Below are 129929 nucleotides of genomic sequence, written 5' to 3'. Positions count from 1 at the left end.
TTTCCACCAGTGGCTGTCACAAGGTCGCTTCCCTCCCCTCCTGTGCCTGAACCCACAAACCACAGCAGGTGCTCGATTCCTGGAGTAAAAATTCCCTCTTGGATTGCTCCGAGCCTGCAAAAGCTGGAAAGAAAACCCCAACACAGCAGATCTCCTGCAAGCCCAGGGCTGGAGCTTGGCTGCGATGCAAGACTTTATTGCACTCTCTACAGACCCAGGGCGGGCAGAAATCACAGCGTTGCATTGGAAAGCCTTAAATGGGTGCGGAACAGGGGACAGGGGACATTTGAAAGCAGGGCAGCCCTCACACAAACCCAAGGCACAGGGGAACAGGCAGCTCCTCCATCCTGGGGCAGCACAGGGATGGGGGGTGGGTGGGTGGGTGGGTGGGTGGATGGATGGATGGATGGATGGATGGATGGATGGATGGATGGATGGATGGATGGATGGATGGATGATAGGATGGATGGATGGATGGATGGATGGATGGATGGATGGATGGATGGATGGATGGATGGATGGATGATGGATGGATGGATGGATGGATGGATGGATGGATGGATGGGGGATGAATGGATGTTGGATGATGGATGGATGGATGGATGGATGGATGGATGGATGGATGATGGATGGATGGATGGATGGATGATAGGATGGATGGATGGATGGATGGATGGATGGATGATGGATGGATGGATGATGGATGGATGGATGGATGGATGGATGGATGGATGGATGATGGATGGATGGATGATGGATGGATGGATGGATGGATGGATGGATGGATGGATGGATGGAGGGATGGATGGATGGATGGAGGGATGGATTCATGGATGGATTGATGGAGAGATTGATGGAGGGATTGATGGATGGATTCATGGATGGGTTCATCAACGGATTCATAGATGGATTCATGGATAGATTCATGGAAGGATGGGTTCATGGATGGATTCATGAATGGATCCATGGATGGATTCATAGACAGATTCATGGATGGATTCATCGGTGGATCCATCGATGGACTGATGGATGGATCTGTGGATGGATCCGTTGGTGGATTGATGGATGGCTCCATGGATGGATTCATGGATAGCTCCATGGACAGATTCGTGGATGAATTCATGGACGGATCCACAGATGGATCACTGGATGGATCCATGGATGGGTCCGTGGACGGATTTATGGATGGATTGATGGATGGATCCACGGATGGATGGGCTCATTGATGGATGGATGGATGGATGGATGGATGGATGGATGGATGGATGGATGGATGGATGGATGGATGGATGGATCCACGGATGGATGGATGGATGGATGGATGGATGGATGGATGGATGGATGGATGGATCCATGGATCCATGGATCCATGGATGGATCCAGGGATGGATTCATGGATTCTCCTCCATCATGGCCACCATCCGCTGGTACATGCGCTGGGGGGCGTTCAGGCCCCAGTGGTGGTCGAAGTGCTTCCAGTTGGGGAAGTGCTCATGGTGCACGACGTTGCTGAGGTGGGGCCAGCAAGCGCTGGGTCTCCTCACGGGGGGTGACCCAGTCGTGCCCCCCGCTCCACAGGGCCACCGGCACCCTCATGGCCTCGAGCTGGTGAAAGGGGGGCCTCAGCTAGCAGGGGGGAAAGCACTCTGTTACCTGGGGGCTCTGGTGGGTGGGGTGTGCTCCCCCACTCCCAGCCCAGCCAGCCCCTTCAGCTGGTTGTACTTCTCCATGTTTCTCAGCCCGCAGTCGAACTGCTTGAACTCAGTGGTTTTTGCAGTCTGGAAGGCAGAGGCAAAGGGTTAATCCAGGTAAAATCCTGGATCAGCCCCTCCAGACAGAGACACCTTTTGGCACATCTTGGTGCAGCAGCTGAAAAATCCCTTTTGTCTCTTGGCTTTGATTCCACCTCTTTTACCAGTTTCCAGCAGCATTTGAAAACACTACGCTCACAGATTAAAAGAAAGGAAAGTTAAAACAGTTATAAAATCAGAATCTCTACCTGTCCCCAGTGCAGAAGGTTTTTTACTGATGTGTAGTCTGGAAAATGAGATATGTACACATCCAGTCGGCTCTACAGGAAAAAGAAAGTATTTTCTAATTGAGTTGGGAAGGATGAAAATCCATCCAGGCAAAAAACCTCAAGCATTCTGTCTGATAACTGCAATATAAATGTTACACTCTTTAGCAGCTTTATTCTGCTCAGAGCTATAGGCAGCTTCCAAAGGTAAGTCACTCAGTCAATGGAAATACACTTGAAATGGAAATACAACTGGTCCAGTCATTCTTTGGTTATTTTCTTCTGTAAACTTGTTGTGTGTCAGCCAAAAATGAGGCAGGAGTTTCCCCAAGAGACAAGACCATGAGTGATTCCCTGTCTTACCATTAGAATTAACACCCCCACACCATGGCAGGGAATCTCCAAATAACCACTGCCTCTCACACCTTATTTTGGGGGTTCATGCTCACTGTTGTGCCCCATTAACTATCTCCAGGTGTCTAGGAAAACCAGAGGGGGCTGTGACCTGGAGAGCCTGGTGCACCCACCGTGTTCAAGTTGTTCCTGTCGAACCCCCCGACCAGGAAGATGATGTTGGCACACGCTTCAGCTTCCAGTGGCCTGCTGCACTTCTCAACCAGCAGCAGCTTCTCCTTCCTCGGCACCAGAACCAGCTCTCTGGTTCCAAACATCTCCTGCAGGAGCACGAGGGAATGTCAGGAATGGTGCTAGGAGCTCCAATGCCCGCTGCAGGTGCAGGATCAGCACACAGTGGTAATGCAGGGAACAGAAATTGCCAGAAATCCCCAAATTTGGCAGCAACCACCCACAAAGACCTCCTGTACCTTGAGCAGCAGGTCTGGCAGGAAGGCCAGCTTTAACACAGGGCAGGAATTGCCAGAAATCCCTGGATTTTGGCAGCAACCACCCACAAAGACCTCCTGTACCTTGAGCAGCAGGTCTGGCAGGAAGGCTAGCTTTAACACAGGGCAGGAATTTTGCCAGAAATCCCCAAATTTGGCAGCAACCACCCACAAAGACCTCCTGTACCTTGAGCAGCAGGTCTGGCAGGAAGGCTAGCTTTAACACAGGGCAGGAATTTTGCCAGAAATCCCTGGATTTTGGCAGTAACCACCCACAAAGACCTCCTGTACCTTGAGCAGCAGGTCTGGCAGGAAGGCCAGCTTTAACACAGGACAGGAATTGCCAGAAATCCCTGGATTTTGGCAGTAACCACCCACAAAGACCTCCTGTACCTTGAGCAGCAGGTCTGGCAGGAAGGCTAGCTTTAACACAGGGCAGGAATTGCCAGAAATCCCTGGATTTTGGCAGTAACCACCCACAAAGACCTCCTGTACCTTGAGCAGCAGGTCTGGCAGGAAGGCCAGCTTTAACACAGGGCTCTGGACGTGGTGGAAGGTGTACACAGGAGCCAGGGCAAAGAAGAGTTTGATTTTCTTGGCCAGATGTGGCAAGCTGGAAAACGCTATGAAACCTGAAAAGCAGCATGAGAGCACAACACAAACCCCAGCTCACCCCAGACCCCGTGTTTGAGGGGTTTTTTTGAACAAAAAAACGCTCCTGGATGCCAGCACAGCCCAAGATGGATGGGCAGGACGTGGCAAACCCCTCCCGTGCAGAAGGCTGGGAAGGCAGGAGGGGACAGCAGCTCCCAGCAGTGTCCAGTTTGGGATGGACATTGATGTCACTCACCCAGGAAGCTGCCCTGAGCGTGGCCCACGTAGAACAGCTGCTCCTGTGGTTGTTTTTTAATTAATGGCCAACCACATCCCAGCTGTCTCAGACTCTCTGGTCAGTCACAAGACTTTATTATCTCTCCATCCCTTGCCAGCCTTCTGCTGAAATCCTCTCTATTATTTTAGCACCGTTTTAATATCACACATATCATAAAATAATAAATCAGCCTTCTGAAACATGGAGCCAAGATTCTCATCCCTTCCCTCATCCTGGGAGCCCTGTGAACCCCACCACGGTGGCCCTCTGACCTGAAGTCCCAGAACTCCTCGGAGGCAGTGGAGAGGCTGCGGTGCCGGCGGGACCAGCTGCTGCCGCGGCTGTTCCCGATCCAGATGTTGTGTCCCGTGTCCGCCAGGATGAAGGCCAGGCTGCTCTCAGGGAAATTGTCCACCCAGTCACCACCATCCAGGCACAACCCGTGCACTATCAGCACCTGGGTCCCGGGCCCTGAAGGAGGTAGGTGATAGAAGAAGGCATACAGGCACAACCCGTGCACTATCAGCACCGGGGTCCCGGGCCCTGAAGGAGGTAGGTGATAGAAGAAGGCATACAGGAATGTGTCCTTTGTTGATGGAGTGACAAATCTGTCCTTTTTCCCCTCAAAAAGGAAAGGAGCCCAGAAGTTTCTGTCCTCAATTAGGTGAAAAGACACCTCATAGGATCTGGGGGGCTTCACCTCAAACTCAAGGATAGCCAATGGGACAGGAGCCAGAAATTCCCACCTGAGCAATTTACTAGAAAAAGAAGAGAACAAAGAAACCAATCACTTTTGTGAGGTGTTTTACCAGGGGCAAGGACCTCTAGCACCTGGCTTGGTTTTTCTCTGTGAAGAATTTTGTTATTTTGCCTTTTATGAAAACTTTTTTGTTCCCAACACTGCAACAGAAGCCATCCTGTTGATTTTATCATCCCTTCTAAGGTAGCTGAGCTATCTTGGGTGTGAAATAGATCTCCAGGAGCTTGTGAGACCTGGCTCGAGGAGACTCCTATTTCCAAGGCACCTTTCCCCTATGAAAATAAAACACCACTGTAACACCTTGGCACTGTTTCATGCAAGCTGCACATTCAAAGCTCCCTTCTCTCCTCATTTCCCTGGTCATGCTGGTGCTTTGTTGAGTTTGGGGAGCTTTTGCCACCCCAGGCCCTGAGCCTGGACCTTGGAGCAGGGGTTTGCTGCAGGGCAAGAGCCACTTTGGGGGCTCTGCTGGGTGGCACTGCTCCATCTCAGCACAGCACAATGCTCAGCTCCTGAAGGCAGCCAGCAGGAAACTCCCCATCCCTCTCCCAGCTGCCCAAACCATGCCTGAAGGCACAGGTTGTCATCAAGAGGGCCAGGGTCACAGCTGGTGGCCCCCTGGGTGAGGCTGAGCCCACCTGAGAGCCCAGCTCCCCCCCTGCCATGGGGAATCCTGTTGAGGCTCAGGAAGTTGCCATCCTCTGTCATCACCTCGTACTCCTGGCTGGGATAGCCGTGGAAAAGGATCTTCTGGCTCTGCAGGGACAGGGGTGGGAGGGCAGAGGGTGACCCTGAGCCCTGTGCCTGCCTCAGCTTCACCCACTGCTGCCACCCACGTGGTGTCCCCGGTGTCACCTGCACCCCAAGGAATCACAGGGAGAGCAGGAGAGGCCAAGCTCAAGCTGGGGGCATGGAGTGAGTGCCAGCAAAGCAAATATGGGAGGTTTTTGATGCCCTGAGCCCCCCAGAGGGGCCAGGTGCAGATGCAGGGAAGGGGGGAGCCCAGCTGGTGCCTCAGGAAGGACTTGGGGCATGCCCATGGGGAAGTGAGGTGCTCCCCCAGCACTTACAATGTTCATGAACCTCTCAGGGTTGTGGGACACATCTGGGATGACATTTTCCAGCCCCAGGGCCAGGCACAGGGCCACCAGCAGCAGCCACATCTCACCTGCTCTCAGCACCTGGGGGATAACAGGGCTGGATGAGCAGGGCTGTGGGTGCTCCAGGGCCATGAGGAAGCCTGTGCAACCCCAGCAGCTTGGCAGCACAGCCAAAGCCTGATGCTGCCACAGGGAGCAGGTGTCTGCAGCCCCTTGTGAAGTTTGGAGACCACCCCAAGCCCCTCTTGGTGGCCATTCTCACCCAGTCCAGCTGCAAGTGCCGGGTGGGACAAGCAGCCTCCCACCAGCCCCTGCCTGGGAAAAGCATCAGGGAAATCCTTAAGCATTTCAGGGGAAGAATGCTCCCCCAAAGAGGAGGGGTCATGCCAGAGCTCCATCCTGCAGGAGCTTCCCTGCTCCATCCCTGCCTTGGATGCTTTACAGCTCCTTGCCAGGCTCTCCCGGAGTGCCCAGCCCAAGGCATTCCAGACTCAAGGGCACATCCAGCAAAGTCCAATCCCCTGATGATCCTCTGCAGGAGCTAAAGATGGCTCTCTGCCTCCCAGAGTGTGTTTTCCCAGTAGCCTTGTTGCATGGAAAACTTTCCTGGGCTGCTCAGGAAAAACAGCAGAGCGCCGTGTGGGCCACAGCAAAATCTCCCCCTCGCTCAAAAACAAAGTGTCAGCTCAAGCCCACCACCAGCACCTCAGTGCCTCCATCTCCATCTCCACGTGCAGGTGAGAAGGGATGTCCTGGGGCTGTCCAGAGAGGTGGCAAATCCCTGCCAGATTCTGTCCCCGTGGTCTGTGCAAACCCAGGGCACTGGGAGTATTTCTCTCTCTGCTCTGGGGTGCCCTGACCCCCAGGGCAGCACTGACTCTGACCCTCATTCATGGAGAAAGTTTCCTGGACTTCAAGATAGCCTGGAACCCACACAAGTGTGAAATAGATTATAGAGAGCAGTGTGGGTGTGTCCCTTGGTGAGAAATTGAGGTTTTGGCATTTTTAGTATGTTGTGGATGGAAGAAGGATGGAGGGCACAAGGTGTGGTCCTAGGCTTCTTCTTCATGCTGCTTCCTCCTTCTTCTCCATGGGTTTGGGTGGCATTTTGTAATTGGGCAGAAAAGTCCCCACTGCAGCTCTATGGGATCAATTATTGGGTTAAAATGGAAAATAATCCAGGTGTCAGCTCTTCATTGAATAGTTTAGTCATAAAAGCCCTTGTACCAAGAGATTGTTGGCCGTTTGGTGCCTTCTAATGAAAAGCTGCCAAAATCCCAGCAGTGAGGCTGTTTTACTGATAAGAAATAATAAACACCTGAGTCTGAACATGAATTACTGTCTCAAGTGCCTTCAATCCAGACCCAGAGACCCCAACAACTGGGACCCCCACAATGGTCCATCTCCCTTAGATCTGCCCTTCACCATGTGCAAGGAGACCTTCCACTGCTCCATGGCCAGCAACAGCCCTCACACATTTTTACTGATGTGTAGTCTGGAAAATGAGATTTGTATCCATCCAGTCGGCTCTGCAGGAAAAAGAAAGGATTTTCTAAGTGAGGTGGGAAGGATGAAAATCCATCCAGGCAAAAAAAACCTCAAGCATTACTAAGTTATTAGCTGTAAGTTATTAGTTATAAGTCCTTGGCTTATAAAGACACCCAGAGAGGCTGGGACTTGTCCACCAGCACCTGGCAGCCCTGTCCCTCCCCAGCCACACAGCCCAGGGGTTCAGACACTGCCCCCCAACCCCAGGGAGCTCAGCAGCAAAGAGCCAGTTGCCAAAGTGTCCCCATCACTGGGAACACACAGCTCCTGTGGTGTCCTCCCCAGCTGGGACAGCATTTTTGGCATTCCTTGGCAGAGGGATTCCAGATTCTTTGCCTCTGCTCCGGGTTTCCAGGCAGGCTGCTCATCCTGGATTTCCAGTTTGTTGGTGAAATGTCAGCTCTGCATGTCAGCCCAAGGGCTGGGTTGAAAAGAAAGGGGCAAATCTCACCCAGGAGAGGAGGAAGAAATACCACTTGCACGTGACACTGACTGAATTTTGTCAGTGTGGACATCCCAAGAGGGGAAATCCAAAGGGTGCACAGGAAATCTCCCATGGCAGGGGTGGCAATCAGCCCCCCATGGTGGCTCTGAGCCCATGGCTCCCTTGAAGCACATTTTCCAGCCCCACCACCTCTCCTCCTGCCAGGAGAGCAGTGCTGGTGGCAAGGGACCTCTGGGGTCTCCATCTCCACCCCAGCCTCCTGCTCACCCTGGTTTGGGGTGGTTTGAGCAAAATATTTCCTCTCTCAGTTGAAAACACCTCTGGTTTGGACAGACACACATTTGTTGTGGTTTTCACCAGCAGAACCATTGTTTGGGCATTTTTCCTGGGTTTAAATGCTGGCAAAAAGAGCAGGATGAGGCACCTTGCAAGAGCTCTATTTAATTAATTATGGAGCCTTTGGGTGCTGTTCCCCACAGCCAGCTGAGCTCCTGGAGGAAGGAGGAAGTCTGGTAACAGCTACAGAGAGGTGGCAAAAGGCTGGGTGAGGAGCTCCCTGCCCTTTCTGACCCTTCAGGCAGCACCAGGCACGGACCTGACGAGGCCAAGTTGGGCATTCCTTGGAGAAAAGAGAGCAAAAACCCTTTTCCTTTGAGAAAAGAGAGCAAAAACCCTGCTGAGAAGTGCCAGAGAACAAGGCAGGCTCAATCTTCAAGCTGACCTAGGAAGAAAATGAGGAGCCAGCAGAAATGAGGAGTCTTCTCCCCCAGCTTCCCTGCTACTGCAGCTTAGGAATTTAACATTATTCCAGGGATCCCCTGAGGTCACCTGCTCCTTCCCACCACCCTCAAGGGTGATGATGGGGGGATGCTCCCCAAAACCCCTCCCTAGCCCAGCTCAGCACCTTCAGGCTGTGGTTCCCTGCAGTGCTCACCCTGTCCCCAGTGTCCCCTGCTGCCACCAGAGCAGGGACAGGCTGCTGAGGTGCACAGAGCTTCTCCTTGTCCCCAGAATGCCCCAAAGCCAGATCCCACCAGGAGGTGGGCAGGGCTTAGGCCAGGTCTGCCTTCTGTCCCCACGTCCTCACAAGCAGCTTCTGGCCTCCAGGCTCACCTTCATCTCCCTCCTGGGCTTGCAGGAAGCCTGAGGAGCATTTCTTGGTCCTTCAGAGGTCCTTCCTCTCCCAAAATCCCAGTTCCCCTCTGGGAACAAGCCGAGAGCCCGCAGCTTCCAGCTCTCCCCAGGTCTTCCCCCTTATTTCTCCAGCCCCTGCCTGACCTCCTGAACCTCTCCTGTCCTCCTGGGCAGGCTGGGTCACTTCTGGGAGGGATGGCCCCACACCTGGTCCTCGGGCTGCACTCAGGACAGCAGAGATGTGGTGCACATGCCAGCCCTGGGAGGGAATAATCCCCTCTGGATGGCCCTGGGGAGGCTGCATCCCCGTGCAGAGCCCAGATTTGGGATCCCAGGGACTACTGGGACACCCCCACATCAGATGAGCACAGAGGTGGTGGGTGAAAGCCAAGGTGCAAGGAGAGGCTGGAGCCAGGACAGGTTTTCCCCCACTTAAAGGAGCCTGGGAAGATCCATGTCCAGGGCTGGGAGCAGCACTGGCACGGCCACCCCTCCCTGCTCTGCCACCCTCAGCCCAGCAGCCAAGGGACAATTGCCTCTCCTTGAAGGCCACCAGGTCTTTCCACCCCTGGTTTGCAAAATTGCTCCAGAGGGAGGGTGGGGAGGGGTTTGGGGACAGGAGCAGTAACAAGATCAGGAAGGGAGGGAGCTGAGCACGGAGCCTTGCTTGGCCCTCTGCTGACAGAGCAGGAAAGTGATGGCTCAGGTTTGAGCTTTTGTCTTTTTCACATTCTGTGCTGCTTTGGTGTGCAGGTCTGAGCTCCACATCAGGGGATGGTGAGCTCTCTGCACAGAGCAGGGAGACAAAACAATTCCTGCTCCAGCTGGGGACCAAGGACAAATGATCCAAATCTCAGCCCAAGAGCACAAACAACGTGGGCTGGAGAGAGAAAAACAAAGATGGGACTTCATAACCTAAAGCTGGGATGGGACAATGAACTGCAAGATGCAAATGGAGCAGAACTGATCAAAGTGAGAGACCCCATGACCAATTGTCCATTCTGTGCCCATTTTGGTTCACCTTGGGTGCTGCCCTGGCTGGGCTCTTGTGCTGCCCAAGGTGGATCCATGCAGGAGAGCCTTCTAATAAATCCCTGCTTTATTCTTTAGCTCTGTCTGGCCTCTGTTCTAGGGCAGCCTTCTCAAGGCATCAAAAGAAAACCAGAGATGGGGGTGGCCTGGGGTTTTGGGGTTGGGTGGGATTTTTTTCACCAGCAGACTTCACATTCTGTTACTGACAAAGCAGGGGAACCTCAGCCCAGGTTTCTCTGTAAATTAAACTCAGCAGCACTGATGGCACACACAGAAAGGGACATCCCACCCATTCTGTGGCAGAAGGAACACCAAAAACCTTTATAATCAGCTGAAAGTGATTCCCATCCTCTCCCAGGAGAGAGCTCCATCCCCACAGAGCCCCGGGTGGCCAAGGCCAAGCCACACAACCACCCCATGCTCAAGGAGAGGAGGATAACCATGGTTTGTAGGCTTTGGGGTTTCTCCACACACCAAACCACCACACTTTCCATGAGGGGGTGGGCAGGAGCTCCTTTCCCTCACCAGCACTTTCACAGCACCCTCTGCTGCCCAGGCTGTCCTGTTTCCTTTGGAGAGCATCATCCCATGGACAGGGAGCGCTCCAAGACTGCCAAGTCTCAACTTCTTTTTTCTGCCAGGGCCAGGATTAAATGTGTGAGATGGTGTTTCTTGCTGGGACTCAGATGTTTATTAGTCCTTATCTATGTCACAGTCTCACAAACCCTGAGTTCTACAGCATTTCACTCTAACAAACTAAAAATGGAGCCCCATCTCTCTCTGCAAGGCCTTTTAAGGATAAACTGTCCAATTAGGAAATGAAACCTAAATTATTTTGGTTTTAACCCAATAACCAACCACCCATGGCCCTCAGTGTGGACTTTTTTATCCAATTACACAAAACCACCCAAACCCATGGAGAAGAAGGTGAAGAAGAAGGTGAAGAAGAAGGTGAAGAAGAAGGTCCAGCCTCCACCCTAAAACCTCCATCTGATTTTTTCTGGTTTGCTCATTAATAGGCTGTGCAGTGATTCACCCTGGGGGGCTGCCCACTGATGTGGCCCTGAATTGATGCCAGGACCAGGAGTCCTTTCTGATGTCCTGTCCCCAAAAGGAAAGCAGATTCTGTCAGTGCTGGGAGGAAGAGGGAGTGCCTTTTTTCTCATCTGGCCATACCTGATCCTGTTCTTTCACCTTTCCTCCTCTCTCTGCAGGGTAAAAATCAGATTCTTCTCTGAGCCACTGCCTGTTTGAGGGTGAGGCAGCTGGGAGGGCTTCTGGCACTGCCTGCAGCTAGTCCTTGGTGAGGAGCAGCCCTTAGAGCTCCAGGGAGAGGTGGAGCTGTCGAGCCTTTCCAAAGCCTGTCTGCACTTGAGCAAGCGTGGCTGGGCCAGACCTGGCAGGTGCTGGCTGCAGGAGGGATGCAGGATCCCACGGGGGGCACACTCAGCACCAGGGCCCTGCAGCAAGGAGTGGAGAGGTGGCCACCAAGGCAGAGGTGCCAAAAATGACACCCAGAGCTCGTGGGACCTGTCACCATCCCTGCAGGGACCTCCTCTGGCAGCAGGCAGCTCCTGGCCAAAGGCATCACCAGCTGGCAAGAGGGGAAGCCTGGCAAGGTGTGAAATCTCCATCCATAGCTCCTTCCCTCCCTGGAGATGGATTTATTGTTCTTTTTTTTTTTTAATAGAGCATCCCCTGAAGTCACTGTTAGAACTCAGGACATCCCTCTGGCTGCCCTGGAGGACTCGAGCCCCTGCCAAGGGAGCTCAGAGACCTTGGCACAGAGCCCAAGACTTTGATTTAGCCCTTGGAAAAAACAATTATACAAAGAATTAAAAGCCATGAAAGTTTAAGTAGAATGATAGTGAATTTATCACAGGGTGGAAAAATAGATTTTTCGGGGTTTTTAGAATGGGGGTTCAGGGGGCAAGATGGAGGAATCTGGGTGTGTCCAGCCTTTCTCCTTCTTCTTCTTGGCCTCCATCTTCTGGGTGATGGTGGCACTTTTGGACTGGTTTGGAGTAGAAGCTCAGTGTCTAACACAGGTGATGGGTATTGGAAGTTATGGTAAATAATGTATACATAGTTTTTACTATAAAAAGATAACATTGCCCTGAGGGCAGGCAGAGTGCCTCTGAACAGACCTCAGCAGGCCAGAGAAAGAATTTTATGGATAAGAAACAACAAACAACCTTGAGACCGAGACCAGAAGAGCTCTGACTCCTTCTTCTACCACCGGGCTGGGAAAAGAGACACTCTAACCCACCTCGGGGTCCCTGTGAGCAGCAGAAGCCCCAAGAACTGCTGGGACTGGGAGGTCCTGCATTTCCAGGCTCATTGCGTGCCAGGAGGCAGCAGGAAGAGCCAAAGGGAGCTTTCCCAGAGGAGTTTGGTGGGATGAGCTGGGCTGGTCCCACTCAGCTGCCAGGGCACCAGCAGCATCCCCTGGCACCAAAGCCAGCCCCGGTGTAGGTGCAGAACCCACAGCGCCCACCCTGGGCTGCGCAGAGGTCACGGCCGTGCCAAATGACTCCATCAGCTGGAACCAACCCAGCTGTCACAGCTCTCAGCTCTTCCCGGCGCCACGGAAACACTGCCAAGGCAGCCCAGGTGAATTCCACCTCGGCAGGAGGAGGGACCGGAGGGAGTGGCGGCTCCCGGCGCTCCCGAATCGGGAGCGGAGGCAGCGCCAGCCCCGTGGGAGCGGCGTGCGCAGGCAGCAGGGACCTTCTGCTCGGGGCACAGCGGGGACAAGGGCTCCCACAGCTCTTCTGGCCGCCACCGGTAATCCCTCCTGCTCGGTGCCATCCCTGGGGACAGCGGGAAGGGACACCTGGAGAGCCCCGGGGATGGGACAGCCCCGGCTCCAAAGGAATGTCCTGCTCAGGGGAGGGGGTGGCAGTGTCTGGAGAGGGGTCAGGACCGTGCTGCTGGTTCCTACAAGAGGTGTCTTGTACCCTGCTGCGCCTCTGGGATGTCCTCCAGGTGTGCTGGGATGAGGGACATTTCACCATGGGAACGTTTTCCCAAGCTGGCTGTCGGGAGGAAAGGGCCATCCATCCCAGGCGAGGCTCTGCCCTGGAATTTGCATGCCCTGCTCCTGGCGCTGCGTCACCAAAACGCGCTGAGCCTCTCCTGGCTTTGCTAAAGGCTCGCCCTCAAAATAACAACTCCAGAGCCTCGTGGAGCCCAGCGACAGGCGACACAAGGAGGGCTCGTGTCCCCAGAGCGCACCCGGGGGTGCTCAGCGTGATGGTGGGGATCCCTTGGTCCCTCCCGGGTGGGAGATGGGGGCCCTGGGGCCGGGAGGTGCCCGAGGGCTGTGCCCAGGTGAGCGCTGCAGGTGCGCTCATCCTCCTCTGCGACCCGCTCCGGCCACAGCGGAGCGAGCGGGTGGCTTTTGTCACCTCCCGCAGCACGGGCAGCCCGCTCCTCCTGCCCGGGCAGGATCGGGGGACAGCCGGGAAGGGACGGAAAGCTGCTCCCAAATCTCCTCTGTTTCACCTGGGTGGCTGCAAGATCCCTGGCGCCGGCATTCGGTGGGAGTTTGGCAGGTCCCTGCTGAATTCTCCACATAGTTTAACTCCCCGAAGTAGCTGAGGGAGAATTTCTGCTGCAAATTTGTCGCCCCAAATAAATTTACCCATTCCTCTATGGCAAGGCTCTGCCCATGGTAGAGGGGTTGGAATGAGATGATCTTTAAGGTGACTTTCCACCCAGAGCATTAAAAATTAAAATAGCATAAGGAGATGTTTTGTGGTTGGAACAAGCCAAAGCAGACACCCAAATCCTTCCCAGGAAGAACAGGGGTGTTCTGAGATGGCATTTCACTCAGGTCTGCAAAAACAAACTGTGGGTATCCCAGGGTCTCTCTCAGCCATAAGGAGAACCCAAGCAAACCACATTGTTTGGTTTCTTCTTAAGAACACGGCCCTGCAACTTAAAATTGGGAGGTTTACTCCTCATTAGGTCAGCTATCAGTGTGACAAAACAACCTATTCTTCCAACTATCCAAGAAATTATTTTAAATGAATGATTTATAATCACCTCCTCGAAAACCAGCTTTCCCCAGGCACGTACAGATGTATCTCTGCATGTTCCTGAATATGAGGGCCTGATGGAGAAAGTGGGGTTAAAATGTGATGGAGTTTGGACTCTGGCTTTGCTCAAGATTAGCAAAATGAGCCATTTTCAGGATTGGAGGACTTCTGGTTTAGAATAATTTCGCCCATGGAGGGGCCAGGTTGATATCCTGGTGGAAGTGCAGTGCCCATCAAGAGAACTCCCCCCAGCTTCTGTGCCAGTGCCAGCAAAGTCTCTCAAAGTTTTGACAACAATTTGCAGAGCACCATGTCGTGGCTGCTCCTCACCATTTCTTGTTTCTGTGCCACTGCCAGCAAAGTCTCTTGATGTTTTGACAATGTTTTGCAGAGCACCATGTCGTGGCTGTTCCTCACCTTTTCTTGTTTCATGCTCATCGCTGCACATTCAGAAGGGAACCCCGAGGTGTCCATGGATGTTGTAAGTCCCTTCTTTTCCTGCTTGGTTGAGCAAGTTGCCCACATGATCCGTGCAAGACCCACGGGCTCTGTGTGTCTTCACCGAGGATTGACACTGGGATTTTATGGGATATTTGTCTCCCTGCTCTTATAGACACAGAGATTTATGGCAGGCGTTTATGGGGGAGAGGATTTGATCCAAGTCAGCAGGTTTGGTCAGGACAGCCCTCCCAGGCTCAGAGCTGGGCTGTCTGTGCTGCCTTGCTCTTGATTGCAGCACAAAAAGTGACAGTTCTCCTGCCAAAAATTCTGGCTGGAGTCTTGGCATCGCCACGGGGAGGTCCTGAGCCCACCCTCCCCCTGGAGTCACCACCAGCACTGATGGCTTTGCCACCCCTGAGGACAGAGACCCTCTGTCCCTCCCTGGGGACTGTCCCTTGCTCTCCTTCCCTTCCCACAGGGCGAAATTATCCGGTACCACGGGTACCCCTACGAGGAGCACGAGGTGGTGACAGAGGATGGGTATTACCTCACCCTGCAGAGGATCCCCCACGGCAGAGACAGCCCAGGGAGCTTCAGCCTGCCCCACAAGGCAGGGGCACAGCCACCCAACAAGTTCTGTCCCCGTAAGTGCCACGGGAAGCTCTGCCTGGCCCTGGCACCCGGAGAGCTTTGCTGGGCTGGAATAACCCACAGCCAAGGCAACCTCACCGTGGGCTGGGGGCTTGGTTTGGTTTGGTTTAGGGCAAATTTGGGAGAGAACTTTTAAAGGGGATTTTTTAGAATAGCAGTTTTAATTGTTGGGGTTGTTTTTTTAATTGGTCTGGGAGAAAAATATAACTTTGGAGAAAAGTGGGAAAACTTGTTTATTAAACAATAAAATTTTTTGCTGTTTTAAAAGAGATGACAAACTCAGAAAGCCTCTTTTCTGGGTTGCAGTTTAGCTTACTTAGTCTCTTATTAGTCCTTTTGGTGCTGGCAATGCTGTGGCTTTTGGTGGGTTACAGGTGTGAGCTGTTGGTGGGTTTTTTGGGTGCTCAGTTTAGAGGAGGTTTAAAGAAAAAGGAAAAAATTGCAGTCTAGGGAAATTTTTTGCCTCAGCTAGCTAAAGCTAACTAAAATAAAGGAGAGCTTTCTCTTGTTGTTTGTTTATTTGCAGACAACACAGTTTAGGAGAAGGAATGTGGAGGAGTGAGTGCAGTGTTTGAAAATAAACTGAACAGTTTGGATTTTTTTTTTTTTCTTTATTCTTTGGAATAAGTCTTCAAGGTGCAAAACTTATTATTCAGCATAAACAGAACAGATGATTGGGGATAAAAGCGTCATATAGCCAACCCAGGACAGTGCTCCAGGAGGAAGCTGTCCCTGTAGGAAAACCAGGCAAATAGCCTTGGGAGCAGAAGAAATGCAGGTGCCCACCACGCTGAGGATTTGCTCCAAAGAGGAAGGAGGATGAACGGGGCAGAGAAATCTTACCCCAGGTTTTCCCTCAGTTCAAAACCAGAGAGTGGAGCAGCAAAAAGCCATTAGTCAGCAAAGGAAAGCAAAGCAGGCAGCCAATCCAATGCCATCTCAGTGTTTTGCATCCTTCCTGTGTCCCATCCAGTGCCATCCCACCACTTGGGGATCTTCCTGTTCTGCACTGAAACCCCTGCTTCAAGGCCATGGTGGGGTGATGCCAGCTCTTCTCCTGGCAAATTAGAGTAAAAAAACCCCCAGATTTCCAGTCTCTGCCCTGGCCTTCTTCCAAAACACCTCCCCAGAGAGGACAGAGGACAGAGGACAGCGTCCCTGCCCTGGTGTCACCTCCCAGGGGGTGCTGCCAAAGCAACACCTGGGTGTGGATGATCGATTTTTGCTAATGGTCAGAGAAAATGATTCCTCCTCTCCTTCCTCCAGCTCCAAAGGCCGTGGTCCTCCTGCAGCATGGCCTGGTGTTGGAGGGAAGCAACTGGGTCACCAACTTGCCCAACACCAGCCTGGGCTTCATCCTGGCTGACGCTGGCTACGACGTCTGGATCGGGAACAGCCGGGGAAACAGCTGGTCACGGAAACACCAGGAGTTTGAATTCTACCAGCAGGAATACTCAGCTTACAGGTATGTTCCCATGAAACTGGAGGCTGGGCAGGTCCCTGGTACCCCCAGCAGCGTCTGCAGGCTGGAGGAGGGGTGCTCCTGGCAGTCACACCCTCTGCCAGGGGGCAGGAACTGGGTTGCCCGTTCCTGCCAAAGCGCTTGCCCGCACACCAGAAGCCGTGGCAAGGTCAGCAAGGGTGATTCTGTCGTGTGCCTGTCTCCCCTGCAGCTTCCATGAGATGGCCATGTATGACCTTCCAGCGTCCATCAACTACATCCTGCAGAAAACGGGGCAGGAGCAGTTGTACTACGTGGCTTATTCCCAAGGCACCACCACAGGTACTGAGGAGGAGAGCAGGGCTGGCACAGTCCCACCAGCTGTGCACCCCCAGCCTGAAACCTTGGTCAGGGAGTGCTCCTAAAACCTTGGTCAGGGAGGGAAATGCCCAGGCATTTCCAAAAACAGAAGGGAAAAAAGCAGGTAATTGCTTTAATTGCTTTAGCAGAAGCGCTTTGAGCACTGCTAGCCCCAAACTGGGTTCATCCCATTGCTGCCAGAGCCACCTCTGAGGGGCCTTCTGGTGGGCACACCCAGCTGGAAGTCAGCAGCTGCCTCAGAAACAAGAGGGCAGGGTCTGCTTGCTTCTGCCCCACGCAGGTTTCATTGCCTTCTCGTCCATTCCCGAGCTGGACCGCAAAATCAAGATGTTCTTCGCCTTGGCTCCCATCACCGTGAACTCCAACATGAAGTCCCCCTTGGTGAGGGTGTTCGACCTGCCCGAGGTGCTGATTAAGGTGTGTCCTCACCACGGGTGAGGTGTGAGGGGGAGGAGGGGCTGGCAGGGTCACCTGAGACAGGCAGGGCTGGTACATCACCTCCATCTCCCCGCTCCGGGTGCTTGTGCGTGTGCTGGGAGCCTGGAGGGCAGGCAAATCATCTTCCTGTCCAGCCTTCACCAGGGAACTGTTGACAGGAATTGGTTTTGGGTCCCTTCTCCTGGGAGAAACCTCTCCTAGGAAGGTCAGGGCTCTTCCAGGGCCGTGGCCTTTTCTGAGAAGCCAAAATGATGAAGCATAGCAAAGTTGTCAGCAACCTTCAGGGGTGAGCAAAGGGGTGGGGAGCACCTGGAGGCAAAAGAAGAGCGTGATACACCCCGCTGACACACCCCTCTGACTTCCACAGGTCATTTTAGGCCAGACAGTGGTCTTTGATAAGGATGAGGTCTTGAAGCAAGTGATTTCCACCATGTGCACCTACCCCATGCTGAAAACCGTGTGCTCTTTGGTGTTTTACCTGCCTGGTGGCTTCACCAACAGCTTGAACGTGGTATGTACCCTGCAGCTTCCCTCTCCAGACACCCACTTCCTCACTGTCCCAGCCTGAGCTGTCCATCTGCTGCCTCCACATGGCCTTCCACATCTTTGGCTGGTAGAAAAATGTGTGGGTGAGGCTCGTGTGGCTCCTGAACAGGTTTGGTTTATTTCTGACGTGGGTTTTTGGCGGGGGGCAGAGAACAAACCTCTCTGATGGTCTTGCAGAGCCGCATGGATGTCTACCTGGCCCGCTACCCTGACTCCACATCCCTAAAGAACATGTTGCACTGGCGCCAGGTAACACCTCGTGGGCTCCTCCCTCTGCTCAGGGAATAACCTGGGAATAAAACTGGGGATAATCCCCCCCCTGCTCCCTCTGCAGAGCTGTGTAAGGGCGGGAGAGGAAAGCTGCCCTGAAACACAGAGGAAGTTGTTTGTCCCAACAAAAGAATTGAGGTGGAGGTGGAACAAAGGCTGGTGATGAACCAGGACAGGAGATGCCAGAGTGAAGGCTGAGGGTCACTAAGACCACTAATGACATTGAAAATGTTCTACTCACGTCCTTCTGCTGCTGGCACTGAGCACAGCACACACAAATCTTGCCCAAAGCTGTCTGATTCATGTCTCCTTTGAGGCTCTTGGTTCTTCACTGTGCTCTCCCTGGGGCTGGGCCCTCCTCCCAAAATCCAAACGTGAGAATGGGTTCCCTGAGCCTTGGTGGCAGGAGGGAGCACTGCCAGACCCTGTCACCTCTTTTATCTTTCTCAGAGCCCCCTCCAAAGGGTGGAAAATGAACATAACTCTCCTTTTCCAGCTCTATCAGACCGGGGAATTCAAGCATTACGATTACGGCAGCGACAACGTGCTTCATTACAACCAGGTAAGAGAGAGCCACGCTCAGAGGGAAAAAAATAAATAAATATTCCAGTGAAAATATTGGCTGAGACTGCATTTGGAAAATGGACCAGCTTGGGAAGGCTGGTGCAAAATGCCCACGGCAGGGGAGCTGGGACAAGATGATGTTTGAGGTCCACCCCAACCCAAACCATGCTGGGATTCCATGAATTACATGGTATTCATGGAGTTTGCTTGGTATGGGGAAGCAGGTTTGTAACTTCCTAATAAAAACAAGGGACTCAGTCCCTCAGATGACTTTTTGACCCTCTGGTGAAAAGAACAGGAGACCAAGGCACAGTGAGGCTCCCTGGTGATAGCTCCTCTTCTGTCCCTTGGGATAAGGGAGAAATTCCAAGCAGCCACCAGGACACACTTTGAATTTTTGGCTTCCCCTTTGCCTCCCTCCTGTCTTCCAGACCACTCCTCCCTTCTATGAGCTGGAGAACATGAAAACCCCTCTGGCTGCCTGGTATGGGGGCAAGGATTGGATTTCAGCCCCCGAGGACGTGAACATCACCCTGCCCCGCATCTCCAACGTGGCCTACAAGAAGTACATCCCCGAATTTGTCCACTTTGACTTCCTCTGGGGCAAGCAGGTCTACGAGCAGGTCTACAGAGAAATGCTTGACCTGATGGAGAAGGGCACCTAGAGCTGGAGCAGTGATTGTTGGCTTCTCCATGACTTCTGGGGCTTCTTTCATCTACGGGGCAGGGGGGGAATAATTTTAAAAAAGAAGGAAAACCGGGGGGGAAAGCTCAATAAACTGCTACACTTGGTCTGGATTGATATTGCTCTGGCCAGTGAGGAAAACCAGGCAATCCTATGACTGGGGAAGCACTCTGGATGGAGGTGCAGTAGGCTGAAGTTGAGCTCAGCCCCCACACCCTGAGTCTCCCACGTGCCTCCCTTACCACCAGTTCAGTGGAACTCGGCTGCTGGTGAACTCTGGGCTCCTTGAGCTTGGATTCCCAGCTGCAAACAGCTGGCCAGAAGCTCCGTGCCCTCCTGGATGCTGGTGTCCCACAGGAGCAGCTCTGCTGGGATGAAGCCACGTGGTGGATGGGTCCTGCTTTATTCACCTTCTGGCAGCACTTCCACGCCAAGAACCCAACATCCTGGCACTCCCTGCCTTCCTTCAGAGCTGCAAGGAGCTATAAACGTCCTGCCTGGTGACAATGAAGAGTGGCCATGGGTCTGTATCCATGAGAACCCCCCCACCTTACTAACAAAGGGGACATCTTTCTCAGATTCGTGCTGATTTTGGATAATCTCACTTGTGCAAAAAGGAGTTTCAGTAAGCTCTAGCAGGAAACACCATTTTGCACCACTCCAAGCTATTCTAAGGCACAAACCCAGCTGCAAAGGCCACCTTTGGCTGCCTCCCAGGGAGACAGAAGAAGAGGGTGGTGGAAAGCAGCAACGAGCCTAAATCTGTTTTCAGCTTCCGGGTTGAATTGTTAATAACACCTTGATCAGAGGAGGAATTGTGAATTTGCCAGTTTGTGAAATTGCCTTTCTTCTTAAAATATGCCTGGGAGCAAGCAGGGCAAAGGATAAGGTTCTCTTTTCACAAATATGTAGTAGTAGTAATAATAATAATAATAATAATAATAATAATAATAATAATAATAATAATAATAAAAATAATAAATTGGATAGGGTCTACTGGGCTCTGTGTGGTTGTACTGTTAACTAGAGGTTAAAACTCTGGAGAAATTGTTCCCTGGCAGGGTGGGCAGGCCCTGGCACAGGGTGCCCAGTGCAGCTGGGGCTGCCCCTGGATCCCTGGCAGTGCCCAAGGCCAGGCTGGATGGGGCTGGGAGCAGCCTGGGACAGTGGAAGGTGTGGAATGAGGCAGGGTTTGAGGTCCCTCCCAACCCAAACCATCCATGATTCCACGATTCCATGATATGGAGCCCAGCACAGCTGCTCTCCAGAGCCCAGCTGTGGGGTTTTAGCAGCAGAGTTTCATCCAGCAGTCTGGGGATGGTGGCACAGGGCTGGTGGTGGCAGTGCTCGAGCTACCCCCTGTAAAGGGTTTCACTTTCTACCTTACAGCTGGAACTGACCACAGCAGAAAACAGGGCAGGGTGAGGCAATGCCAGGGTGCAGGAATGGGGCTATAGGTCAGATAGGATCTGCCTGGATTGCCAGTGATTAGCTGCCTCACTTAGGACATTTGTCATGACATCCTTTTCTCTGTGATCAGCTGCTGGTGCCCTGGAGCAGCACCTCACAGGCTGCACTGTGCTCATGCCCTGGATATCAATGCAAATGCAGGACTGACTTCTCCACCTTGGGAAATAAACACACAAAGAGGCTGCCAAGGTGCTCCCCCTGCAAGCTTCTCAGAAGCTGGCAGGAAATCAGCATCACAGAATCCTTGAGAGACCCCCCGAGATCACCAAAGCCAACCGTGCTCACCACTAAACCCGCCATTTACTCAAATTCAGTTTAAAAGCACTAACTTTTCACTTCTGAAAACTCATTAAAAGTGCAGGGGTTTAGTCTCTTTCTGTTCAGGTTATGGAGTTTCTGCTCTCCTGCAGTTCCCTGGTTCAATGTTTGCAATGCATTATCTTCATCCTGCCCTGACAGAGCACTTTGGTGAAGTTCTGGCTCAGTTCTGGCTCAGTCAGGTTCTGGTACTTCCCCTCTGCTGTCAGAGGATCAATAAGGAATGAAGAGCTGTGTTCTGGAAGCAAATGGATCTCTGCTTGCAGAATAAACATTGTGAAATTCCAGCTCCTGGGATGGCCACGGCGGGATTGGAGGCCTGGCGTGTCTCAGGTCTGTCAGGCAAGTCAAACACCACCAGACAGGTCTGTGGGGATTGCACAGGGTATCACAGAATCATGGAATCATGGAATGGTTTGGGTGGGAAGGGGCCTCAAAGCCCATCTCATCCCACCCCAAGGACACCTTCCACCATCCCAGGCTGCTCCCAGCCCTGTCCAGCCTGGCCTTGGGCACTGCCAGGGATCCAGGGACAGCCCCAGCTGCTCTGGGCACCCTGTGCCAGGGCCTGCCCACCCTGCCAGGGAACAATTCCTAATTCCCAATATCCCATCCATCCCTGCCCTCTGGCAGTGGGAACCCATTCCCCCTTGTAAAGAGTCTCTCTCCATGTTCCTGTAGCTCCTTCAGGCCACAATTTGGTCACCCCAGAGCTTCTCCTCTCCATGTGAACAATCCCAGCTCTCCCAGCCTTTCCTCCCAGCAGAGCTGCTCCATCCCTCTGCTCATCCTGGAGCCTCCCCTGGACCTGCTCCAACAGATCAATGTCCCACATATCTCAGTCCCTGGGGATCCATTCATCCCCAAAGCCTCCCCCACCCCTTTTCTCCTCCCTGGGTGGCCAAACCAGCCTCAGGCACACGTGGGGAGGATGTTGGTCACTCAGCCTCTTATTCCATCTCCTCCCAGGTGTGCTGGTGCAGAGGGTGTCACATGAGGCCGTGAGGGCTCAAAGCTGTGTCACATCCCTCTCAGGGCACAGCAGTGTCACCCTGCTGCCTGACCCATCATTTCCCCCATCACAGAGGGCAGCAGCACACACAGGAGCTGTGGAGTGGAGCACAGGGCCAGCCCCAGGCTGGAGAGGTGCTAAGCACCCCCAGGCTCCTTCCCACAGGCACAGGCTTGAAGAGAAGTGATGCTTTTGCAAGCAATCCAAGGATTGCTCTGGTGTCTGCTTCAAGCAACATGCTGGCCTCTGGGGTTATTTGGAAACTGATTTGTCCCAGAGTGAATCTAGGACAAGGTTTCATGGAGTTATGACAGATGGTGTGCTGCCTTTTCACATCTTTTTGATCCTTTACAGCCTGGCAATGATTTCCAGAGGCATTGCTGAGTAGATTCAGGCTTTTCATTTGGTGGAAAACACTGTGCTTTCTTATTTCAGGAACTCACAGCAATTTCCAGTGTAATTTTCAAATTTTCTTTCGAGTTTGTTAGGTGAACCTCTGAGAGAGAGAGGCTCTAGTGTTGAGACTTGCATTTTCATGTGATGGGACTCCAAGCAGGTGGGAACACAAGTTACAGGTAGCTGAAATCAAGATCAGATGCTGGAAAATAACCTCAAGAGCACCACGGCACCAAATTTGAAAACTGTGGGTGTTTCTTTACTGAGAAATTTTGTCTGTTCAGCCACAAACCAAACTCAGCTGCAAAATACACTTTAAAGCCAGTGAAGAGAGATCAGGGAAGAAGTACAAAAAGTTCAGGGCTGTTCTGGGCTCTTCTGAGCACAGGAACAGGGGAGGAATTACTGAAGAAACACCAGTGACCACATCTCCATTATTTCCCAACCCACATTTATGCTTTTGTTTATTCCATTTCATTAGAGACAATGGAATGATTGCATGAACAGCCCTAACAAGGTGTGGTGAAAAGATCAGCTGCTTCCTCAAGCTCCACTGTGCCACTCCAGCACGGGCAAAACCCCGACCAAACGTGCAAACCAGAGCCATGCCAGCCTAGCCAAAGGGACTTTAAACCAGGAAAAGTGCAAGCAGATAAGGGCTCATCAAGTTCTTTCAGCTGAGCCACCTTCCCCAAGGTTACTGCAAGGCACTTGTGTTTATCTGGCAGGAATTGCACAAGAGCTGGCATTCTCCTCTTGCCAACATCTGGGTGCTGCTCCCTTTCCCAGCTCAGGATGCCAGGGCCAGGTGGTTTGTGGCTGCTTTATCCTTACAATTTCTTTCCAACACCTATCACCTCTGTTAGACAGTGAGCTTCTACCTTAAACCAATCTAAAAGTGCCACCATCACAGCAGAAGATGGAGGCCAAGAAAAAGAAGGAGAAAGGCAGGACATGCCCAGCTCCCTCCATCTTGCCCCCTGAACCTCCATTCTAGAAACCCCAAAATCTACTTTTTCACCTCATGATAAAATCACCATCATTCTACTTAATTTGTCGTGGCTTGCAGATCTTCATCTAAGGTTGGGAACTTGCTCCACGGGTCATGATCACAACCACAGGCATTTCTGGGCCCTGTGCCAGGCTCCCTGAGACCCTTGGCAGGGGTTTTGGCTGCTCAGGACAGCCAGAGGGATGTGCTGGGTGCTGGCACAGCAGGAGCAGCAGCAGGACACCAGCTGGAGGGAAGGGGGGCATGGACAGCCCAGGCAAGGATTAACCCCAGCCCCAGAGCTGAGGAAGGTGCTGCCTGCCCCAGTGTGCCTCAGAGGAGGTGACTCAGCAGCAGCAGACCTGCACCTGAGGGACAGCAGTGGGGACACAGCTGATCCCACGGGCTGGTTCCCTTCCTGTTGTGCCAGCAGCAGCAGGTGGGGTTGCAGTCCTGTGGTGCCTCAAATAGAACACGAAAGGCATCCTGCCTGATGGCTGGGAAGGGTGAAGCTAACAAGCAACACACCACAAGATGGAACTTTTGGTTCTTAAGGGCCTCAGAGGCCAAGAAAAATGTGGGGTCTGAGGATCAGGCAGAGCCCAGGACTTGTTGGCTGGAAACCTTGGCCTTTCGTGTCCCACCTTGACCAGCCCACCTGGACACACATCCCTCTGAGAATGTGAGATCCCAGAGGGATTTGGGTTGGAGGAACCTTAGAGATCACCTCATCCCACCCCTGCCATGGCAGGGACACCTCCCACTGTCCCAGGCTGCTCCCAGCCCTGTCCAACCTGGCCTTGGGCAATTCCAGGGATCCAGGGGCAGCCACAGCTGCTCTGGGCACCCTGTGCCAGGGCCTGCCCACCCTGCCAGGGAACAATTCCTGCCCAATATCCCATCCATCTCTGCCCTCTGGCACTGGGAACCCATTCCCTGTATCCCATCCCTCCATTCACTTATCCCAACTCCCTGCAAAACACCTTTTATCAAACAACATTCCAACACCATGCAGGTGTTTTTCCAGCTCAGATTTTCCTTTCCTTCTCTCCCTGTGCTTCTCTTTTCCAGGAGCAGCCCCAGCTTCTCTGGGAAATCCATTCCAGGGCCTGCCCATCCTCCCAGGGAACAATTCCTTTCCAATATCCCATCTAAACCCAACCTCCTTCAAGTCCTCAAATGTTTGAGGACTTCCATTCCTCCCTTTGACTAAGCTCCACAAGAGTTCCTCAGCAATAAATAAAATAAAAATCCAGCTGCTTTTGGTTTTTTTGGCACCTTCTGTCCTTCCAGCACAGGTGGAACAACCCCAGGTGCTGAATCACAGGCTCACCTCAGCACTGACACACTGCTCCAATGGCCCCATTCCACAGCCTGAGGATGCCAGAGAAGTCTCTGCTGCCTTTCCAACCTCTCTTACCATTAATTTATCACTGCTGTTACTACTAGTTAGTACCTCCACTAGAGAATGAGCAGTGGGGTGAGAAGGCAGGGGGGTTCTGCCCCTCTGCCCCACTCAGGTGAGACCCCACCTGTGCACAGTCCTGGTGCTCCCAGACTAAGGAGGGCATGGAAATGTTGGAGCAGGTCCATGGAGCTGCTGAGGGGCTCTGGAGCACCTTCCCTCTGGAGCCAGGCTGGGAGAGCTGGGAATGCTCAGCCTGGAGAGGGGAAGGGTGTGTGGAGAGCTCACAGCTCCTTCCAGAGCCTGAAGTGACACAGGGGAGCTGGAAAGGGACCCTGCAACAGGAACTGCAGTGACAGGACACAGGGAATGGGTTCCCACTGCCAGAGGGCAGGGATGGACGGGATATTGGAAGGAATTGTTCCCTGGCAGGGTGGGCAGGCCCTGGCACAGGGTGCCCAGAGCAGCTGGGGCTGCCCCTGGATCCCTGGAAGTGCCCAAGGCCAGGCTGGACAGGGCTTGGAGCAGCCTGGGATGGTGGAAGGTGTCCCTGCCATGGCAGGGGTGGGATGAGCTGAGCTTTAAGGTCCTTCCAACCTAGATGGGTTCCATCCACGATTCTCCGACTCTTTGCAGTGGGATTTCCATGCTCACAGGAGCAGGCACCTTCCAGCCTGGGGCTGGCCCTGTGCTCTGCTCCACGGCTCCTGTGTGTGCTGCTGCCCTCTGTGATGGGGGGAAATGATGGGTCAGGCAGCAGGGTGACACTGCTGTGCCCTGAGAGGGATGTGACACAGCTTTGAGCCCTCATGGCCTCATGTGACACCCTCTGCACCAGCACACCTGGGAGGAGATGGAATAAGAGGCTGAGTGACCAGCCTGCATGTTAGACAGTCTGTCTCTACTCTAAACCAATCCAAAAGTGCCAGCATCACCCAGAAGTCGGAGGCTAGGAGGGACAAAGAAGATGGACAGGGCACGCCCAAATTCCTCCATCTTGGGACCCCAAACCTCCATTCTAAAAACCTTAAAATTCTACCTTTCCACCCCGTGACAAGCTATTATTCTACTTAAACTCTCCTGACTTGTAATTCTTCATATAAAGGTGATGATTTGCTCCATGGGTCAAAACCAAAGTCCCAGCTGCCCTGGGCTCTGTGCCAAGGTCTCTGAGACCCCTGGCAGGGGCTGGAGCTATCCAGGGCAGCCAGAGGGATGTCCTGGTTTCCCAGAGCCACCAAGGCAGGGACAGGCATGGCTGGGGGCTCACAGGCTGCAGGTGGGGACAAACACCTGGGCACAGGCAGTTCCTGTGGCTTGGGCTGAGCCCGGGTGTTGCACCAGCTCCGCCTCGTACCTCTGGCTGCTGGTGAGATCTCCAGCCTGGTGCTTTTCCAGAGAGCCTGCAGAGGTTTTGGGAATTGCCCTTTGCCAACACGACACTTTTGGACCTTACTGTCACTTCTCACGAGGGGTGGGATACCCAAGGGTCTCCCATCCAGGATGCCCAAGGGTCTCCCACCCTGAGCTGTCCTTGGGTGTCCTTGGGGAGCTTGGCCTGCTGCTGAGGCTTTGGAAAGGTGGCAGTGATGCCTTAAGAGTGATGCCTCAGGTTTAGCTTTTCTATGTTTCAGATTCTGTGCTGCTTTAGTGTGTGGGTCTGAGCTTCACATTAGGGGATGGGGAGCTCTCTGCACAGAGCAGGGAGACAAAACAATTCCTGCTCCAGCTGGGGACCAAGGACAAATGATCCAGGTCTCAAGCCCAAGAGCACAAACAACGTGGGATGGAGAGAGAAAAACAAGCAGGGTGGGACTTCATAACCTGAAGCTGTAACTGGACAATTAACCCCAATATGCAAATGGAGCAGAACTGATCACAGTGACAGACCCCATGACCAGGTGTGCATTTTGTGCCCATTTTGGTTCACCTTGGGTGCAGCCCTGGCTGGGCTCTTGTGCTGCCCAAGGTGGATCCATGGAGGAGATCCTTTCAATAAATCCCTGCTTTATTCTTTAGCTCTGTTCTAGGCCAGCCTTCAGACCAAGCCTTCCTGTTGCCCCAGGAACTTTTCTAAATAACCCTGGGACACAGGAAATCACCCTGGGAGTTAGGAAATGACCCTTTACAAAGAAAAGCTGCTGGCTTTTTGTTTGTTTGTTTGTTTGTTTGTTTGTTTCCCCTGGCTTGTTGACTTTTTTCTTTTCCACCCTGGCTATCCAGAGCTTAAGGTGCAACTCCATAGCTGGAATTCCTCAGCACACCAACCCAGCTGCCTCGGCAGAACCGCAACCCTCTGCAAGCACGAAAGCCACGGGAAGCCTCCCATGAAGGGAGGTGCCACAGGAGTGATCAGCGCCCACCTGTTAATTGGAGGACACGTGAGCAGCAAGTGCCAGCGTGGCTGGGCTCTGACACAGCCTGGTCCTTTTAACTCTGGTGATGACAGAGCCACTGGCACTGCCACCAGCAGCCTGGCCAGACGTGCCTGGTAACGAATCTCCCTCGGTGTCCTTCAGGTTTGTGTCCTTTTGGAGCTGCCTGGTGACTTAATTCCCTCCTTGTCCTTCAGATTTGTGTCCTTTTGGAGCTGCCCCCAGGGGGGGAAAAGCATCGGTTGAGCTTTTTTTTTTTTAATTTTATTTTTGGTCTTAACTCGCAGCTTGGTGACACCACAGGTAGGTTTGCTGGGAGGATTTCAGAGGGCAGGAAAGTCTCGTGGTGTGGGAGCAGAAGGAGGGAGGCAGAGACTAATTCACAGTTCATGCTGCTGGGCTGAAGTTAGGCTCTAACTTTTGAGAGCCTGGCAAAACATCAGGAATCATATGTAATGTTAACTGTGTGCATTAAAAACAGGCCTCTGCTCAACTCATCTAAGGTGATCAGAAAAGTTTCTGGTTTTTTTCAGGCTACACTTATTTAACCAGTAGCCTTCCTATGAGGCTCTACCAGTTTCAGCTCATGGGATCTGAAAAATAGGATCTGTTTACAGTGGGGTTTGGGTAGGAAAGCTAAGCAACAGAGAAACACAAAAAGTATAGACAGAGTCATAGCCCAGCCACACTAAACATGTTCCTTCCATAGCATAAACTCCCCCTTTAGGTTAATTTCCTCTGTGAGACAACTGGCCCAGTCTGGGATTATCCCAGTATTGGTTTAGTTCTTGTTTTGCATCACTGGTTCTCTTCTTCTTGCCATTACAAACATAAAAAAGGCTCCAGCCTAGTACCAGATCCTGTCCGTACAGTATAAAAAAATTCTCATGTGGACTGCAAAGAAAACTGAAATTGGGAAAGAAGATGTCATTTTCTTTCCCAGCCCAGAAAATGACATGGGATCTTCAGATATGTTTGGAACCTAACACATCCCAACCAAGCAGAAACAAACATTCATATCAACAACAACAATCAACAATAACAACAACAGCAGCGTCGGCGCTACCGGTTTTGCTGTTGTCACTCTTGCTGTTGCTCCTGTCGCTATTATCACCATCATTATCACTATTTTTTGTTGTTGTCACTATTATTATTCACACAGGCACGAGATGTGGCTGCTCATTGCAGTCCTGCTCCTCGTTCAAGCGCCCACGAGCTCCGAAGGTGCCACCAAGCAGAAGAAGGCTCTGAACCCCGAGGCTCTCATGAACGTTGTAAGCCAGGAGAACTCTGAATTTCCTCTCTGGAGGCTTGGGCACGTTCAGCTGGAGGGGAGAGAGGCTTGGAGAGGGCTGGTGTTGTTGAGCTGCTGTGCTGTGACGCTGCCTCCACACCATCATTAACCAGCTCCTCCTCCCAGCAGAATTAAGGGCAATTACCAGCAGGGCAGTTAGAGATGGGGATAATCCCAGATTGGATTTGACCAGATATCTCCCCAGAGGGTAGAAATTTGTGCGTGGCTCCTCTCCTCCAGCAGCAGCAAGTCGCTCAGGGCCGTGTCCAGGTGAGCCCTGAGAGGCTCTGAAGCTGGGTTATAAGACAAAATTGCTGCATTTCATCTTTCCTGCCAGCCTCATGACAAAGCAACCCGTGGGCAGGACCACAGCTGGATTTTCCCAGTCTGTGGAGTTTTCAGCACAAATAAAGCTCAGGCAGAGCCTCGGGAGCCCTGCAACGGCTCCCGTGGGGTTTATCCCCCTGCCCTTCCAGTCAGCCCAGCTCGGCTGGTTTATCCCTCTGCCCCACCACCTTATCAGCCCGGCTCATCACCCGGAGCCTGATGTGACATGTGCTGCCGCCGGTGTCGGGCGGCAGGAAACCCGTGCCAGCCGTCAGTAAAGCGGGCTCAGGCGTCAGTAAGTCCTTTTGGTTTCAATGGCTTCAGTAAATCTTTTTGGTTTCAATGGTTTCAAGCCCTGCCGCCGCCAGCTCCCCTCCCCGCCCACGGCTGAGCATCTCCCCTTCCCTTGGGCAGGTCACTGGGGCGGGGTTTGGACAGAGCATCCTCTGCCGCAAAAAGTCCTCAGCTGATCCAGGGACAGCCTGGGCAAAGCCGTGTCCCCAGCTTCGGTTTTACCAAGTGATGTGCTCTTCATGCCTTCACTGTGGAAATTTTCCCACCTGGGTTTTTCTTCCCCCAGAGCCAAATCATCTGCCACAGAGGGTACCCCAGTGAGGAGTATGAAGTGCTGACTCGTGATGGCTACTACATCCACCTAAACAGGATCCCTCATGGAAGAGAAAAGCCTAAGAACAGAGGTACAGCTCGATTTCTCTCAGAGCCAGCCAAAAATAAAAGCCCTGAATGTCAGCAGGGGAATGGATGAACCTGGGCAGGCTGAGGGATAGTCACTGTTAAAGCAAAAATACTGAATCCGTGGGATTTCTCCAATTTACACTCGAAGCTGTAGCACCAGAAGACATGGCCAAAATGCATATTTTGCATGTCCTCTGGCAGTGCAAGGAAGAGGCTTTACTGGCCTTAATTTGGGGTGAGTGAATAGAGAGAATGTGGTTCAATGAGATGTGCTGTTTCTTTTGCACCCAGGGGCCAGGCCAGTGGTGTTTCTCCAGCACGGGATATTTGGAGAAGGCAGCCACTGGGTGGAAAATCTGGCCAACAACAGCCTTGGCTTCATACTAGCAGACTCTGGCTATGATGTGTGGCTGGCAAACAGCCGGGGGACGAGCTGGTCCCGGAGACACCAGCACCTTTCAGCTGACCAGGTGGAATTCTGGGATTTCAGGTGGGCTGGAGCACCTTACAAAAGCCTGGCAGAGCCTCTCTGCCTGTCACCAAGCTGTAGGAGGAGGTGGGTGCCTCTGAGCAGGCAAGTCAGAGCACCTAATCCCTGGCACAGCCTCCCCTGGGGAGGATGGAGGGACCTGAGCAGACCTGCCTGCTGACACGGTGCCAGCACCTCCCTGCAGCTGCCGAGAGCACGGGGCACTGCCACCTGCGTGGGGACACACAGAGACATCTGCTCTGCTTCAGGGACCTCCACTGAGGTGGCCACAAGTGTCATTGCCACCTCCCCTGCTCCTAGACCTTGCTGCCTCTTGTCCCCTCTTTTTAAGCTGCTACTGCCTCTCCAGAGCAGAACCCCCAAGCTCATAAACAGGCTTTTAGAAAAACCTCACGCAGCAGGTCTGCCTTTCACCACCTCCCACCAACAGGCACACGGGCTGGAACCAGTGCTCCACTCCCCTGGGGGAAAGAGCATCCCAGGGAGCAGAGCTGGTGCTGTAATCCTGGTGGGAGCCAGCTCTGGCTGGGAATGGCACTGGAATGCTGGCCAGGCTCTGCACAGTCTGTTTACTGCTCACCACAGCCGTGGGAGGACTAAGCTCTTTCAGGGCAGGGTGATGCCATGGCAGGAGGGATCCATGCCAGGGATTTTCCCCTGGAAAATCAGCCCCAGATGTAGAGCTGGGCAGTGCAAGGCAGCTCAGGGGGGAAGTTGCTGCCTCACAACCAACATCCCCCTCCTGTGCTGCAGCTTCCATGAGATGGCAATGTTCGACCTGCCGGCCACCATCGACTTTGTGCTGCAGAAAACGGGGCAGAAGCAGCTGCACTACGTTGGATACTCCCAGGGCTGCTCAGTTGGTGAGTTCCAAAGGGTCACCCACCAACTTGACTAGAAAAAGTCCATTTTGGTGTTTTTGTCAGCAGAAAGCAGAGGGCTCCCTTCCTCGTGGGCTTAACAACCATTGAAGTGCCCCATCAGCCAGGGGAATAAAGGTGTTGCCTCCCTTTGGGCATCTCTTGCACCAGCATTTAGCAGGAAGGTGGCAACAGATCTCAGCTTTCCAAGTGGAGATAATCAATTCAACAGAGCTGGGTCCAAGTGCACCCTCGGATTAAGCACCTGAGGAAAGATGGAGCAAGCCTGAGGTTGTTTTTTCTGTTTTCTCAGCGTTTATTGCGTTTTCATCCCTGCCCGAACTGGCTCGGAAAGTCAAAATGTTTTTTGCCCTGGCTCCAGCAGTGTCACTGAAGCATGCCAGAAGTCCATTCATGAAGATGCAGCTCCTTGTGGACAACAAGCTCCAGATGATTCCGGTAAGGGATCACTGCACACCCTTCTGCCCCAAAACTGACTGGTTCTAGAGAAGGGATCGTGCCCAGACACAGCCCCTGGGGCTCTCTGATGCAGCAGAAAACAGTTAATTAATGCTGATTTATTAGCACAGACACAATTCAGGCACACACATAGTCCTGGATGGCCTGGTTAAGTGCATTTCTTCTTTCCATCTGTAGGATACGCGTGGTCTTTATGTGGGGACATATGGGAATAAATCACATGGCACTCCATTCTCTTCATGGTGGGAAAAGCCCCTTCTTTGGTCAAATAACTCCTTTTCATACAGTTTTACAGACCTCATGTGTGACTCCAATTGGTCAGGAGCTTTCTTGTCAATTACTTTTATTGATAATTAACAAGCTGTTACCCTCACTCAAACCCTCAGTGTGTACATGAAGGAAAAGTTGTTGGTGAGAGATAATTTTAATTTTTCTGTCTAATGGTGCAAAAACAGTTTATACAGGTGCTGGTTGTCTTTTACCCGGGAATAGGTTGTTGTGCTAAGGAACTGCTCACACCAGGACTGATTTCACATGGGAACTTGCACAGTGCTAGCTTCCCTCAGAAGAAATGACAGGCCAGCCAGAGCAGGCTTGATTTTATAAGGCTTTTCTTTATAATTTTTCTACCTAACTGCAACAGGGGCATTGTAGAGGCCCTAGACCAAATACCTGGAGAAGAACAGCTTAGCTGTGTTGATTCCATGAAGAACAGACCCTGTGCTTGGGGGAGGTGGGGGGAAAGAGGAGAGTTGTGAATATTGATTTCCCTGGAGTGTGCTCACTCAGCAACAACTCCTGCCACGAGCTGCCCTAATCTCTGTAGGGCAGGGGGGCAGCAGGCTTGACTCCTGGGTATTCCTGCCTGATATTCCTGCCTGACTCCTGGTGTTTACTGCCTGGCTGGTGGGGCAGCCCAGGGGCTGGGCTGCAGGGAGGGAAGGCAGGGACTGCCCTTTGTGTGGCCCTTTGCTCCCGCAGCTGCTGCTGGGCAGAACGGACGCGTCCCTGCGCATCAGGAAGCTGTGGCGCTTTCTCCCCGAGCTCTGCAGGCACACGCTGCTGCACAGGCCCTGTGCCAACCTCCTCTTCCTGCTGGGGGGCTACAACGAGAAGAACCTCAACATGGTGGGTGTGCCATTCCAGTGGGGCTGCTGTTGTGTCACCCACCCTGCCCAGCCTGCTACAGTCACTCGCCCCCAGTGCTCGCAGCAAGCGGACCCTGTGTGGGCAATATGTGTCCCTCTGCCACGTGCTTTTCCTCCTGGGACAGGGAAGGCCACCCCAGGCTCTGCTGTGTACATGTCAGTGGCCAGGTGGCCCTTGCCAGCACCTCTGAATTAGGGCTGCCTGTCACTGTGACCAGCCTGGGGTGCAGCCCCTGCTGTAACCCACCCGCTGAAGGTGACCTCAGGCAGTCACTGTGGCCTTGGGCACAGCCCCTGAGCCCAGGTAAAGTGTTTCACAGAGCTCATCCCTCATGCCCATCACTCTCCTCCCCATGCTGCCTCACAGCAATTGGTTTTTAATGAAAATTATATTCCTGAGCCTGGTCCAGCTCTTCAGGCAGCGTGACTCAGCAGTGGCTGCTCTGGGAAACCCCTGGCAGCTGCCACTCCACTCCCATCCGCTGGAAAGCACCCTCAGCTGAGATTTGTTTCCTTGCAGACACGGCTGGATGTGTACACATCCCACTATCCAGATGGCACCTCTGTCAAAAACATCGTCCACTGGGCCCAGGTAGGACCCCTGACACACAGATGCTTCACCCCTGTCCCTTCACTGAGCCTGCTGTGACCAGGGCAGACATGAGAGCTCAGGGTCCCAGACATTGGGAAAGTAAAGGCAAGAAATTAGAAGAGGTGCTGGGTGCAGGATGAGCTCACATGGAGCACCTTGGTTTGCCAGCCCATGGCTAGGGACAGGCATGGAGCCAGAGGTCAAAAAGCCACCCTGTTAAAAAAGGTGGAATGCCATCTCCTCCTGCAATATCCCACGGTGAGGACACCAACACCTCTCATTTTCCTGCCTGTCCCCAGCCAGCTGGCATGGTTGGAGATGGGCACATGGAGGGCAGGGACTTCCACAAACACTTTCTGAGCACCCTCTCATGATGGGTGCCTTGAGGGAGCCAGGAGATGCGAGAGCCATGCAAGACCAGATCCATCCTCAACAGTAGATCCATCCTCCCACAACAGGTCCATCTTCCCACAGCAGATCCATCCTCTCACTCACAGCAGATCCATCATCTCCTAGCAGATCCATCCTCTCACAGGAGATCCATCCTCTCACAGCAGATCCACCCTCTCTTCCCAGGTGATAAAATCCGGAGAATTCAAAGCCTTTGACTACGGCAGCGAGAACCCCGCTAGGTACCACCAGGTAGGAGCTGCCGTGGCAGTGCTGGCAGCTGGAGGTGCTGGGGGTCTCTCCAGGGTGGTGCAGGGACAGAATGGCTTCCCTGAGCACCTGAGAGCCCCCCGTGTCCCCCCAGGACACCCCGCCCTTGTACCGCGTGGAGGACATGCCGGTGCCCACGGCGGTGTGGTCGGGAGGGCAGGACTGGGCAGCTGACTGGAGGGACGTGCTCCAGCTGCTGCCCCGCATCAGCCACCTCGTCACCTACACCCACATCCCCGACTGGAACCACTGGGACTTTGTCTGGGGCCTGGACGCCCCTGGGCGCCTCTACAGCAGCATCCTGAGGCTGATGGAGGGGTCCCGGTAGAGCAGCGGCTCCCGGGGGAGGTGCCGGTGGCCTGGGCCCTGTCCCTCAGCTGAGACAGCCCGAGGAGAGGGTGGGACACTGCCTGCTGTCCCCTCCTTCCTGCTGGCCTGACACGCTTGTGGTGATGGTGCTTTCTACACGTCCCTTGGTTGTTGGGTCTCTCCTCCTTGCTTGGGAGCTCCTCAAGCCCTGGTGGCACCGTGCTGGGAGGGCAGCGCCGGGATCAGCCGAGGCACCGGAGCAGACAGGAGCCACCAGCCCTGCTGGAAGGGCTCCAACATGATGGTGCTGAGCCAGGGGCACATGGGGACCATGCCATGACCCGCCGGTGGGTTGTGGGTTAGAGCAGCCAGGCTGTGAGGAGGTGGGAGGGAGCTGGGCCTGTTGGGTCTGGCTGTGGGGGGACAGGCTGAGAGCAGCCCCCCAGCCATGGCACACAACGGAATGCAGGGGATGCATGAGGCCAAACCCTTCTTGGCAGCAGCAACAGGTGATGCAGTGAGGGGTTCTGGACCCAGATTGCAGCCCAGGGGTTTCAGGTTGGATTTGGAAAATCCTTTTTCCCCAAGATAAGCCCCCAGGAAGTGGAAGGTCTCCATCTGGGCCAAGCCAGGCAGCTGCCTGCATTTTTTGGGCAGGGACTCAGTGGCCAAAGGTCCCATGGAATGGCTGCTTGGCCCAGCACCAAGACACTGGGAATGATCATCCCTCATCCCTGGGATCTGGTGACCCAAATGCCCTGGGCTAGGTTGCAGCTTCCCATGGGAAGCTGCTGCCAGGCTGATGTCCCCAGCCCATCCCACCCTGCTGCTTGCTGCAAACCCGGAGGTGGGGAAAATCCCTTCCTAAATAAATACTCAAAGGGGATTTCAGGAGCCTGTGCTTTGACACTCCCAGCTCTTCCTTGCATGTGAATATTTTCTGGGGAGCTGGCAGGGCCAGCAGGGACACAGGGCCAGCTGGTAGAGCTGGGTGGCATCGTGGGTTCTCCCAGGGTCCCAGCTGGGAGTATCCCAGTACATCTAGTACCCTACCCCAGCCCTGGGTAGGGGGCCGGAACTCTTGCTGGCCAAAAAAACCCCACCAGACAGCCTTGGGAGTGGAGTTTTATTGTATCCATGAAGGTTTGGGAATCACGGGTGGGCGGGAGCGCTGGGACTGGCCCTTGGGGCAGCTCTGATGGGATGTGTGCGGCGGGACCGCGGGGCGATGGGCACCCGCTGCTCCTCCTCCAAACTTGGAGACTGGCAGCCACTGTATAAGGTGGTTGAGCGGGAGCAGAATGGGGAGAGGAGGAGGGTGGGAAGGTGGTCCCAGGGCTGCCCCTACTCCAGGGGGGTCACCTCTCCCACCCCGGCCTCCCCCTGCCCTCCATGGGCGCGGGCAGCCGGTTCATCACCTCACCAGGACCCCATCCATGCCTCCCTCCACCCGCTCCCCCATCCTTCCCTCCATCCCTTCCTTCCTCCTTCCCTCCCTGCCGGGGCTCGGGCCGCTCCAGGGGCGGTGCCGTTGGCGGCGGGCGGTGCCGGCGGCGGCGGAGGGCGGTACCGGCCGGCGCGGGCGGCCATGGAGGGCAGCGGGCCCCGGGTGGTGGCGGTGGGCGCGGGGCTGGCGGGGCTGGGGGCGGCCCAGCGGCTCCGCGGACACGGCTCCCTCCGCCTGCTGGAGGCGGCGGCCCGCGCCGGCGGCCGCGTCTGCACCCGCCCCTTCGGTACGGGCGGGGAGGCCGGGGCAGGCTCCGGGAACCGGGGGTGGGCGGCACCGGGGGGCGGGCCCAGGCTGGGGCGGGGGGCGGCGGTACCGGGATGCGGGAGCTGCTGCACCTGCCCCCCGCCCGTGGGGCCGGTCCGGAGTGGGCCGGACACGTGGCGGGGGTGGCCGGTCCCGTGAGCACGCGGGGACCGAACGGAAGCCGGTCACGGGGGGCAGCGGGGGCCGTTTCGGGGAAACGGGGCGGCGGGGGTCCCGCTGCGCCCCGAGGGCTCCTCCCCGGGCACGGCTCGGCGTGACCCGCTCTCCCTCCCGGCAGCGTCGGGGCTGGCGGAGATGGGGGCACACTGGATCCACGGCCCCTCGCCGGGAAATCCCGTGTTCTGCCTGGCCTCCCGCTACGGCCTGCTGGGCCCGGAGGCCGCCCGGGAGGAGAACCAGCAGGTGGAGGCGGGGGGCCACCCCCCGCTGCCGTCCGTCACCTACGGCAGCTCGGGGAAGGTGCTGAATCCCAAGGCAGTGCGCGAAGCCCGCGACCTCTTCTACGCCCTCCTGGCCTCCACCCGCGCTTTCCAGGGCTCCAAGGAGCCGCCGTGGCCCAGCGTGGGCCAGTACGTGCGGGCAGAGATCGCCCGGACGGTGCCCACCATGGCGGGGGGCCAGGAGGATGCACGACGGCTGCAGCTGGCCGTGCTCGCCGCCTGCCTCAAGCTGGAGTGCTGCATCAGCGGGACCCACAGCATGGACCTGGTGGGGTTGGAGCCCTTCGGGGAGTACGTGTCGCTGCCCGGCCTGGACTGCACCTTCCCAGGGTAAGCGCGGGGCTCCGGAGCGGGACGCGGAGGAGCGATCCGGGGGCCGCCCCGTCCCCAGCGGTGACTCCTCCCACAGTGGCTACAGCAGCTTGGCCGAGCGCCTGCTCTCGGATCTGCCCGAGGGCACCGTCCTGTTCAACAAGGCGGTGAGGACCATCCACTGGCAAGGGTCCTTCCGTGAGGAAGGCAGCAATGGCAGCAGGGTTTTCCCAGTCCGGGTGGAGTGCGAGGATGGAGATGTCTTCCTTGCTGATCACGTCATCATCACTGTCCCGCTGGGTGAGGACACCAACACCTTCCTTTGCCCTGCCCTTGCCCTCTGACCAGCTGGCACGGTTGGAGATGGGCAGGTGGAGGGCAGGGATTGCCTAAACCCCTTCCCAGCCTCCCCTCTCCTGCTGGGAAGAGGTTGGAAAGGGGTTTGGGGAGGTCAGAGCATCTCAGACACCATTTAGGAGCCCAGCTGAGAGGCGCCCCGTTGCCTGCCCGAACTTGTGGCTGCAGGTTTCCTCAAGGAACGCCACCAGGAATTCTTCCAGCCCCCCCTTCCCGAGCGGAAAGCACAGGCCGTTTGCAACCTGGGCTTTGGCACCAACAACAAGATCTTCCTGGAGTTCGAGCAGCCTTTCTGGGAGCCTGAGCAGCAGCTCCTGGAAGTGGTGTGGGAGGACGAGTCGCCCCTGGAGGAGCCTGACGCTGACCTGGAGGCCAACTGGTTCAAGAAGCTCATCGGATTCGTGGTGCTGCAGCCGCCAGAGCAGTAGGTGGCCGGGGATTTGGGGCATCCGGGCCGCCGGTGGGCACGGGGAGATGCAGCAGCTTTCAGCCCCGCCTTCCCACCCCAGGCACGGGCACGTCCTGTGCGGCTTCATCGCGGGGAAGGAGTCGGAGCACATGGAGACGCTGAGCGACGCCGAGGTGCTCAGCGCCATGACCCACGTCCTGCGCACGATGACAGGTGCCCGCCCCGCCGCGCCCTGCCCGCCCGCCCGCTGCCCCGGGGGGAATCTCCCGATCCTAGCCCTGAGCCCCATCCGCAGGGAATCCGAACCTGCCCGCGCCCAGGAGCGTGCTCCGCTCCCGCTGGCACAGCGCTCCCTACACGCGCGGCTCCTACAGCTACGTGGCCGTCGGCAGCTCGGGGGACGACATCGATGTGCTCGCACAGCCGCTGCCCGAGGACCCCCGGGACCCCCGGGTGAGGGCTCAGCCCCAGGGGGTGCGGCAGGGACAGACAGACGGCAGTGGGGACAGGCTGCTGCAGGAGCACGGGGAGGTGGCACTGCCGACCCTCTGCGGGGGTCACCAGTGTTCGGGTCACTCGCTGGGCTCCACGGGGGAGGGGGCATTCCCACAAAAGTCGTGGGCAGGCGGCTCCTCCCAACCTCCTTCCCAGCCTCCTAAGGAAGGGAAAGTGCCCGTTCTGGGTTTGTGAAGCGGCCGTGCCCCCGCGGGGTGCCGGAGCGCGGGGAGTGAGGCTGTTCTAGCCCAGCCCCGCGGCCTCCGTGCTCACCCCCCGCCTCTCCGCAGCCCCTGCAGCTCCTCTTCGCCGGCGAGGCCACGCACCGCACCTTCTACTCCACCACCCACGGGGCGCTGCTGTCGGGGTGGCGAGAGGCCGAGCGGCTCAACCAGCTCTTCGAGGCGCCCGTCCCCGCGCCTCAGTCCTGAGGCGGCAAAATAAACCGTGGTGCTTTGCCCTTCGGTCTCCTTTATTGAGAAACCTCCACGCCGGCGGCTTCTTCCTCTCCGTGGCGGGGTGGGTGCGGCGGGGCTGGCTCCAGGGAGCGGGGACTGCGCTGTTGGTTTAATACCAGTTGGTGCTGGAGATGGTGTAGCGGGGATCGTCCAGCGGGTCCTGCGTCGGGCCTGGCCGCGGGGGAGCCTCCGGGGCGGGTGGGCGAGGGGGTTGAGGCTCAGACACGCCGGCACGGGGAGTACCGTGGCCCGCAGGGGGCACGCCGGGGCCCGCGGGGGGTACGCCATGCCCCCCACTGGCCCCGACACTCCCCGTGCCGCCGGGAGGTGCGGCCGAACCCCCCTGAGACCCCGGCGGCGACGGCGGCTCCGCCATTGCTGTCACTGAGGCGGCTTCCGGTCGCGCCGGAAGTGACGCGCAGGAGCCATGCGGGTGTGGGCAGCGCTGAGGGCGGCGGGGACGGTGCCGGGAGGGTTCCGGGAGCGCTTCGAGTTCGGCGGCCGCGATGTGGCCTCGTGGTTCCCGCGGCACATGGCGAAAGGTGAGGGGCGGCAGCGCGGCAGACCGAGTTGCCCACCGCGCCCACCGAGCGCTCACCCCGCGCTGTGCTGTGTGCTGCAGGCCTGCGGCAGATGCGCCTGGCGCTGCGCCGCGCCGACTGCCTCGTGGAGGTACACGACGCTCGAATATCCTGCACAGCTGCCAGAGAACCCTGTCCCTTATCCCTCCAGACCACCCTTGCCACTCTCCGCCTCCTCTCCCTCCCCCTCCCGCTACGCTCTTGTAGTCACTGTCCTTAGCGCAGCCACATTCCGCTGTCGGGCCGTAACCCCGCGCTGCAGGAGGCTCTAGGCATCCGCCCTCACGTCCTGGTGCTGAACAAGACGGATCTGGCTGATCCCCGCCGGCAGCCGGTGAGCGCCGGGGCAGGGCCGGGCGGGCGACAGCGGCGGTGTCACAGGCGGGTGACAGCGGTGCCTCCTCCCGTCCCCTGCAGGAGGTTTTGGAGCAGCTGAGGCAGCAGGGATGCTCGCACGTAGTCTTCACGGACTGCCAGCGTGATGTCAATGTCAAGAAGGTAGTGGGGCAGCAGCCCAGCCCTGCTCCCTGGTGAGCTCCCAGCCCCAGGGAGAGCCCTCGGTGCTCCAGCTGGCTGCTCCCTTTCCCCCTTGCCTTTCCTTGGGACTGTCCCAAGTCCTCTGCTCAGCCCTCATTGCGCACATCCCGCTGGCGCAGTGTCACCAAGCCAGTGGCTGCTGCCAGCCAGGGCACAGAGTGACAGCCCTGTCCCTCTGCAGGTTGTCCCAATGGTTGCCAGGCTGGTGGCCGATGGCCCACGCTACCACAGGGCCGAGGTGAGGCACATGCACAGGGGGAACAGAATATCCTGGGTTGGAAGGGACCCACAAAGACCATCCAGTCCAGCTCCTGGCCCCACACAGACACCCCAACAATCCCACCCTGGGCATCCCTGGAGCAGTGTCCAAACCCTCCTGGAGCTCTGGCAGCCTCGGGGCTATGCCCATTCCCTGGGGAGCCTGGACCCAGCACCTTCTGGGGGAAGAACCTTTCCTGATCTCCAGCCTGGCACAGCTCCAGCCATTCCCTGCTCCTGTCCCTGTCCCAGAGAGCAGAGCTCGGGGCTCCCATGGAGAGGAGCTGCAGCTCCCAGGGAGGTCTGACCTCAGTGCGCTCTGCTCCAGCTGAACAAACCAAATGACCTCAGCCAGCCCCCATGTGGCCCTCCAGGCCCTTCCCCATCCTTGTCTCCCTCCTTAGGACACTCCCTGACAGCTTTACATCTCTTTTATATTGTGGTGCCCCCAAACTGCCCCCAGGGCAGGAGGTGAGGCTGCCCCAGTGCAGAGCAGAGGAAGGGTCACCCCTCTCCAGGCAAGGAACAAGGCTGCTCCCACATGTGCCACAAGTGCCTGGCAGGGCAAACACTGGGATATTTCCCTGTTGCTGCAGGGGGTGGCTGGTAACCAGCTGCTCCTTGCCCGTGTCTCCCTGGCTCGCAGAGCTCCGAGCACAACATCCTGGTGATCGGCGTGCCCAACGTGGGCAAGTCCTCGCTCATCAACTCCCTGCGGAGGCTGCACCTCAAGAAGGGTATTTCTGCACGGTGCCAGGGCTCGGGGGCAGCTGGGCACAGTGCCACCCATGTCCCTGACTGTGCCTGTGCCCCCAGGCAAAGCCACTGCGGTGGGGGGCGAGCCAGGGGTTACCAAGGCAGTGCTGTCCAGGATCCAGGTACCGTCCCTGCCTCCGGGAGACCTCCAGGCTCACCGAGCTGCTCTTGGAGGGTTGCTCAGGTCCCCTTTGCAGCAAGAGCTTGACTCAGGCTCAGTGCTTCGCTCATTAGCCGTGTGGTGCTAATTACCAGCCCTGCCTGCCCCGTGCCAGGTGTGTGAGAAGCCCCTGATGTACCTGGTGGACACCCCTGGCGTGCTGCCCCCACGGCTGGGGGATGTGGAGACGGGCATGAAGCTGGCGCTGTGTGGTGAGCCAGAGGCTGTGGCCGAGGCTGGGGTCACACTGCTGCTCACACCCCCTGCGTGTGAGGGGGTGGGAGGAGGGTTGGCCAGGGCTCAGCAGGGCTGAGGGAAGCTGGGCCTTGACCCTCTTTTCCAGGAGCCATCCATGACCACCTGGTGGGGGAGGACGTCATGGCCGACTACCTCCTGTACACCCTGAACAAGCAGCAGCAGTTCAAGTGAGCCAGGGAAGGGTGCCAAGAGGGTGATGGAGATGCCATGCCCAGGGAGTTTTGGGGGCTGTGAGCCATGTCCTCTGACAGGTACGTGCAGCGCTACGGGCTGGGCCAGCCCTGTGACCACATCGAGCCCCTGCTCAAGCATGTGGCCCTCAGCCAGGGCCGCACGCAGAAGGTGAAGGTGCTCACAGGCACAGGTGGGTGATCCCAGCTGCAGGGCTGGGAGTTTTGGGGATCCCAGGGCAGCTCCTGGCTGCACTGACACTCCTGTATCCACTGCCATCTCCAGGGAATGTCAACATGATGATGCTCAACTACCCAGCTGCTGCCTACGAGTTCCTGCGGGACTTCCGAGCAGGACGCCTGGGCAGGGTGACACTGGACTGAGACCTGTCACTGGACAGGCACTGCAGGCAGCCGTGGACTGGGAACACCCTGGTGCCCCTTGGAGCTGGGTACTCCTCAGCAGGGAGCTGTGGGGTGTGATTGAAGTGGCTCTGCCAGGGCTGTCCCCGGTTTTGGGCAAGAGGCCGCTGGGGCAGGATGCCCTGTGGTGTCGCTGTTGTGATGCTCCTGTGGAGAGCTGTGCCCGCTCCGGAGAGCCTGGGGCAGGGCTGGTGCCTCCAGCTGGCACCTGGAAGCTGCCAGGGATCTGTTTCCTTGCTGGGTTTGGCCTGCTCTGGAGCTTCCGTCCCGAAATAAAGCCTGTGTGGGCAGGGGCCATCCCAGGGTCCCGCCCCTCGCCCCGCATCCAGCCACACCTGCTTTCGCCCAATTTTATTGCCGCCTCCTCGGCCTCCGGACACGGCGAGGCCACGGACAGGGGCGCGGTGCAGAGGGGTGCCCGAGCCGCCGGGGTTTGGCTCGGTGTGGAGAGGTGGTGGTGGAGGGTCTTCCGCGGGGGTCCTGCCCCGCCGGCGGTGGGTGGCAGTATTCCCGGGAGCCGCTGCTCGCCCGGGGCGTGGGGCTCAGCCCCGTGGGGGGCGGCCGGTCCTGGCGGCGTCGTGGGTGCACCGGGCACAGTCAGATCCCCCGAAATCCATCAGCGGCGGAGGAGGGCGGCCAGCGGGCAGAGCCAGGGCAGCGCCCGGCTCGGCGGGCTCCCGGCCGGCGCGGCGGAGGTCCAGGCGCTGGCGGCCGCCGTCCAGTTGCCGTCGCGGTACTCGACGCCGTCTCCCGCTTGCAGCTCTCCGGACAGCCGGGCCCGGCGCAGGGCCGCCCCCGCCGCCACGCCGGCCGCCGCTCCCGCCGCCGCCGCCCCCGCCACGCGCAGGGCCGCCCCGGCAGAGCCGTACCGGGGCACGGCCGCCCTCGGCCGGCTGCGGGCCGCCCCCCGCGCCGCGCCGCGGGCCGCTCCGCGGGCGCCGCCGCGCCCACCCTTGCCGGCCACCGTGTCGCAGAAGGTGGCGGCCAGCAGCACCAGCGCCCAGCACGCCGCCGCGCTCCGCCGCATCCCGCACCTGCCGCAGGGAGGGAGGGAGGGAGAGCCCCGCCGCTCAGCCGCGCCCGGCCGCGGCCGGGGACCGCGCACCGCCGCGTCCCGCTTGCGCGTGTGCTGCGGCCGCGCACGCGTGTGTCACGGCACACGCAGCTACCCGCGTGTTGCATAAACGCGCTCCCCCCACCGCTGCGGATGATGCTCCCGCACACGCACGCTCCCGCACGCCCCTGTGGATGATGCTCCCGCACACGCTCGCACACGCGCGCCCCTGTGGATGATGCTCCCGCACACACGCGCTCCGCAGAACCCTGTGGGTGACGCTCCACACAGCCGTGGGGATGACACGCTCGCACCCACGCGTTTCCCCGGCTTCGCACACACCCCGCCGCAGGGCACACTCACACGCCCTCCCCTCCCTCCCCACCCGCGGGGCTCACCGGACCCGGGGATGCCGCCGGCTCGTTCCGCTCCTCTCCACTCTTCCCTGGCCGCGCTCCCGCTGCCGCGCTCCCGCCGCGCCCCCCGCACTCCCCCCACTCCCCGCGCGGGGGGCGGCGGGGGAATCCCCTCTCCTCACCCTTTCCCCTTCCCTCCCCGTTCCCCGCGGCGCCTCTAAACCCCGCACACTCCGCCGCCCCGGCCCGCGCCCTGCGGGGCAGCACGGCTGGACCCCGCTCGGGGCGGCCCCCACGCCCCCTCCCACGGCCTGGGGGTCCCGGCCCCGCCCCGCCGCCCCGCCTCGGCCAATGGGGACGGCGCCTCGCGGGGCGGGGCCGGCTACACCAATGGGCGGTGGCGGGAGGGGCGGGGCTCGCTCCGCGCTCCGCCATGGCCGCCTCGCTGCGAGCGCTCCTGCGGCCCGCCGCCGCCGCCGCCGCCACTGCGCTCCCCCGAGCCCGCCTCCCGCCGCCGCTCCGCGCCCCCCGCGGCTCACGGGGCTGCAGCGCCGGTGAGCACCGGGACACCGGGGGGGCACCGAGTGGGGGTGGGCTTGGCCCAGACCAGTGCTCAGCTCAGCGCCGGGCACCAGGTCCCTGCACCGGGCACGGTCGTAGCCCCGAGCGGGCACGTGCCCATCGACCTGCTCGTGGTCCCTGGGCTGCGCACCAGGCCACGGCACCGGACACAGCGTCCCTGCTCCGTGTGCGGTCCCAGCGCCGGGCACGGAGGCCCTGGGCTGTGCACCAGGGCCACAGCACCGGGCACCGGCACCCAGAGCAAGGTACGGGCCCAGCACCGGGTCTGTGCCCAGCTGGTTGCACGTGGTTCCGGAGCTGCGCTCCAGAGTCCATCACCGAGCACCGGGGCCCTGCGCCATGTATGGGCAACGGCACTGCAGCCCAGCACCGGGCACCGGGGCCGCTGAACCGTGCACCCGATCCCAGCACTGGGTGCGTGGACCACGCACACTGTCCCAGCATAGGGTGGTCACGGGGCTTCATCTTCGCGGGTTGGGGTGGCACTGGGAGCTCCTCCGAGCCCGTCCCGCCGGCTGCCGGTGACCGCTGGCATCAAGGTCGCCTTTAAATAGCATGGAGTGACGGTAGCCGGGGTGTAGCCCGGTGCCCGGCAGCCGGTGGGCTAACGGGGCAGTGCTGGTGTGGCGGGCAGGGGCTGCATTCCAGTACCTGCTGGTACAGAAGACGGGGACACTGAAGAACGTGGGGCTGATCCAGCTGAACCGGCCCCAGGCGCTCAATGCGCTCTGCGAGGGACTGATGGCAGAGCTGGGGCAGGCCCTGGAGGCCATGGAGAGAGACCCGAGGGTGGGAGCCATCGTCCTCACCGGCAGCCAGAAAGCCTTCGCAGGTAGGACCATGGCCTCTGCTCACCCCAAAGTTTTGGAGGGGATTGGCGTCCCACTGCACTTCCCTTTGCAGCTGGCGCAGACATCAAGGAGATGCAGAATAAAACCTTCCAGGAGTGCTACAGCGGTGGCTTCCTCGCCGGCTGGGACAAGGTCTCCGTGGTCCGCAAACCCATCATCGCCGCCGTCAATGGCTACGCCGTGAGTGTCCCCCACAGCTCCCTGCACCCCCTGTCCCCACCGTGGCACCCCCTGACCCCTCTCTGCCTCCCCCGTGCTAGCTGGGAGGCGGCTGCGAGCTGGCCATGATGTGCGACATCATCTACGCCGGGGAGAAAGCGCAGTTCGGGCAACCCGAAATCCTGCTGGGAACCATCCCAGGTGAGCAGCAGGCACCTGCCAGGGGCTTCCATCCCAGCTGGTGTGGGGACACCCAGGTGTCCCTCTCTGAACCTCTCCCTTCCCCAAATGCCCCAGGTGCCGGCGGGACGCAGAGGCTGACCAGGGCAGTGGGGAAGTCGCTGGCAATGGAGATGGTGCTCACGGGGGACCAGATTTCAGCAAAGGAGGCAAAGGAGGCAGGTAGGGCTGTAGGACAGCCCTGGCACTGCAGGGGTCCGGCAGAGAGCCATCCCCCCACTTCCCACTGCCCGTCCTAGGTCTGGTCAGCAAGGTCTACCCTGTGGAGAAGCTGTTGGACGCAGCCATTGCCTGCGCTGAGAAGATCGCCAACAACTCCAAGCTGGTGACTGCCATGGCAAAGGAGTCAGTCAATGCTGGTAGGGGCTGGGAGCCGACTGGGAACCCCCTGGGAGGGCTGCAAGGCCAGGCAGAGGGGTCTCCCCAACTTCTCCCTTGCTTTCAGCCTTTGAAACAACGCTGACAGAGGGGAACAGGACAGAGAAGCGCCTCTTTTACGCCACCTTTGCCACCGTGAGTAGGGGGACGAGGGATAACAGGCATCCCTCGTGGCATGGGGGATAACAGGGTTGCTGCAGCCCCCCGAGCCTCACTGTCACCTCACCTCTCTGCTTGTCCCAGAGCGACCGCAAGGAGGGGATGACTGCATTCGTGGAGAAGCGCAAGGCCAAGTTCACCGACAGCTGAGCCCGACAGCTGCAGGTCCCTGGGGTGGTGCAGGTCCCCACGGCCTCCTGCAGCCCGTCCACCCCCGCCTTACCCCGCAGAGGGGACCGGGACCCGTCGGCGAGCCATGCTTGGGGTGACAGCCAGCAGTGGGGACCACCTCTGCCTTCGCTATTAAAGGGTTTTCTAGGTGCTGCTGGGAGATGGGGCATCCTTGCTGCGAGCTCCTGCCTTAGCTGGGAAATGTTGGGGTTCACTGAGCCCCCCCACGCTCCCTCGCTGCTCTCCGATGATGGGCTGGGCAAGAGCAGCCTCGTGGAGCATAGGTTTGGGTGTTCCCCAGGAAGGGGACAGCCTGTGGCACCTTCTGGGGCACAACACCAATGTGCTGAGTTTGTCTCAGCCTCACCTGGGTTGAGTCTCCTGTCCCAGGGTATCATCCTCGCCCTGCCTGCACCTTGGGGTAACCCTGAGGGAGTTCCTGCAGGTTTGGAGGCTCTGCAATTAGCAGCAGGTTTCTGGCAGTAATGAGGAGCCCACCAGGATGTGGAGAGGGGATGGGTTTATTGGTGAGACTCAAGGCTCGGTAGGAAGAGACAAATTTCTCCAGGAAAACCCAGGGGCAGCTCCCACCCCTCATTTCACAGCCCGGGCACATCTCCACTCAGTCGTGATGGATGTAGTCAAGATCCTCCTCGGGGCCATTCTGCACCTTTGGGGCCGCCATCCAGAATGGCGCACGCACACGGGCATTGACCTCCCTGGCATTATCCTGGGGGTGGTACAGGTGGTCACGGTCCTCCTCCGGGCCATTCTGCACCTTTGGGGCCGGCATCCAGAATGGCACACGGGCACTGGCCTCCCTGGCATCATCTTGGGCGTGGTACAGGTGGTCACGATCCTCTTCTGGCCTTGCCTGGACTTGGGGTGGGCCCCTCTGAGCCCAGGCACTGCTGGAGAAGACCTTTATACCTGGTTCACCCTCCTCTGGTGCTCCTACACCCAGGATGCTGGAAGAGGGGAACGAAATCATCGAGTAGAGGTTGCCAAATGGCCCCCTGTCCCAGGAGAATCCCATCCCAGTGGAGTGCAGGGACCCTAGTGAGATTGCCCACACCCCAGGAAGCACCAGTTAGGATCTCAGGGTGCAAACTTAAAATATTTGTTTCACAAAAGGAATAGAGAAACCAGCTGGATGTTCAGAGAGTTTGCATAATTTGGGGAGAAAGGGAGATGGAGCTGGGACTCCCTTCATTTTGGGGGCACAAAGCAACAATATATTCTCCCCTGAAACGCTTTCCATGTTGGGGTGTTAAGCTTTATTGGTTTTTGCAAGCTAGGTGGGAGCACCTCTTACCTTTCCTCAGCCAAATCCTGCTCCATGGCCAGATCCTTCCACCGGGAGCTGCTCAGAGCCTGTGGGGAGACAAAGGGATTCCGGGGGGGGGGCACGGGTCACACGTGCTCCCCTCATCAGAGGGGACAGCAGGAGGAGGACAGGTCGAGGCAGGGCTCACCTGGGTGCTGCCGGGTGCCAGCAGGAGAGCCATGCCCAGCAGGACGGTCACACTGAGGAGCCCCATGGTCCTTGAGTGGAGAAGAGAGGGATGGCAGAGACACGGTGGCACAAGCCGTGTGGCTGGTGCTGGCCCACACCCTGTTCCGGTGGCCACAGCTCCTCCCTGACCACAGCACCCTCCGTGCCCACCGGGGCTGGCAGAGACCTACCTGTCCGTGGCTGCCTTTTGTCACACCTGCCTCGCACTTTGCCCGCCCCGTGGCAGCCTGCTGGCACTGGGTGGATCCAGGTGCTGGTGCCGCCCATCCCGTGTCCCTCCCGCCCCTGAGCGGATCCAGGTCCCGCTGCCCATCCCGTGTCCCTCCCGGCCCTGAATGGATCCAGGTCCCGCTGCCGCCCATCCCGTGTCCCTCCCGGCCCCGGGTGGCTCCAGATGACGCTGCCGCCCATCCCGTGTCCCTCCCGCCCTGAGTGGATCCAGATCCCGCTGCCGCCCATCCCGTGTCCCTCCCGGCCCTGAATGGATCCAGGTCCCGCTGCCGCCCATTCCGTGTCCCTCCCGCCTCTGAGTGGATCCAGGTCCCGCTGCCCATCCCGTGTCCCTCCCGCCCCTGAGTGGATCCAGGTCCCGCTGCCCATCCCGTGTCCCTCCCGCCCCTGAGTGGATCCAGGTCCCGCTGCCGCCCATCCCGCGTCCCTCCCGCCTCTGAGTGGATCCAGGTCCCGCTGCCCATCCCGTGTCCCTCCCGCCCCTGAGCGGATCCAGGTCCCGCTGCCCATCCCGCGTCCCTCCCGGCCCCGGGTGGATCCAGATCCCGCTGCCGCCCATCCCGTGTCCCTCCCGGCCCCGAGTGGGTCCAGGTCCCGCTGCCGCCCATCCCGTGTCCCTCCCGCCCTGAGTGGATCCAGATCCCGCTGCCGCCCATCCCTTGTCCCTCTCGGCCCCGGGTGGCTCCAGATGCCGCTGCCGCCCATCCCGTGTCCCTCCCAGCCCCGGGTGGATCCAGATGCTGCTGCTCAGGGAGATGGCACCCTGGGCTCTCCAGGCAGGTCCGTGTCCTCCTGCCAGTGCACAATCTCTGGAGAGATGGGAAATTCAAGTTTTGGCTTGAAATAAGGATTTTTGACAGCCACTAGCCAGCTGGGAAATACTTTGTTGGCCATGGACTCTGGAAAAAGCTGGTGGCCTAGAGGAGTGACAATCAGTGACTTCAATTTGTTTCCCAACAGCAAGGACAGGCTCTCAGGGACCCTGGGAAAAAGGAATTCCCAGGTCAGAACTGCTGGACCTGAACACAGTGAGGAAGAGCAGGCTGGGCTGCTGCCTGACCTTTGGACCATCACAGGCCACGGCCTGCTTCCCATTCCAGGGAAAGAGCCTCATTCAGGGCTTTAGTGTTGGAAGTGATCTTTGGTCCCTGCTGAGAGATGTCCCTGGGCAGCTGTGTGGCTGCAGGGTTTGCCTGCTGGAGACAGCACTCTCCAGAGCCCACGGAGCAGGGATTAGGGCTGGACAAGCTGGATGAGTTTTAAACAGAGCAAAGCTTTTTAAAACTCACTGGGAAATCTCCATCTCGGTAAACATCATTCCCTGCTCCCATTTGCCAGGATTTTTCAAAGCCCCTTTGATCATCTATTACTCACAGAGAGGGGGAAGGGAAAAAATTGCAATCATAGATCCTAAGCTTCTTGGATAAACATTGTTCCAGAAACCTTTTTTTCCCCCTTATGCCCAATTTTTGAGTGTCAGGATTCACCAGGAGCCCAAGACCAGTGGCTGTGTTTCCAGTTTTTTCCAGGAGGATGAGATTACAAAGGAAGGGAAAGGCAACAGGGAAAACAACCTCCTTCCCAACCTGACTTTGGCAGCATTTGCAGCAAAGGGAGGGAGGTTCATTGCACAAATCTGACTCTGCCTGGGCTTCAAAACAGCACTTGTACTCGCTATGAAGCAATTTTGTAAAAATTCCTTTTATTTAGTTGGAAGTCACTTTATTTTAATTCCCTGTGAAAATGCTTCTCCTGGCCCAGACAGATCTTTCAGAGCAGGTGCCAGGGTGCAGAGGAGACTTCAGAGAGATGGAGGAAGTCAGAACTGAGGACCAATGGGGTTTTTTTCCCCCATTTTCTCTTCTCAGTGATTCCAGCTTCCATACAGTCACACTGTCGTCTTGTAACTTCTTGAATCCAATTTTTTTCCCCATGAGGGAAAGAAACCCAGCCAATCCTGTGCAGTCTCAGCTGCAGAACAGTTTCCTTAACACCTCACCACACTTTCTGCGTTGCTCTTCCTCAAATCTTGAGGATTCTTAACTCAGCTGGGTGGTGCCAGTTCTGTCTGACATCAGGAACATGTGCCCAAATGCTGGCAGAGCTTTAATTGGTCTGGGTGGTTTATTCCAGAGTGGGAACTGGAACTATCCCTGGTGGTACTGGCTCCATGCCTGCTCATCTTGCACAAATCTGCTGCACTGACCTTCAGACTTTTTTCCGTGGTCCTTTAAATCCTCGGGTGGCACCTTGTCCAAAACAAATTGTGGATGGGATCCTGGAAAGGGAGACAGCCTTTAATCCATGTGAGGATCCAGCCCTCACAGGTGCACTGGGATGCTTAATGCTCTGTGGGGGATTTTAAGCTCCCAGAGTGGGAGGAGCAAGGTATGGGAGAAGCAAGACCTGTAAATCGCCAAATAATTTCAAGAATGGGTGAAAAACTGGTTGGATTTCCGGTGTACTCTGCACATTCCTGTCCTGGAGGCCTATTTACAACAAGGTGTGTTACCAAATGTAACACCTGGGCAGCTGCAGTGGTTGAGAATGAGGAGCAGGAGAGCAGAAGCAGCATCCTGCAATACCTTGGGAAGAGATCAGCTGGGCAGACAAACACAGCTCCCACAGCACACCCACGTCCTGCTCTTCCTCACACCTCCTTCTTTCAAAAATCCCAGCTGTGCTTTGGAAGCACAGCTGGGATTCCTGCCTGGTTTATCTTCAGCACAGGAACAGCCCAAGCCATGCTGCAAAGGGCTGATAAGATGGAGTGGTCCCAGCCCCTTTTGCCCCTGAGGCCATAGTACTGACCTGGATTTGTAGAGCCGTTTCTCTGGCAGCGAGGGGCTGGGGCTGGCTGCAGGCTGAGAGATCTCCATGCTCTCCTCAGGCCCTGTTTCCATGGGATTCACTTGGGATTGCTCTGCCATCTCCACGCTCACATCCATGGGCACGCTGGTGCCCTGCTCCACGGGAGAGCTCGTGTGCTTGGAGCCACTGCAGAGACAAAGTTTCACATCCTGGCTCAGGAGCTGCCACGTGAGCCCAGAGCCAAGGAAATCAAAGGTACTTCATGAGGAAACGAGTCCATCTGGGATGGATTCCTTCCCAATATCCCATCTCTCCCTGCCCTCTGGGAATGGGAAGCCATTCCCCTTTTTCCAGGCAACTCATCCGTTGTGAAGAGTCTCCATGTTTCCTGTAGCTCCCTCAGGCACTGGAAGGCCACAATGAGGTCACCTCAGAGCTGGACAATCCCAATTCCCTCCCACTTTCCTTGCAGGACAGGAGGAAAGTTCTGCAGTTACCTTTTCACCTTCCTGGGCCTGTCAAACCGGAAGTCAGCAGGATAGAGGTGCACTGTCACCAAGTGATCCTTCCTGTCCTTGCTGCTCCTGAACTTCTCCGTGCAGCCTTCCACCAGACACTGGTACTGAAAGGCAGGGAGGAGAAAGGAAAAAAGACATCACTGGGAAAAAAAAAACAAAAAAACAAGCACACACCAACCACGAGGCAAGGGCTGGGCATGGCAGCTCACCATATTTTGCTTCTCAGCCATAATCTGGAAGAGGGAGTCGTGCCACTCCAGGATGTGGATATCCAGGAGATTCCCAGAGGGAAAGGAGCGCTTGCAGAAGGAGCAGACGTTCCTGTGCAGGGTGTTGTAGTGGTGCTCGTAGCTCTCCAGCGTGTCAAACACCTGGCTGCACCCGGAGATGTGGCAGCTGAACTCGGACACCCTGCAGGGAAATCAGGACTTTAAGCTAAATTAGAGCCTTATTTTCAGCTGCAAACATCCCCTCTAGATGACTTTATCAACATTTGTGGCATTTTTTGTGACTAATACTTAATATTAAATGCCAGGTACAATGAACAAAGATTATGATGGCGCTGGCAGATGGAAACTTATTTGCCATTGGAAACTTATTAACCATTATGGCTTCTGGATCGTCTAGATCATGCTCCTGTTGAAGAACAAACAAGCCATTAATTAATAAATTAGCTGTCTGGGCTAAAAGTTGCAGTTATGGATGTCAGCTCAGTCATCCAGCACAGTCCTGCTAGGTCAGTGCTTTTTTAAGAGGCATCCAAAGGTGAACCTCACACAGCACTCAAAGTACTTCCTGGCTTTTAAACACAAGAGCAAGACCAAGATTCTCCCCCAGGCTGGACAGGGCTTGGAGCACCCTGGCCTAGCAGAAGGTGTCCCTGCCCATGGCAGGGAAGAGGAACGAGATGATCTTTAAGAGCCCTTCCAACCCAAACCATTCCTTGATTCCATGACGGGCGGGCTCAGAGCCCGCCTCACTTACTTGGGCCTCTCGGCCACCTCCTCGAGGCTGGTGAGGACGCCCTGCAGGTAGAGGTGCCTGTGCACGTCCCCATCCTAGAGAGGAGCAGAGAGCGGCGCTGGGCGGGCGGGCAGGGCTGCAGGGCACAGCGCGGACCCTTCTGCTCCGCGCTGCGAGCGGGCCCCACACGGCCCCGCGGGGCCGCCTCACCTCGAACAGCGGGTGTTGCGGGCCGAGCTGGAGGCGGCGGGGGGCGAAGGTGAAGGGCGGCGTGGGGCGAGGGGCAGGCGGGGATGGGGGATGCAGAGGGAGCGGCGGGAGCCCCTCACGGAGGAGGAGGCGGAGGCCCGGCGGCAGCGGCAGCATGGCGGGGAGGGATGCGTGTGCGCAGTGCGCATGCGCAGGGGCGCGCTGCCCGAGGTTACCGCACCGCCCACCGCGCATGCGCGGGACGCGCTTCCCGGCGCCAGCGGCCGCACTTCCGGGCGGGCAGGTAGGGATGGGATGAAATGAAATTAATTTAAATTAAATTAATAGATAGAGTAGGATAGGGTAGGGAGGGTGGGATGGGACGCGGCTGAGGTGCTGCTCGGGCCCGTAGAGTCATGCCGGCGATGGCGATCCCCCCGCTGGCTGTTCCGGGTGCGGTGCCCCCTCAGGCCCTGCTCGTGTCCAGCCGAGCCGGCCCAGCTCCCGCAGCTCCTGCTCATTCCCTGAGCCACAGGCACTTCATCCGGAAATCCCTGCAGGATCGCGGCCCCAGGTGGTGGGGAAGCTGAGCCTTTAAAGAGATTTAAGCTTAAGCTGCACCAGACTGTTCTAATTTGAGTCAGTTTTGAGTGGAGAGTTGGACCAGGGTTTGCAGGGATCCCTTCCAGTCTAAGTGTTTTTATGGTCTTGGCAAAACAAAAGTGTGTTCTTGTGCTTGATACGTGGATCTGGGTTGTATCTGCTTGATACTGTCTGAGCAGGGTGTCACATGAAGCTCCTTATTTATTTCCATCATTCCTGACTCAGGATCTTACTTCTGATTTACAGAATCACAGGATGTTCTGAGTTGGAAGGGACCCACAAGGATCATCAAGTCCAGCTCTTAAGTGGATGGCCCATTCCAGGATTGACCCTACAACCTGGGTGTTTTTAGCACCAGGCTCTGACCTGCTGAGCTCATCTCAGGGTTCTGTGTCAGTATTAAAGTTATTATTTAAGTACTCTGCAGTGTTTGAGTGAAGCTAGTAAAGTGGGCAGTGGAATAGGAAGATGCCTAAAGCTGGGAAAAGCTGCTTTGTGGTGATTTCAGAAGCAGCAGCAGGGTCAGCCTGTCAGGACACCAGGCAGTGCTTCCAGCATTCCTTCTGAGTGAAAAAACCCTCTGCTGGCCAACCCCAACTTAAGATTCTCCCCCAGGCTTAGACTTCCTGGCTGAGAGCAGCTGTGGCTGCCCCTGGATCCCTGGCAGTGCCCAAGGCTGGGTTGGATGGGGCTTGGAGCAGCCTGGGACAGTGGAAGGTGTCCCTGCCATGGCAGGGGGTGGAAGAGATGCTTTGGGAAGGCTGACCTAGAACAGAGGCTGGACAGTTAAAGAATAAAGCAGGGATTTATTAAAAGGCTCTCCTCCATGGATCCACCTTGGGCAGCACAAGAGCCCAGCCAGGGCTGCACCCAAGGTGAACTAAAATGGGCACAAAATGCACAACTGGTCACGGGGTCTCTCACTTTGATCAGTTCTGCTCCATTTGCACATTGGAATTAATTGTACAGTTGTAGGTCCAGCTTATGAAGTCCCACCCTGCTTGTTTTTCTCTCCTCAGTCCAAGTTGTTTATGCTCTTGGGCCTGAGATTTGAATTAGTTCTCCTTGGTCCCCAGCTAGAGAAGGAATTGTTTTATTTAGCTACTCTGTGAAGAGAGCTCACCGTCCCCTTATATGAAGCTCAGAACTGCACACTGAAGCAGCACAGAATGTAAAAAGTACAAAAGCTCAAACCTGAGGCACCAGAATGAGACGGGCTTTGAGTCCCTTCCAACCCAAACCACCCAAGGAGTATCCCTGCTTGGTTTGCTCCCTCCTCCTTTGTCCCGGCCAAACATCTCCACATTCCAGAAGCATCTCCCTGCTGGGGCTGCTTTCCCTGGAGGCAGTGGGATGACCCCTGGATCCCGTGTCCCCAGGGCTGGTGGCAGGAGCTGGGAGCATGAGCGAGTTCCGCATCCACCACGACGTGAACGAGCTGCTGAGCCTGCTGCGGGTGCACGGCGGCGAGGGCGCCGAGGTCTACATCGAGCTGCTGCAGAAGAACCGCACGCCCTATGTCACCACCAACGTCTCTGCCCACAGTGCCAAGGTCCTGCCGAGCTCCTTCTGGGAATAGCACCTCGTCCTGCTGGTGTCTATCCAGGGAAAATGGGGAAAAGAGGGGCTGGTGGGATCCGGGGTGGCGGTTCTGGGCATGAAAAGGTGGAATGCTTGAGGGAGAGGAGGGCTCTTAGGACTGGGGTGTGGGAAGGTTCAAAGATGGGGGTTGTTTTGTGGGATGTTGGGAGGGAGTTGTTCCCTGAGAAGCTGTGGCTGCCCCTACATCCTTGGAAGTGTCTGTGGTCAGGTTGGATGGGGCTTGGAGCCACCTGGGATAGTGGAAGGTGTCCCTACCTGTGGAACAAGATCGCCTTGAAGTTCCCTTCCCACCCACACCTTTCCTTGATTCCATGATTGTGGTATTCACATTCTCTGAACAGAGAGAGAGAGACATAATTCTCTCTGCCAGGATTTTTCCTGGGGAAGGCAGTGAGAAGCTCAGAGAAAAAGAGAAAACAATTCTTATCTCTATTCACTGCTCTTGTTGTTTGGCACATGTGGAATGTGTTATGGAGATTGTTTACCCAGAGTGGTTTGTTAATTAGACACAGTGAAGGTTGTTTTGATTCCTTGGCCAGTTGGGTCAAAGCTGTGTCCTGACTGTCTCAGACAGTCACAGACTTTTCTTTAGTATCTCTTTAGTATGTTATTTAATATAGTATTAATGTAATATAGTGTAGCTTAATAAAGCAATTGTTCAGCTTTCTGAAATCATGGAGTCAGAGCACATTATTCCCTACATTGGGGTTGCTCTTCTACTATACATAATGAAATGAAAATTGTATAAAATGCAATTATATGACTAACACTTGACTTTTTTTCTTCTGAATATCACCCAAATATTAGAGATTTGCCACTCATGACCAGACTCATATACTTTTATAGCTATGTAACTCCTATAACTTTTATGGCTATAAGACTGCTTTTTGTTTTCATTTTTAAAAACAATCCACCAGTCAAGCTCTAAGTGCTAGGAAGTCTCCAGCTCTGTCTGAAACTTGGCATCTTTGTAGCCTGAGCTGCATGGTTGCTCTAATTCCATTTCATTTTAATTGTAACTCCATTTAATATTAACGTGGTGTTTTACAGGTGAAAATAGCAGAGTTTTCTCGAACTCCTGAAGATTTTTTAAAGAAGTACGATGAGCTGAAGTCTAAGAACACAAGACATCTGGATTCTTTAGTTTATCTGCTGTCCAAACTCACCGAAGACAAAGAGGTTGGTTCCTCCTTTAGAACTGGATGTTGAGGAGTAGCAACAATGCAGCAATGCAGTGCTTGATTTAAATCATAGCTGATGGTAGAAATCAACAAATGAGCAGTTCTAGCTTTCACTGAGTTAATAAAGCCCTGCTGAGGCTTATGCTCCTCTTGATATAATTCACCAAGACATGGAAAACTGGGACAGAGAGATCTGTAGTTAGATTCAGTACATGGTCATGTGTTTCTTGCTTTAGACTGTGCTGCCCAGCATTCACAAAACCTTTTCTTTGTTTGTCTGTGTACAGACACTCCACTACCTGCAACAAAATGCAAAAGAAAGGGCAGAACTCGCAGCAAATGCAGCCACCAGCAGCAGCACGAATTTTTCCATCCCCTCCTCCACTTCCAAGATGTCTCTGCAGGAGCTGGAGGAGCTGCGGAAGCAGCTGGGCAGTGTTACAGCCAACTCCAGTGCACAGCAGGTACAAAGCCCTTCCTTCCCAAGCTCTGGGCACAAAATCTTCCCTTCTGTTAGTCAGACTATATTAAATCTTGGTGCTGTTCCTTGTAAAAGTGGTCTTTTTCTATTTCAGACTGTTAAGGTTACATTCTTTGGGGTTATTCTAAGGTAAAATTCACAGCTAAATTCTTCCCTGTGAGGAACTTGGCACAGGCTGCCCAGAGCAGCTGTGGCTATTCCATCCCTGGAAGTGTCCAAGGCCAGGGCTTGGAGCAACCTGGCATCATGGAAAAGACAGAAAGGAAGAGGAAAACCAGGCTTAGCAAGCAGTTAAACATTTCATTAGCAGCAGTAGGTTGTGAAGTCAGAGTGCAAAAGGGCCGTTTATTACTTAAATCCCAAATTCTGTTTCCTGTCATTATTTGTATAAAAAAATTGTACTGTGGTAACTTGACCTGTCAAACAAAACAGGGAGGGAAAAAACATGGTGAAAAACTCATGGGTCAAGATAAGGATATTTTGGCTGCAGAAGGCAGAGAGGCAAAAGTGTATGGAGAGTTTTTTGGATAGAGGGGAAAGAGGAAAAGATGCTCAGAGGTCCATAGTGCCTTCTCGTGTCTGGTCAGCAAAATCTTAACAGGGGACAAGCCTGAGATCACTTCAGGCCCTCGATGGCAAGAGGGATGGACCTCCCATGTCCCATGCTTTGTGTGTCTGGGCTTGAAGGACTCTACATGAATGTGATGGTGGAGGAGAACTCAAATCCTAAAATGAAGCGTCCAACCCCTCACCCTGTCAGCAGTGGTGGCACCAGCCTTGTCCCACAGCCACTGAAGTACTGCACAGCACTGGCCTGACTCATCCAGACCCTTCACAGACAATCTGAGTCAAGTGGGTGATTTAGATCATGAAGGGAAGATGAATTTCCAGTGAGATAACTGATCTTCTTACCAGGATTTATGTGTGAACTTGCTAAAAGAGGAAAGACCTGGAAGTGCCGTTCCCTGGGATGTGCAGTTCACAGCCAGAGGAATTGAAATGCCAAGACTTGTGCTTCCCTGCTGCTCCATTTGCAGTCTCTTCAGACTTAAAGAGCTGCAACTGTGTTAAAAGGCCTTGATGGGCTGGTGCTCAGGCCTGTTGAGTCAGTAAGGGCTGGGACAGGAGGACATTCCTTGGAAGTGTTGGGTCTGCTCAGCCTGTGACACAGATGTTCTGTCTGTGAGGGTCACAGATGGAGCTGGAGGTGTTTATGGAGCTCAGAGATGAGCCCTTCATCCCCCTCCATGGATATTGCTCAAGATGTCAGCTGCAGGTTCCTAAGCATGACAGTGGCAAGCTGCCACCCTGTGCCAGGGGTGTTGGGGTGCCACCTGAGAGCTGTGTTCTCAGCTCTGGGAGAGAACACAGCCCTTTTCTCCAGGCTGTTGTTGAAGCCTGTAGTGACAGTGACCTAAATTTCAAGTTGCTGAGAGAAGGTGATTCATGCCCCTGAGGCATGTGCTTTGTCACCAGTGCCACAAGTGCTGTGCCATCTGCCCTGGGATGCTTGGCACTGACAGAGAGATCATGCAGGGATTGGAGTTACTGCTTGGACCAGTTTTGGTCCAGGATTCATGGAGGTGGGCAAAGTTAAGTGTTCCCATTCAGGTGGATATGTTCTTTGTAGCCAAAATGTTGACTTTTTTAACCTCTGCCAGTTAAAGTCACACTAGAGCTGGTTGAACTGCAACAGAAGTGCCCTTGTTATAGAATATACATATAGAATAAATAGTGTACTTTTTGTTACAGAATAAAATCAGAGTCATCAAGTCCAACCCTGGATTGAATATCATCATGCCCACTAAACCGTGTTCCCAGCTGCCATTTCTGCTCATGTTTTGAGCACTTCCAGAGGTGGTGACACCACCATTTCCCTGGGGAGCTTGTTCCAATGATTAACCACTCTGTCAGTGGAGAAATTTTTCCTGCCTGCCATTTGGGAATACCTACTGGTGGCTGCCCTTCTCCCAAGCAGAACATGTTCATGCAGCCAGCTGAGGGTTGCAGTTTCATGTGGGGTTTAGCCATCCTTTGAATTGCTGGCACCTTGCTTGATGCTTCCTATTTCTCCACATGAAAGTCCCAGTTCTGGTAGGGGAGCAGAGGAAATCGAGGTCCTTTCAGCAGATCACCCACACATGATGTAAATAAGAAAGTAAAATGAGCCTGTGCATATCCCTTTTCACACACACACACACATCTGTGGAGTTTCAGCAATGGCCTTCACCAGCCCTGAGTTTGTGCACTTGGGGCTCCAAATGTTCACGTAGGTTGTGCATCTCACAAGCTTCCCCAGCTGATGATTGATCTTGCACTCCATTTATTTTAGTGTCAGAGCTGGGGGTGGAGAGTCTTTCAGTCTTCAAGAGCTCACTTCCTTCACCAACTCCCACTCAGAGCAAAAAACTCCATCATTTTCCAGCTCTCTGTGGGTGGATTTGTCTGGGTTGCATTTGGCATTGAGTTCAGAGGTGTTCAGTGCCCCTGGAATAGGATGCTGGTACTTCTGGAAGGAGTTTGCTGCTTTTATGTGGTGCTCTCTCCAAACCAGCAGCCACTGCCTGCTCGTTGTGCATGTCCCCATTCTGCTTCCCTGGGTGTGCCCCAGCACCCAAGCCAGTGGAGACAGATGCAGAAAGGCATTATTTGATGTATCCCCTCATAAAAAGGTCAAATCTATTTAAAAATGTGTATTTTTTGCAGCAGTGAGGCAAATAGACTTGGTGGCACTGGGAAATTAAACCCTTCACCATGCTACTGAAATACCAGCTACTCTGCTTTCTGTTCTCAAGTCCATCAATTGGTCTGCAGTCAATTTCTCCTTGAAATTAAACATTTCTTGGACTTCTGAAAGTCTCCTGTTTTTTTCCTTTCTTTCCCTCTCTCTCTTTCTCCAACAGCCTCTTGAGCTTACCCGAAAAATCCTCCGGGATAAGCAGAACAAGAAGAATTCTGGTCAGCCCATTCCAGTATTTCCATCCTGGGTGTATGAGAGACCTGCACTTATTGGGGATTTCTTAATTGGCACCAGTCTAAGCACTGACACAACAGTACCAATAGGTATGTGAAGCACAGGGAAAATTGCATGAATTTGTAGTGTTTTGTTCTCATTCAGAAATGCTGTTCAGATGTTCACACTCAGTAAATCTTGGCTCTTGGCACTTCTTTTTTCTTTGGGCTGTGTTCTGGGTATTTGAATATTTTGGTGGAAAGGAGGTTGGGGAAGTGGTTGGTGTTGGAAGTAACTGGTCCCTTTTGGGTGGGAGGATCAGCAACAGGAGCTGTGGCTGGTGTTCTCTTCTGCCTTCTGGATTTAGGTAGGAATGAGCAAAGGATTCTGTTCTCCAGGAAAGCAAAGTACAAGGCTGAAACAAGTGGTGATGGCACATTGTGTCCTTTTTTTGTCTCCTCTTTGGGAACAGGCACTTTGCCACTGGCCTCCCAGGAATCCATGATTGTGGAGGACTTGCTGTACGTGCTGATTGGCGTGGATGGAAGGTACATCACAGCACAGGCCCTGGTGGGCAGGCAGAACAGAACCTTCTCACTTGATCCAAACCTGGACTTGTCCATCAAGGAGTTGGTGACCAGGATTCTTCCTGTGGCAGCCAGTTACTCTGCTGTCACCAGGTACTGGGCTGGTTTTTGTCAGGGGGGAAGCTCTCCTGTGAGAGCAGAGAGTCTCCCATGGTGCAGGTGTTAACTTCCATGCTTAATTTAAAGTAGGGGGTATAAAATGAGTGACAGTTTATTTGGGTCAGGTTTAGCTTTGCTGTTTTTCTCCTCTGTGCTCCCAGTTCACTTTTTCATTCACAGAGCTTTGTTCTTTCCAGTCTTGGCCTTGGTAACTTCAGGTAAAATGCAACTAGGATATATCTATCTTCTCTTCCCACTCTGCTATGAAATTCTCCATATTTCCTGCTTTTTGCTCCTCTCTGGGCATCCAGGACTGAGAGAACCTTTGTGTGCTGGTTCTACTTTCTACTCAGTGCTTTTACAAATGGTTCTAATTCCCTTGTGGCTGGAGAGAAAACATCTTCCCACAGCCTTCCCTTCTAGGAAGTGTGGGATGGGAAATAAGGGACAGGGACTGGTGTGCTTCCCAGCATGGGATCTAATGGTGTGCCTGCACAGTGTCCTGAAGGCAGAACTTCCTGAAAACCACACAAATTGCACTGCTGACAGAGTTTCATTTTGCTTTTTACAGGTTTATAGAGGAGAAGTCCTCCTTTGAGTATGGACAGGTAAATCATGCTCTGGCTGCAGCCATGAGGACTCTAATCAAGGAATACATGATATTAATTACCCAGCTGGAGCATCTTCAGAGGCAGGGCCTGCTGTCACTGCAGAAGCTGTGGTTTTACATCCAGCCCACAATGAGGACCCTGGAGATTCTGGCTTCACTGGGTAAACTTCCAAAATACAATCCTTACAGGTTGTGAGAGCTGCAGGGTAGCCAGGCAGGCAGGGCATGTCCCATTTTGATTTCCTGCTTTCTTAAAGAAGAAAGCCCAGAGGAATTGTACTCGTGAGGGCACTGCACTTCTTCTGGAGAAGAGCACTCAGGTTCTAAGGCTGAATGTGCCTTTGGAGCTGTTAGGAGACATCTCAGTGCCTTTTGCCTACACAGCCCTTGCCATCAGCTGTATCCACCACCACTGCTGCCTCTCCTCAGCTCCTTTCCAGACTCCTCTCCAGCTCTATGTGGTTACAATCCCTGGAAGTTCCTAGTCCAGCCCCTTGCTTGCAGCTACACAGGCAGCTCAGGGGGCCATGTCCAATCTGGGGACCATTTGGGGTTTTGTTTCAGGATGTAAGTGTCTTATATTGTTTTTTTGTTTTAAATTCCAGCTACTTCTGTGGATAAGGGTGAGTGTATGGGAGGATCAACCCTGAGCTTGCTCCATGACAAGACTTTCAATTACACAGGGGACAGCCAGGCCCAGGAGCTGTGCCTGTATTTAACCAAGGCAGCCAGCGTGCCTTACTTTGAAATCCTGGAAAAGTGGATATATAGAGGCATCATTAATGATCCATACAGGTAAAGAACAGTAAAAAATGAAATGAAATGCAAAACTTCAGAAATACTGATCTGCTTTGTCAAGTCTGTGTCACCTGGGGGCCTGAAACAACCCTCTTGGAAGTTCTTTTGCTTTTATAGGGTCATTTAAAGCATTTTGCTGTGTTTGATAGTTTCTGCAGCATTTCTATTTCTTACATTTTCAGAATCCTAAGGTGGGGGCAAAGCTGCAGGTAAAATATCTGAAATTAATGCCTTTGTGCTGGTGACAAAGGCCAGTTTCCTCACCCCTGCACTGACAAGCAGATTATGTTGAGCCTTGGTTTATGAACCCTGTAAAATTCTGTTTCTCCTTGCAGATCATCAGAGACACTGCATAGTGCTTTTCCTCTTACTTCACAAACAGACTAATTTCAGTTCTTGATTGGATGTGTCCTCATGAGACCTTATTTCTGATAGATCACATTACCAGTTTGCAGGTCAAAAACAGTAATCCTCATTGTGCCACTTCCTGCCCCTAAACATCTGCTTTAACTGTTCAGTGAGTTCATGGTGGAGGAGCACGAGCTGCAGAAGGAGAAGATTCAGGAGGACTATAATGACAAGTACTGGGATCAGAGATACACTGTTGTTCAGCAGCAGATCCCCTCCTTCTTGCAGAAAATGGCTGACAAAATCCTAAGCACAGGTAGGTGCTTCTGCTGTGACAGGAACCTTCAGGCAAGCTGGTCTTGTGTGAAGAGAAAGGAAATGTCACCATGCCTTGCCACTTTGTGGGGTTGTCCAGCTGAATTGAGAGCAGTAGAAGAGTCAGATTTAAAAAGAACCCCAAACCCTGTAGGTGAAACAACACAGGAGCCCAGCAGCAAGGGGAGCTGTCTGTCTGTCTGTCTGCTGTTTTGTGAGCAGGTTTTCTAGCTGGATGGAGCTGGGCAGCTGAGGTTTGACTCTCTGAGTGTTAATTTAAGCATTCAGCCTCTTATCCTGGTACAAAGCCCTCCAAAAGTGACTTCAAAAAAAGAGTTTCAGGCCACCTGCAGAGATGTTTTGTCACCACTGGGAAACCAAACCATTTCTAAATCTCCTTAAATGTGATACCAGGTGCCTGTTTTAAAATTCTGTGTCATCTTTTGCAAGGTGCCTAAATCCTTTCCAACTCTGAGCACAACACAGTATAAACATTTCTCAGCACATCTTCCTCTTGAAGGGGATGATGTGGAAGTTTCCCTGTTGGCTGTACAGCAGGTATGAATATGGGAATTCTTTCTTTTTCATTTCAGGGAAATATTTAAATGTTGTGAGGGAGTGTGGGCGAGATGTCACCTGCCCTGTGGCCAAAGAGGTCATCTACACTTTAAAGGAGAGAGCCTATGTGGAACAAATAGAAAAAGCATATAACTATGCCAGCAAAGTTCTTCTGGACTTCCTGATGGAGGAGAAAGAGCTGGTGGCTCACCTAAGGTTGGATTTATTTTACTAAATGCATGATAAATAGATTGGTTCTGCTAAGGGACATAAATTTTTGAAGTTAGCTCCGTTCTCTTGGGATATTACCAAGGTGTTCTCTCTATTTCCATTTAGAAAGGTTGTCCTAAAAAATAAAAGTTGGGTTTTTTTCCCTGAAGAGGAAAAAAAAAAAGTCTAAAATGATAGAAATGTTGAGTGGGAAAGATGTTGGGAGGTCTTTGGTCCAACTTCCTTAGTGGGCTGTTGCCAAAACTAGGTCAGGGTTTTGTCTAGCCCAGATCAGGAGTCTGGAGCCACACTGTGTTGTGGCTGTGCTCCTGTTTTTGCTCCAAAGCCTGCAGTTATCATGAGTGCAGTTATCATGATCTCTGGCCAAGCACTTGGCTGCTGGATTTTTAAAAATTAACACAGATATTTGTTGAGAGGAGTGCGAGATTCTGCTCAGAATTGGCAGCTGCCCCTTGGCTGGAGCAGATCTGGGAGTTGTTCAGGACAGCAGTAGGAGCCTGCACCTAGCACACCTAGGAGTTTTGGGTTTTTTTTAATTTTTCTAGAAAAAAAAAACCAGCAGCAGCCCTGATCTGACTGCACAGAAGTGTCCTGACTGAGGAGGTAGGGAGGAGGAGACATCCATAAAAGAGCAGTCTCCAAACTGGTTATTTATGGCTGTGTGCTCTCCAGAAAGAGAAACATTTTGTGATCAAACCCCACAGGCTCGTTGAGTTGATTGCATTTGTTCCTTTAGGTTTGATCTGGATTAACCTGGGCTTTAAGAAAAGTCATCAATTGTCCCTTCATTTTCTTGAGCAGATCTATAAAACACTATTTCCTGATGGATCAAGGGGACTTTTTTGTTCACTTCATGGATCTGACAGAGGAGGAACTGAAGAAGCCTGTGGATGACATCATAACGACGAGGCTGGAGGCTCTGCTGGAATTAGCCCTGAGAATGAGCACAGCCAACACTGATCCCTTCAAGGATGATTTAAAGGTGAGAATGGGTGGAAGCAGAAGATAAATGACTTTGAGCAGAAGGCCTGGGAGATCTGTGTGCCTATGAGAACCTGCTGCTTCCTCAGTTGGTGTGACAACAGTGACTCTGACCGTGAGCACCTTGCTGTTGTTCCTCAGCAGCTGTGGGTGTCTTGTGGCTTCATTTTTCCCCTGCTCTTCCCTTACAGATTGACTTGATGCCCCATGACCTCATCACACAGCTCCTGAGGGTGTTGGCCATAGAAACAAAGCAGGAGAAGGCCATCATCAGTGCAGAGCCCACAGAGCTCACCCTCAGTGGCCTGGAGGCCTTTTCCTTCGACTACATTGTGAAGTGGCCACTGTCCCTCATCATAAACAGGTAAGGCATCAATCCACTGAGGGAAAAACAGGCTGGTACTCTCACAAGAGGCTTTCCATGCAAGAATCAAACATTCCTCAAAGCTGGAGAGCAGAAGGAAGGACACTTTCTGGTATCTCTGCTTGCAGACTCAAAGAATTCAGGCTGTTGCTACTCTAACAGACTATTTTGCATTTAACCGAGTTGCGAGGGACCCAAAGGTCCATTTTTCTGCTGGAATTTACTTCTTGTTTCCCTGAAGAAACACTGCTGTGAGCCACAAGCAAATGGGACAAGCAGCATTGAGTGAGCAGAGTGGCGGATTTCAAATTGCTGAATGCCAGCAATTAACTCCTCCCTTAATTTCCCCTCTAAAAATTCCATTGAATCGGTGAGACTTTCCTAACGACGCGACGCTTTTGGAATTTTGTCTCTTCCTTCCCAGCAGAGTGTGTTAGCTCTGGTGGTAGCTATGGAAGTGAAAATAGGATTTGGTAAGGTTTCCTGAACTGTATCGACTGGAGCTCTGCAGACACCCACGCCCAAGTGTCTGAGCACAGACCTGAATCCAGTCCCAGAGCTATAAATAAGCAGCCCCATCTGCTTGTGACAGTGCATTGCTGGTGGGGTAATGCTGCCTGGAGCTTGGTTACAGCTTTTCCTCCCCTTTTTTGGAAAATCTGGCTAAATTCTTGGGTGAATTCTAAAATCCTGGCGAATTCTTGGGTGACCATCTCAACCTTAGCATGGTGGGTACAAGAACACAGTGTCTGATCCCCCCCCTCCCAGCCCATGTGAGTGACCCCTGCCTGAATCTCGAGGGAATTAAGGAGGCTGGTGATGTTCCCACTGGCAGGAAATATGGAGGAGGGTCTCCTTGGAGAGAAATTCTTTGGGGTGGCTGCAAATGTGGCTCTCTTGCTTTGGTTCAGTGCAGATCTGCGTGTGTCTGAGGGCGTGAGGAACATATTGTGTAAAGTCTCTTTACCTCTGAGCAGCCTCAGCCTTCACAGCTTGGTCTGTCAATCAGAGCAGCCCTTCATCTGCATGGGCTTCTCCTTTCTTTCCAGGAAAGCACTGACAAGGTACCAGATGCTTTTCAGACACATGTTCTACTGCAAGCACGTGGAAAGGCAGCTGTGCAATGTTTGGATCAGCAATAAGACAGCCAAGCAATTCTCCCTGCATTCAGCTAAGTGGTACAGCTTGGTTTTTTTTCAGTTTTGGGTCTCCTTCTTGCTAATTAGATACCTCATGACATAGCTCAGACAATCCTGAGGTGAAAAAGATCCTTACAAATGTCTTGCAGGCTCAGAGACATCAATTTGTAACATTTTAGCTTTCACTCAATACTTGTTTGCAAAGTTGCTTTAATATTTCATATCAAAATTTTAGCTTTTGATGAGCAAATATTTAAAGCCTATGACAGGTTCAAAACTCTGACTCTACTAATTGATGGAAAGCCATGGAAAATAATCAGAGATGATTTGCAGTGGCTTTATAATCCCTCTCACACTGCAGCAAGGCATTTGCTAGGACAGAAATATTTAGCTCAGTGCTTGGCTGTGCAAGCCTGGTGCTAGTTCTCCGTGGCATTTGCTAGCTCTGAGCTGTGTGGGTGTGATTTCTCCCCTAGGTTTGCTGGTGCTTTCACACTGCGGCAGCGGATGCTGAATTTTGTGCAGAATATCCAGTATTACATGATGTTTGAAGTGATGGAGCCAACCTGGCACATTCTGGAGAAGAACCTGAAGCTGGTGAGTGAAGTTGGAATGGAAGGCTTAACAAATGGAAGGCCTAATTTCAGCAGCTGCAGCTGTCTGTTGATTTCTTTGGAGGCTTTTAAATATCTGGGAGCTGCTGTTCCTGCCACGTTGCAAAGTGCTGCTGTTCTGTACCACCTTTCTGCTTGATTAGTCATACATCCCTTTCCTGTGCTGCATCCCCCTGTCTCACTCTGCTCCCTGTTATGTAAAGGCAGGTTCTGCTCAACATTCCCATACACAGGAGAAAGAGAGCTGTGCAAAAGGAAGGTGGATGCATAGAGCAAAGATCATAAACCGGTCCAGGCATCTCCATCTGATTCCCTGGCTGAGTTACAGTGCTCCTAGAAGTAGAGCCTGTGCTTTCCCTTCCATTAAGCTGCCAAGGACTGGCATGCAGGGAATGTTTGGTTTAAAAAAGGCCATTATTATTATTATTATTATTATTATTATTATTGTTGTTGTTGTTGTTGTTGTTGTTGTTGTTGTTGTTGTTGTTGTTGTTGTTGTTGGTAGTCACCCTGTGATCCGACGCCTCTGGTTTGTGCATCTTTTTCCTCTTACACCCTGAAAAACACAAAACACTCCTCTGAGGTACCAAACCACCCAACACCCCTGCAATCAGCTCTCTTGGCAGCTCTCTGATAGCCTTTGTGGATCTTCAGCATCATCTGATGCTGCCTTAGTTCTTACTGTGCCCTGAGGAGGTTTTTGGGGTCAGCTAGCCAACGTTTGGATGCCCTGTCATGTTTTTTTCCTGGAAAATTCACAGGAGGGAGCAGGTCTAGGGTTGTGAGTGTCTCTGCACATTCTTGGCAAGAACTTGGTTCATATGTCAAGCTCCTGGATAATCTGGGAATTGTACTTATTTCTTAATTTTTTGCAAGTTTAGGTTTGCAAAATATATCACTCAGTTTACTTTACTTGCACGGAAGCTGTTGTTGAAGTTATCCTGTCCCTGTTTGCTCCTTTAATTTGTATTTTAGAGGGGAAAAGGATGTTCCTCACTGGTCTCATGTAGTGCCTCATGGTGCCTTTTATTTGTCACACTTCTTTCTTGTGCATTTTCACTTGAAGATAAGGTGCTCTCTTCCTAAAATTGTAGCTGGGATCTTCATCTTGACAACATCACTGTCTTCATCAACACAACTTCATCATCATCTTCATTGCATTAGAAAGCTGCATTTATCCCCGTTCTGCAGTAGGGATTAAAGGCATGTGGTGTTGGAATCCAAAATGCAGGGAATTCTCAGAACTTTGGGCTTGTAAACTAAAGCTTAGAATTAAACACAGGATTTGATCTGAGATCTTGGAAAAGACTTCCAGACTTAGGTGCTAAAAGTGAGAATGTGGATTTATAGTTTAAAGCAGAGAGACGTTAAGCTAAGAAGAGGAAAGTTGAGAGTTTGAGAGTTTAAGATATAGAAAAAATAAAAGTAGTTACAAGGGTAAACAAGAAGTTTAGAATGCAGTACTGTAGGTTTGTGCATCATGATTGGCTAAGAAAGCTTACACTGTAGCATTAGTCCATAAGACTAAATATTTAAGGATAGGGTCAAAAACATAAATATCCTTGTTAGCAGTGTTTTATTGGTCAATAAATCCTTAAAAGGTCTTGTAACCAGGGGTCTTGTAACCTTCTGAACCACACAATAAAAATGTGAGCCAAACTCACCCTTCCTACCTACGCAGAAAACAAGAGAAATAAACCACATCATCTAAAAACTCAGAAATCCCATCTCTAACTCATTCAAAATTCCTTCCAAAATCCCCATAATGTGGGAGGGGCTTCTTGCACTGGTCCTGCTGGAGCAGTGTGGATGCTGTGGCAATTTTAGTGCTGTGGTTCTTTCCTAAGCTTGATTTGTGTTCTGAGCTTCAGCACTGTGCAGAGTGAGAGGGAGTTTTAATCTACCAGTTAAAACTCAAGACTGAAACAGCCTGTTGGAGTGGCAGAGGTGAACAAAAATCTTACAGAATCCCCCTAACAGTGCATGTCCCAGTTCCTTATTGGCTCCTAAAGCATACCTCTGAATAGCCTGTATTTTTTAATTATAATTTTATTGGCATTTAAGATTTATTGACATTAAGATTTGTTTTTCTCTTTTGCTCTTGTTTTCGCTGACTTTACTGAGGTTGTGAAGGTGGGAGTGGCCATGACCAGCAGATTTAAAAACAAGCAAAATGCAAGTTCATAAAGCAGATAACTCCATCCTTTCCAGGGGAGGGCTTGGGTGATCAAATTAAGCGTGATTTGTGGGGAGGTGATGTGACAGATCAAAGATGCAGTCTCCATCTCTGGGTGTTCTGGGAGCTACACAAGGAGTTCCTCACTGTGAGAGGTCCCTGTCAGAGGCAGGGTGCTGGGCTGCAGCTTTGGGGCAGAGCAGCACAGCAGCCCTGGTTTGGTTTGTCATTGTTGGGCTGTCCTGTCACAGGCATCCAACATTGACGATGTCCTGAGCCACCACACCAGCTTCCTGGACAACTGCCTGAAGGACTGCATGCTCACCAACCCAGAGCTGCTCAAGATCTTCTCCAAGCTGATGTCTGTGTGTGTCATGTTCACCAACTGCATGCAGGTGTGTACAGCCTCCCCGTGCCACAGTCCCTCTGCCAGCCCCTCGTGGACTTGTCTCAGTTCCCTCTGTCAGCAGCCTTAGGGCTTGACAGCTCTCACCTCTCCCAAGTGGTTTCTGTGGCTTCTTACTCCACAAAATCCTCCTTTTTCCATGTTGAGATCAGGTTCATATGGACCAAATTCCCTCTCTTGAGGTGTAAGTTGTGGTGCTCTGTAGAGGTCTCTCTTGAGGGTGAGCTGAGGGGTGCATTCCAGCATCAGGGAGCCCACAGCTTTTCTAAAACCCACTTCCCAGTGGGCTTAGGGAGATCTGTGTACCAGCATTGCATAGGTTTGAAAGACAGGTGTCTGCTGAGGAAGGCAGGAGCCTCCCCTGAAATGGAAAATGTAAACCCCCTCCCTCTGAATTATTATAATTTTGAAATTAAGGAGTTTGCAGGCAAAGACATGGGAATAGGAATAACAGTTCTTTACTAGGAAAATAAAAATACAAATGCAATAGTACAAACAAAAAAACCCCAACACTGCCAGAGTCAGACAGGCCCTGTCCCCCTGTGTGTCAGGGTGGTGGCACAGTCCCATCCCAGGGGGGCTCAGGGTGGTGGCACAGTCCCATCCCAGGGGGGCTCAGGGTGGTGGCACAGTCCCATCCCTGGGTGGCTCAGGGTGGTGGCACAGTCCCATCCCAGGGTGGTGGCACAGTCCCATCCCAGGGTGGCTCAGGGTGGTGGCACAGTCCCATCCCAGAGTGGCTCAGGGTGGTGGCACAGTCCCATCCCAGGGGGGCTCAGGGTGGTGGCACAGTCCCATCCCAGGGGGGCTCAGGGTGGTGGCACAGTCCCATCCCAGGGTGGCTCAGGGTGGTGGCACAGTCCCATCCCAGGGGGCTCAGGGTGGTGGCACAGTCCCATCCCAGGGGGGCTCAGGGTGGTGGCACAGTCCCATCCCAGGGGGGGCTCAGCCCTCCTGCAGTGCCAGCTGTGGTTCTGCTGGAGCAGGGATCCTGCACAAGGGGGGAGTTTTCCTCTGGAGCTCCAGGGCTGCTGGAGATGGGCCTGCTCTCCCTCTGGGAATGCAGGGCAGGAGAAAGCTGCTCCTCTGGGAATGCAGTGGGCACAGGCTGCTGTGCTGTTCCAAACCTCAGATTGTATCCAGGTAGGAATGCTTGGCTCCTCCCCTGGGCGGGGCATCTCCCCATGGGATGGTGGAATTTGATCAGCCCTGCAGGGACACTCAGTGGCCATGGACAGAAGATAATTAATAATTAATGGCTATTAACAGCAGAGATCTCCTGGAGGGAGGGTTGGTTGTGGGAGAGATAAAGAAAACTGCCCCATGAACAGAAGAGAACTGCCCCACCTCTGACAGATGGGGATAGACTCCACACCCCCATTTCCAACCTCAGACCAGCATGCTGAATTCAGACTCAGAGTTTGCTCTCCTGGGAGTTGGGGTGGGCACAACTGAGCCTTGTGCTGTGCCACAGTGGAAGAAATGAGCTGTAACCGTGTCCCCAACGCTGTCCCCTTGCCAGAGGTTCACCCAGAGCATGAAGCTGGACAGTGAGATGGAGAGGCTCACCCTGGAGCATGGCACCATGCTGGGCCCTCCCACCGAGGAGGAGCGTGCTGAGGAGGCTGCCAAGAAGAAGCTGACCAATAAGGTGGGATGCTCTGGCCACCTGCAGGTAGCCCTTCCTGGTTTCTAGACCACCTCTGGCCCCAAAACCACAACCTTTGTGGAATTGTGGACAGTGTGGAGCTCTGCTGGAGTTCTCAAAGTCTGCTTTGAAGATCCTGTCTCCCACAGCAGTCCCTGCACTGGTTTTTGAGTTTTCACTTGTGTTTTCAGCTGTGCAGAGCCACATCCAGGCTTTCATACCTGGGGGATCTGTCTTGTCCATATTTCTCTGTCTGGATGCACAGGGGATTTGCTCTGTTTCTGGCAGATCCTTCTGTCCCTCTGGAAGCCCCTCTGGCACACACTGCATCACCACTGCAGTCACAGAGCTCCAGAGGTCACAGCCTGTCTTAGGCAACACACATTTTCTGCCTGCTGGCTTTTCCTCCTGCTTGAAAATGAGCAACAGCAGCATGTATGTGTGGAGAACTCAGCTGGGACCTGCTCTGGGCTTCTCCAAGGCTGGGCACAGCAGGGCTTTTAGCTATCAAGGACTTTGAAAGGTTTATTTCAGAGTGAAGTTTGATGGTAGTGGTTTTGGGTGGGTTAGGGAATAGAGGGAATAACTGCAGCCCCTTGGCAAGTGCAGATCAGCACACACATGGGGCCACTCTGCCTTTGTCTTGGCAGCTTTTAGCAGAGCATGCTGACAGCCTGCACCTCACATCTGGCTTTGAAGCCACCATCAACAAGTTTGACAGCAACTTCTCCACACATCTGCTGGACCTGCTGGACAAGCTGAGCGTGTACAGCACCAATGACTGCGAGCACAGCATGCTCAACATCATCTACAGGTGAGCCAGGCCTTCTCTGTCTGTGACTTCCCCTCCCCTGGCTCCCAGGTTCAGCTCAGGAAATGCTCATTATAACTGAGAAGTGTGTTTATTTAGGAGCTCTGAGCATCCTGGGCTAGGGGAAGGTGTCCCTGCCCATGGCAGGGGGTTGGAATGAGATGGGCTTTGAGGTCTCTTCCAATCCAGACCATTCTGCTTTGCAAGGCTTTAGAAAAAACCCCAAAACATTCCTTTGAATTGTGTGAAATTTGTCCATTAATATTGTACATGTGGTGTTAGTTTTCCTGGGGATTGTGGAGACAGTGAATAAACCAATTTCCAAATACAGGGTAAGCATTCCAAGATGAGAAAATCACATTAAGGTTTGATCATAAAGTGTCTATTTTAAGTTCCCATATTGCTTTTATTTAAATAAACAGCTTCTTGGAAATCAAAATTCCTTCAGAAATACATAAAAGTCAGGTACACAGGATGGGAGGGGAGAGAGAAAGCAGATGGAAGCTTTGCTGCTGGGTATTGATTTTTCAAGAAAAAAACACCCTGGAAGTTCTGTTCCCTGTCCATCTGCACTGGATATCTTTTATGGCTGGCTGATAACCCCCACAGCTCTGTTGAGATGTGCTACACCTGAAAGCAGAGAGAGGAAATGTTTCACTAATGCTTTTTAAGGAGATTGTTGTCCCCTCCTGGTGCTGTTTCTGACAGCATCTGTCAGGACTGTCAGGATTCCTGGTACTTTGCAAACCCTTGTTAGCTGAAGTATTCCCACAGGAGACTGTGCTTCCACTTGTCCTTTTCTTCTGGGAACTTCTTGTCCAGCCCCTGGCACTGCCCCAGGGCTGCTTGGTGTTCTGAGCTCTCCTGCTTCCATCCCCTGTCAGGGGAGCAGCTCCCAGCCACCAGAGCTGCCCCTGTGGGTGCTGCTGAGTCCATGAAGTGGGAATGTAGGTGAGGAGCCCTTCTCCACAGCCCTAAGAACTCTGGTTGGTTCCATCTCTGAAGTGACCAGAGTCAGAGGTCTTCTCCTCATCTTGGAATTCCTCCAAAAAACTGTGTGGCTGTGGTTGTTGTTCCTTTCAGGACTAACCAGGGCAGCCAAGTCTCTGCAGGACCTTTTGGGAGAGGCTGGTGTGGCTTCTCAACATTTCATGTCACCCTTCATTTGCCTGGAGACCCCAGTTCATCATCATCAGGCTGCTGCAGGCTCCAGGCTGGATCCATCTGCAGGAAAGGCTGGCAGGATTAAGCTCTCCCTGTTCCCTGGCTGCCATCGCTGCTGGGTGTCACAGGAGCATCCAGACTCGGGTTGGATTCAGGGATTGGGACCACAGGCAGTTGAGTCACCCAGGCAGGAGCAGTCACTGCTCCTCAGTGCTCCAGCTCTCCTCCTTTACCCCTTTTTTTAACATTTTTCCCATCTCCAGTACAAGTTCTAACAGAGGGACATGTTCATGTTCATGTTCATGACTTCTCCATCCAGGAGATCTTGATGGCAGCTCACTCCACGATGCCAGGGCACAGGGGACATGGCCAACACAGTGCTGAGGACCAAATTACCTGCTCTGTCGTGGTGGGAATGTCACACACGTGCCAGGACAGTGGGACAGGCTGGTGCTGCACCCCACAGCCTGGCTGTGTGTCCTGCCCAGGGTGCCACAGCCAGGAGCTGCTCCATCAGTGTCACAGCCCCCACTGGGGGGGCAGCTGGGGCCAGCAGGTGACTCCTGAGCTGTCACCTCTGCAGCTGCTTCTCCCAAACACAGAGAGGTTGGGTTTTGCAACCAGCACTTCCTGCTTCAGGGGAAAGGGGAAGTGTGGTGGTGCAGATGACACAGTGCTGCTGTCCATGGTTTGTGCTGTGGACAGTGACCCAGCTGCACCCAGAGGAGGGCCTGGCTGCTTTGCCCTCCTTTTATTTCCATGCCACCAGGACTGTCATCACTATCAAGTCCCCCCCCTAGTCTGGACTCTCTGGGACCACTTGAGTCTTCACCAAGACATTGGAGCTGCTGGACCTGTCCTGTCAACCCAGCTGTCCCCAATTCCTTAGCAGAAATCCTGGATGTGAACAGCCCATGGGACCTTTCCAATCCCACGGGGTGCTCAGGGCTGGTTTAAAGGGTGGGAGCCCAGAGGTGACATTTAGCTCCCATTCAGGTTGGAGGGATTGTTGGCTCCAGGCCTGGGCTCTATGGCAACAGGAACCTGAGAAGCACAGTGGAGACAGTTGCCATCTGAAATAACATATTTGAGAGAGTTATAAGGAAGAGTTTGTAAGACATACCACACTTTTTTTCTAATTTATAACCTTTTTATGGGACTGCTTTCCAGCAGGGATCATCAACATGTCAGATAAATAACAAAATTCACAGTTCTGCTACTTGCTCATAATTTATTTGCTCCTGGTTAACACTTATTCATTTTGTGGTTCCGAGTAACTGAGACATTTTATCTGTGGCATCAAACAACAGGAGATGGAGATGCAGAGGGTTTCCTTCAGAGCTCACAGGTGACAGATCTCTGCTGTGCCCAAGTCCTGCTCAGTGTGTCATAGACTAGAATCAGAAAATCTCCTGAGGTGAAGGGACCTAACAAGGATCATCCAGTCCCTGCACAGACACTTCAACAATCCCACTCTAGGAGCAGTGTCCAAATGCTCCTGGAGCTGTGGCAGCCTCAGGGCTGTGCCCATTCTCTGGGGAGCCTGGGCAGTGCCCAGCACCCTCTGGGGGACGAACCTTTCCTGATCTCCACCCTAAACCCCAGCTCCAGCTGTTCCCTTGGCAGTGCTGACCGAGGGCTGGCAGCTGCAGGAACTCTCCAGTGACTCCAACACCTCCCAGGAGTGAAAAGGAGCAGAGCTACAGTGGAGAGGGCTCTGTCAGCAGGATTAGTTAAGTCCCCATTCTTAGAAATCTTAGACATCAGTGTGGTTATCAGCATCCCTCCCTTACCAGTGTGGAGGAAGCTGAGCTCAGAGTAGGTCACCAGGACGTGAAGTGGTGCAAACCCCACCACAAAGCAAGAAAATGCCACGTAAGCACATGCTGAGGAAGCACCACAGAGATTCTGAAGAAATGGTTATCAGGGATCACTTGAAACTAAAAACAGCTGAAAGGGAAGCCAAGCAAAATCTGCTAGTCACTGAGCTGGGAATGAAGCAGCTTTAGAAATGGAGCAGGTCCTCGAAGCAGCAAGTCTGGCCTTGTGTTTGAATCAAAACTTGTCCAGTGCTCTCACCTCAGTGTCAGGTTTCCCTGGTTCAGCTCCTCGAGGATGAAGGCAATGTGAAGCTTTTCAGCCAGGAGAGAGCAACAGATAATTTCCATCTGTCGAGGCTCTGTTTTCTGCAGGCACCAAAAAATGTCAAGGAACAATTTGTTGCCGTTTGTGTGAGGTTGTTAAGCAACATGAAACTCAAATATTGTGCCCATTCAGTTGGTATTGGAGCAGCCTAATTTGAGAAAGGGAGAGAGTAACTTTGGTGTGATTCATGGGCACTCACTGCCTGCCTGCTCAGTGATCCAGGGCACACGAGTGCACGAGCTGCACAAGCTGTGGGATCTGCCAGGGGAAGGTCACAGCAGGCTTGGGGCTGGATGGCATCACTCTGGATTATCAGGGAGGTGGGGTTGTGGTGGTATCCCTGGGGTTGAGTGCTTTGGAGGGGATTTTCCAAGTGTCACTTGTGGCTGAGCATCTCTGGCCATGTGTTGATGTGTTGGTGAATTGTGGCTCTGTGGGAAGCATCCTGGTGTTAGCCAGGGGATGGTGGGGATGGAATCCTCAGCATTTCGTGGTGTTGGGTGGATTTTGTGTGGGAGTTTGTGGTGAACTCTGGGGTTTCAGCAGTGCTGGGGAGAGCTGGGAAGGTGCAGACACTGAGCAACCCACACAAGACACCTCTGTGTGGTCTGCAGAGGAGCTGTGGGCACTTGGTCCTTCCCACTGTGTTCCGGACAGATTCCTGATGCATTTCCCTGTCAAGGCATGGCACAGAGCAGGTGTCACCACACCCATGGCACAGCACACACATCCCATGCAGGGACGGGGCTCCCTGTTGGCACCATGATATTTTCTGAAAAATCCCTTTGCCAGGATTTTTCTCCTGAGAAGCTGAGAAGCCTCAGAAAAGAGATTTAAACAATAATTATCTGATTGCTTGGAATGTGGTTTGGAGGTTGCTTACCAACAGGTGCATCTTTCAGTGGTTCCATTTGAATTGTTTTTAATTAATGACCAATCCCAGTCCAGCTGTGTCAGGACTCTGGTCAGTCATGAGTCATTATTATTCATTCTTTTCCAGCCTTCTCTCTGGATCCTTTCTCTTCCTTTAATATAGTTTTAGTAGATCATAAAATAATAAATCAGCCTTCTGAGAACATTCTCATCTCTCACCTCATCCTGGAGACCCACAACACCACAACAACTGGTGATCACCAGCACGCTGTGGGTGTCCTGGGGGAGGTTCCTGCTGACCCCTGCCCTGCCTCAGGTGTGTTCTGTCCCTCAGGTTGGACTTCAACGGGTTCTACACGGAGCGCCTGGAGCACATGTCGGCCGAGCGCAGCCGCAAGGCGCCGCCGCTGCTGCCCCGCCTGGCCGTGCCTGCCCAGTGAGCCCCAGCCCCCCCTGCCAACAGCACAGGGCAGCCTTCACCCTCCTGACATGGTTGGAATGTTTTAGGCTTCTCTTGGCTTTTTTTTTTTTTTTTTTTTTTTTACTATGTTGTACAATGATGTGTTTGTGTGTTGTAAAATAAATTAAGTAACAACAACAACAACAAAAATCAGGGTTGTTTTTTCTCTTAACAGAACTGAGGGTGCAAATTATGGTGGATTCTCCATCCCTGGAAGTGTCCAAGGCCAGGTTGGACAGGGATTGGAGCAGCCTGGGATAGTGGAAGGTGTCCCTGCCCATGCCATGGGATGATCTTTAATTCCTTTCCAACCCCAAGCCCGCAGCAGAGGAGTTCCAGGGAATCTAAACATTGCCTGAGGCAGTTTGAGCAGGTGCATAGAGGGAGGAAGAGAAATGTCTCCCAGGAACAAGGGGTAACCAAGGCCAGGGACACACAGGCCTTGGGGGAGGAGTGTGTGAGGCCTGTGGGCACAGGACTGAGTGCTCCTGTCCTCCCTCTCCCTCACTGCTCCTTTGCAGGGACCTCCTGGAGCTCACTGGAGGGAAGAGCCAGGTTCTGTGTGCTCCATGGCCTACAGCTGCTCCTCCAGCTTGCCAGAGGGAGAGAGACCCCAGCAGAGGGTGGGGACCAGCAGCAAGCACTGAGTCCCACTAGAAGTCATGGAGAGTTCATTGAATCAACAGCGAGCTTGTGACTAATCCCAAATCCGTTCACACCCACGTGCCCATGTCCATTTCCATTTCCTGGTGGGCCCTGGCCAGAAACACCCAGAAATACAAACGTGCCCAGCTTATCTTCCCTGATATCAGAGCTCCAGTGCTTCCTGTGACAGTCCAGCCACCCCAGTGCCCCAGGGACCCTCCTCAATGCCCTGTGGACAGTCCCCATTGCCCCACGGACACCCGTGATGCCCCACGAGCCGCCCCCCGATTTCCCCAGTGCCCCACGGACACGCTCCAATGGCCCGTGGACCCTCTCCAGTGTCCCACTGCCCCTCCAGGTGTCCCTGTGTACCCTTCGCGATTCCCCAGGGACATCCGTGATTGCCCGGGGACAGTCCCCAAGGCTTCACAGAGCCCCACAGAGCACCCTCCCTCAATGTCCCCGTTTCCCTACGGACACCCCCCGCTGCCCGCAGATCCTCCTCGATCCATCACCGGCTGCCCCCGGTGCCCCGTGGCCTCTCCTCAGTTCCCCAGGACCACCCGCGATGTCCCCCGGCCGGTACCCGGTATCCCCTCCCCATTCCCAGCGGGCAGCCCCCAATGCCCGCCCCGGTTCCCCGTGCCCCCCCAGCTCCCGGTGCCCTCTCCGGTTCCCCGCGCCCCCCCAGCTCCCGGTGCCCCCGTCGCGCCGCCGTTCCCCGCCGTGGGCGGCCCGTCCCGCCGCGCCCCGCCCCGTCCCGTCCCGGCCGTGGGTGAGTCACGGCGGGCGGGGGCTGCCGGCGGCGCGGCGAGCGGGGGCACGGCGGGACCTCCGAGCCATGGCCCCGCCGCTCCTGCTGCCGCTGCTGCCGCTGCTGCTGCTGCCGCTGCCGGCCCGCGGTGAGCCTGGGGTCCCGGGCGGGCGGGCGGGGACTTTGGGGGGGCGTGCGACAGGACCCCGCCGTGGGGCAGCGATGGAGCCACCGGGATGCTGGCACGGGGATGCTTTCCCCCCGCGGCTCCCGGGATCCCGGGGTGTTCTCGCCGCCCGAGGGGGAGGATGATGGAGAAGGGACGACCGGGCCGGCCTCGCTCCCACGGGGATGCTCCCGGTGCCTCCCGGGCCGCGCGGGCACTTCGGGAAGGCGACAGGAAGGTGACAGCCGGTGGCCCGCGGCGAGCCGAGGGTCCCCTGTCGCTCAGCCGGTGAGGTCGCCCGGGACTTGTCTGGCTCCGGGCCGTGGGCACCCCGGGACCGAGCAGCCAGCCCCGTCCGAACGCGGCGTTCGGGGCTCCCGGGAAAAGCAAAGCGTTTATGGCAGAAATTCTCCGCTCCGACATCCGAGGAAGGCTGGGAGGGGGCTGAGCCACCCAGGCACCAGCCGCTCTCCCCAGCAGCCCCCACAGCCGCCAGACGCCGAGTCACACGCGGTGGCATCACCATGGGGAGCTGGAAAACCTCCCCGTGCCGCCGCAGCAGGGGCGCGGCGGGGCTTTCAGCCCCAAAGGGTCTTGCTCGCTCTCAGGTGGTGCCGAGCGCTCTGTGGGCGCAGGGGAGTTGCGTTCCCAGCAGATATTTCAGGATTTGCTCTTCGGGCTCATCCCTGCGCCTTCATGCTGGCTGCTCTCGTGGGTCCCCCGGCTTTGAGACTCGAGGGAGCGGCGTGTTCCATGGGGAGGGAGGGTTTAGGTTGGGTATCGGGAAAGGTTTTTTTCCCCCAGGCACGTCCCCGAGGCTGCCAGAGCTCCAGGAGAGCTTGGACACCACTCCAGGGATGCCCAGGGTGGGATTGTTGGGGGTCTGTGCAGGGCCAGGAGCTGGGTCAGTGACCCTCGTGGGACCCTTCCAACTCAGGATATTCTGTGCCTCGGTTGTTCCCGGGCATCTGTCTCAAAGCCCTTCGGCTTTTGCAGGCTCCAGGGCCGGGCTGGAGGAGCTGCCCCACGTGGAGCGGTACGAGACGGTGCTGCCGCGGGAGCTGCCGGTGCCCCGGGGGAAGAGGGACCTCTCCGCGCCTCCGGTGAGTCACAGCCGCCCTCGCTGCTCCCAGGGGATCTGCCCGGGGGGATGCAATCAGCAGGGAACTTGTCCCACCACCAGGCTCAGAGCGGGACCCCCGGACCAACCTTTCGGCCAGACCCGCTCAGCCCTGCACCAAACGAATGAGATGCTGCCCGTTTCCTTGCCTTGCTTCCACCCCGGAGGATGGAGGTGCTGGAGCATTGATCAGATCAGCTTTTCTGGGCTGTTTTGGGTCTAATTAGGACCTGCAGACAGCGGGGTGCACTCCTGGAGAGAGGGGCTGCTTTCTCCAGGGCTTTTTTTGGAGACGTGACCCAGCGGTGCCACCTCTTGCAGCCTTGCTGTGATCTTGTGACATCTGGTCTTTCCTTAAGGAGGGGTTTGCAGAGCCTCGTGGAGCTGTAAGCACTTTTCTTGCTGTGTTTGCTGAAGTTGGGGCTTTTTTTGTCCTTTGGGACGGAGAAATAAGAATCAGAAAGTTGCAGAAATCCACATGAAAGCAAACCAGTGCTGTTTTTCTTGGGAAACCTGGCAATTTGGGGGAAGGAATGGGGTTTGAGTCAGGAGTTTGGAGTGCTTGATGATGCCTTGACCTCAAAGTCACTTTCCTCATTGCCTTACAGAGAAATTCAGCCAATTTCTTTTTTTTTTTAATTCCTTTTCTAGCCCCAAAAAGCGCTGATTTTAGCGCCTGGAGGCACGGAGGGACTGGGGGCACGTATTCCCCAGTGCCACAGAGCACGTTCCTCTGTGATTCAAACCCTTCCTGATAAGCTAGCTTCAAAAACACTCCCCAAAGCATCTGTTTTCCCTGCTCCAGAAACCTAAACTTGTCCACGAGATAAACATTCCCCAGGCTATTTAGAGACTCCATCTGTGCCGGGCGTGCGCCGGCACCGATCCCCCCGGGAAGGGGAGCTCACCCACCTCGGGATCCCTCTGGAGAAGACATCTGCCAGGAGCTGAGTGCCTCGGGACTGCCACAGGGGCTGTCTGAGCGGTGGCACCTGGATTTGGTCTTGGTTTGGGTGGTCCTTGGATGTCCCAAACCTGCCTTGTTCAGGGTAGGGAGTCTTCTGCTTTCCAAGACCTTTTTTGCTGCCTCTTGGAGAGAGGTTAGGTTTGCTCTGCTGGTCGTCTGGGTGGGGAAGAAGCTCTCAGCAAGGTTTGACCACCACCAAGCCCCTGTGAGACAGACATGGGTGTGCTCCACACTGGCTCTTCCTGCTGCCAGGAGAGGCATAGGCCACCAGGAGCTGGTTCTGGGGTCAGAGTGGCTGGGACACATGGGATTGGTGCAGCAGGTAGAGGTTGAAGCAGACCAGCCACCCCCTGGCTTTGCTTAAAAAGCAAAAAGTTCATCCCTGCAGGCAGGGTGGAGCCCTGGGTCCTGCAGCACGGCATCTCCTGGGTGCCAGCCTTCCCACCAGCCCAGCAGGGAGAGTGGCACACCCGGGTTCTTCATGGAAAGGGCTCTGGGAAAGTGTACAAGGCCTTCTGGCTCTTCCCACCTGAGCTGGGGTGGGATGGGACATCCCATGCCCATCCTCTGCAAGCTCTCTGGGTCTCTTACTGAGAGCAGCTGGAAGAAATCCCTCCTGTCCCTGTGCTCTGGCTGTGGCTCTGCTGTGCTGGCTCAGCACGGCCACGGGGCTCTCAGGGCTGCTCCCAAAGCCTTCCCATCTGGAGCCCTTGCACAGCCCATGCTGATGAGGCAGGGGCTGATTCAGAGCAGCTTTAGCAGGGCTTTTTATTCTAAACTCGCCCTGCGGTCGTCTCCCAGAGACGCTCCCTGACCCTGCACCCCCTTCCAAGTGCTTTCCTGCCATTCCTTGAGAGCTCTTCTGGCCTTGGGGTTGCCAACAATAACAAAGGATGGCTTTGTTGGCGGACAGGGGTCGGGACAGACGCTGTTCATAAGAGAGGAATTTTCCAGGGACCCACGAGCGTGCTGCCACGCTGGTCTGGAGCTGCAGACCAGGGAGGATGGGGGCAGCTGAGTGACAGGCAAAGCCTCTCACCTGGCCCCGCTGCTGGCACTGAGTCAGCAGGGCTTTCCACTCAGCCTGGCTCCTTCCAGGGTGCAGATCATCCCCTTGGGAATGCTGAGCCATGGCATGACAGCTGTCACCCTCCCCAGGGAGAGGCAGCACGCCTCATCCCTGAGGAATGCTGGCCCCATGGGAAAGGTTTGCTTGGCCTTTGGCTGGGCTCTTTCCACACCTGGATTTGGCAAGGGCTGAGGATGTGCCCTCGGGAGAGGTCTCAGATCCCTCATGGCAAGGGCACAGCCTGACACAATTTCTTTCCCAGTGACCCCAGTGGGATGGGACCTCTGGAGGTGGAGATCTCAGGACAGCCCAGAGGGAAACAATTTTCCTGTAGGAACATCTCCATCCTGAGGGTTCAGGGCTCAGCTGGCTGAGCCACAGCCACCCTGGCTCCCTCCCACCAGGATCTGGGACACAGTGCCACTGAAGGGTGCTCTGAGAGGCCAAGGGAAGGCAGCTCCCTAAACGTGATGTGGCGTGTCAGAGCAGGCAGGCAGGCAGAAGTCTCTGCTGATAAGAGCCATGGGGATCTTTGTGGTTCAGCTGGTGAGTAAGTGCTGAACTCAGACCCCAAAAAAGGAGCTCTGTGACTGATGAGTAGGAAACCTCAGTCCCTGGCAGGGCCATCTGCATCCATGTGTCAGACACGGGAAACCAGACTCTGCTGACTCCGTCTCCTTGCGGGTGACCTGCTCTTCATCTCAGGATGTGCTGGGGATTTGCCTTATTGCCCACAGGCTCTCTTCCTTCTCTTCTGATTTCCTGTGTCTTTGCTGCATGCCTCCAGGCTGAGGGGCCAGGCTCCCTCAGCAGGGCACTCACAGCCCCTGTCCCCTTTCTGGGCAGGACAGGGGCCCCTCTGGTGCAGCTCTGGCTCCTGCTGAGTCTCTGATGGCACCTCTCTTTCATGCAGAGCACCTACCCAAGCCATGTCCTCTACAGCGTCCGTGCTGAAGGCAGGGAGCACCTCCTGTGGCTGGAGAAGAACAGGTGAGGGCAGGTGGGCACGGTGGGGTGTCCTGAGGGGGGGGTGGTTTGCAGCCCACCCTTGCCCTGAGCATCCCTTCTCCAAGGCCTGGCGTCACTGCAGCGCTGACCTAAGCCCACCTGAAACCCACCTGAGGAGGGTTCACAGTCCCCACATGCTCCCCCCAAAGCGGGGTGGCTGCTGATGCCCCCTCCCCACCCCGCAGGTTCCTGCTGGGGCAGCACTACACCGAGACTCACTACTCCGCCGACGGCTCGGAGATCACGGAGCAGCCGGACACCCAGGTACGGGCTGGCTGGGGGGGGGAGCAGCTCCCCCATCCCTCGGGGGTCCCACTGTGCCGGGGCAGCCCCCACAGCTGTGCTCTGTCTCGGCAGGATCACTGCTTCTACCAGGGCCACGTGCGGGGACAGCCCGACTCGGCGGCGAGCATCAGCACCTGCGGCGGGCTCAGGTAGGGCCCCGGTGAGCTGGAGCCCTGCTCCTGGCTGGGGACAGCTGCCAGCCTCGGCACATGGCACGGGGAGCCGGGGTGACAGAGACCCGGTGAGCCGGTGAAAAGCCCGGGTGACCCAGAGTGACCGAGCCCCGGTGACCCGGAGTGACAAAGCCCCGGTGACCGAGCCCCGGTGAGCCGGAGTGACCGAGCCCCGGCCGTGCTGATGGAGCGAGAGCTCCGCTTTCCCTGCGGAAGGGAAGGTGACATCCCTCTTCCTGCGGGAGGTGCCGGCCTGGCTGGGTGCCCGGCAGGAAAGGCTCAGGGCGCTCTGGGGGCTGACTCACGGCAGGGGGGTGACAGCGGAGCCCTGACACCCCCGGAGCTCCGGGCAGCAGTGCCCTGGCTGGATCCGTCCTTAAAGGATCAGCTGCTGAACTCCAGGACATTCCTGCTGTCTGGAGTACTGGATGCTCCCCGTGCTGCGGTGCTCGTCCCCTCCCAGCCCCGCAGCCAGTCTGGCAGCTGTATTTGTGTAGATCCCAGAACGGTTCGGGATGGAAGGGACCTTAAAGCTCATGGAAGGGACCTTAAAGCCGTGGGCAGGGACACCTTCCACTAGACCAGCTGGCTCCATCCTGGCCTTGAACAGTTCCAGGGATGGGGCACCCACCACAGGCACTTCCAGGGTGGGTGTAGGGTCTGTCCGTGTCCTGCCTGTCCCCCCAGCCTGACGCCTGCCCTCTCTCCGTGTCTCCCCAGTGGGTTTTTCCGGGTGAATGAGACCACCTTCCTGCTGGAGCCGCTGGAGGGGACCGCGGCCGGCCGGCACGCCGTGTACCGAGCTGCTCACCTGCGGGGCAAACGCGGCACCTGCCGGGAGCCCGGGGCCACCCTGCAGTACGACCGCGAGCCCAAAATCCCTGCGGCCATGAAGCTCTACCGCTGGGTAGGGATGGGATTGCACCGCTGCTCCTTCCTGAGCCGGGTCCTGGGAAGGAGGAGGGGGATGTTCTGTGCCTCTCGGCCGTGCCCCTCTCCCACAAGCTGGTGGTCAGGGGTCCCAACAGAGGGGTTTGTGGTGGGAACAGGCCCTCGGGTCCTGTGCCGTGAGCAGGAGCATCCTCCCACCCCAGGGGCTCAGCAATCCTGCAGAGCCTGGTGGGGTATCCTACAGCATTTGCAGGCAAGCCCGACAGGGGAGAGAGAATGATGTGTCTGACTCCATCTTATCAGAAGGCTAATTAATTACTTTATTATACTATATTATTCTATACATCTAAAAACTGAGCCACAACAACTGCACAAAATCTCGTGACAGTCAGCCAACAGTCCCAACACACACCTGACAGGCCAAGGAAACAAAACACCATCACCTTGGGTAAACAATCTCCACATTGCATTCTACTTTGGCACAGCAAATGACATAAGAATTGTGTTTTCCCTTTCTCTGAGGTTCAGAGAATGTGAATCCCTGAAATATTCTTGGGAAGAATTGTGCCTCGCTTTTCTCTAGGAAGAGAAATGTGGGGCTACAGTATCCCTGCAGCAGGCTTGGGTTTCCCAGCATGCTGGCTGGAAGAAGTCTGAAACCCAGCAAAACAACATCCCAGAGCAGAGCTAGGAGACCTGCTAACCTTGGAATGTCCTCCAGGATCCGGCACACTCCATGGGATGTGGCTCAGCCGGTGGCTTGGCGAGCTGCAAGCTGAGCCCCACTTCCCTCTTCCCTTTCAGAAATCAGGCCCGGTACAGAAAGGTCCCCGGTACGTGGAGCTGGTCCTGGTGGCAGACAACCAGGAGGTAAAGTGGGGACAATGGTGCCTGAGGGTTTGCTGTCCCAGCCTGCAGTGAGGAGCTCACCCTGGGAACCTCTCCGTGTCCTTCCCACAGTTCAGGAAGCACAAGGACCTCCGCACGGTGCAGAACCGCATGAAGGAAATCGTGAACCACGTGGACAAGGTGAGCCAAGGGCTCTGGATCCCCCTCCCAGCTCCGGGGTGGGCACAGAGGAGGTGGCACACAGGTTGGCACACAGGTGGGGTGGTGGAGCTGGAGCCAACCTCAGGCCCACAGGGTGACCACATCCCTCGGCCAACCACATGTGCAGTGAGGACATGGGTGGCTCAGCTCTGCCCACAAGGGAAATTTTGTCCTGTAACCCCTGGGAGCACATCCCATGGGTGGCCACTCTCAGGCTGGAGTGGCTGCTTACAAAGGGAGGGATGCATTGGGCCGTGCTGGCTTTCCTGGTGGCTTTGCTTGAGCCCCAGTTGTTGGTTAGCAGTGTGGGAGCCACACCCCAACCTTCACCAGCCAAGAGAGAGCCCAGAGGTTTGGGGGGAAATCCTGTGTCCGTGGTCACCCCAGCTTGTGTCATTTATTGAGGTGACAGAGGTGACATTGCCCAGTGAGGAGCGTCCTGGGCTTGGCTGCAGCTGGGGCAGGTGGGACCTCCCTGCTGCTGCTGCAGCCCAAATCCAGGCTCCCTCTGGGCTGTGTCCCACCCCAGCTGTACCAGCCCCTCCGCCTGCGGGTGGCCCTGATCGGCCTGGAGGTGTGGGACCACAGGGACAAGATCACAGTCAGCCCCAACCCCGAGGTGACCCTGGACAACTTCCTGCACTGGCGGGAGTCGGAGCTGCTGCGGAAGAAGCCCCACGACAACGCCCAGCTGATCACGTAAGGACAGGGGGGCCTGGCCACCCCCTCGCCACCCTGCCAGCCCTGCCACCACGCAGGGCAGGTGGCCATGGTGGCATCTCCATCCCACAGGGGCGTTGACTTCCACGGCAACACCGTGGGGCTGGCCAAGAAGCTGGTGATGTGCAGCCGGGACTCCGGCGGTGTCAACCAGGTGGGTGCTGTGCCCGGCCCTCCCTGCGCTGCCACCCAGGGCCACCTCCTCCTCCACTGGTCCCCAGCTGTCCCCCTCTGCAGCCTCAAGGCTGGATTCAGTCCCTGGCATCTCCATCCCCTGACTGACCCCCAGAGAGGTGCTGGGGCTGTGGACACCCAGCTGGGTACCTGGGGTACCTTTGGTGCCCTTGGGAAGCCTCCCAGAGAAGCTCCACGGACACAGGAGCTGGGATTTTGGGAGGCTATCAGGTGGCTGCGAGTGGCTGTGCTTCTCATCCCTCCCAAGGAGCAGGAGAGATTGGCTGTGGGACCTGTGACCTCCCAGACCCACCACAAACCATCATTTTTGGAGCAGCCACTTTGTCCAAGCTCAGTGACAGCCCTGAGAGACCAATCTGGGCCTCTTGAGGGGCCTCAGGGCCACATCCAGCTTGTCCCTTCCCTGAGCATGGCAGTGTGAGGAGACAGTGGAGAAACCAGAAGGTCATTGAAGCCAGGCTGAGCTCCTTGTCCCACAGGACCACAGCACGAACCCCATCGGAGCTGCGTCCACCATGGCTCACGAGATGGGGCACAACCTGGGCATGTCCCACGACGAGGACGTCGCCGGCTGCCGCTGCCCTGTCCCCAAAGCTGACGGGGGCTGCGTCATGGCAGGCAGCGTGGGGTGAGTGGAGGAGGCAGGGGGACATCCCTGGGCAGCAAATGTACAGAGGTGACCTCTGACAGGGTGCCCTGATGGGGTGGAACCAGTGAGATGGTCGGGTCTGGGTGGACATCCCACCCCACCTCACTGCATGTCATTGTCACTGCTTTGTGATGAAGGGATGGGACTATTTTTGGGCTGAGACCCATTTATTGCTCAGATAAACATCAGTCTCAGGGTCTGTGAGATTTTAGAGGAGCAAGCAGTTGGCCATAGCTCAGAGTAGTCACAAGTTCTTCGTTACAAGGCAATACAGAACCTTCTAAACCAATGGATAGATGCCACAAGGTTCATTTTGCTTTTCTAACCTACCACCTTTACTTCACTGTGGATACTTTTGCCCAATGGGCTTCTGTCACACTTATATGCTTCTATTACAACTTCTAAACTCTTGGCTCACTCTATACAACCACACCCCTACATTACACACCCTTCACCATCTTATCAATGCAGTTTGCTACATTACAAACCCTTCACCAATGCAGTTTCTCACTTAAGGCAAATTCTTACAACTACAGAAACCCAAGTTTCTGGTTTTTCTGCTTAATGTCTGTGTGTTTCATTTTTACATCAATCCAAGCTTCTCCCAAGGCTGCAGATCAAACCCTTCACTGTCTGTGGAAGTTTCTATTTTTCCGATTCCCACAACCTCAGGTGCCTCTGAGTGGGTGGGTGGCCCTCCACCTTCCCCCGGGGCTCTCTGCTGATGGTGTCCCGGTTCTGTGCCCCTCCAGGCTGGTGTACCCCAAGCTCTTCAGCCGGTGCAGCGAGCAGGACATGTGGCAGTTCCTGGGGGACCCCCGCACCAGCTGCCTGCTGAACGCGCCACGGGCGGACGAGCTCTACGGAGGGCCGGTGTGCGGGAACCAGTTCGTGGAGCGGGGAGAGCAGTGCGACTGCGGCACGCCCCAGGTGGGGACGCTCTCCCAAGGGCTGGCAACCAGGGTGGCCGGCAGGGGCCCGAGAGCTGTCCAGCCCCTGATGCTTCTGCCAAAAAGTAACCGGCAGAGGATGTTCGTGTGTGCCCCGCTTGGTGTAGCTGGCTGTGAATTTAGCCTAGGAAAGATGGACATCCCCTCGTTTCCTCCAGAGATGTCCCCCTCCACATCGGGGCATGTTGTTCTTTCAAGAGTGGTGCTCAGCTGTTTCTCATCCCTACCAGCACACCACTGGGGGGTGGAATTAAGACAGGCACTGCCTCTGGGATAAATCCCTGGTCACAGCCCTGTGCTGGCGCTTGAAGGAATGTTCCCCTGATGCAGGGAGCACAGAAATCCTCACTTTTTCTCCTTCCTGGAGACGTGCAAAGGGAACCAGCTCAGGCTCCATCTTCTGAAAAAAATCCTTTCTGCTCCTTCGGTTCGGTGTTGGTAATGGGGATAAAGAGGCAGCAGGAACGGTCTCCACCTAGGATGTTGTGGTTTTAGCCCGTGGTTCAGCCCACGGCAGCTACACTGCTACAGGCACCTGGTGACTTGGCAGCCTGGTCCCCTGGGAAAGGAAGGAAAGGGTTCTTCAGGGGCTTCCAGGAGGGTTTAATTCCATCCCTGTCTCGCAGGAGTGCTCGGACCGCTGCTGCAATGCCACCACGTGCCAGCTGAGAGAGGGAGCCGAGTGTGCCCGAGGGGAATGCTGCCAGGACTGCAAGGTACTGCCGCCCACAGGGGAGCAGCTCGGCAGGTTCCCAAGCAGGGGAAGAGCCGATCCGAGCCCTGGAGGAGTCTCTGCGCTGTGCAGCGGCTCAGTTCGGTAGCAGAGTGTCAGCGTCTGGATCCAGGGCGTGCTGGGAGGTGTCTCCCAGACCGGGGTGATGCTGTGCTGCGGTGCCTGGAGAAGTGAGAGCATCCGGGCAGTGCTGACACCCCTGTTCTCCGTGCAGGTGAAAGCTGCAGGGACGCTCTGCCGGGCCAGCAAGAACGACTGCGACCTCGCCGAGCACTGCAGCGGCCTCAGCGCCGAGTGCCCCGAGGATGTGTTCCAGGAGAACGGCATCTCCTGCCAGCACGGCAGCGGCTACTGCTACAACGGGGCCTGCCCTTCGCACGGCGAGCAGTGCCGGGCGCTCTGGGGCGCAGGTAGGGCCCCCTCCCTGCCCATCCTCCCGCCCCACCAGCTGCGGGATGTGCCTGCAGCCCCCGGGCCAGCGCATCGCCCGGCTGCTGTCCCTTCCTGCATCCCCGGCTGCCGATCCCAAAGCGGGCTCCGGCTCCGTGTGACCCTTCCCGTGTGTCCCGCAGAGGCGCAGGTGGCTCCTGACGTCTGCTTCAAGCACAACAGCGAGCAGCACGTTCACCTGCACTGCCTCACCGAGTACGGCAAGCAGCCCTGCAGCCCCAAGTAAGGACAGGGGTGCGGGGGGTGCCCCAGCCCGGCCGAGCCGGCGCTCACGGCTGTGTCCCGCAGGGATGTCAAGTGCGGCACGCTGCTGTGCCTGAGCGACAACACCCAGCCCATCCTGGGCAGCGGCTACTACTCCTTCGGCTACTACTTCGGCCGCTTCAAGTGCAAGGCGGTGATCGCGGGCAACGACGCCGGGGAGGCGGCCGAACTGCGGCTGGTGCCCACGGGCGCCAAGTGCGGCGAGGAGATGGTGAGAGCCGGGCCGGGGCCGTGCCGGGCCGGGGCGGGGTGAGCGCCGGCCCCGGGGCAGCCTCAGAACCAACCCTGCGTGCCCCCAGGTCTGCTACGCCGGGCGCTGCCAGAACCTCCTGGTCTACGGCGACAAGAACTGCTCGGCCAAGTGCAACAACCACGGGGTAGGCGGCGGGATCGCCCTTCCCGGAGCTGCTGCGAGCCCCGCGGCACGGCCACCGCCCTGACTCCGCTCTGCCCCCTCTCCCAGGTGTGCAACCACCGGCGCGAATGTCACTGCGACCCGGGCTGGGCAGCGCCCTACTGCGAGCAGGAGATTTCGGGGATAGCCGCAGGTACGGTGCCGCCGAGGGAGCCTGGGGAGGGGGCTGCACCGGCTGCCAGGTGCTGCTCCGTCCCCGAGCGCCCGGTTTGGTCCCCGCAGGGAGCGGCAGCGCGGTGCTGGCGGCCGGGCTGGCCGTGCTGGCCCTGGCCGGCGTGGGGCTGGCCAGCGGCGTGGTGCTCCTGAGAGCCAGGGCGGCGCGGCGCTCCCACAAAGGGTAATCCCCGTCTCGGCTGCTCGGGGCTGAGCTCCAGGGGTGCCCCGAGCAGCCCCACATGGTGTCCGTGTCCCACAGGAGCTCCAGCGGGATTCCCTCCGGCCTCGCCAACCCGCTGTTCCAGGAGGGTGGCCGGACGCGGCCGGGCCGCCGCCAGCTGTCCCGCAGGGACATCGGCCAGCCCAGCCTGCTCAGCAGCACGGCGGCCCCGCGGGCGGCCCGGGCACACAGCCCGGTGCTGGTCCCGCAGCCACCCGCACCCGGCCCGCTGGGGCCACCTCGGTCCCCTCCGGGATGGTCCCCGCAGGTAACCTCCCCTCCCGGTGGCCCCTGCCCCACCTGTGCGGGGCGCAAACGTGGGGTGGCCCAGGCTGGTGGCTTGGGGGGGCTTGGGGGGCCCTTCCTCCACCCCCTGCCCCCTCCGGGTCCCCGCTGGGTGCCCGGGTGAGGCAGTCGGGTCTCTCCTCCCGCCAGGCGAAGCCGAAGCCGCCCAGCAAACCTCTGCCAGCGCTGAAGAGCAAAGTGCTGAGCCACGGCGAGGGGCTGCCGGCACCGTCCCTCCCGCCGACCCCCTTCCAGCGGTGTCCCCCGCCGAAGGTGGCCCTGAAGCCGCCCCCAGGCAGGAGGTGACCAAGGATGCTCCATCCGCCACCGCGGCCGGCCGAGGAGCGGCACAGCTGGGCGGGTGGCACGGCTGGGCAGCCATGGTCTCGCTGCCACCCTTACTTGAATTGCCGGCCGGACCCTCGGGCCCTGCCCGGGGTGGGCACCAGTGTTTACAGATCCTCGAGTTGTGCCTTAATGGACTCGGCAGCCCCACGGGTGTTCCAGGAGGAGCCTCCAGCCGGGAAGGAAACCAAGAGCGGGGACAATGCCAGCTCTGGTTTGGAGGACCAACCCACGTTGGCCCAGGCTCTCCTGCGCCCTTGGAGCTGCTGCCTTCTCTCCCGACGTCCTGAATGTGTCCTGTCCTCCTGCCCTTCCCTGCCGGGGCTGCGGTGAGGAGCTCCTGGCATCACGGGGCAGGAAGAGCACGGCTCCGTGGGGACCTGCCCCGGCTGGGGACATCACACGGGGGGATGTCACCGGGGGCTGTGGCAGGTCCAAGCTGGGCTTGGCCTCCCCACGGGGCTTTTACCTCTGGAGTTACTCCTTGAGTGTTCAAAAGGGAATTCCCTGGGAGCCTTTTTACTGCAGCCATTTATTTATGACCCCTATGTGACCATTTTGAACCACTTGCTGTAAAACCAGGCCTCCCATTTTTGATATGATTTAGGTTCAAGGCTTTTATACCAATAAAGACTGAAGGAAGAGGTGTCATGGGGTGTGTCTGGGCAGGAGGGCACGGTGGGGTGGCAGCAGGCAGGGAGCTGTGCAGGGATCACTGAAGGGGGAAAAGGGTGGAGCTGAACTCCCCCATCCAGTGCCAGAGCCACGGGGGCCAAACTGCAGCACATTTTGCCAGGCATGCAGAGCCAGGCTGCTCCAGGATGCTGCAGGGAGTCCCCTCATGCTCAGCACCATCCTGGCTGTGGCTTGCTTTGAGTGCAGGCTCCCAGGGTGGCACTTGCTGCAGCTGAGGCCATCCCCACCATGCAGTGCTGCTGCAGGGGGAGAGGCAGGGTTCTAGGACACATAAAACCATTCCAAAACATGGTAACAAAATAATTTTATTCTGCTTTATCAAAAGAACTGAACTGTGAATGTAAACCTGACCGGATGTATCGTGTTTCCTTAAGGAGATGAGCATCCAGGGGCAGACCCCTTTAGCCATAGGCCCACAGGAGCCATGGGAGCAGAGAGAAAAGCCAGTTCCATCCCAAAATCCTGGCTGCAGCCACGTCCCAGCTCACAGCTGGGGCTCAGAGGGCAGCACAGCCCACGCCAGGGGGCCAAAGCCGTGGCCACCCCCTCCTGCACACGCTGGGGCTGCTGCAGCAGGGGCTGGGGAAGCAGGGAAGGGTGGGGGAGGCTGCTGCAGAAGGCACTGGGCATCACACATGCTGCTGCAGGACCTGGGACCACGGGAGCATCCCCTGGGGTCCCTCAGACCACGTTGGGAGGTGGCTGATGCATACAGAGGGACACTGAGCCAGTGACAGCCACTCAAGGCAAAGCCAGTGACAGCCACTCAATGCAGGATCCAAAGGGAAGCAGCTCCTCCTGCAATTTCCTGGCAGGCTTTCTTGCTCCCTGCATCTTGCTCTGATCGCTGCAGGAGAGGTGTGAACTGCCTGGTTACTGCTCCCAGCAGTTCCCCTCTGCCCTTGTCACTTCCAGGCTGGCAGAACCTTCTCTGTCCAGCCATTCCTGATGCCCAGTGTGCCCAACCCCAGTGACACGTGAAGGAAATCGTGGAGACCACATTCCTGCCAGCATTCCCTCCAGCAGTGCATCTAGCCTATAAAGCCAGCCCTCATCCCACAATCCAACCAAAGTGGTGCTGCTGGGGTGAGGGGAGGTCTGTGCCAAGGGCCTGCTGCAACACTGAGGAGGTGGCAGGGCAGAGATGAGACTACACTGCTTCCTCAAAGCCATGCCACGGGGAAAAAAGGGACCCTGCAAGCCAAGCAGCACTTCCAGGAAACACTTCCAACACTACAGAACACACTGCCACTCCCTCTCTGCCCTGGCTCCTGCCATGGCAGGGTTGGAAGAGGAGCTGGGATCCTGGAGCAGAGCATCAGCTGAGCCTTGGGAGTTTGCAGGCAGAGAAAGGACAAGAAAGACCACCCGAAACTGCAGCCAAGTCCCACAGTTATGTCTGAAGGGGCAGGGCCAACACAACCCTGCTGTGCCCCAGAGATGGAGCAGAGCAGCCAGGGCAGGAGGAGGAGAGACAGAGACAGCAGGAGGAGGCACCGTGTGCTGCTGGACACTCTGCCACCCCTGAAGCCCAGCCACACAGGGTGGGGACACAGCACTGCAGAGCCCAAGCCCACACAGCTCCTCTGGGGACACCACCAGCACAGGCAAAGCTGCTTTGGCTTGAATGTTTCTCAATGGCACAGGCTAAACACATCCCTCCCCTTGCCACGAGGCTGCAGATGGAGCCAGGGACAGAAGATTTCAAAAGGTCAAGTGGCCAGAGTGTCACCACCCCCCAGCCCCTCCAAGGGTGGCATGGCTGCTCTGAGGGGACAGGACAGCAGGAAGGATGCACAGGGAGAGGTCTCTGAACATGCAGCAGGCAGTGCTGGGGTGCTCCCAGCTGGAGGATGGCATTCCTGCTCTTGCCAGCTGCTTCCCTAAGTGTTGCACCCCAGATCCTCACAGAACACGAGGAGGAGCAGGTCCTAAAAGCAAGCACATCCTCACAAGCAGGGGGAGGAAAGAGGGAGAGCAGAAAGCAGGTTTGTCCCAGCAGATTCCCCCCCTCCCCGAGCAGCTCTCCCTCACCCTGCCATAGCACACCAGGAGCAGGGTTGGATATACCACAGCACAAATCAGGACAGATGATCTATCTGCCAGCAAGCCTGGCCAGGGATGAGAGGACCAGGGACACACTCCTTGCCATGGCTGCTCAAGGACATTCAAAGCAGGTCCCACTTCCTGGAGCAGTGGATTTTGCATGGAGGAGCAGTGATGCCTCACCTGCTTTGCAGCTGAAGTGTCAAACATCCGAACTGCTGCACAGCAGGGTCCTTTCACTCTTCTCTTCCCCTTCACTTTGCCAGCATGGCAGAGCAATGGAAATTCAGCCCCCTTCTCCTGGTGAATGACTTATAGGGAGGCTGGAATCTGAGCAAAGACTTGCCAGGCTCTGTTCCCAACCAGCTGCTCCGAGGTGCTCCTGAAAATCTGGCTTAGGCGGCAATGAGACTCAGCCACCCAGTGGGAACACCACAGTCAGTCCCAGGCAGCCAGTGCAAGGCTCTTGCTTGGAGAGGGGGGTCACAGAATCCCTTCAGAGGTTGCTTCCTTCCTCCAAGTCGTTATCTAACACTGCTGTCTGCAGGAATACCATGGCTGTGCAGATCCTACTCCCATAACCTATTCCACAGCAAAGCACTCCTTGCCCCCAGCAGGAACACGCTGGCCAAGGAGAGTCCACTCCACTGGAGTCCTTGAGGAGAGCGAGACAGCGTCAGCAGAAACCTTCACCAAGCAAAGCTTCAGCAGCAGGACGAGGGGAACCTCCTCTTCACTCAGCCTCAGCCAGGAGTGCTGAGCAATGGCCAGTGTGCAGCAACACAGCACTCAAAGCCACATCTCCTTCCTGCTAAATAACTGCACCTACCCCGGGAGGCTTTCCTGCTGTCTGTCGTTTAATATTCCAGTATAGGTATGTTAGTACAGGATTATCCCTCCTTTGGAAGCACCAATTTCACAGGGGGAGAAACAGAAGAGGCAGAGCCCTTGTGGTCTGTTGCTAGAAGAAAATCAACCCAAACTGCCACCTATACACAAGATGTCCAGGCAGGCAGGTGCTGCATCCGCCCCAGCGGCACAGGGCCTCGTCCCCGGGCACAGCCGGGCTCGCTGCTGAGCTACACCGGGCTCCCTTCTGCCTCCTCAGCCACTGCTCTCCTCGCCTCTGAGGGGCCTTTCTCCAGGGCTCTCTGGGGTTTCCTGTGCAGGAAGGCTGGTTTGGTGGGCAGTCCTCAGGCTGGCCTGCTGGAAGGCACAGGAATCCAGGAACATGCCGGGGATGCGGTCGCCGAAGTACAGCTTGCTGTTGGCAGCTATGGCCTGGTACTTCATCAGCTCCAGATACTCAGGGGTCAGCTTCAGCTGCAAGAAACAGAAACCAGAGACCCTAAGGGACAACTTTCTGTGCCCTGTGGTGCTAGGTTTCATGTCAGGCAGCCCCTCATGGGGTGTGGGGCTGTTAGATCAAGTGTTTTCCCAGTGCTTCCCAGAGCTCACCTTGTTGGCGTCAGCCAGCTTCCGAGCAGTGTAGTACTCTGCATCAGCTTTTGCCTTCTCCCTTGCCAGGAATGCAGCATCTAACACAGCAGCACAGGAGGGACAGGAGAGAAAGCATTAGGAAGTGAAGGGCCCATATCACACTGAGCAGCTGAGCCCTCATTCCATGGGGACCAGCTGACCCAGGAGTGCCTGTGACAGCCTGGCTGGCCCTGCAGCTTCCTGGAGAGTTCCATGCACGGGGCAGGAACCATCCCAGTGCACAGCCTTGCACCCCTGCAGCACCCTCGATGACTTCTGCAGGTCTGAGGTTCCTCCAGCTGCCACCAGCCCCAGCAGTGTGCTCACCCTCAATCTCAGAAATCCGCTTCTCCGTTTCCTTCTCCATGATCTTCTGCTGGTAGTGGATCCTGGCCACCTGTGCAGCCTTCTCTGCTTCTGCAATCACAAAGGGCTCAGCTGAGAAATCTGCTTCTCAAGCCTTGAGCACCAGCACCCTCACCCCAGCAGCAGCTGCCACACCAGGAGCTGGCTCCCTGCTCTCTCCCTTCCCACTCAGTGCCAGTCTGTGCTCCAAGCAGCAGAGTTACAGGAAGAAAGCTCTCCAGACAATGTTGGTGTCTGCAGAGCTGACATCCTCTTTACAAGCACAGGGACACGGAGCTCCAAGCCCAAGCAGCTTTTCCAGCAGAGTGATTTCCTCCATCCCTGCTGCAGGACAGAGGTGCTGTGGGATTTTCACCCAGATGTTCCAACAACTGCTTGTGCAGCCTGGCTGAGCCTCCCTCAGGGAGATGCCAGTGATGAAGACAATGTCCTGCCCCAGCTTAGCAGGGAAGGCAGGAATGGAGGCTGAGCCTGTGCTGGTGCCATTACCAATGAGTGCTTTCTTCCTGTCTGTCTCTGCCTCCTTCTCCACCACCTTCTGCCTCTGGGCTGCAATCAGCAGCTTGGTCTTCTCAGCCTCCCTGCAAGGGGAGAAGTGTTATCCTGGGAAAAGGGAATGAGGAGCAGCATTGGGGTACACAAAACAGGGAGTACTTTGGACCTTATTAGCATAACAGATGTGATTAACAAAATGCCTTGGCAAGAGCAAACAGAACTTTGAGAATTAAATCAAGATTGCTAGAAGATTCAATTTCAGACTGGTTTACTGGCAAAAGAAAATTACATTGACTTCTGCAAGCAAGAGATGTTTAAAATGTGTAAGTTTGATTATGCGATGATTAACTCAAACACTGTAGTAAAACATTACAAATCTTCCTAGAATAAGTATATAAGCAGTTGCACTTCACAATAAATTTGCATTCTTTGACCATCTCAAAGTCTCCCCCATCTCTCCAATTGCTGATAGAGCAGCTCTGCATCCCAGGAGAGGCCATGGGGACAAGGGGCCAGCCAGCTGCCAGCTGCCAGCTCCCAGCTGTGGGGACTGGCTCTGTCTGTAGCTGCATGAGCACACACAGGCCAGAGGAAGGGATCACCCCCCTCTCCATCCTGCCACATCTGGATTCAAGTCCAGTCTGAGGCCTTCAGGACGAGGAACAGGGCAAGGTGGGCTGGGAGCTGGGCTTGCTCAACCAAAGGTTGAGACCTAACAGCATCTCCCCTTCTGCCCAAAGGCATCCCAGAGATCCTGGAGGGGAGCTTATGGGCAAGACATCAAGACCCCTGAGCCCCAATTTCAGTATGGAAATGGAAAACAGAAGGCACAAGCACACCAGGCCACGCACATGCTGCCTGGAGCTCACCTCTCACTCCCTGAGCACCAGGGCAGAGCTTTCCAACAGCACTGTGCCTGTGCAGGACCCTCAAAAGTAACTAATGCAATTTTATGCCCAGCTACTTACATTAGCTCAAAGTTTCTACGGATGGCCTCTGGGATTTTGGGTTTTGTGACACGCACGGCCTGTGAGAGCAGAGAAAGGGAGCACTTTGAATGAAACTCTTTGAGGCAATCTGGATAACCAAGACATCTCTCTGCAAAACCACCTGCAGTGCTGTGGACAGTGGTGCCTAATCCTCCTGTGTAACACAGCTGAGCATGGTCACTCTCCTAGAGGTGTCCCACATTTCCATTTCCTGCCATCCATCCCAATCCACACTCCCACCAGGGACAGAGGCTCCAAGCCTTGTCCAACCTGGCTTTGGACACTTCCAGGGATCCAGGGGGAGCTTCTCTGGGCACCCTGTGCCAGGACCTCACCTCTCTTAGCATAAACCATTCATCTTTCAGTTTAAAACTGCTGTCCCTTGTCCTGTCACTGCAGGCTTTGGCAAAAAGTCTTTCTCCACCTTTTAAAATCTCTCATTATTGAGAGGCCACAACCCACCTGGATAGTGAGACCTGGTGCCATGACATTGAGGTCTTTCTGCAGGGCCAACTTCAAGTTCTCATCTATCTGATCTGTGTTTGGAGGACAAAAGAGAGACCAGTTGGTTTATCACGTTTTCCCCCACAGCTTGTGTGGCAAAGAGCCAGCAGGCCTTGAAGAGCAGATAACTCTAGGGTCTAAGATAAGGATGCTTCCTGAGACATTGTTTCCCTTCCTATGCCCCCTGAAAAACATTCCCAAAAGGAGAGTTACATGCTGCTGACTAGAAAAGTTCAGCTGTTGATGGATTTGTGTTATCTGAACTAAGTGCGAGTGGCTTTCAGCATCTCAGCAAGAAAGAATGCTCAGAGCCAGTGGCAGAAGTCTATCCCTTCTCAGCACCTGGACTTGGAGTACATCAATATTAAAATTCTGACAACCTTTTAAGGATGTCAAAAGCCATTTTTCCCCTGCCATAAGTCATTTTTGCCCTGCTCAGGCACTCAAGAAGGAACAGAACCTGTTCTGTCTTTGGGGCACAGGTCCACCAACAAAGTATAACTTGTGCTAATTCCTGAAGCACTGCTACCTGCCTGTGAAAAACCTTCCAGCCCTCACTTCTTAGAGACAGCCAGAAGGGAGCTGTGAAAGTACAAAAGTGAATTCAGCAACAGAGCAGGGGATTAAAAGCACAAACAGAACAAGACAAATCCACTGTCATAGCGAAGGCCACAGGCATCACTGCACACACAAGAGCTGAGTGGCTGCTTTGTGCATCCAGAAAAAAAGGTGGAAAAAGACTGAAACCAAATTCCCACATGCAGATGGGGAAAGACAGAGACACCTGAGTCACTGAAGTTACAGGGGGAGTGGCAGATGGATGTAAAAGGAGCTGCTTCTACAACTGCAACTCCAGCACAGGGGCAGTGTGGTCCAAGGGCTTGGCTGTAAGATATTCCAGGAAGATTCCAGTGGGATCACCCAGGCACCATGCACTCACCAAACAGCTCGATGTACACCTCCTGCAGGGTGTGAGCACTGCAGAACTGGTTCAGCTCGTGGTGGATTTTGTTGAAGATCAAGGTCTTGTCGTAGTCAGCTGTGTAATTCCTCACAATGTCGTACACTGGGGAAGGGAGAGAACCACCACAGTTCAGCACTGGCACCTGTCAGGATGTCAGGGAAGGAGTGCAGCACTGGGACAGGGCTTTTCCAGGACTTGGGTAGCCAAAGCCACAGCTGCCCTGCCCAGCTGTCAGGTGCTGCTGGGATTACACAACTTCAAGGAGCAGCCATGGCAGATGTACTGCCTGGTCCTGTTTTATCATCTGCATACACAAATGAAACAGCAAAGCCTCACCAGCACCTGCATGCACAGGAGCAGGTACTGCTGAGAAGTGAAAACAAGGATCACTCCCATTATTTAAGCCAAGTAGATCCTGCACCGAAAGGAGCATGGGCAGCAGGTCAGGGGAGGGGATTCTCTCCCTCTGCTCCTGCTGAGACCCCACCTGGAACCCAGTGCACAGCTCTGGTCTGCTCCCCCCCACACATGAGGAGGACATTGGAACTGTTGGAGCAGGTCCAGAGGAGGCCATGGAGTTGCTGAGGGGGTCTGGAGCACCTTCCCTCTGAAGCCAGGCTGGGAGAGCTGGGAATGCTCAGCCTGGAGAAGGGAAGGGTGTGTGGAAACCTCACAGCTCCTTCCAGAGCCTGAAGGGACACAGGGAAACTGGAGAGGGACCCTGCATTGGGAACTGGAGGGATAGGACAAGGGAAATGGGTTCAAACTGAAAGAGGGGAAATTTAGGTGAGATAAATGGAAGGAATTCTTGGTTGTGAGGGTGGGCAGGCCCTGGCACAGGGTGCCCAGAACAGCTGGGGCTGCCTCTGGATCCCTGGCAGTGCCCAAGGCCAGGCTGGACAGGGCTTGGAGCAGCCTGGGATAGTGGAAGGTGTCCCTGCCCATGGCAGGGGTTGGGATGTGCTGAGCTTTAAGGTCCCTTCCAGCCCAAACCCCTCCATGACTCTATGAATAACACCAGGAATTCACCCTCCAGTGCCTCAGCAATGCTGGAGTTTTGCATTAAGCTGTGCTGCTGAACAGAACAAGCTGTCTGTGTCTTTGGGGTGGTGAAAGAAGAAGGTAAGATGCTCCTCCATGGGTTCTGTCTGTGCAATTTTCTCAGGAGCTGAGCTGGAAGCACCTGCACCAACACTACAGGATCAGGAAGGTAAGGGTAACAGCAAATGGAAACAGACAGGGAAGTTCTGCTGGCATGGAAAAGGGAAGTCCTGCAAACCAAGACAGAGCTGCCCCAGGATGAGTGAGGACAGTCACAGCTCTGCCTGTGGAACCAGGATGGGAAATACCTGCATATGGGGCCAGCTTATTCACAACTTCTATTCGGTCAATGTAGATCATAACACCACCACTGCAAGGGAAAAGAGACTTCATCAGCCACCACTGCAGCTGCTAACAGTCAACAGATATAAAGGAAAAGCATCTTTATCCCTCTTTTAACAGATTTAAAGGAAAGGCATCTTTATCCCTCTTTTACAATATTCTGAGCATTTTGCAATGAGATGGCAGTGAATCCCAGTCCTTCTCTCTGCATAAATCCAGCAAACCTGCAAAGCACTTCCCATTTCTGGTTTCCTACTCAACCAGCCAAAGGAAAGCTTTTCAGTACAGGAATGTAGCTGCAGCTCTCAGGAAAGCAGAGGGGAATGCAGCAAGGACAGCAGGTGACACCTGCCACCAAATGCAGACACACCTCAGCTCTTTTGGGCAGCAATACATGTCAAATAGAAAAAGCCCTTAGTTTAATTCACACAATCACAAACTCCAGCAGCAGCTTGGCAAGGCCCAGGAGAAAGGAAGGAACAAAGCACATGGCAGACTTCAATTCATGCTCCCAGCTCCAGTGTCTCCTGGAGCTCTCCAGGAACTCCACAAGCACCTCAGCAGAGGCAGCCTGCAGGCAATCCAAGAAAGGATGGCAGGGAAAAGGGGGAATCAGAGGCCAGGCTTGTCCCCAGCCTCTGCTCTTGCTGGTGTGGCTTTCAGAAAGCCAAGCCCACTCCTGGGTACCTGTAACACCAGAGAGAAGCACAAGCTCTACAGGGAAGGGAAAAAACCCTTAACTTTCAGCAGCTCTAAGTCTCAAGAGAGCCTAACTTTAAAGCAGAATGATGTCCTTGGGACAAAGGCTTATCACAGAGCAGAAGCTTCAGCAGGAACTGTTTAGAGACAGCTCATTCCTGGCAGTGCAACTCCCACATTCCCAAACTCAGTCTCTGTGATGTTTTAAGTCAAACATATCCCCCACGACAAACTCCTTTTCTTATTTTGCAGATCTTGATCTCTGGCAGCTCAAAGACAGGTCTGCAGGAAAAAAAAACAACCTGAACTTGCCTGTGTCTGTGCTCTTTTGGAAAAGGCCTCCCAAGCCCAGCCTGTGCTTGCTCCAAACCTGCTTCAGGACAACTATGAGCTAAAACCACTGGTGATAGATGGACCTGATCTGCTGCAAATCTGGCATTTCAATTTTAAAGGGATGTCAGAAAGAAAAGGAGAGCCTCAGCAGCACCCTGGATCCTATCAGGATTCCTCCAAAGCCCCACAACACCTCCCTGGCAGGGAAGGGTCTGAAATGGCACCTCAGACCTGTGAGGGCTGCCTGACTCTCCCACCACCTTCCACAGCAACCCTGCTGAGGGGCAGTCTGGGACAATAACTGGGATATTATCCACTGTTACTCCACTATAATGAATAATTCAGAAGTGCTTATGTGGCATGCTGGGGGATAAGTGCATTTTATCAGTCCTGCTGGTCGTGCAGTGGCTTTGGGGAAACAGGTGCCACTCAGACCCCAAAGTCTGCAGGGAGAGAGGAACAAGGAGAAATCCATAAAAGGAGGATCAACACATAGAAGTTTATAATTAGGCAGCAGTGGGCAAGGAGACAGCATCCAGGGAATGCCACAGGAGATGGACACGGGTAGCAAGAAGACCCTGGAAAGCCTCAAACAATTCAGGTTCTAACCCAGGGTTTAAAAATCTCTATTTAATGTATTCACTGAATGCTGCCAGGTACAAACAAGACAGGTAAGGCAAAAATTGGGGATGGGACACCCACACGCTTCCCAATATAGATAAGGACACAGGGAACAGGAATACAAAGAAAAACCCAGCCTTTCAAATGTGGTGGTTTCATATGTAAACACAAAACCTGAAACTGTTTGGGATCTATTCTGGTAGCAGACTTTGAACTGGGACAGTGACAGTGCAGGTGTGTTCCAGTTGTTATTTATAAGCTCATGTTTAACTATGGAAATGTGGATGCAAAGCTTTGGCACTGAGCAGCCACAGACTCTGGACCCCAAATGCAGCCAACTGAAAGGTTCCTGCAGCAACACCTGGGCAATGGGCAGGGCTGCTGGGACCTTTGGTCAGGAGTGCTTTCAATTATTAACTGAGAACTGCTTTCACCAGCTGCCTGCTGGTTTAAAGCCCATTTTTACTGCCTGCACCTCCCAACCCCCTGCATTGCACAACTGAACCCCGCAACGCTGAAATTCAACAGGAACTTCATTTTCAGCTCCCAAATCACAGAAGCACAGAATGGTTGAGGCTGGCTTTGGCCTCAACCTTTGACCTTTTGGCCTTGTTTACCTCACCACAAAAGGACTCTGGACAAGGCCCTGAAGTGACAGGACATGGGGGAATGGGTTCAGACTGACAGAGGGGAAATTTAGGTGAAATATTAGGGAGGAATTGTTCCCTGGGAGGGTGGGCAGGCCCTGGCACAGGGTGCCCAGAGCAGCTGTGGCTGCCCCTGGATCCCTGGCAGTGCCCAAGGTCAGGTTGGAGAAACCTGGGACAGTGGAAGGTGTCCCTGCCATGGCAGGAGTGGCACTGGATGGGCTTTGAGGTCCCTTCCCACCCAAACCACTCTGTGAATCTGTGAAAGCTGCAGCACTGAACACCAACACTGTTTATAGATACTCCTAAAAAACATTCAGATACTCCTGAAAAACCTTTGGAATCTGAAATTAAAACCATGAGACCTTTACAGTAATATTTAAGCCCCAGCAATGTCTGATGCTGAACAACTCCAAGAAAGTTAATATGGGTTAAATCTGATCAAAATTAACTCTGTTTTATTAACATTGCCACTAACATTCACCTTTTAATTTCAATGTGGTCACTGTATGTCACCACTCCAGCCACCACTGATTTATTTTTTTAAACAGAAATATTGCTGAGGACCCTGAATACAAAAGAAAAGGATAATCACCAGATTTTTTTTTTTTTTACCCTGAAGAGTCATCACTTTAACTTGTGGATGAACCAACACAACAGGATCTGTAACCCAACTCAACCCACCCTCTCCTCCTGCTTGTTACAACTCAAGCAGGTCTGTACTGACAGAAGAATCAGCCTGATCATGCAGCAGGAATTTCATTTGGAAGTGAACTCCCTCCCATCAGGAGGATTCCCACTCCCTGCTTCCTTCTGCCCACTGCTGGGGTCAGAACCTGTATCAGCCACAAGACCCAGAGTGGAAAGAACCAGTCTGAGGGCACAGCAAAGCACAAGCAACAGGGTGTCAGAGTAACTGAGGGGAGAAGCCCAGAAAAATTCAAGATAACATCACAGTAAATGCAAACATCCTCTGAACAGCAGCTCCAGCATGAGCCAGTGTTCCCTCCTGTTCTGTTACACTGTGTACATTTGGGATTAATTTTATGGCAGCTGCCTTTACATCCCAATCCCTATGTCCCAGCCCTGCAAAAGACCCCAGGGAGTGCATCTAGAAGAAACACAAGTGGAAGCCATACCTTGTCCCACAAGGCACATTCTTCACTTCATCAGTCTGCAGCGTGGTCTGCAACACAAACACAGCAGTGCTCACAAACCTGGCTCCCAGGAAGGCCCAGACTCCCACAGTGGAGCCAAAACTGTGTCCTGTGCCTCCCTGGTGATGCCTGCAGGTGTGGGTAGAAGGCAAAGCTTCTCCTCCCCTGCCCTTTGGGAGATGCACAGGCAGCTGTGCCCGTTTCCCTGCTCCGCCAGGAAACAGCGACAGCCACAAACATGGACTGTCCTCCCTGAGCAGGACACTGCCAGTCCCAGCAGTGTCACACACACACAAACATGGTGGGGAGAGCTTTCCAGGAGGACAAGTCCTGGCTCCTCAGAGGAGGGAGAGGGCACTGACCTGCACGGATTTGAAGGTGGTGATGAACGGGAGCATGATGTGGTAGCCAGGGCCGCTGGGGCTGGTCAGCAACGCACCACCCCTGAGGAGAGGGAGGAAAACAGGCTCAGGAAGGTGGCAAACAGCAAGGACTGGCTCTGAGGGCCAGCTCAAATTGCCAGGGGCCACAGAGAACTGCATCAGTGCCCTGAATTCACCAGCAATTCCCCAGCAGAAGGGCTGAGTGCACCCCATCTTTGCCTGCTACAACTCTGCATGAAGCCTTTAACTCTCGGAGCAGGCAGCTACTGCTAAAGCCTCCCAGCACTGCAACACTGCACAGAGCTGCAAGAAGGCAGATTTCTCCTCTAAATAGTTTGCTGGTAACCATGGAAAAATGCAGCCGTGGATGTGATGCTGCCAGTTTGGATTTTGGCACAGCCCCTCACCCAGAGAAAACCCCCTGGGGTTTTAATGCTCAGCACAATTGTGGTTAAAGGGAACTGGGGACATCTGAGGGCTCTTAGCAGAGAGCAGTCCTAATCAACTCCTTGAAGTAAAAGCTGGCAGAGGTGTCACACCCTCCCCAGGAACAGTGCAGTCTCCCCAAGTGCTACACACTCTGCAGAGTGCTCTTTCCTTTAGTCTTCAGTCTTTTCTCTTCTATGGATGCTGTTAGTGTGCACATTCAATGGGCTGCTTTAGTTTAGTTCCCCCGCACTGCACAAAGTTGAATTTTGTCTTAAGTAAAATACACTTCTATGCAAACTAACAATAAAACTGAAACCTCTCTACTCATTTTTTTTTCCTCAGGTGGCACAGTCCCTAGGTCTTCACAGAATTTATTGTGCTCTATTCCATTAAGAACATTTTTACTTTCAATTTTTTTGTGTGCCGAGTGGGAAGGGCGGGGAAAACATTCCACAGCGGGAGCTCTGGCTGGGTGACAGTTTGGGACAAAGGTGACAGCTCTTGCTGGCACAGGGGGAGAGACCAACAGATGCCAGCAGGCAGGACAGACCCAGGGCTCTGGAATCAGTTTGTGACAAGGGCAGGGAAGAAGGAGAGGCAGGAGAAGCAGCTCAGAGACGCAAACACAGAAGGGGCCCGGGTGAAGGGAGCAGAAACAGCCCACACGGGGGGAAAAACCAGAGGGGAGCACAGGACAGAGCAATGCCGGGGACAGGGATGGATGCCAGCCCCGGAGGGGCTCCGTACCTGTAATACACGGCCAGGTGTCCCTCCTCGACCCTGTGGATGGCGGAGTAGAGCAGGAAGACCAGGAGCCCGGTGGCGGCGGCGGCCGCGGCCCCGGCCTGGGCCATGGCCATGCTCGCATCCCCTCGGGCCCGGGGGCTCCGCGGGCCCTGCACAGAACAGCGTCAGCGGGACACGGCCCCACACACCGCACAGGGACAGGGACACGGCCCCACACACCGCACAGGGACGGGGCCCGGCCCTGCACGGCAACACCGTCAGCACCGCCCCGGCAGCGGGACGGGACGGGACGGGACAGGGACGGGGCCCGGCCCGGAGCCCATCCCCGTGCTCCTCTGGCCCGCCCCTATCCCTATCCTGCACCTGCCCCTAGCCCTAGCCCGTCCTATCCCATACCTGCCATTACTCCATAGCTATTCCAATCCCTATGCTTTATCCCAGTTCTTGTCCCATACCTGTCCCGTTCCTTTATCCCAACCCCTGTCCTTTATCCCGATCCCTGTCCCGTTCCTTTATGTCAATCCCTTATCCCAATCCCGGTCCTATATCTGTCACTATCGTATATCCTAATCCCTACCCCATATCTGTCCCGTTCCTTTATCTCAGTCCTTTATCCCAATTCCAGTCCCGTACGTGTCCCGGTCCTTTATCCCAATCCCTATCCTGTATCCCAATCTCTGTCCTGTTCCTTTACCCAGATCCTTCATCTCAATCCCTGTCCCGTTCCTTTATCCCGATCCCTTTCCTTTACCCCAATCCCTGTCCCGTTCTTTTATCCCGTTCCCTTATCCCCATCCCTGTCCCGTTCCTTTATCCCAATCCCATACTTCTATCCCGATCCCGTTCCTTTATCCCGTTCCCAGTCCCGTACCTGCCCCGTTTCTTTATCCCGTTCCCTGTCCCGTTCCTTTATCCCGATCCCTTTCCTCTACCCCAATCCCAATCCCGTTCCTTTATCCCATACCTTTATCCCGTTCCCTGTCCCGTACCTGTCCCGTTCCCCACGTGCTGCCGAGGCCGCGCTCCCACCCCCGCCGCGCACGCGCGCCGGCGCGCGGCACCATGGGCGCGCCACGTCGGCGCGGGAAGATGACGTCACCACAACCCCCCGGTGTTGCCAGGCAACGGCGTGATGGCGATGGCGGCACGGCAGCAAGCAGGCCTCAGAGCGTGGGTGGGTGTCACCACAGAGTTTATTATATATACACGCGCTATACATTCAGGAGGCGCACGGCAGCGGCGGGCCCTGCCCGCGCCCCCCGCCCTGAGGAGGCTCCACGGGCCGGGCCCAGGCCGCTCCCTGGGGGAAGCCGGTGGGTGACATGGTAATGTCAGTAAACACCGGTGATGTCAATAAACACTGCAGTGTCCCACAGGGAAGGCGGCCCTCAGCACACAGAAGGCACTTGGGTCATGCAGCATCTCGGCTCCTGACGCTACTTCAGCCAGCTCCAGTCAAAACTCTGCAAAAAAAAAAAAAAAAAAAAAAAAACCAAAAACAAAACAAAACAAAAAAAAAAAAAACCAAACAAAAAAAAACAACCGAGGGCAGGGTCTGGCTGCTGGATGTGTCTGGGTTGATGAAAAATCAGAAATTGCCCTTAGCAAGGATGCTCCCAGGAGTTAACACAGTGCAGCACAGCACAGGAGCCCTGTGGGTCCACTCCAGTTTGGGATTTCCCAAAGATGAGTGCCTCCTCTCTCCTCTGAGCAAAGGCTGGGACAGCTGGGATTGTTCACCTGGAGGAGAAGCTTCAGGGTGACCTCACTGTGGCCTTGCAGGGCCTGAAGGGGCTACAGGAAAGATGGAAAGAGACTATTTCGATGGGCCTGGAGTGCCAGGACAAGGGGGAATGGCTTGCCACCACCAGAGGGCAGGGCTAGGTGGCATTTTGGGAAGAAACATGAATCCATGCACACTGGCACAGGCTGCCCAGAGCAGCTGTGGCTGACCCTGAATCCCTGGAAGTGTCCAAGGCCAGGCTGGATGAGGCTTGGAGCACCTTCTTCCTATTCAAGGAGTTCTCTACGTGCCCAGGGCACCCTTGGGTGTCCCCTGGAAGCCAGGTCCTGGCAGATGCACCAGCACTTACCATCATGCTGTTCTGCTCCTGCCTCACCTCCTGCAGAATGCTGCTGAAGAGCTCCAGGTAATTCACATTCTCCCGGATCATGTCAGCAAAATTTTCCCTGCAGGAAGAAAAAATAACCCTAAGGTGATGGATTTCAAGCAGCACCAAAAGTAACACCCCCATCAAAAGGTGCTGCACTGAGGGGAGGAAAAACAAAAAAGAAAAACAAAAACAGCCCAAAAAAGTGATTTCTAATTTAATTTTATGAAAGCTTGTGCAATTAATTTTATGTAGTTTGTGCAGTGGTAGGGGACACAAACACCTGCCTGGAGGTGGCAGGACAAAGGGGAATGGCTTCATACTGATAGAACATAATTAGAACTGTTAATGAAGCAAAGAGCAAAACCCCCTCAGCTCCAGACAGCTCAGCATGGACTGAGGGAGAGGGGCCTTAAGAACCACATCCAGCCCCAAGGAAGAACAACAGAACATGCAAAAAATGGATGGCAAAGTCCTTCAGCAGGGCATGCAGCACCTGGAACTGGCTCAGAAACAGAGAGCAGAAATCTCTGAACAGAGAGTTCACCAAATCCCTGATTCTTTAGAGCATTAGTGACACACCAAGTCCTGGAACTGCTCTGGGAAGGATAAAGCCCCTGAGACACTGAGCTCCCTGCAGCTCGTACCTGTCACATTCACATTCTCTGATAAAATCCCTTCGCCCAGGATTTTCTCCTGGGAAGCTGAGAAGCCTCAGAGAAAAGGAAAACAATTCTTATCTCATTTGCTTCTCCTGTGTTTTGCTGCTTTGGAATGTGTTTGGAGATTGTTTATCCAAAAGGTGATTATTCCATTGATTTCATGTGAATTGTTTTGACTTATTGGCCAATCAGTGCCAAGCTGTACTGGGACTCTGGCAAGAGCCATGAGTTTTCATTATCATCTTTTTAGCCTTCTGTCTGTATCCTTTCTGTGTTCTTTAGTATAGTTTAGTATAGCATTCTTTGACATAATATAGTATCATAAAATAATAAATTATCCTTCTGAGAACATGGAGTCAGATTCCTCATTCCTGCCTTCACTGGGACACCCCAAAAATACAACACATACCCATCTTCAGGAGCTGCCAGCGAGGACAGAGGGTGAGGAGCTGAGTGCCCTGAGGAGCTCTGGGGGTGCCACGTGGCTGCTGGAGTTGAGGCTGTCCCTTCCAGGCTAGAGCTGACCAGGGATCGAGAGGAGCTCTGAGTCTGCAAAAAGAAATTCAGGAGAATTTAGGCTCCAATGATACCTAGGGAAGAGTTGGGATTGCACATGAGCACTGTTGGTAATGCAGACACAGATGTGGGAACCAGGAGATGACTTCAGGCACTGTAATTATGCAAAAAAAGCAGAGAACTCTTTAAAACACTTCAACTAGGAAAGCACCTATTTAGCTTCTCCTTTTACCATCTCAGACTGCACTTCTCTGTAGGAAAAAAAATACAACCATGGTGTGGCAGTTACCTCTTTTTACTTCCTGGCTTATGCACTGGAAAAGTGCAAACAAATAACCCAACTGCTACTCACACAAGCAATTTTCAGCAAATGCCAGATCTCCCTTTGTCTCTTTCCCTGCATCTGCATCACTGAGTTGTCAGCTTCCTTGATGTTATTTAGAGCCACTTCAATCTCAGGGAGCAGGTCAATGATCTTCTGCTTGCAGCCCAAGAGCTTGCTGGAATAAAAACCAAACACAAAGTCACTTCCCAGCACATTCTGGCAAAACCAACAGCCCCACCTTCAAGGGATTCAAGAAAAATGGAAAATAGGGATACTTGAAAAATTAATGTACAAATCACCATGGTATCTTCTCAATTCTGTAACACTGCTACTTTTTTCCTTTGAATTTGAAGTAATTTCTTTTCCTTTGAATTTTGAAGGATTTTTTTTTTAAATTTTTTTCCTTTGAAGATTTGAATTCCAACTTCCATCTGGCAGAATTTGCCTAATTTTAAAGTGAACTCTTGGATGCTAACAGTCATGTTTTTAAAAATTAAGTGGAAACTCAACACAGAGGAGCAGAATTAATGCTATGAGAAATGTGAATGGAGCTTTTTGGGCTCTGACCTCCATGGTTTTCCCTATCCTTTCCTACTACAAAGCTCCAAGCTGGATGTGTTTGGGTTTTTTGTCTGCATAAAGTACCTGAGGTGGCCAAAGAGCTCCTTGAGGACTCGGTCCTGGCTCTGCACTGTCTGCACAATGATCTTCACCATGTCTGTGCTGTCACTGTAGGCATGATCTGGAAGGGCCAGCAACCACCACGTTAGTAAACCCTAACAGCATTCCCTGGTTTCAGTTCAGAACAATTAACCATGGGGCAAAAGTGTGAAAGAGTCTTGAAATCATCTTCTTCCATACCTGGAGGTCGTGCTTTTAATTGCTTGTACAGGTCTATGGCTCTCTGTTCCCTTTAAAAAGAAGAATATGATTCAGGCAGGTATCAGCAACAAGGTGACCCAAAAAAAAAAAGCACTGCAGTGAAGGGATGCCTTTCTGAACTCAGACCCTGGACCTTCTCCTACAGCTGGGACTCAGCCATGGCCTTTGGAACACAGGGATACTCCTTCTGAGATGGAATCCATCACTTTCCCCAAAGCTGCCTCTCTTTTTCTCCAATTATGCAATTTCTTCTCAGAAAACCACACCAAAGGGAGCTTATTTTCTGTTTCAAATCTTCCCATGGCTCAGCTGTGTTTTATTTCCCCTGCATCCTTCTTTATCTGATTTCATTTTTGAAACTCTGACTGCACAACTGCCTGAGAAATTCTTGTTCTGCTCCTGCTCTGCACTTTTTGTCTGAATTTCAGTGATATTCTGTAAATGGAAAGAGACAGCTGCATCACAAGCAAGACGACTGTGCTTCTCTTCTTCCCATTAAATAAACATTTCTTCTTTCAAGTATTTCAAAACTAGCCACACTGAAAACTTCCAGCCTTGAACAAAATCCCTCCTGTTCTAAATCCCAGTCTGTCAGAAACAAGAAGCAGTTTCCCAGCCCTGATCCTGGCCTGCAGTGGTGGAATTGCTTAAAAATAATGTTTAAGGAGGCACGATCCTGATTAGTCTGAGCTGCTGCTGCAGGAGGTGGCTTCTCCTCTGCACCACTTCCTCCCCTGTGCACCAGTTCTGCTGCAACTACACAGGATGAAAACCAAACTTTGCAAAGAGGGAGGGGGGAGAACATGCCAGGAGCAGGCACAATTTCTCCCTGAACAGTCAGAGCTGTTCTGAAGAGCTCTTATTAACAGATTTAATGGCTGTTCAACTCCTTTCTTTTAGAATTGCCACTTGTGCTCTCAGCAGCAGCCCAGTAACTGCTTCCTATGTCTTCTCAAGATCAGAAATACTATTTAATAGCTCTTTCATATTTTAATACTTTCAAAAAAACCCCAAAAGCTTTCCAAATATCCAAGAGACATTTACCCTTGATCTGAAAATACTGAAGGTATGTAACAGGGTTTTACAATGATCACGTAGTTTTCCTCACTCAACAGTAAGAAAGTCACTCCTGTCCAACACAAAAGGAAGTCCCCAGCTGAGACCAAGATTTATCTTAGTCCTGGCTCTTGTAAGATGAGGTTTCATAGTTCAGTGACAGGGAAGTGGTGGGATCTTTCCTTTCACAAACAAAATTATGTCAAATCAACCATACACTACTCTGCACTTGTGGTCAGCACTTCAAAATCGCTGAGGGAGCCAGCTACAGAGAGGAAAAATCCCCTGAGACACAGAAATACACCAGACCCAATTACATGGAGTGCAAATGAGAAGCCCAGGGCTTACAAGCTCTCCATGACCTCTCCCTGGCGCCGGGCGTACGGGCTCTTCTGCAGCTCCACGATCTCCGTGTGCAGAGCCATGATCTGCTCATCCAGGTAGCCAATATCTTCAGCCTGAGGGGAAATGTGGGCACACATCAGACTCAAGGAGAGCTATCAAGGAGATAAAGACCCCCAGAACACTTGTTTATTATGGGCTGACTGCCTGCAGAGTTTAGGAGACAAAAAAGCTCTTTGGCACAGCGCTGCTACAATAATTGAGGTTTCTGTTCTCAGTGCATGGTGTCACCTACAACCAAACCTCTGACCACCAACATTGGCTGAGAAAAATCAGTTTCTTCATAAATCATCTCTCTGTGTCTCTGGATTGCCTCCTAGACAGACTGATATATCCCTGTGTATAAAGCTTTTCCATTCCTGATAAAGGGGCAGGGCAGGTGGAATAACAGAACATAATTCTGATGGTCTGCCAAGTAAGTATTTGGGTGAGGTTCCTGCTTGTCTGGAAAAAGACAAAGACAATTCAATTCAATTACTCTGCTAGAGCAGCCACCTTTTTACCCATTCTTTAGATAATAAAAAAGAGATGACTCTCATTTAAAACTGATTTGCAGCATGCCAGTGATTCATGTCTGTACTCCTCAGTAAAATCCTGCAATTTTGAAATTGCTGCACAGCAAGTAATTGGTTTTCAGCTTCAGCAATGGGAATTTCTGTGTGCAGCAAATGCAGCCAGGAAGACTCCTGATCCATAGCAACATCATTTCTTTTGGGCAACAAGTAACACGTCTCTGAATTCCACTTTCCTTTTTAGAGAGCTGAGTCTGGTGACTTTTGTTTTTTTTTGTTCAAATCCATTCAAACAACTTGGTGACAGGACACTGTGTCTTTTTTAAGGCACCTGCAACGGTATTCCCATTCTCACAGCAGGCAGGATGTGGCACATATGACACATTAAATTCCTGTCACAATCTCCTTCACACAGAGATAATACAGCTTCTTCAACATCCCCTACCTGTGCACACTGAGAGGCTTTCTCTTCCATTTCCTTCCAGGCTTTGAGCATCTTCTCTGAAGCTTAAGAAAAAAGAGGTGTTAATTTATAAAAAGACATTAAGACACAAAAATAAAGACCTGGATTTTACCTCTATTGGTGTAATCTGAACACAAGGAACATGATGCTGAATCTCCCAGCAGGAGCCATGACACAGAGATCACAGAGACAGCAAAGCTGCAACTCTGTGCTCAACTTTAACTCATACACAAACCCTTGGGTAGGATCGCACTGCTTGCAATCACTGGCCTAAAACAACTCTGATCTTCAAACTCCACCATTAAGCTCAACAACTGCCATTTTTGATTGAACACAGACTGTCCAGACCCAGCTCACATTGTCTTTCCATTTTCCATCATCCTCCTTCAGCCCAGTCATCATTTTTGACTCAGGCTGCATTTTTTAGCCATATATATTCAAACTACATGTAAATCTTGCTATTCTCTCCTCAACACTATTTGCTTCTGAGACATGAAACTGTAGCTAGTGCTCTTTAAACCCATCTCTCATCCTGACAAATGGCTTCTCCTGATAACAAGCACAGCAGCTTGGTAGCACTGTCAGCAAGTGCAGCAGGTCTTGCCCAGTCAAAACTACTAAAGAATCAGACTCTGAATTAATAAATAGCAAATATTTACATCACCAGTACTATTAATGCTCCTGTTTTCTATTCTCAGTGGAGAACAGCTGATCACCTGTCTCATTACTCCTACTGAAGGTCTCCAAAAGCATTCTGGTTTTTATCCTCCTGCCAAACTCTTCTCCTGCATCTCCCCTAGCTAAAATGCACCCATAAAGATGCTGAGCTCCTTTACAGGATCACAGGAGACACCCAGACAAGTATTCCCCACTACCTACATATGCCATAAGCCATCTGGTCACTGTATCTCTCCAGGTCGAGGCGAATGCTCTGGTGGAAGAATTCCAGCTTTGCTTTCAGCTGCTGGGATGCTGACACCATGTTGTTCTTCATTTTGATCAGGTTGGCGTTGTACCGAAGGAGGCTGAGCCTAACAGATGGAACAAGGACAGCACACATTAGCTGGAAAGCCCACCTGGACTTCAAAAAGAGGAAATTCTGTTACTCTCCGGGGGATTGAGCACTGGCACCAGATGCCCAGAGAGGTTGTGGAGTCTCCACCCTCAGAAATATTTGAGAGCTGCCTGCATGTGGTCCTTTTTGAGCATGGATTGGGCTGGAGGACTTCCAGAAGTCCCCATCTGTCAGATTATGCTCTCTTCTGCCCCAGAGATGGGGCAACTAAGAGGTGTTTTAAAAACTTTTACTCCATTTTCAGTTTCATGTGAAGGGTGAGACAATACAGATGTTATAATTCACACCATCACAGTCAGAAGCTATTTTCTAATTACATTATAAGTGTTTCTTGGCCTATCAGCTTTTGCAGTAAATACCTTAAAGCCACTCATCTAAAATTACCCCTCATGGCTCCTACTACAATGCATCTTTCATAGCTCTATTTATCTAAAGTATCCAGTCTTTTTTGCAAGGCCATCCTTTGAAATTTGTTTCTGGTTCCATTTCTCTCTCAACAACGTCTGTCCTGTTCCATGGCATTTCTAAGTCAGCTTTTCTTATCTCAAAGTTTGCATACAGATACATACTATGTGAGCCTTCTGTTAAACTTTGAAAATTTTCTCCAAATCCATTTCCCACACCCATCAACCTCAGCCACGCTGTGAGACTCTGAGCATATTCAAGTGCTTTTTCGTTATGATCAATGTCAGGCATTACCCAGCACAATTCCTGGAGTGGAATAAGCTCCCAGCCCAAATATGTTTTATAATGCAAAGGCACAGAACAGCAGAGGGCTGTAAAACTTCAGGGAACCAAAACTCCCCGAGATGGATGATTCCAGGCAAACAGACCCTGTGCTGGCATAGCACTGCTCCCTCTGCAAGGGTGACAACTCACATGGCAGCTCTCTGTCCCTGGAAGAGCCTGCTGTAATCCTCCTTCAGCCCAATGACATAGTGAACCGCTTCTGCCCACACCTTGCGCAGCTGCGGGATCGGCAGCTGGATTTTGCTGTCCTGCACTGAACACAGGAGAAACACAGTGCAGTGACAACATTCCTAATTCCTGCTTCACATGCCTAGAAAGCCAGGGAAATTCTGCTCAATTTCTAGGAGATGCTGCTGAAGCATGTATGAGCTTTTCATGTCACAGCTCCCCAGGTATGTGACAACCTGTGACTGAGAAGGTAAACCCCTGTGGGGGGTTTTGGCCAAAAAACTCTAAAGCCCAAGGTAGCAAATTTAGTTGCTCCATTTAATCCATTGATACTGGTCACTGTCCTGATCTGTTTCATCTGAAAATGTCTTCAAACCTTTTGTAGGTTTCCTCTCAGATTTCCTGATGTAGATGTTTAAGGGGAAAAGATGCAGGTGTGTTCCCCCGCAGAGATGGGAGCTGTCAGTACACTGGGGTATCAATAAACATGGTGTAAAAAGCATTTGCTCCAAGGGATTCAGTACAATGGTGTCATGCTATGAGATTCACCACAACAAAACAGCCCAGAACATAGAAAAACCTGAGTGATACTAGAAGGTGAGGAAAACCAGTGGAGACTGGCCAAAGAAAATTAAGTTACTGAACTGTCACAAGGCATTTTCTTTACATGCAGTATCCCAGCAGACATCTCCTGCTCCCTGACACTACTTTTCTTTCACAGAGGTACACAGGGTCATTTATACAGATACAGATTTATAATAAATAAACTTTCAGAGAGATCTATTAGGTTGTGCAGTGACTGCTGTAATCTCAGGAGACAAGCAGCAAGCAGAGAAGCAGCTTCCATACACAGCCTAAAAGCCCAAACTGGTGATGCCAGGGCTCTGTCATCAGGACAAGGTGTTAGGCTGCTTCAGGTCCTTACATGGCTCTCTTTGAATCAGACAGAGCCCTTCAAGACAACACACAGGGGTTTATAAAGCAGATTTCATTTCTTTTTGCATGAGGACAGCACTTCTCCAGCACACTCACCAATGTAGTTGACACAGTCAGACAGACTCCGAGAAGCAAAGGGGCCATCATAGACAGTTTTGCTTTTATCAAACAAGTAGACCATGTAGCTGTCCCAGCCTCTCTGGGGAAGAAAAGAAAAGAGAATATAAGCAAGAGAAACCCCAAGCAGTTTCTACTAACCCAGTACATCATGAACTAATTGTTGTGTGTAGTCTCTCTTACCAAGTGCCTGTAAAAACTTACTTTGATAGATTCTACAGGAAAACAGAACACTTTGCTAGCAATTAATTAAATATTTAGGCAGAGTACAACGACAGAAACCTGCTTATATTGGGTAATGCAAGATCTTTCCAGTTACTACATATAAAGAGCAAACTGTCTCCCGTGGGAGAAGATTTAGGCCATTTATCTTCCCTAAGATTTTAAATTCTCTGAGAACATGGAAGACATGAACAGACTCCTCCTTACCACGCCATCAATAACACACTGGGAAGCAGGTTTCCGAGGGTCCAGGCAAATCCCTGTTTCCAACAGCAGCTCCTGATTTCCTGTGCTTATTCCAGTCTCAAACTCAATACGATTCTGAAGGGAATGAAGGCTTTCCTCAGGATGCAAAAGGAAGGACACAATCTTGGCAGAGGTCATGTTTAGGATGTGAACTATCTGTAAAAAGAGGACAAGTAGATTACAAATCCTTGGATATCAAAGACAAAGGCACACAAGTCTGGGATGGAGCACAGAGCAGAATGAGAGCATAATTTGGTTTTAATAACCACAATAATCAGGAGTAAAGCCCCACATAAAAAACTCAAAGCCTGGGCCTGTAACTTTTAATGTCAGAGAAACTGACGATCCAACACATTAAGACCCGTCACAAACCCTGCTGCAGCATAATTACATCAAAAGAACTGAGACAAAATTATCCTTCTCTTTCTACACAGGCTTGCCTTGGCTAGTCTGACTCCAGTAAAGCTCAAGTAACTATTTGAAGAGGAAAAATCTGTTCTACTAAACTGCACCTCTGTTCTACTCCAGGCATTACTACCATAGCATATGAATACACCCAGAGGTCACAGCATCAAGAGTGAAGTCTAGGAAAACTGTTATTAGCAAATATTAAACCTTATTTGATCCTGGTGAGCCCTTTCCAAGATAACAAACAGTAATACAGGGTCATCCTTCTACTCCATATGTAAAGCTAGAGATTACTATTGCAGGAGATGTTTTGTCTTACAGTATGTACTGGGCATGCTGAGCATGCACTCACTTGCTGATACCAGGAAGAACAATTCCTCCTGAGCCAGGAATTGCTCTTGTTCTTCTTCTTGGAAGCTGGATGATGCCAGGATTACAGCTTTGCTCCACTGAACACTCTCTGTCCTCTGGGATGCTTTCAGAAGGCCTTTACAGCCAGGAAGAGCCCCCACTCACCTTCAGATTCAGTACGTGATCCATGATCAGGAAACACCTCGGACGACTGGTCTCAGGATCTGAACCTCCACCCCTCTGCTGTGGATCCCAGTTCAGCATCAGCTGCAACCAGTTTTCCATGGGTTCTACAATCAAACTAAAGCAGAAGGGCTGTAAGAAAGGGGAGTCCTTCAGCAGGCTGAAGCAACCCAGCTTCCTGGGCCTCTCCTTGTGTGCTCCATTCAACAGGCTCTGACCATCTTTGTGGACAACGGGCACCAGAGAGCCCAAAGTACCCAAAAAAGAGCTACAGGCTATGCCTTAACAGCAAACAGCTGCTTGCCAGGAGCTTGAAACACCCTGGAGAGAGGAGGAGGAGCTCTCAAGCTTGGATAAAGGAGGAAGAGCCCTCAGTTTAGAAGGCCAGAAGTGTCCCCCCAAATGTGATGAGGACACACGTACCTGCAGAGGCTGTGAGGCTGCGGCAGGTGGGTGCTGAAGCGAACCTCCCCGTTCATCTCCTCGGAGGCAAAGATGTGCTTTGGGTCCTTCTTCTTGATCTTTTCATGCCTGGGAAATAAAATCCTTTGTGTATATGCTGAGCAGTGTTAGTTTTGTAAAGGAGAAACTGAAGGCAGCAAAAAGGGGCCAGTGTCCAGCAGGTTTAGAAAACAAAGATTTCTTTTGGGACAAAGATGCCATTTTCAAACAACCCAGAACATCCCCACGTGAAAGAGAGGAGCCCTTCCAATAAACTGCCTCTGGAAAGATTTACCTCTTCTCTTGTTCTAACAGAAACCCAAATTTCCTATTTTTTCTGTTTCAGAACCACTCTTTTAAAAACCAAGCAAACAAACACTCCAGGCATAGCAAGACAAGCAGAAACCTCCATATGCAGGTCAAAGTCTTTCAGCATAGGTTTAAGTATAAGCACTTCCAAGCACCTCTTCCAGAATAAGTGTCTTACCAGGCAAATGGCTGCAGATTATGTAAGAAAGGTCTAAATCCTGCAATGCATTCAAACACCATTGTCCCAAAGCTCCAGTAATCAACAGTAACTGAGTAGGATTTGTTCTCAAAGAGTTCTGGAGCCTAAAAACGATCATAAGAAGACACTTTGACTGTGGTGTTTCCTTGCATTTCTGCAGAGACAAAGCTGTATCCAGGTGTGGCTCCCTGAGAGGGGACACCCTTGGGACAGGTCCCCAGGATCTCCATTTTTGGAGGTTTCAGCCCTTGGCAGTGCCAAGCCGAGGGCAGATGCCCTGCCTCAGTGCTGGTGACACTAAAAAAAGTCTTACCAGATATTGCAATGTTCCAACAAATGAAGTGCATAAACTTCCTTGATCCAGATCCTTTGCATATCCCAGGTCTATTATTTTGTGAACAATCTGCAAACAATTTAAACAGTTCATCAGAAGAGTAAATGCTGAGGGGAAAAAAACACCAAACAACCCAAAATCTGCTCAGTAACAGCCACAGAATACTCTCAAGAGGAAAGCCAGAGTGGAAATTCTGGAGAAAGTCCATGGCAAAGCTTCACTAACAGTGTTAAAGCTTTTAGTAAATGCACAGTTCAGTTTTCAGTCCAGTCCAATGTGACAACTTCCAGAAATGACAATGGAAACACATTAATCACCTGACTTACCTTCCCACCTTCATCCTGAAGAACAATATTTTCAGGCTTTAAATCTCTGTGTATAATTCTGTTCTCATGCAAATATTGGATACCAGAGCCTGGAAGACACGTGTTTGATTTAACAGAAAATAAAATCCACACTGATTAAATCTAAATCTGATAAAAACCTAATACTGGGGGGGCAAATTCCCAGCCTTCCATGATTTACCACCACTCATTTCTACATTTAACAGCTTCCAAACTTGTGCTTCTTCTCCACTGCATTTTCACATCTTTGCAGAAACATGCCAAAGACACTCAACTTATTATGAAAAAAAAAAAAACCAACAAATATTCTGGAAGGGGAACAAGGATAAAGCAAACAGAGTTGCTTTTTATTTCAGAAATTCAGCTGGAAGCCCTTTTGAGCACTGAAAGTCCAGGCCAATACACTGAAATATTTTCTCATGCCAAAACTAGCTCTTCCTACAAGCAGTGGCAGGTTATCTCTAGGAGAATTAAGAAAACAAAGAGCTTTCCTGGAAAACCTCTTTCCTAGAGAAACCCAGACATTGCCCTTTAGCAGACAGCTGTTCCTTCCCATGATGTCCAAAAAACCAGGTACTTTCCAAGGGCCTGATTTTTTTAACACCCTGTTCATTTTAGTTCCCTTTTCATGGTCAGCTGAAAAGGGAAAATGCCACTACACTTAAAAAAACAAACAAACAAAAAACAAACAAAAAGAAAGCATTAACTACATACCAATGTCACTAAGCAGAGAAAGGATTTGACTTTCCTTCAGCCCACAGCAGTTTTCTGGTTTGTTGAGCAACTAGAAAAGAGCAAAAGATGTTCAGACCCACACTTGCAACAGTCAACAGCCAAAACCAACATTTTCCATCCCCTGCTGAAATTACCCAGCTAACAGCACAGCTCAAGGACACTCCAGCTAAATGGGGCAGTTGATTTCATGCAATAAAATCATGGCCAAGAAGAAAACAACTCAAACAAAATGAAAATTCAGAAGGAAAAGAGGAGGAGACAAAAACAGGGCCACAGAGCTGCAGGCAAGGGAGGCTTCCCCTCAGCACTGTCTTAATGAGCTGTCAATAAAATTTCTGACTTTTAGAGATGATTGAGGTGCTTCAGCCCTCATGATGGATTCACAAGGAGAAGTTAATAATGAAATGAAACACAAATAATGTCAAACAAGACAAAGATTTAAAGAACACAATCAGAAATAAAAAATATTATTTTTTTTTAAAGCAGTACAGAACATCAGATGGTTAATGAAGCGTGTTGCTTCCTAAATTGTTTCAGCATCTATGCCACACCTAAAGATTAATCAGAAATGAAGTGACTAAATGGTGCATTGCAAGTAGAGCTAACTTCTAAGCCAGGGTCTCTAATCTACCTTCAGGGAGTCTCCCAACTTTTACTGCAATAACACAACAGCCAGATGTCTCTGGGACTGTGGCCAGGTGCCTGTGTCTGCAACCCCCAAATGCTTTTTCTTACATGCCCTTCTTTTAATGTGACTTAAACCTTAAAAGTGTCTCTTGGACTGGTTCTAACAACTCAAAACCATATAATGAGAGGGGATTACTGCATTCACCAGCTGCTCACGTTCCCCAGGGCTATTTAACACCAGTAACAAAAACTACAGAAAAATGAGTTTCCTGATCATACACATGAGGTGATTTCTAAGCAAACCCTGACAGGGATTTGCTACTTCACCCCTCTAGAAATTGTTGCTTCCTGAATCCAGCTGTAATGGAAAGGGAGCACAAACTCTACCAGGTCACCAAGCCACTGCCTGGGGAACTACTGAAAGGCTCCTTTATTTTTGGGTGCTGCCAGTGAGCAGATTGGCAGTTCCCAGCTCAGCAGGAATAGAAAAGCTTCAGAATCCCTGGAGGCCCCAGTCCAACAGGAATAGGCTCATTCTCTGTGCTGAGAGCAAGGTAACACCAGATACACATGAATACAAATCAGTCAGACTCTGAACAGATGGAGACACAGCAGCAAAGCCAAACCTGCTGGGTGTCAGCAGCTGCACTAATGCTAAAGCAGCTCCACGAAAGGACACACCAGGATAAAAGAGTATCTGCCCTTGGCTTGCCCTCTGGTTTCAAAAACACAAGCCTTGTTTCCCACACGGGGCTTTTTTCCCCACTCTACATTAACTTCCTCACACCTGTACCTGATGCCTCAGGTTTTAGCTTTTTTATTTTTCACATTCTGTGCTACTTTAGTAATTCTGAGCTTCACATGAGGGGATGGTGAGCTCTCTGCACAGAGCAGGGAGACAAAACAATTCCTTCTCTAGCTGGGCACCAAGGAGAACTGATCCAAATCTCAGGCCCAAGAGCTCTGTCTGGCCTCTGTTCTAGCTCAGCCTTCTCAAGGCATCATACCCAAAAAGAGAAGCTCCCCAGAGCAGCCCTAGTGAGAGAAACAGCACTGACAGGCCCAGTTTGGGTTATCTGGTTTTTATTGGAAGCAAAGCCAGGGTTACCTTGCGGAGGTCGCCCCCTGAGCAGTACTCCATGGCCAGGAGAGGAACGTCGTTAACCAGGAAGTTCATCTCCTCAGGAACTTCACAGGCTCTCACCACGTTGGGATGGTTCAGCCTAAGCACACAGAGAGCTGCATGAAAACTCTCTTGGGAGAATGAGACAACAGCAACCACATTTGATGTTCCAGGGACAGCTTGTGGAATCCAGGAATCCTTGCTCACTCGTCAGCTGGTACCTACCAGTACCCAAATGCATAAATTCCACACCTTGGGAATACACAAACCAGTGATGAGCAGAAATGATGTCTCAAAGCCAAGGTACAGGACTTTGATGCTGGGGATCCAGACTCAAGTTGTGAATTCTTGGCACAGTCCTGGCAGTGTCATTACATATCTGTGTGCATGTGTATGGAGGAACAGACTCCTCCTGGCCCAAGTGTTTCACAACAACCCCCTAACACCTGTGTAACTGCACCAGGCAGGTGAAAGTCACATTCACAGGGAAAATTAAACTTCTGCAGCTGAATTCAAACAGCTGCCTCCTGACTGTCTATAATATATGGCACTCTTGGGAATAAGTGACATATCCAGAAGGAAATGAAAGCAAATTATTTCTTTTTACATTTTCCAAAGCCTCTGGACACCAATGCAAGAGCAGCTCATAACTCAGTGGTTGTTTTCAGCAACCAAATCAGACAGCACCAAGCCTTGACTTACAAATTCACGCTCCCTGCAAGTGGCTTCCCCCCATGTCATGGTACACAGTGAGCAGGTGAGGGTAACAAAGCGACAGCACGAGCTCAGAAAAGCCCTGAACACCAGGGTCACTGCAGTCCTCGGGGAGGACAACTCAGAACATCCCTGCTCCCACCAGTGGGACAGAGAATTTCCTGCTCCAGGATCACTCTCTCTCAGGAGCAGTTCTGTGAGACCCAAACACCCAGAGGCAGCCCCCACATCCATGAGACCAAAACTGTCCAGCCCTGTTTCACCTGCTGGAGAGGGAGGGTGGGCAGCACAGAGCATGGACTTTCTCACGAGGAAGCGTAAGGAGAATTTATTCTTTACATTTGGCAGCGTAACAGAAAAAAAAGCAATTCCAGGATCCCCTGGTTGCTAAATCAAAAACAAAAGTACCGCAGGGTATGGGAACACGTGGGTGTTCCCAAATCACAACATCAAAACTCAACCCACAGGGTGGCGAGATTGAAGGAATTTCGGATGAGTGAACAGCCCCAGGCAGCACAACAGGGCAGGGGGTTTGGGGGTCGCCAGCTCCCAGGCCAAGGCAGGAGCTGGGGCATGGGATGAGAGATAAAACAGCACAGGTATGCCGGGTGACAAAGGGGCTGAGCCCCGGCTGTTCCCACTCCCAGGCTGGCACCAGCTGTCCCCACAGCACGGTCAAATCTCCCCAGCCGGTCCGGGGCTGACTCCCCGCACTCCCTTCCCCTGGCCAGTCCACGGACCGACCCCTGTCCCTGTCCGGTGCCGCCGTGCCGGGCCGAGCCGAGCCGTGCCGGCCGGCCGCACTCACTTCTTCATGATGTCGATCTCGTGACACCAGCGGTCCTTGTTCTTGACGCTGAGCTCCAGCCGGCACGACTTGATGGCCACGCGGTCGCCCGAGTCCTGCGGGACACAGCGCCGTCAGCCGCCCCGGCCCGGCCGTGCCCTCCCCGCCGCCCGGCCCGGCCCCACCTGGTGCTGGTACAGGCACACGTTGCCGAAGCCGCCGGTGCCCAGGCGGTCGCGCATCTCCCAGGGCCCGCAGCCGCCGGCCGGGTGCCCGCGCAGCGCAGCCCCGGCGGGGGCCCGCTCGCCGGCGGCGGGCGCGGGGGGGCCGCCCCGCTCCATGGCTCGGCCGCTCGCTCCGGCACTCCGCCTTTATTGCCGCGTCACCGCCCGGCGCCGCCCGCGCCCGCCCGGGGCCGCCGCCGGCAGCGCCGCCTCAGTCGCGGAGGGAGAAGTCGAAGGGCTCGAAGTCGCGGCGGAAGGCGCGGGCCTGCGCCGCCTCCTCGGGCCGCTGGGCGGCGCACTGCCGCCAGTCCGCACGCTGCGGCTGCGCCAGCAGCGCCTCGCTCGCCAGCACCTCCCTGCAACAACAGCGCCGTGGCGTCACCGCTGCGTCATCGTGACGTCACAGTGACGCCACGGTGGGGCGGGGTCTGTACGCACCTGCCGAACTGCAGCGGGAAGCGGCCGCGGATGCGGTGGAACAGCTTCTCCCCCGTGTCCAGCTCCACGTAGAAGTACGGCATCCCTGGCTGAGCCACCTGTGCCATGGGAACCACACAATCAGACCAACTGGAAAACACCTCCGACACCATCAAGTCCAACCTAGGACCCATCAGCAGCTCGTTCACTGGACCGTGGCACTAACTGCCATGCCAGTCTGTACCACCTCCCCGGGCAGCCCCTTCCAATATCCTTCCGGGGCAGCCCCTTCCTAATCACCCTTCTGAGAAGAGCTACCAGGGGACAGGCAGAGCCTCTTCCCAGCCAGTCCAAGGGCTGGGGACCCAGCTGTCCCCATGCCATGGTCCTCTCTCCTGGGAGAAAACTTGGGAAAATAACCCCACAAACTGCCTGAGGTCAGTGCCTGAGCTCAAATAATACCTTCCATAGGAGAAAGGAGCAGTGGGTCACTTCCTGCTGGGATCACCTATGATATTTTATGGTTTATTTCTGCTGTGAGTGACTAATTGAGAAGCAGGCAGGACTGGTCATTCCTAATCTCATGGAGGTCACCCCAGCCTAGTAAAACACATTCCTGGAGGACGAGGCCACACTCACATTTCTCAGCTGAGAAATCATGCTGTTCATGGGAACTTCTCCCAGAGCAGAATCCTGGCACATCCCCAGATCAAGTCCCTGAGGTTGTGCCTCCAACAGCTCGACCCCACCCCACAGAGTGACCTCAGGGGAGAACAGCAGCTCAGGCAGGACAGGGGGGAAGTGAAGAGGTGAAATCTGGCCCCGTACTTGCGCAATATCCGAGTGCTCTGGGATTTCTAACAGTTCAATCTGCTGCTCCTGTGCTTGTGTGATGAAGGCCTCCTTGATGTCTTCAGAAGTGCAGAGATCCAGAGGGACAGGAATGACCTGGAGAGGGAGGACATTTCCATAAAAGAAGACTAGACAATCCGTTTGCAGAAAGCCATCAGTCCATCACTGGAGCTTGCGGCTCCTCAGTACAGCTCAGCCTCATCACACAAGACAGGGGAGCACCCATCTCTACAGGCTTAAACTCATGAGACTTTTTTTTTCTGTAGGAGGTGGACAGAGAGCTGAAAACTCCAAGCTTGAAAGTTCTCAGCACAGCCCTCTCCCTTCTCATCTCTGTGGTAGTTCTGATACAGCTCTGATACACTTACCGAGCTGCCACACACAGCAACCACCAGGATAAACCCCAAAATGGCTCTTTCAGTTCATCTGGAGTTTATATTCAGTGCAAGTTCATGCTTCCCCCCAGGGTGACACCCAAACCATACCTGCAGCTGCAGATGCTGACTCCTATAGTTTCTTTCAAATAGGACATATCTCTTCCCCTTGCTCCTGAAAAATTCCTTTAGGGCAGCCTTGTACTTGGTGACTTCTTCCAGCACCTCTGAAGACAAGTCCACCACTGACTGATAGTGCCCAATTGGCAAGATCAGGACATGGTCAGGTGACAAACCCCCTTTGGCCAGGGCAAGGTAGCACTAGAGTGAAACAACACACACCACTTACTCACTGTGCTGTAGGAATTTACTTTCTGACTACTCAGAATGAGCAGCCTCATGAACAGGAGAGTCTTCTGTGTTGCTTATTAGGGATTGTTTATTAGCCATTTTATTTGAATTTATTTTTATACTGAATTTATTAATCATTAGAGGAATGAGAAAGAGACAAAGAGACTGCCAAAGGACAAAAAAAACCATCTTGAATGTCAGAAGAATGCCTTGTGTGCAGGGAAGCTGCTGAGTGAACTTCACCACTGAGGCAGGAATTTCTTATTCTGACACAAAAATCCACTTAAAAATTTAAACTAAACCTGTGGAGAAACCTGTCCCTCTAAGTGGATTATGCTATACAAAAGCAGTAACTCTGAGCAAAGTGCATAAAACAATGATGGACTGAGCTTCAAGGTCAAGATCTTGAAGTACATCCTGGAGACACCCTTTCATCTCTATAGAACAAATCTGTAACCAGCCATCCCAGAGGGATCTGGCACTGGTGCATCCTGCTGCCAAAGCAGGTTCCAGCTGGAAAAGTTTTGCCAGATGTTAAGAGAGGGCTGGCACAGCAAAAAGTGTTCTGGCACTGGAATCCAGCTCTGCTGCTGGAACAAAACTGGGCCACACTTCACTTTTTAAGAGTTTATGTGTTTATAGAGGAGATGCAAAGAAACTGAAAGCAAACCCAAGAGCCAGCTGCAAAATAAGTTTGTTTTAAATTTAAAATTGGAGATTGGTATTTTGTTTTGCCATGTCTTAGCATGATTCTGACCTAGCAAAGCCCATGCTGCAGTTACTTACATGTGTGCCAATACTGACAACCAAGTGCTTCTCCACCTCTGGGCTGGCCAGGCAGAACCAGCAGGGCCCTGTGGGCTGAGCTTTGTTGGGAAAGAAAACAAGGATTAGCATAAGGGATATTTGTCAGAACATAGACAACCTGGCATTTCCCAGTCACCCTTCCCAGTTTATAAAGTGCTGAAGGTGTCAGAAGGACACAGCTCTGGCCAGGGACATTCTAGCAAGAAAGGAGGTGGTGGCAGTCAGACCCTGCTGACTGCCATTCTCCTGGAATGAAGGAGGAGTTTGGTAGTTCCAGGAGTTAGCAGTTGCAGCTCACTAATAAGAAAACACCAGCAAATGTAAGCAAACAAATCAAAACGAGGTAAAATTAAAGACATGGACAGATGCTGTCAAACACACTTGTCAGTTCTGGCCCATCCATCACACCCAAGACACCTGGATTCAAACCCAAACTGTGATACCTGAGCTGAACTTTTTGGAAGTGTCTGGTTCAGAGGGTAAATGCCATCAGCCCAACCACAACCACCACAGACCCAAAGAGCTTTGAAACTATGCTCTTGACCCTTCTATCACCTGCTGAAGCCTATCTTCCCTTGGAAACAAGGGGCCCTTCATCCCCCTGCATTCCCCCAGCAGCTGGCAGTGACAGAGTTTTCTGGCCAGCTGACACCTACAGCTCAACAGCTGGAGGAACAACTTGGAGTGATGTGATCCATCCAAAGCCTCGAGAGAAGAGCTCAGGAAAAAATCATCCTCACACTTACGGGGTTTCTTGGCTTGCTTAGGTTGGGAGTCCCCTCTCTCTTTGCCATCTGAGGGACGTTTCCTTCCCTGATGCTTGTTCAAGTCAAAGAAAAACTGGCAGGCTGGTTCTTCCTGTTTAGGAAATGAAAAGTGAACAGGATGTTCGGTTAGAACTGCAACAGAAAGTGACAGGATATAGAAGAATTTGATTTTTCCTTAAGAGCTGGGAACCACTTTTGAAAAGCATCAATATCACAGATTCACTGAGGCTGGAAAATCCCTGCCAGCCCATGGAGTCCCAGCTGTGCCCAGTGCCCACCTTGTCCCCAGCCCAGAGCACTGAGTGCCACCTCCAGCCCTTCCTGGGACACCTCCAGAGATGGGCACTCCCTGGGCAGCCCTTGCCAAGGCCTGAGCACCCTTTCCAGGAAGAAATACCTTCTGAATACCCTGGAACAGAATAACCTGTCCTCTCAGTAATGCAGCAGGCTTTACCTGCTTCAGTCAGGGAAAAACTTCAGGGAGAGCTGCCCCAAATCATTATGCTCTCCTATTCAGCCTTATGCTGAACATTCAGAATTGCCTGATTTTATGGATTATCCAAATCTTTTCATTTGCCAGCCAGTGCCAAATGAATGGCTTTATTTCTCAGAGATGTTAACGTGTCACAGACTCGCCAGAGGTTGAAAACATTTGGTTGAGTTATCTCATTAGAAGGCTTTAATGCTGAAGAGGAAAAAACTCTTGTCCCCCTATTTCTCAGAGTCCTTCTTTAAGAAGTGAAAGGCCATAATAAGTTCTCTTCTCCAGGCTGAACACCCCCAGCTCCCCCAGCCTGTCCCCACAGGCAGAGTTTTGGACAGAGATATCCCAAAGGGAAAGCCAAGCAGTGTTGTGAGCACAGAGAGTGAAGCAGAAGGCCCAAGGGGAGGAGCACAGGGCAGTACCTCTGCAGAGAGAGGGGCTTTGCTCTTGGGAGCCTCCTTCCTGAGTTTCCGGTAGGGATTTTCGGTGACGTCCTGAGGCTGCTTCACCAGCTCTGCAGGGTCCATGGAGCTCATGGGCACGATGCTGAAGGCATAGAGGTACTGCAACAAACACAGGCAATCAGGGACAGGCAGCTCCTGCCACAGCTGCACCTGAGGAGATCACTTACAAACTAAGGCACCCTAGAACAGCTCCACACCCCTCAGCACATCAGTGTTTGTGCCAAGGCAGGGCATGGAAAAACACACCCCTGTACCACTGTCCCACCCAGGAGTTTATGCAGTGCATCCTTGAGCCCTGCCCATTTCCAGGCCTTCTTTCTGGCCTTTTTTGTTACCAGTGCATCCTTAACTACCAACCAATATTCCTTACTTTCTTAAGGGGGACAAGAGAGACAGGTTAAAAACCTCATGCCACAAGTTTGTTATTTTCAGTGGTTTGTGCCTCAGAACACCACAGGCAGCCCTTACTACCCTCCTGACATAACAGGTGGTACCTATTCCTCAAGTGAGACAGATACCTCCACTTTTGCCAAGCTTTTAAGTGCCTGATGCTGTCCTCTAACTGCTCTCACTGCCCCATTACTGTACTTGAGAAAAGAAGAAAGATTCAAGGGTGTCAGTACCTTTTTCTTGCTTGTATTGCCAACATCAGCAAGGGCAATAAACCTGGTGACGTGCTGTGGGGTCTCCTGTAGCACCATGTGATTCCTGTAAGGAAGCAAAACCTGGCTGTACTGGCACATAAAATACATAAAGTATTGAAAGGACAGAGGGAGAACCCCTGCCTGCCATGAAGATACTCAGACAGCACACCAATCCTCCCGTGTTCCTTAAAAACTGAACCCTTACTTGAAAATAAACGAGATTTCACATGATTTTACAAACCTGTAAGGAAGTCTTTCATAATAGGCCTTCTCCAGAGCAGCAAAATGGTACCTTGGTTTGAGACTTGCAGCTAGATCTGATACCAGCTTGGAGCCACACTTCTTGGTATCTATTTCTCCCTAGAAAACACAAACCAAGCTTTATTTAAACCTCTCAAAGAGCAGGGAAAAGAAAGGTTTAATATGCTTCTCTGTACACTTGAGTAAGTACATTCCCAGAAAATTCATGCCAAGGGAAGTCAAACACAGAATGACATATTAAACAACTACAGAGAATGCCCATAGGAACCTCTGAGATCTGAGTTTTCTCTCTGAGCCAGAACATCCCAACAAATTGTTCTCTACAACCGCCAAGGGCAGCAGGGTTGGTTATCATGCTGTGAGGGAAGGTTCCTCATGCATTTAAACTGAGGATTGTAACTCTTTCTGGATGTTGGAAAAAACTGAGAGGAAGCAAAAAAAGTTCTTCTGCCACATGTGTGGCCTTGCTGTCCAGACAGGTTTCATATCATCTGAAAATCACGTCTACTGAGGAACATTAACACAAAAAAAATTGGGCACAAATGAAACAACACCCTCAAAATCCATACTGAGGAAGAATCAGACTACCTGACTGATACTTAAGGAAATAAACACCAAAACACTTAAAAAGTGGCAGGGTCAGATAAAATGCTCTGAAGTCTCACAAATCCCCTCTCCTTTCAGTCGTTCTCTGAAGAACCAGCACATCTGCTCTCCCTGTTTTTACTCCCACTTTTCTCAAGCACTTGGAGAGGGTCTGATTGATACTTAAGGAAATAAACACCAACACACTTAAAAAGTGGCAGGGACAGATAAAATGCCCTGAAGTCTCACAAACCCCCCTCCTTTCAGTTTTCTCTGAAGAACCAGCACATCTGCTCTCCCTATTTTTACTCCCAGCTATCTCAAGCACTCGGAGAGGGTGAACAGAACTCACACTCAGAGAAGAAGCAGAAAGGCAACGCTTTGTGAGACCCCGGGAACAGAACACTCACCGCGCTGTTGGCAAAAGTGCCCACGTCTCTGGGCCAGGGGGAGGTCAGCAGTATATCCACACCTCTGAAGTTTGGGGTTGCCAGCAGAGAGGTTTTCAGCTCAGCCACGTCCTTGGTGCTGAAGCAGTGAGCGGGTGCTGGCTGCTGCTGTGCCTCGGTGCCGCTCAGGTAGGCGATCTGCAGCCCCGAGCAGCCGCTGTACACACCCCTGCGGCCTGCAGAGACACACACAGAGCCCTGAGAATGCCACAATCCCCTGGGATGGGGCAGCAGCAGTGCTGGCTCGCTGTCACTGCAGCCATCCTCACAGACAGCTCATCTGCTGTGCCCAGAGCGATGGCATCGCTCGGTGCCCCAGCGCAAACCCCAGCCTGCCCACAGCGGAGCTCTTCAGGCAAGCCCCAGGCTTCCCCCTCCTCCCTGCCACCTTGCTTCCCAAAAACTCATCCACAGCAATCACACATCCAAGCCAAGTGCCTCTACTCTGTTTTCTCTTGGTGGCAATTCTGGAAAGAAACTTGTTTTTCCTTTTAGCTTTGCTGCACTTCACTTATTACCCCTGCTACTGCAGTACAGCCACAAGCCACACAGCAAAATCATATTCAAACCTTCTCCTACAGAGACAAGCACGCTCTGGGATAAGACAGGCATGCTATAAGAAGAACAAATAAGGGAATTGACTGAACAAATAATTTCTGAAATAAAGAAAATTGAGAAAAAATAGAAAGGTAAAGAGTTTTGGAGTAGAAGAGCCTGGAATAAAACTGAATGAATATTTGAATCACAGAGAAGAAGGCTCAGTCGAAGGAAAAGCAGGAGTGGAAGGACAATATTATACCACATGATTTCTTACACATAGGTAAATGCAAGAAGTTTAGAATAACTTCTCCTAAACCAAAGATAATGAATACAAATTTATTCTTACAGAAATGATTTGGAGTTACTGCTGATTCACTGAGCTGTGAATTTAGAAAATGAACAATTCTGAAGAAAAATATATCCTTATTTAAAAGCAGTATTACATTTAGAAATCTATCAATTTAGATAAAGCAAAAAAAATAGTGGAAGTACTTTTAACAGAAGAATAAAAATGTAAAAAATTTCAGAACATTCTCTTTCTTTATTTTATTTGATCAACAAACAGAAGTGTCTTTCAGCTGCACAACCTTATTTCTAAGTACTGACATGCAGGAAGATAAAGCAAGGGACAAACCCTAATAATTGTGCACTTTTTCATGAAATTGAACACATTTCTATTTCAAAAGAAATAGAAATGTGTTCAATTGCTTTCTAATAATTCAAAGGACTGTTGTAACATCCCACTCTTTTACAAATTACTTCAGAGAACAGGCTCTTGCAACCACTATTCCTTCTGCTCAGCAAGTTCAGTATCAGAGAAATGGAAAAAAAACCAAATCAAGACAGCAGGGTTTTCTTCTTACAGAGATTGTACCAGTCTGAACCACAGGATAAAAAATGCCACTGACAACTCCCAGAAAAAGGAAGGTGTTGAAGTGGGAAGATGAGAGAACGTTCATGAGAGCCCCAGCAGGCACAGGCTGAGCCCAACTCCCCTGCAGCCTTACCCAGGTAAGTGATGTTCTCAGCTAACTCACAGCCACTGACATCTGGGAAGTAGCTCAGGGTGTCCGGGTTGTTAGCACCGAGCACGTAGGTTGGGATTGGAGCTGGGGGGAGAAAACCTCGTGCACTCAGTGAGCTTTAATTCCAGCACCCAGCCCACAGTGCCCAGGAATCACACCAGGAAACCCCATCCAGTCACACCCTCCACCACCCTCTGGGAGCAGCAGCACAAGAAATCTTCCTGCAGAGTGAGTGCCCAGCCTGGAGCTCCATAGATTAACTCCAAGGTGGTGCACAGCCCTAAAGCCAGGGGTGTTCCACCCAGACCCATCTTTTCCTCCTGTGTGGGGTCTCTCCCTGCTGGAGTGTAGCTGCTTTAACACCACAGTGCCCAGCCCCCGGGTGACGCCGCCCTCCTCCCTTACCTTTCTTGGCCCCCGTGCGGTACTCGGCCCATTCTGCCTCGGAAGTAGAGCCAAAGAAATTCCCGACACACAAAAGCATCTAAAAACACCGGATAAAGCAGGAGTTGCCATTTCACCACAGACAGAATACACGCACAAAGGCTTTGCTTGCAGCACTTCAGCAGCATTTGGTTTGCTGCAGTGAAAAGATTCCTCTGTGTTTATCTGCGTTAAACGCAACATCAACGGGTTTAAAAGGACAGCCAGCTGCACTCCCGCCTTCTGTGCGCAAATCACAGCTCCTCCCAATCATCTGGTGCTCGACAGGGAGGGCTGGGGGGCTGCAAGCCCCTTCTCACACCGAGCAGAAAGAGGAGGGGGCTGCCGCGGAGGGTCGGGACAGCAACACCCGCCGGAGCACCGCCGGCACATCTTCCGCACGGGAACCCCACCTCGGGCTGGCTCCGGCCTCGGCCGTGCCGGGACGGGAACGGGAACCCCGCAGGAACGGTACCGCGTCCACCTCCCCCCACAAGCCCCACAAGTCTTACGTCGAAGCGGCCGCTCTTGGCCTGGATGGCGCGGACCCGCCCGAAGATCGCCTCCAGCCGCCCCTCCACGTCGCCACACGCCAGCCTACGGGACACCGCGCGGTAAGAGCGGCTGACACGGCACAGCCCAACCCCAGCCCCACCGCAACCTCATCCCGTGTCCCGCCCTGTCCCGTCCCACTCACACGCGCAGCGGTGCCGCCGCCATCACGAAGATGCTCGACCCGAACCTCCCGCCACTTCCGGGTGCGCCGCCCAAAGCGCTCCGCCACTTCCGGGTGCGCCGCCCAAAGCGCTCCGCCAGTTGCCCGGTGGGCGGCGCCCGAAGCCTGACAAAACGAGCTGGCATCGCCGGGAAGTTTAAATCCCGGTGTCCGCAGGGAATCGCGGATATTCTCGATGCGTGGTGTTGTCATCCTGGTGTGTTAGTGCTCCAGTCAGTGCTGGCACTAAATGTGGAAAACCCGCGAAGAAGTAGAAGAGGTGATCGGGTAAGAGAGGGGTGTTGTCTCAGAAGTGACTGAAATAATCGCTGCAGGTGATTATTTACACTGACAAATTATTATAATGCTCATTATATGTGTTAATACTACATTTTGATGTGTATTATAATAAATATATTATATTTATATAATATACTATATTTCGATGTGTATTTGTAATTATTACGCTGAGCTGTACCAAAACAAGCACTTCATCAGGCTGTAAACACCAACCAAGCTCTCCTGTTTTTGACACCTTTTCTTATACTTTATTATAATAATGCTCTATAAATAAACGATACCTTATTAATAGCTTTTGTAGGAGATTTCTTAATTAAATGTTTAAATATTTTAATTAAGGTTTTACAATGTTATCATCTGAATTCTGTAAATCTAAGTTGGTGCTGTTGGGGTTTGTTCCTTCTGTAATACTGGGACTGAACCATTCCACATTTCAACAACAAGCACGAGAAATGGAAAGTAGTAACTTTTATTTTCTGCATCTCACCTGACCTGAATGAACCACAAAAGAATCACGGAGTGGTTTGGGTGGGAAGGGACCTTAAAGCCCATCCAGTTCCACCCACTTCCACTGTCCCAGGCCGCTCCAAGCCCCGAAGTCCAGCCTGGCCTCGGACACTTCCAGGGATCCAGGGGCAGCCACAGCTGCTCTGGGCACCCTGTGCCAGGGCCTGCCCACTCCCAAAAGCCAGCAGAGCCGGTTGTTTACCAGCGGAATGTGGGAAGCCGAGGAGGATAAAACCATAATATTGATTTTACCGACGCTAACTGGGCCAAAGCACTCGCGGCGGTCGCGGGCAGGAGGCCGCGCTCAGCGGCGGCTCCAGCGCGTCAGAGGCAGCGAGGCCACCCCCAACGCGCCCTGAGGGGCCGGGGTAAGCCCCGCTCCTGCCTCACCCCCGGCCCGATCCCGCCAACCCCAGCAGGTCATGGACGCTACTCCAAAGAGGGCTCCCCGCCATCCCAAGCTCTCTAAGGGGCAGAAAGGCGGCGGCCGCCCCGCCGCCACCGCCCCTCAGCGGGGCCGCCGCTCAGGCTCCCTCCAACATGGCCGGC

The 129929-nt window shown here is 53.5% G+C and overlaps 14 protein-coding genes across 21 annotated transcripts; 7 read left to right on the top strand and 7 right to left on the bottom strand.

Moving 5' to 3' along the window:
- Positions 1-1391: 1391 nt before the first annotated feature.
- LOC132329606 (putative lysosomal acid lipase/cholesteryl ester hydrolase) lies at positions 1392-5653 on the bottom strand. The gene is given in 10 exon segments (XM_059850801.1): positions 1392-1517; positions 1519-1621; positions 1714-1778; positions 2000-2071; positions 2545-2691; positions 3355-3491; positions 3710-3801; positions 4003-4201; positions 5129-5246; positions 5561-5653. Coding segments are annotated over 10 exon segments (1152 nt in total).
- Positions 5654-12392: 6739 nt separating this feature from the next.
- Positions 12393-20210, top strand: LOC132329715 (lysosomal acid lipase/cholesteryl ester hydrolase-like). Its single transcript, XM_059851061.1, has 10 exons — positions 12393-12536; positions 14184-14273; positions 14712-14877; positions 16151-16349; positions 16558-16667; positions 16987-17123; positions 17512-17655; positions 17868-17939; positions 18457-18522; positions 18956-20210. Exons 2-10 carry the CDS (start codon positions 14190-14192, stop codon positions 19187-19189), a joined length of 1212 nt encoding a protein of 403 aa, XP_059707044.1. The 5' UTR covers positions 12393-12536; positions 14184-14189; the 3' UTR covers positions 19190-20210.
- A 6969-nt stretch (positions 20211-27179) lies between these two features.
- Positions 27180-34918, top strand: LOC132329714 (lipase member M-like). 3 transcript variants are annotated; one of them, XM_059851059.1, is made up of 11 exons: positions 27180-27292; positions 27374-27479; positions 28339-28450; positions 29378-29495; positions 29785-29983; positions 30737-30846; positions 31157-31302; positions 32305-32451; positions 32992-33063; positions 33640-33705; positions 33818-34918. In XM_059851059.1, exons 3-11 carry the CDS (start codon positions 28346-28348, stop codon positions 34049-34051), a joined length of 1197 nt encoding a protein of 398 aa, XP_059707042.1. In that variant the 5' UTR covers positions 27180-27292; positions 27374-27479; positions 28339-28345; the 3' UTR covers positions 34052-34918. The 3 variants fall into 3 exon arrangements, with proteins under 3 accessions (XP_059707042.1, XP_059707040.1, XP_059707041.1); XM_059851057.1 differs by lacking the exon at positions 27374-27479 and having other exon boundaries at positions 27190-27320; XM_059851058.1 differs by having other exon boundaries at positions 27246-27479.
- A 687-nt stretch (positions 34919-35605) lies between these two features.
- PAOX (polyamine oxidase) lies at positions 35606-38463 on the top strand. Of its 2 annotated transcripts, XM_059851052.1 has the most exons (7): positions 35606-35765; positions 36084-36576; positions 36656-36858; positions 37084-37339; positions 37425-37537; positions 37620-37777; positions 38110-38279. In XM_059851052.1, the coding sequence occupies exons 1-7, from the start codon at positions 35621-35623 to the stop codon at positions 38248-38250; spliced, it is 1509 nt and encodes a 502-aa protein (XP_059707035.1). In that variant the 5' UTR covers positions 35606-35620; the 3' UTR covers positions 38251-38279. The 2 variants fall into 2 exon arrangements, with proteins under 2 accessions (XP_059707035.1, XP_059707036.1); XM_059851053.1 differs by lacking the exon at positions 37620-37777 and having other exon boundaries at positions 38110-38463.
- Positions 38464-38660: 197 nt separating this feature from the next.
- On the top strand, positions 38661-41754 carry MTG1 (mitochondrial ribosome associated GTPase 1). Its single transcript, XM_059851054.1, has 11 exons — positions 38661-38819; positions 38900-38966; positions 39090-39192; positions 39276-39356; positions 39577-39633; positions 40300-40390; positions 40470-40531; positions 40685-40781; positions 40913-40994; positions 41079-41191; positions 41284-41754. The coding sequence occupies exons 1-11, from the start codon at positions 38705-38707 to the stop codon at positions 41379-41381; spliced, it is 966 nt and encodes a 321-aa protein (XP_059707037.1). The 5' UTR covers positions 38661-38704; the 3' UTR covers positions 41382-41754.
- A 2-nt stretch (positions 41755-41756) lies between these two features.
- On the bottom strand, positions 41757-43020 carry SPRN (shadow of prion protein). The gene is made up of 2 exons (XM_059851056.1): positions 42873-43020; positions 41757-42454 (listed from the first exon to the last, which is right to left on the bottom strand). The coding sequence occupies exon 2, from the start codon at positions 42445-42447 to the stop codon at positions 42037-42039; it is 411 nt and encodes a 136-aa protein (XP_059707039.1). The 5' UTR covers positions 42448-42454; positions 42873-43020; the 3' UTR covers positions 41757-42036.
- A 226-nt stretch (positions 43021-43246) lies between these two features.
- ECHS1 (enoyl-CoA hydratase, short chain 1) lies at positions 43247-45530 on the top strand. Its single transcript, XM_059851048.1, has 8 exons — positions 43247-43384; positions 44047-44244; positions 44316-44443; positions 44524-44623; positions 44720-44824; positions 44902-45021; positions 45108-45175; positions 45284-45530. Exons 1-8 carry the CDS (start codon positions 43264-43266, stop codon positions 45347-45349), a joined length of 906 nt encoding a protein of 301 aa, XP_059707031.1. The 5' UTR covers positions 43247-43263; the 3' UTR covers positions 45350-45530.
- Positions 45531-45873: 343 nt separating this feature from the next.
- Positions 45874-47124, bottom strand: PRAP1 (proline rich acidic protein 1). 2 transcript variants are annotated; one of them, XM_059851051.1, is made up of 4 exons: positions 47057-47124; positions 46846-46915; positions 46686-46744; positions 45874-46338 (listed from the first exon to the last, which is right to left on the bottom strand). In XM_059851051.1, the coding sequence occupies exons 2-4, from the start codon at positions 46909-46911 to the stop codon at positions 45993-45995; spliced, it is 471 nt and encodes a 156-aa protein (XP_059707034.1). In that variant the 5' UTR covers positions 46912-46915; positions 47057-47124; the 3' UTR covers positions 45874-45992. The 2 variants fall into 2 exon arrangements, with proteins under 2 accessions (XP_059707034.1, XP_059707032.1); XM_059851049.1 differs by lacking the exon at positions 47057-47124 and having other exon boundaries at positions 46846-47026.
- Positions 47125-48802: 1678 nt separating this feature from the next.
- Positions 48803-51795, bottom strand: ZNF511 (zinc finger protein 511). Its single transcript, XM_059851047.1, has 6 exons — positions 51620-51795; positions 51431-51504; positions 50656-50857; positions 50426-50550; positions 49929-50114; positions 48803-49395 (listed from the first exon to the last, which is right to left on the bottom strand). The coding sequence occupies exons 1-6, from the start codon at positions 51773-51775 to the stop codon at positions 49326-49328; spliced, it is 813 nt and encodes a 270-aa protein (XP_059707030.1). The 5' UTR covers positions 51776-51795; the 3' UTR covers positions 48803-49325.
- Positions 51796-51844: 49 nt separating this feature from the next.
- On the top strand, positions 51845-74895 carry TUBGCP2 (tubulin gamma complex component 2). Of its 3 annotated transcripts, none has more exons than XM_059851046.1 (19): positions 51845-51902; positions 52448-52593; positions 53581-53753; positions 54854-54982; positions 55272-55448; positions 58369-58528; positions 58891-59098; positions 59676-59875; positions 60320-60509; positions 61031-61176; positions 61769-61949; positions 62766-62946; positions 63137-63309; positions 64359-64487; positions 64925-65045; positions 67490-67633; positions 69167-69295; positions 69943-70106; positions 74620-74895. In XM_059851046.1, the coding sequence occupies exons 3-19, from the start codon at positions 53604-53606 to the stop codon at positions 74723-74725; spliced, it is 2688 nt and encodes an 895-aa protein (XP_059707029.1). In that variant the 5' UTR covers positions 51845-51902; positions 52448-52593; positions 53581-53603; the 3' UTR covers positions 74726-74895. The 3 variants fall into 3 exon arrangements, with proteins under 3 accessions (XP_059707029.1, XP_059707027.1, XP_059707028.1); XM_059851044.1 differs by lacking the exon at positions 74620-74895 and adding an exon at positions 71187-73573; XM_059851045.1 differs by lacking the exons at positions 52448-52593; positions 74620-74895 and adding an exon at positions 71187-73573 and having other exon boundaries at positions 51859-51902.
- A 1293-nt stretch (positions 74896-76188) lies between these two features.
- ADAM8 (ADAM metallopeptidase domain 8) lies at positions 76189-88901 on the top strand. The gene is made up of 21 exons (XM_059851031.1): positions 76189-76292; positions 77307-77413; positions 80380-80456; positions 80660-80738; positions 80832-80908; positions 81653-81839; positions 82628-82693; positions 82784-82852; positions 83403-83572; positions 83666-83747; positions 84268-84416; positions 85190-85367; positions 86014-86103; positions 86335-86530; positions 86693-86792; positions 86859-87045; positions 87134-87211; positions 87298-87382; positions 87472-87586; positions 87665-87893; positions 88061-88901. The coding sequence occupies exons 1-21, from the start codon at positions 76232-76234 to the stop codon at positions 88214-88216; spliced, it is 2538 nt and encodes an 845-aa protein (XP_059707014.1). The 5' UTR covers positions 76189-76231; the 3' UTR covers positions 88217-88901.
- Positions 88902-89240: 339 nt separating this feature from the next.
- On the bottom strand, positions 89241-103254 carry ERLIN1 (ER lipid raft associated 1). 2 transcript variants are annotated; one of them, XM_059851040.1, is made up of 12 exons: positions 103183-103254; positions 102194-102342; positions 100997-101078; positions 100617-100663; positions 97144-97205; positions 95771-95896; positions 94789-94862; positions 94306-94364; positions 93332-93423; positions 92804-92893; positions 92456-92535; positions 89241-92320 (listed from the first exon to the last, which is right to left on the bottom strand). In XM_059851040.1, the coding sequence occupies exons 2-12, from the start codon at positions 102304-102306 to the stop codon at positions 92102-92104; spliced, it is 1044 nt and encodes a 347-aa protein (XP_059707023.1). In that variant the 5' UTR covers positions 102307-102342; positions 103183-103254; the 3' UTR covers positions 89241-92101. The 2 variants fall into 2 exon arrangements, with proteins under 2 accessions (XP_059707023.1, XP_059707022.1); XM_059851039.1 differs by lacking the exon at positions 103183-103254 and adding an exon at positions 103158-103179.
- Positions 103255-103368: 114 nt separating this feature from the next.
- CHUK (component of inhibitor of nuclear factor kappa B kinase complex) lies at positions 103369-119547 on the bottom strand. The gene is made up of 21 exons (XM_059851032.1): positions 119377-119547; positions 119213-119307; positions 117676-117790; positions 115920-115989; positions 115188-115276; positions 114841-114930; positions 114507-114631; positions 114002-114109; positions 113561-113696; positions 112598-112792; positions 112148-112250; positions 111077-111200; positions 110002-110153; positions 109105-109166; positions 108094-108203; positions 106669-106718; positions 106453-106549; positions 105835-105982; positions 105376-105515; positions 104287-104383; positions 103369-103656 (listed from the first exon to the last, which is right to left on the bottom strand). Exons 1-21 carry the CDS (start codon positions 119530-119532, stop codon positions 103630-103632), a joined length of 2289 nt encoding a protein of 762 aa, XP_059707015.1. The 5' UTR covers positions 119533-119547; the 3' UTR covers positions 103369-103629.
- On the bottom strand, positions 119538-128816 carry CWF19L1 (CWF19 like cell cycle control factor 1). Its single transcript, XM_059851038.1, has 14 exons — positions 128556-128816; positions 128371-128455; positions 127841-127919; positions 127418-127519; positions 125832-126046; positions 124817-124935; positions 124555-124639; positions 123890-124030; positions 122963-123074; positions 122196-122275; positions 121170-121379; positions 120661-120780; positions 119854-119951; positions 119538-119771 (listed from the first exon to the last, which is right to left on the bottom strand). Exons 1-14 carry the CDS (start codon positions 128717-128719, stop codon positions 119627-119629), a joined length of 1755 nt encoding a protein of 584 aa, XP_059707021.1. The 5' UTR covers positions 128720-128816; the 3' UTR covers positions 119538-119626.
- Positions 128817-129929: the final 1113 nt, after the last annotated feature.

The sequence above is a fragment of the Haemorhous mexicanus genome, chromosome 7 (assembly GCF_027477595.1).
Source record: "Haemorhous mexicanus isolate bHaeMex1 chromosome 7, bHaeMex1.pri, whole genome shotgun sequence".
In the NCBI taxonomy this organism is placed as follows: Eukaryota; Metazoa; Chordata; class Aves; order Passeriformes; family Fringillidae; genus Haemorhous; species Haemorhous mexicanus.
Note: the sequence above shows the minus strand (reverse complement) of the source record. Positions and strands in the feature narration are given on the sequence as shown.

What these genes read in the sequence shown, in the direction of transcription:
- LOC132329715 (XM_059851061.1), top strand. Translation starts at nt 14,190, where the DNA reads ATGTCGTGGCTGTTCCTCACCTTTTCTTGTTTCATGCTCATCGCTGCA. An exon ending in CCGAGGTGTCCATGGATGTT is followed by an intron (nt 14,274 to 14,711) that starts GTAAGTCCCTTC and finishes CCCTTCCCACAG; the next exon opens with GGCGAAATTATCCGGTACCA. An exon ending in TTCCCAAGGCACCACCACAG is followed by an intron (nt 16,668 to 16,986) that starts GTACTGAGGAGG and finishes TGCCCCACGCAG; the next exon opens with GTTTCATTGCCTTCTCGTCC.
- LOC132329714 (XM_059851057.1), top strand. Translation starts at nt 27,244, where the DNA reads ATGACAGAGCCACTGGCACTGCCACCAGCAGCCTGGCCAGACGTGCCT. An exon ending in ACAAGCTCCAGATGATTCCG is followed by an intron (nt 31,303 to 32,304) that starts GTAAGGGATCAC and finishes TTGCTCCCGCAG; the next exon opens with CTGCTGCTGGGCAGAACGGA. An exon ending in ACCCCGCTAGGTACCACCAG is followed by an intron (nt 33,706 to 33,817) that starts GTAGGAGCTGCC and finishes GTGTCCCCCCAG; the next exon opens with GACACCCCGCCCTTGTACCG.
- PAOX (XM_059851052.1), top strand. Translation starts at nt 35,621, where the DNA reads ATGGAGGGCAGCGGGCCCCGGGTGGTGGCGGTGGGCGCGGGGCTGGCG. An exon ending in CTGGACTGCACCTTCCCAGG is followed by an intron (nt 36,577 to 36,655) that starts GTAAGCGCGGGG and finishes CTCCTCCCACAG; the next exon opens with TGGCTACAGCAGCTTGGCCG. An exon ending in AGGACCCCCGGGACCCCCGG is followed by an intron (nt 37,778 to 38,109) that starts GTGAGGGCTCAG and finishes GCCTCTCCGCAG; the next exon opens with CCCCTGCAGCTCCTCTTCGC.
- MTG1 (XM_059851054.1), top strand. Translation starts at nt 38,705, where the DNA reads ATGCGGGTGTGGGCAGCGCTGAGGGCGGCGGGGACGGTGCCGGGAGGG. An exon ending in CAGTGCTGTCCAGGATCCAG is followed by an intron (nt 40,532 to 40,684) that starts GTACCGTCCCTG and finishes GCCCCGTGCCAG; the next exon opens with GTGTGTGAGAAGCCCCTGAT. An exon ending in CATGAAGCTGGCGCTGTGTG is followed by an intron (nt 40,782 to 40,912) that starts GTGAGCCAGAGG and finishes CCTCTTTTCCAG; the next exon opens with GAGCCATCCATGACCACCTG.
- SPRN (XM_059851056.1), bottom strand. Translation starts at nt 42,447, where the DNA reads ATGCGGCGGAGCGCGGCGGCGTGCTGGGCGCTGGTGCTGCTGGCCGCC.
- ECHS1 (XM_059851048.1), top strand. Translation starts at nt 43,264, where the DNA reads ATGGCCGCCTCGCTGCGAGCGCTCCTGCGGCCCGCCGCCGCCGCCGCC. An exon ending in CCTGCTGGGAACCATCCCAG is followed by an intron (nt 44,624 to 44,719) that starts GTGAGCAGCAGG and finishes CAAATGCCCCAG; the next exon opens with GTGCCGGCGGGACGCAGAGG. An exon ending in TTTACGCCACCTTTGCCACC is followed by an intron (nt 45,176 to 45,283) that starts GTGAGTAGGGGG and finishes TGCTTGTCCCAG; the next exon opens with AGCGACCGCAAGGAGGGGAT.
- PRAP1 (XM_059851051.1), bottom strand. Translation starts at nt 46,911, where the DNA reads ATGGGGCTCCTCAGTGTGACCGTCCTGCTGGGCATGGCTCTCCTGCTG. An exon ending in TGGCACCCGGCAGCACCCAG is followed by an intron (nt 46,745 to 46,845) that starts GTGAGCCCTGCC and finishes GTCTCCCCACAG; the next exon opens with GCTCTGAGCAGCTCCCGGTG. An exon ending in CAGGATTTGGCTGAGGAAAG is followed by an intron (nt 46,339 to 46,685) that starts GTAAGAGGTGCT and finishes CCCCTCTTCCAG; the next exon opens with CATCCTGGGTGTAGGAGCAC.
- ZNF511 (XM_059851047.1), bottom strand. Translation starts at nt 51,775, where the DNA reads ATGCTGCCGCTGCCGCCGGGCCTCCGCCTCCTCCTCCGTGAGGGGCTC. An exon ending in TGGCTGAGAAGCAAAATATG is followed by an intron (nt 50,551 to 50,655) that starts GTGAGCTGCCAT and finishes CCTGCCTTTCAG; the next exon opens with TACCAGTGTCTGGTGGAAGG. An exon ending in AAACGGCTCTACAAATCCAG is followed by an intron (nt 49,396 to 49,928) that starts GTCAGTACTATG and finishes CTCCCTTTCCAG; the next exon opens with GATCCCATCCACAATTTGTT.
- TUBGCP2 (XM_059851044.1), top strand. Translation starts at nt 53,604, where the DNA reads ATGAGCGAGTTCCGCATCCACCACGACGTGAACGAGCTGCTGAGCCTG. An exon ending in GGAGATTCTGGCTTCACTGG is followed by an intron (nt 59,876 to 60,319) that starts GTAAACTTCCAA and finishes TTTAAATTCCAG; the next exon opens with CTACTTCTGTGGATAAGGGT. An exon ending in GAGCTGGTGGCTCACCTAAG is followed by an intron (nt 61,950 to 62,765) that starts GTTGGATTTATT and finishes TTTCTTGAGCAG; the next exon opens with ATCTATAAAACACTATTTCC.
- ADAM8 (XM_059851031.1), top strand. Translation starts at nt 76,232, where the DNA reads ATGGCCCCGCCGCTCCTGCTGCCGCTGCTGCCGCTGCTGCTGCTGCCG. An exon ending in GGGACCTCTCCGCGCCTCCG is followed by an intron (nt 77,414 to 80,379) that starts GTGAGTCACAGC and finishes TCTTTCATGCAG; the next exon opens with AGCACCTACCCAAGCCATGT. An exon ending in GCGACTGCGGCACGCCCCAG is followed by an intron (nt 85,368 to 86,013) that starts GTGGGGACGCTC and finishes CCTGTCTCGCAG; the next exon opens with GAGTGCTCGGACCGCTGCTG.
- ERLIN1 (XM_059851040.1), bottom strand. Translation starts at nt 102,306, where the DNA reads ATGGCCATGGCCCAGGCCGGGGCCGCGGCCGCCGCCGCCACCGGGCTC. An exon ending in CACCAGGTCTCACTATCCAG is followed by an intron (nt 94,365 to 94,788) that starts GTGGGTTGTGGC and finishes CTGCTCTCACAG; the next exon opens with GCCGTGCGTGTCACAAAACC. An exon ending in GCGGATTTCTGAGATTGAGG is followed by an intron (nt 92,536 to 92,803) that starts GTGAGCACACTG and finishes CTGCTGTGTTAG; the next exon opens with ATGCTGCATTCCTGGCAAGG.
- CHUK (XM_059851032.1), bottom strand. Translation starts at nt 119,532, where the DNA reads ATGGAGCGGGGCGGCCCCCCCGCGCCCGCCGCCGGCGAGCGGGCCCCC. An exon ending in TGTGCCTGTACCAGCACCAG is followed by an intron (nt 119,308 to 119,376) that starts GTGGGGCCGGGC and finishes TGTGTCCCGCAG; the next exon opens with GACTCGGGCGACCGCGTGGC. An exon ending in ATCACGTACTGAATCTGAAG is followed by an intron (nt 112,793 to 113,560) that starts GTGAGTGGGGGC and finishes CTCTTTTTACAG; the next exon opens with ATAGTTCACATCCTAAACAT.
- CWF19L1 (XM_059851038.1), bottom strand. Translation starts at nt 128,719, where the DNA reads ATGCCAGCTCGTTTTGTCAGGCTTCGGGCGCCGCCCACCGGGCAACTG. An exon ending in GCGGCGGCACCGCTGCGCGT is followed by an intron (nt 128,456 to 128,555) that starts GTGAGTGGGACG and finishes GGTGTCCCGTAG; the next exon opens with GCTGGCGTGTGGCGACGTGG. An exon ending in CCGCACGGGGGCCAAGAAAG is followed by an intron (nt 127,520 to 127,840) that starts GTAAGGGAGGAG and finishes TTCTCCCCCCAG; the next exon opens with CTCCAATCCCAACCTACGTG.